Genomic DNA, 138503 nt, shown 5'->3' with positions numbered 1-138503 from the left:
TCCTTCCCCTCTGTGGACTCTTCCTCTTCCTGATTTTCTTCTTCAATAAACTCCTCCTCTTCCTCACCTGTGTGTGACAAAGAACAATTGCATTAGGTTGGGGCTGGTGTCTCAGAGGAGAGGCTCAAAGGAGATCCAGGCTGGAGACAGCACTCGTTCCACAACCAGTCGGGGTCAAACGGCCACGCGGTGACATCACTGGCCCAGGAGGTGATGGGCTTGTGTCCTCCTTCCCCAGCCTCCTCCTTTCTTCCCACACCCTTACAAGTGAGGGAGGCTCAAGACCTCCTTTTTTCCAGTAGCAGCAGCAGCGTCTGTCACTTGATCTGCCTGCGACTGGAGGGACCTTTGGGGAAGCACACTGTGTACCGCTGCACATTTCTTAGACAGATCAACTTTACCTGGGGAAAATGGGACAAAAACGCCTTGATTCTCAGGGATCAGAGTCCTTATTCTGAAGGAATCTGCTCAGCCTTTGAAATCTGCTTGCCTAGCACTCCTTCTTCAGTGTTCCGCATTCCTTAGCCTACAGAGGCGTGGATGTGGGGCGTGGAGCCCTTCTGGGGCCATCTGCTCCTTAGTTGTCTGAAACTGAGCCTCAGACAGTGACTGCCACAACCTTTGTGCTCACTCTCCCATCCCGGGGTATCGCCTTCAAGCTCTACTCACAGGGGACGTGCCCCTTCCCCACCCCCTCTCTCAAGCCACTTCCTTAAGCCTTTGGGGGCCCTGAGGGGTCACTACAGACTCAGAGCATTTGCCAAGAGTATCTGGGGAGAGGCTTGAAAGAGTTAATTCCTCCAAACTGACAATTGGGATCTGTGCATAACCCAGGGAATGGTTTTGTGGTGGTTTAACCATTATCACAGTTAACTACTCATAGCAGCATTTGCTGAGAACTTACTCTGTGCCAAGTGCTTCCTTGTGCTAAGGACTGTACACGCACTGCCTCATAAAATCCCCAGACGGCCCTCGGTAGAATCTGCGCGGGGTTACTTACTGGTGTGTGGCCTCTGCAAGTCGCTCACCTTTCCTTGGTTTTATTGCCTCAGTTGCAAAATGGAGATGACAATAGAACTACCTCTTAAAGTTGTTGTATTAAACAACAAAACTCAAGTCTAGGGCTCAGTGCCCCGGATATAGAAAGTGCTCAATAAAGGGTAGCTGTGGGTACTCTCCCCATGTATCCATGAGGACACGGAGGCTCAGGGAGATTACTGAAGGCAGTGCAGACAGTCACAATGTCAGACTGTTCACATAGTATGATCCACTCTTGACTATCTTAGCTTAGGGAGGGTGACAGTGGAGCAGATGCTCTACAGCAGTGGATACACCCAAGTCCGTTGACATCTCAGCTGTGGGATGCATTTTGTCCTTACCCAAGAATAGGGTACATTTGGGCTTCTGGGAATAGATTTAACACATCAGAGTCTGAAAGCTTGCAGGAGAGCAGATACAGGAGGTGCCAAGAAGCTTTTCTCTTTCTCTTGCCAGCCCACTCACAGTTCTTCCCTGTTCCTGAACAACATCTACCCCCCTTTCTTTCTCTCAGCAGATCATTGGAGCATCACCTCTCAGACAAATGCAACATTCAGCGGAATTGGATCCGCCCTCTCTTTCTTCTTTGCTAACTAGCTATCTTTCAACTGTGTAACCTTGAGCAAACTATCAAAATCTTTGTTCTCCATCTGGTTGCTTCATTTTCTCTTATTATTTTTCCTTCATTATTGTTATGGTTATATTGTTACAATTATTATATGTACGTTATGGAAGAGTAATCACAAACAGAAGCAAGGACAGAATATAGATAAATTAAGGTGCCTGAGTATCCGCGATTATAGCAGTAAGAAGCTGAAGCCAAGACTAGCTTTAGGCGATAACTAGTATATGTCTAGCATCTTACAAAGGCTTCTGAAGCCATATCTTATTTGTTGCAACAGCATCATTCAGTGGTCATTATCAGTAGGCTCATTTGTTACCTAAGTTTAAAGTTAGGAAACGAAGCTCCTAACTTCAGAGGTGGAGGGAGCCTCCAAAAGGCCACACAGATAAGAAGTGGTAGAACCGGATTTGACCTTAGGTCTGCCTGACTCCAGTTGCCAAGCTCTTTCTATTGCCCCAGGTTCCTCCCTATAGCAGATCCATACATAATTAATTGAGCAACAATTATGTACCAGGCACTGTGGTGGGCTCTGGGCTCATCCAGAAGTTGGCGGTATGAATTTAACTGATATCTGGGCATCTCTGCTAGTGTATCTGCCTCTATGTGGGGCTCAGTGGGAGGGAAGCTGATTTTGGGGGGAAATAGCCCCTTACCTGTCCCAAAGTCGATGGCCCTCAGGGTGTCTGCTATGTGCTCTAAGTCCAAAGTAAAGTAGTCCATGTTTTCAAAGCCCTGCTCTATCTTCCCCAGCTGGCAACCCTTGGATGCTTCCACAATGCTGTAGGGGAGAGAGAAAAAGGGGTGGGGTGGGAGCACAGTGAGATCTCTGGCCTCAGAGAAGGAAGGAGTTGTTTTAGCCCTAACTTATACCACTGCACGTGCTTGTGCCCACACCCAGGCCTTGCACCCAGTGACTCCCCCTGGAGGATGGAGTATTTCCTCTCCAGTCACAAGCAGAATGGATGGTCCAAGAAAGCAGGGATGCAAAGGCCAGGAAAGCTAGCCTGGGGTGAGACCCTCCCAGCAGACCTAATGCAAAGGAGGAGGCCCTCTGGACAGAAGTCAGAGGCCCTGAAGGGAGCTGGGGCCTTGGATCATAGCCCTGGAGAGACACTGACCTTCTGATGAGTTGCTTGGCACTCTGTGGGGGAAAAGAAAGAGCAAAGGGTTAGGACTGCAGAGAGGGTAGCCCCAGGAAATCAGTGAAACCAGTGACTGGGCTCTGCAGATGGGCACTTGGTGCCGTTCCCTAGCCCAGCTGTGACCCGCTCCTCAGCTTCAGCAGAACAGAACTTGGATTTTCCCTCTGTCCATCGTCTGCACACATCTTGCTCATCATCCTAGGACCCTCCCGTTGTCCTGGCAGGAAGCTTGGATTCTAGGAGTATCAGTCTAAACCCTCTTAAACTCTGAAATCTTCAAGATGAGAATCATATCTAATCACCTTTTTATACCCAATGTATAGCACAAAGCCTGGCTCACAGTACGTGCTTAGGAAATTTTTATTGAACTTTACTCTTCCTTCACAAAATCTTATAGCTGATCCTTTTATGTCTCCCCCAAGAAGCTCTTCTAGGGTAGGGCTGTGTCTCGTTCATCTGTGTCTCCACCTCAGTGGCTGACCTATGGCATGTGCTCAATTAGTAGTCTCGAAGTGGACACTGTATTTTGCCGCTTGCAAAGCCATTTCGCAAACATCCTTTTACATGATCCTCGTAAAATCAGTTAAGAGGAAAGAAGGTAGGAACTGTTACATGCTCACTTTACAGATGAGAAAACTGAGGCTTGGAGAGCATTAAATGACTTGCCCAAGGGCACATTCTTTGGTGATCAGTGATGGAGCACGACCTGACCCTCAGACAGAGCTGTTGAGCGGAAGTGCCCACACCCTCCCAGTCCTGCTCACCAAGAGGAAGATGGCCCCGCCGGGCTCGTCCAGGGACTGGATGGCTGTCTCCACCAGCTTGGTGGACTTCTCCAACTGCTCCCGGTATTGCTGGATGAGGGCCTCGTGGAAGCTGAGCTTCTCCTCCTGCTCCCGCGTGATCCGCTGCAGCAGCTCACTCTTCTTCTCGTCCAGGATGGCGTACAGCACGTCGAACTTCTGGCTCAGCTCTTCCTTCGCCTGGTGGCTGTTCTCCTGGGGACAGAGATCTTGGAGTCACATCCTGCGGGTCCTCCTTCCTATCCCCAACGCTTCCTTCTTGGGATGGGTGTGCTAGGAATAAAAAGTCTGAAGCTGGGAGAGATTTACTGCACCCCCATTTTACAGAACACGAAATGAAGCCTTAGCAAGAAGAAAGCATTTGCTAAGGTTTCCTAGCCACTTAGTACACCAGTAACATTTGGAGGCTGGTGTCATAGAGAAAGCTACACCTTTCCTCAAAAGTAGAGACTCTAAGGTCAGATGGGATGATGTATGTGGGCCTCCCCAAGTCACACTCTTCCTCCCATTTTAGGACCAACACCAGATTTGGGAAGCTCTGCTTCATTTGGTCATCGGAGAGGTGGAGAAGCTGCTCCTCCCCTAGTGGCCTCCACATTGAGGCTTCCTTCTGTCCAGCACTGATGCTACATCTTAGTTTCCTTACCTATAAAATGGGTATAATAATAGCATCTCATCAGACTGGGGGCTCCAGTATCCTCTGTCAGACTGGGAGCCCCTCCCAGTTATTACGTTGTTATGTTATTATGTTGTTTTGGGTAATAACAACATCCCTTTTCCTTCCTTTAAACCTATCCTTCACACAACTCTTTTGTCCACCAGAAATGTAATGATCCCTTTCCCCCATCTCATTTCCAGGTCCCCACAAGGGGAGATGGAAAATCATGGGTGCTTTTGCAGGGATAGAAAAGTTGCCTTCCGCCTCTATGGTCTTGCTACTCAAAGTGTAGTCCATGGGCTAGCAACTTGGGCAAATCCTGGGAGCTTGTTAGAAAAGCAGAATCTCCTGCCTCATTCTAGACCTACTGAATCAGAACATGAATTTTAACAAGATCCCAGGGTGGTTTGCATGCACATTAAAGTTTGAGAAGCTTTAGTCTACAGCACACTGGAGAACATTGTTCTAAAAGCTACTAGTGCTGAATAAATGCTGGGAATTATTGGTGGGACACTCACTGCCTGAAGTCAGGGACCTGGTCTGTCTTGCTCACCGCCCCACCCTCAGCACCTGTGGCAGAGCCTGACACACAGCTGTCCTCAAGAAGCGTTTGTTGAGCAGGTGGATGAATTGATTAGTCAGTCCCTCCCCCACCATCCCTGCTTGAACACCCCAGAGACCAAGCTGCACTGGGAGGCTTCGAACCCCCAGGCAGAGCTAGTCGTCCCCTCACCTTGGTCACTTGACAGGAGTCCTCCAGCTGAGTGATGATGGTCTGAATACGGTCGTTCCCTGCTACCAGCATGGAGATACAGTTACTCAGCTCAGTCTAGATGGGAGGAAGGGGTGGGGGATCAGGAGAAGAGAGACAAAAAATAGTCTCAGGGCCTGCCCTCTGGGGAGTGGCAGCAAAACGGCACCCTCACTCCCCTCTCTGCGAGAAAGAGCCTCTTTCTGAGGTGCGGCTCAGCTCCAGAGCAGAAAATATCAGAGGGATACTGCATCCCTCATTTTACAGATGAGGCCCAGAGAGGGGAAATGAGCTGCCCAAAATACACAGCAATGTGCTGGCAGAGGAGGGGCTTGTTTCTAGGAATGGAGGGATCCATAAAAGAAAGAGGTTGGAGAATTCTAGAAGAGAGAGATCAAGAGAAGAGTAGGAGGTGGGGAGGAAAGAGTATAGAAACGGGAGCCACAGCTTACTGCATGTACAGCATGGTGGGGCTCCCACAGGCCCAGAGGCCCAGGGAGAGGACTGTCAGCTGCCTCCTGCTGCAGAGGGATCTAGGGAGAGGTGACCAGCACAGGAAGGGGTGTCTGGGACCCAAACCACACTGGGTGGTAGAAGGCATGGCCAGAGAGGGCCCTGGTGGCCTGGCCCTGGGATCTGCTCTCTCCCTTGGGGCCACACCAGATGCTCTCAAGTGGCTCTAAGTATAACTCATGAGCTCAGCCACCTCCCCAAGGAAGGCAAGGGCTGCTGGCCCTGCGGGCGGGAAGTCCCTCCAGGGGAACTATTCCTGAAAGGCCGGCTCAGCAGATCTACAGGGATCAAATCCGCATCCTGAATCGTATGTCCAGCAGGCTCAGGCTGGGGGTGGAAGTGGCTCAGGTCAGCACCTTTTGTCCCTGGAAGACACTCTGCAGTGGGGCCACCTCGCAGGCCTTGTGGACCCCAAACACCTTGCACATGGAGCACGTGGGCACCTCACATGTGAGGCAGTAGATGTTGATTTTCTCATCTTCGTGTTCCTTGCACATGGGGTGGTTGCCTTTCTGCAGGGGCCGACTGAAGTGGAGAAGAGTCATAAGTCACGAGGTGGGAGTCTCGAGTCCCTGTCTCCTCCCCCAGCCCCAGGAGGCCACCCCAGATCTATGACCCAAGCTCTCAGTGGTGGGCTGTCCCAAACCCTTTTCTTTCCATCCTCTGAGGACCCAGGACCAGGGAAGCCAATGACACCAAGACTAGGATTCAAACTCCAGTGATGGAGTTGGCCCTAGGCCTTGCCAGTACAGGACATGGGAAGGATTGCAGAATCCCAGAGTCATCTTGAGACATTTTCAAGAAGAGGAAACTGGGTCCCAGAAAGGTGAATTGACTTGCCCAAGGTCACCCAGAAAGTCAGGGCATGGGAGGCTAGAGTTCATTTGCTCTAATTATAGTCCCCATGCTCTTGGTTACAGCAGGCTGGGATCCGAGCAAAGCAATTTATACTCATGGCCTCATTGAATTCTATATTTAATCCACCAGACTGTAATCGCCATCAAAGCAGGGAAACTTGCCTATTCTCTTCACCCCTGAATCTGCAGTGTACAGTGCCTGGCATGGAGAAGGTGGTAATTAAATACAGGTAGAAAGAATAAATCAGTAAGCATGCCGTGAAGGTGCCCCGAGGCTCTGAGAGAGAGGCAGTATGTGTGCCCCAAGTCACACAACTAGAACATGGGCAACACAGGGCCATCCAATGGCCCAGCACAAGCCTTGATTTCCAGTCTGAGATTCTTTCCAGGGTCCAGAATCGCTTCTTTCTGTTTCCTCCCAAACACACACTCTTAGGATGACTTTCTCCCTTTGTCTCTCTCTCTCTCCTTTTAGGGCCTCTGGCACGTTTTCTGTGTTTCTCTCGGGGTCACTTCCTCTCCGAGATTCCATTTTTTGGGTCTAGGTCTTACTGCCCCAGCTAACTATACACTCATTTAGAGCCAAGAGCACATCTACACACCTCTGCTTTCCCAGCCCCTAACACAGCAGGCAGCTCAGAATGACTGTCCCCCATCATGTCAGTGCCTCCCCTCCAAAGAACCTTGCATGGCTGATCACACCCTGGGCATTATTGTCCCTTCAAGGTCTTAAATAGGCCCCTTTCCAGACTTACCTTTTTGCATCTTTTAGCCCAGGGCCCCCCCATGCTGGCAGGGCTCTCCCTTTGCCACCTGTCTCTATCCCCTGGGAAGGGAGCTCTGGGGTGGCAGTAGGTGCAGAGGTGAGGCAAGATCCTGAGGGTCTGGTACCTGTGTCCTCTGTCATCCCAGTGGCCTATCCTCCCAACCCCAGGCACCAACATCGGGGTTCAAATCCAGATTGTTCTGCCACTTACTCATTGTGACCTTGGACAAATGATTTCACCTCTGTGAGCCTTGGTTTCATCCCAGAGCTACTGGGATCATGGCAGGAATTGTCTGTACTGAATGTGCAGTGCCTGGCACAGAGCAGACCCTCAATAACTATCATCATCATTCAATTCTGTGGAAAGGCCTTGACAGCATGCTCTTCCTAGGTCGACACTGGGTGGGCTACTATTTTGGCGCAATATTGATTTTATTTTTATTATTATCATGATCAACGATATCATTGCATTTTTGTAGTGTTGAACTCTAGCTACGTAAGAGGCAGTAGCGGTTAAGAATGTTCACTGGGCAGTCAGTCAGACAGGCTCCCTCTCAGCTCCACCACTTGCTAGCTGAGTGGCCTAGGACAAACCTCTGATCCTCTCAGAGCCTCCATTTCCTCATCAGAAAATGAGGGTAAGAATGGTTTACAGGATTACTGTGAGAATTAAACAGGGATAATGCATGGAAAATACTTAGTGCAGTGCCTGCATACAGTAGCTGCTCAATAAATATTTGATATCTTTAACATTTCCCATCAAAATCCTACTTGACAGTCACAATAACAAATCTTACTGTCCCTTTCTGGAGACAGGGGAAAAGGAGGCCCAAAGACTTACCCAATATTCTACAGTGCATGAGTAACAGAGTCAGAGTAGCAAACAGTTCTCAGGTCAGAACTTTCTCAAGCGAGGACTGGTCTGTCACCTTTTTGGGGGGCCAGATACTGCCTGTAGGCAGGCACTTGGTGAAGGTTTGGGACCACAAGGGCCATGAGGTCAGCAGCCTGGAAGTCTTGTCAGGATGTCCTGATTTGTAAAGATCTCCCTGGTAGCTGTGTCTCTCCCCAGTTTGAGGCCCAACACTGCACAACTTCCACCACGCACAAATTCTGCCTGAGAATGAGTGGCTATTTCACAAATAGGGAGACTTGGAGCCAGATGGACCGGGCCCAGTCCCAGCAATTCTACTTGTCAGCTGGGAAACCTTGGGTAATTGACTTCACCTCTTTGAGCTTCAGCTTCCTCATCCATGAAATAGGGATGATGAAAGCCACGCTGAGCCATAGGATTGTCATGAAGCAGCAGCAGGAAGCATTCCCAGTGTCTCGCGCTGGTGTTCTCACTATGGAGAAACTGGCTATGTTCTCACTGGGTGATTTCTCTGCTTATCAGGGCCACTTAGCTGGCTCCAGTGCCTCTCTCTCCCTCTTACATCTCATCTTTCCCCTGGTTTCTGTCTCAGTATCTTCCAGGAGGACAGCCTAATGTGTGGATCCCCTCCCATTCACTGGGTGACACCAAAAGCCAGGGCTGCGGGATAAGATGAGCCTCCGCTCCTGCCTGGGGAAGAGGGAGATGGCTCTCTGGATTGGCTAGCCTAGCTCTTCCAGCTAGGGGACTGGATCCTGAGCAGATGAAGCAGGATGGGGCCTTGGAGAGCTGGGCTCAGAGGACGGGCTGGGGAGAGGGGATGGCCTCCCAGCCGCCGGGTGAACTGACCTGGAGCACTCCTGCTTGTAGATATCAATGATGTTCTCCACCAGCAGATTCCTCTGCAGGCCGTACACTCCATGACGGTCCATGATCACTTCATGGCGGCAGGAGGGGCATCGGAAACGGCCTCCAGACATGGACACTGAGCCACCCCGGTTGGTCCAGTAGGGATTTGCAGCCTGCTGGTGACAAGGGCAGAGGTGAGGCCTGGGCTCCCTCCTCAATTCCTTCCCTTTCTGACCTCCGACTACCCTTCCCCCTGCTCACCCCAAGATGACTTAAAGCTCCCTATCCTGAAATGAGAGAACCAGCCCGCTTACACAGGGAGCACCTGAGAAGTAACCAAGCAATCAACAGGTCTGGAGGTCAGCAGACCTAGGCTCAAGTCACAGTAATTCTCTGAATGACTTCAGGCGAGCAACTTTTTCTCTCCAAGCCTCAGTTTGCCCATTTATGAAATGGGCATATAATTAGAGCCAGCTCCTAGGGCTGCTACTTTAAAGAAAAAGTAGTGAGAGATCATTATGTAAAGTGCTTCTGGGGAATTTTGAGGCCTGCTTCCCAACCAGGATGCACATCGCTCCCATTCTTTTCTTAGAGAGATGAAGCCCCTCCTGCACCATATTATAGGGAACAGCTTCAAAGGGTAAGATGCCTCTATGGCTCAGTGCCTCTCGGCCACCCTCCTCCTAAAACTCTGGGCACCCTGCCACTTTGGAGCTGGCTCCAGCCCCCAGGGTCTGGTTTCTCTCCCCTCTCTGCCTGTCTCTCCCACTTATCACTTGAGGTTTTTGGAATCCTGATTGGAGAGTCAACTGTGGTGCTCAGGACAGGGGTGGAGTAGCTACAGGCAGGGTGGGGAGGGGAAATGTGCGTCATGGAGAAGGAATGGGGCAGCCAGAGCTGCTTCCCTAGCCCCCTCGGCCCCTTCCAGAGGCCTCTGCAGGGGTTCACTTCAGAGGGGGAGAAAACAGCCCCAGTTTGGAAGGGTCCTGGGCTAAGAAAGAAGTTTTCTTTTAGTTTTCACCACAGGAAAACTGAATAGCTGCCTGGGGCCCCAGTTCTAGGCCATACCCAGCACTGACCTGGAAGATGTCACAGGCACACTTCCGGCAGAGGTTGTGTTGACATGGCAAGATGACCACTGGCTTGGTAAACATCTCCAGACAGATGGGGCAGATCAGCTGCTTCTCCAGGTTCTCCATGGGGTTCCCATCCTGGATCAGGCTTGACTTATAATCCATATTGTCAGGAGACGTGGGGACCCACCTGGCTGTCTCCTTCACCTGCCTCGCTCTAAGCAGATCTGGGGTCTTGCCTTTGTCACAAAATACCCGCCTGGAGCCTCTTTGCCTTCTTCTCCTGGAGCCCGAATTCTGCCTTGGTCTGTGGCCCCTCTGATATTTATAGCTGGACCCTGGTCACATGAGCCCCAGCAAGGGACCAGCTGAGCATTCCAATGCCAAGCGTCTGGCGAGGCTTGAGTTTCCTCCAGGCCTGAAAGACCAGCCTTCTCAAATCACATGTAAGGATGAGCAATAGCTGTTCCCTTGGGACGGGGGTCGTAAACAAGAACAGCTTGTTCGTGGACAGGCTTGGGGCAGGACTGGGTACCCAGAGTTTCCTCCAAAAATTAGTCTCCTCCCACAGTAGGCTGGTAAGGAGGGAGTGGGCCACTGGGATTTGTGGGGTTAATAGCCGGTGCCCTCTCACTGACCTAAATCAGGTCCATCCCCTCCTCTGGAGTCCTGGGCAGCTCCCCAGATGAGGTCCATCCCCAGCACAGCATGTTGCTAAAGACCTTGGTCCCGCCCCATCCCCGCCCCCCCCCACACACACCCAGGCTAGCCCATCCCTCCATCCTTCGGCCACTAATTCCACTTTTTTTTTTTTGGCCACACCGCATGTGGGATCTTAGTTCCCCAACCAGGGATTGAACCCATACCCCCTGCAGTGGAAGCATGAAGTCATAACCACTGGACCGCCAGGAAAGTCCCTAATTCCACTTTAATACTGAAAGGGCTCCCTTGAGACAGAGTCTATTTCCCTCATTTTATAGATTTTGACACTGAGGTCTAAGAAAGAAAGGACCTTATTCAAAGTCATTTGGAAAGTAAGTGGCAAAGCCAGGAATCTTATTCATTCATCACACATTTTCTGAGTACTAACTATACATCAGGCACCAAGGTGATAGATAAATGAGTAATCCTTTTCCCTGCCCTGAGATACTCACAGCCTAGGGAGGGAGACAGACAGAAATAACTATCACGTAGGGCCACGAATCCCTACCTAACCACTTAGACATTATCCAGATATTCCTGTCTGCTCTCTGCACAAATTTAAATTTTTCTCCATGTCCTTCTTGACCGTCGTCCATATCAGCAGGTAGAAGTCATTAGAGCAGTTCCAACGGCTGTCTTTAAGGTAGAATGTCACGCAAAGGGACATTGGTATAAGGTGCTGGGGCAAGAGTGGGAGCAGTAACATCAGGCCTCAGGATGAGCCTAAGAGGCTGTAGAACCTACAGGAGGAGTGTCCATGATCTCACGAAAGAGGGGCAGCAGGAGAGTAGGTTTGACGGCCTCAGCCTGGAGAGGAGTTAATGGTTGGAGCCCTGAGACGAGACCTAGTGAGTAGTGAAGGCAGAAGAGCCAACCTTAGGAAGGGGAATGGAAAGGAGAAGAAGAGGGGCAACCAGTCACAGAAAGAGGAGGGGGCCTAGAGGACAAGGAGTGGGCAATTTCAAGGAGAGGGTAGTCCCCCCAAAATGTCAGTGGCTAGACTTAGCTGAGCACCTACTATATGCTGGGTACTGGGCTAAGCAATTCATACACATTATTTCATTTCATCATCTCAACAGCCAGCAACGTAAGAACTACTGTATCATCAACATTCCACAGATGAGGAAACTCAGGCACAGAGAAGTAAAATAACTTGTATGAAGTCACACAGGTTGTAAGAAGGGGCTCTAGGACAAAACCCAGATATGCTTGACTCAGAAGTCCAAGCTCTTCAAGTCTCTACTGAACTGTAGGTCAACACTGCCAGGCCAGCCAGGGGCTGGAGGAGGATGAGAGTTGAAAAGAGGCCATCTTTTCCTCCTTGCTCAGTTTTGTTCAGGCATAAGGTAGCACCGTTCTCCAGGAAGGAGGGCCTTTTCACTGCCACAGGAGACAAAGGCTTCAGCCTATCGTGGAATCCCATTCTCTTTTGCCTAAGTGACATAGTTATGGTCAAGGAGACCCAAGGGCTAGTGTAGGTGGGCTAAAGATAAAGGATTTCCTCCCTGATAAAAAGTAAAGTGCAAGAAGAAAGCTTCATTCTTGCCTTTGAATGAGGTTATGAGAGAGTGAAGCAGCTATCTTGCAATCAAGAAGGGACAAGTCTGAAAAGGAAATCAACTCCCTGAGAATGGCAAAGACGAACTACAGAAAGCACTGGGGTCGTTGATGCCATCATTGTGCTGCCAGTCTACCCACCCCCAGAAGTGCCCTCTAAAATGTGAGATAACAAATGTCAGGACAGTGTCATTAATCTGTTACTTGCAGCAGAGAGCACTCTATATCCATTCGTGATTCCAACTCTTCTATGCCAATGATTCTCAAATCTCTAATTCCAGTTCAGACCCCTCTCTCCCTTAAGCTGAAGACTTGTTGGAGATCTCTACTGGGATGTCCCAATAGCACCTCAAACTCATCATACCCCAAACAGAACACACCATCTCCTCCCCGCCTCCCTCCCCCAACCAAGCTCCTGCTTCCGTTTTCCTTGTCTCATGTTTCGGTGGACAGCACTCCCATCCAGCCATTTGCACAGACCAGAAAGCTGAGAGCCATCCTGGGGCTCCTCCTTCCTCCTTCCTGCACATCCAGTCAATCTCTGCATCAAACATGGGTCCACCTTTACATCTCACTTGTCATCTTGCCAGCTGTGAGTCTGGCTCTCCCTCTGGACTTAAAAGACTGAGGGCAAAGACTGTCTCTATTTGTCTCTGTACCTCCAGCACCTGGCACGTAGTAGGCACAAAGAAATATTTCTTAAATGGGTGGATGAGTGAATGAGCAAACTAAACATAGAAGCAGCAGGGTTACTGTCAGACTTGGGGGAGACTGAGGTAGTTGAGTGAGCTTTTCTTGGCTGAGATGGTACAGACAGTGGAGCTGGGTGTTGGGGTTGATGGCATACATCCTAAAGCCTTGGGAAGGAGAGGGACACTCCAACCTTTGAGTTGGGAGGATGAGAGAGAGGAAAGGATGGAGGTTAGAATTAGCGGTGTTGGGAGATGGAGAGAAATGTGCTCATATTGATAACCTCCGTCAGTCAAGAGACAGTTGAGGTGACCTCTGAGGCTGAGGCAGGGAGAAGAGGAGCGTGAGTGTGTGAAGCATAGGAGGAAGTGCCCTAGAGAGGGGTGGAAGGGCTGTCTGGGGGCAGAAGAGCCTCGCTGATGTCTCCCAACACGGATTTGCCATTTGAGAGGAGCCATTCACGTGGCTCTGTTGATTTTCTCTAGCCACACTTGGCAGTTCAGGTGCAAAAACCACACAAATAGACAGTGGGATCGACTCCAGCCTGGGAGCTGGCAAGGCCAGCACTGTTGAAAGTCAAGGGGTGAGAAAAGGAAATTCTCACATGGGCCATGCTGGGCAGCAAAACATGTCCTGTCATTTAATCTTCACAACAGCCCTGCAAGAGAGATATTTTGATCTTTGTTTTTCCCAGGAAGAAATGAGATTCAGAGACTTAATTGGCTTGGCCAGAGTCACACAGCCACAAGTAGCAGAGCTGAGCTGGGGTTCACATCCAAGGTAGCCTGACTCCTAAACCTGTGCTCCTCACACTGAAGCATTTATTTAGTGCTTATTGCACGTCAGGCACTGTGCTAAGCCCTTTCCATCCATCCCTCTACCTTTTTTTTTTTTTTTTTTTACTTTTTGGCCAGGCCGTTTGGCATGCAGGGATCTTAGTTCCCCGACCAGGGATTGAACCCGCGTCCCCTGCAGTGAAAGTGTCCAGTCTTAACCGCTGGGCTGCCAGGGAAGTCCCTCCATCCTTCCCTCTTGTTCAGTCTTCAAAATAACTCAGTGAGGTAGGGATCATGATTTTCCCTGTTTTGCAGCTGAGTTATAGAGGCTCAGGGTGGTTAAGTCACTTGGCCAAAGTCCCCCAGCCAGTGAGTGGCAGAGCCAGCATCAGAAGCAGGAAGTTATAAAACAGTATCCTTACCAGTTATTAGAACATGCTGTGAAGCTATGGACTGACAGACGAAGACAAACGTGTAATATCAGTGGCGCATCTGAGCCCAGAGCTCTTAACTACCACATTTTACTGCTTCGCTCTTTGCAAGTCTCCATGCATCTTCATTTTTACTGTTTATTAATGAAAATCCCAAACATAGAAAAGTAGATAGAATGGTATAATGAACTCACGTGACCAAACCCAGATTCAATTCTTTTCAAAAAGCATTTCCCCAGTCTTACTTCATCTATACCCGAACAAACTTCTATTTTCTAGAATATTTTAAAGCCAATCTTAGTCATCGAGTCATTTCACCCATAAGTACTTTGGTAAGCATTTCTAACTGATAAGGATTTTTTTTACATAATCACATGCCATTATCATAGCAAAAATAACAAAAATTTCTTAATATTATCTAAATCCCAGACCATTTTCAGAGGCTGCTGATTGTCTTAAATGTCTTTTTTTAAAAATAAATTTTATTTATTTATTTATTTTTGGCTGCATTGGGTCTTCGCTGCTGCACACGGGCTTTCTCTAGTTGCAGCAACCGGAGGCTACTCTTCGTTGCAGTGCGTGGGCTTCTCATTGCAGTGTCTTTTTGTGGAGCATGGGCTCTAGGCTCACAGGCTTCAGCAGTTGTGGTACACGGGCTCAGTAGTTGTGGCTCACAGTCTCTAGAGAGCAGGCTCAGTAGTTGTGGCGCACGGGCTTAGTTGCTCCGCGGCATTTGGGATCTTCCCGGACGAGGGCTCAAACCTGTGTCCCCTGCACTGGCAGGCGGATTCTTAACCACTGCACCACCAGGGAAGCCCTCAAGTGTCTTTTCAGTTAGTTTGTCAAATCAGATCCAAATAAGGTCTTACACGTAGCATTTTGTTGGTTTTTTTCTCATTAATCTCTTTTAATCTATAACAATCGCCTTCCCTACCATTCTTTGTGCCACTGATTTGTCCGAGAATGATCATGGCTATTTATGATTCTCTTTTTGACATATCAGGAACTGAAGTTCAGAGAGGTTAAGTGATTTATGGAAGGTCACCCAGCTAAGAGACAGACTTCTCATTTGGGACTGCCCCCAAAGCCTGTTACTAGTAGGAGGAGATTTAGTGCCAGAGGGGGTCCCAGCTGAGTAGCCATCAGGCAAAGCAGCAGGGAGAATGGTTTGGGCCTGACAAGGAAAAGGTAAAGATGGAAGGTGATAGCAATACTAACACTATTTTTGACTGATTCAGTTCTCGCAAGGGGCTGGGCATCTACTCAGAGCTCCATGGCACTATTTCTTTCTTTTTTTTTTTAACTTTTGGGTTTATTTATTTATTTATTTTTGGCTGTGTTGGGTCCTCGTTTCTGCTTGAGGGCTCTCCCCAGTTGTGGCAAGTGGGGGCCACTCTTCATCGCGGTGCGCAGGCCTCTCATTATCGCGGCCTCTCTTGTTGCGGAGCACAGGCTCCAGACGCGCAGGCTCAGTAATTGTGGCTCACGGGCCTAGTTGCTCCGCGGCATGTGAGATCTTCCCAGACCAGGGCTCGAACCCGTGTCCCCTGCATTGGCAGGCAGATTCCCAACCACTGCGCCACCAGGGAAGCCCCCATGGCACTATTTCATTCAATCCTAGCCACAACCACGAGTAGGTCATACTTATCCCCATTTTACAGATGAGGAAACTGAGGCACAGCTTGGCATATGGAGTTGCCCCAAGTCCCACAGCTAGTGTTGGCAGATCTGGAATAGGCCAATTTAACCCCAAAGTCTGTGCTCTTTTTGATTGTCACTAGAGAGGGGACTTTTCAGAAACCTGAGATTTTGAGGCCTCTTGGTTGGGGGAGAAAACCCTGGCCTGGGGCCCAGACACCTGGGCTCCATGTCCAGCTTTGCCAGAGACAAGCAATGTGATGCCCAGTAAGCCACACCCACCTCCAGTGTCTTCATCTGCCAAATGGAGCGAGCATAAGAGATGATCCCTGCAGGTCTTTGCCCCTCCCCAGTGGCAGGGTTCTCAGAGGAACTCTTCCCAGGATGGATGATGCAGGCCTGGGGGCAGTGATGCTGGGGAGGAACCACCCTCCATCTCCCCTTTCATTTCCACATAGCTTGGGCTTGCTTAGATGTTTTCTTGGTACATCATAGAGCAGATCCTTTCCACGAGTGTGCTGTGTGCCGTTCTCCCTGCAGCCCCCATGACCTTCCCCGGAGGGCTGGGCCTGCCCCGCCTCTTCCTCTGGATTTCCCCTTGAGCCTCCTTCGTTCCTGGAGTACCCTCAGAAAGGGTGTGGGATGGGCACTGTTTTTCTTATGGTTTGAGATCCCTGTCACATGCTTTGATGTCATCCTCATTGAAGAATCATCCCAAATCACAGGAGCAAACAGATAGGTCACTGGATCCAGAGGCTAAAGCCAGAGCAGTTGCCAGAGGCAGGTCCATGGGGTCTAGGTCATGATGCAGTGCCCCAGGTGCCAGGGCAAAGCCCACTGGGCCTGGAAGGGCAGCAGAGCATCTCAGGATCTCACCACTCAGGGCTGGAAGCCCTATGGGCCTCTTCCCCCTATCCCCAGATCCAGATGACCATTGTGGGCAGCTACAAGGGCTCTGGGGAGTGGATGGCGTTTAGAGAAAGGGACTGCCCCAGCGACAGGGAACATGGGTTGGGAATAAGGTCTGCAGGGGGCTCTACATAAATGATCCTGAACTAAAGTATCAAAAGTGCTTTATAAACAATGAGATGCAATAAACCCTTACTATAAGGCCCTGAGAGTGCAGAGCAACAAGGAAGAGGCTGCCAGGCACTAATGGATCTGGGTTCAAGTTTAGGCTCCTCTACATTTCAGTTCTGTTACTTTGAGCAGATTATTTAACCTCTGTACCTCAGTTTTCTGATCTGTAAAATGAGAGTTAGGTAGAGTAAAGGTATCTCTGGGTCTTTCCAGCCTGGAAAGTCTAGGGTTCTGGGTGACTGTTGCCAACACTCTACCCCTTGCTGAAAATTCATGGTGCAGAGGAGGGACTCAATTTGCCCAGGCACATGGCACACACCTGGCAAGTGACAGACACTCAGCAAACGTTGTTGCTAATATTCTCTGTCAGGGGACTGATACTGGCTGACATTTATTGAACAGTTACTACAGATGACCCCATGCATGGTCTGTGTGTTATCTGTTGCTGCACAACTTATTTTCACAAAACTTAGCAACTTAAAACAATAATAAACATTTATTATCTCACACAGTTCCTGTGGGTCAGAAATTCAAGAGCAGCTCTTTATTAACTTATGAGGTCAATACTATTGTCATGTGGTTCCAGCTCAGTGTCTCTAATGAGGTTGTAGTGAAGATGTTGGCTGGGAGTACAGTTCAGTTAATCTTAAGGCTTGACTGGAGCTGGAGGATCCACTTCCAAGATGGCTCATTCACATGGCTGGCAAGTTTGTGGGAGGTGTCAGTTCCCCAGCAACTGTATCTCTCCACAGGGCTGCTTGAGCATCCTCGTAGCATGGTGTCTGGCTTCCCCCGCAGAGAGACTGACCTAAAAGAGCAAGACAGAAGTTGCCACCAGCAAAGCCCATTAACAATTCCCAGGAAATACAAATAGAATCTGGGTAATAAAATAGTGTCTAACCTTTTTCTTCCCCCTTTGTGTTTAGTCTAGTTTCACTTGCTCATAGGGTACCGCATGCAGAGGCCTTGCGCCTGCCACTTCAGACCAAAGCTCCTAGTGCAAAATGGCTGCGCCCAACACTTCAGCTCGATGGGCCGTGTGCAGAAGCGCTGCACACGACACTGCAATTCAAGATGGTAGTGGTGGGCCCTGTGCAGGGATGCTGGGCCCAGCACTGCGATCTGGGCCTGTGAGCGGCACAGCTGCACCTCTTCCACAAGAGCTCTGCCCCTACTCCCTGCGGGCAAGAACCCTGTAAAGCAGCCCTGCTGATGGCCTTTTGAGGAGAGCGTGTGCTCTAGAACATGAGCTCACACCTCTCCATCCCTCGATTAAAGAATAAAGCTTTCATTTGCTTCTGAACCAAACTCAGTCTTAGAACTCGGTCTCGTTCTATTGGCTTGAACTACATTGGGGCTGAACGACCCTTGTTGGGGACCAATTTGGGAGGGTCAGTAACAAAATTTTGGCATCCCGGATGGGACACACCATGCCCTTTTAACCTGCACCTATCCACAAGGCTCTGAACTTGCCCTGGCTCCAGCAAGAGGATGGCGGAGGCTTTGGGAGGTTCACCTGAGAATGATTGACTCTGATCTTTGAGTTCACTCTGACAGGGTAGAACTGCAGCAGGCTTCAGTCAAATTCGGTGTAACTCTGCCCAGCACACTGATACCGGGTGTGGTGCACACACAGCGCGGCACTGAGTCATCTGGACTGCGCCCCCTTGAGGGGATCACACTGTGGCATCACTGGGGATTGGAGATTGAAACTCGTGCATGTCTGCCCACTGCCTCTGACTGGTTTTTTCTCCGTACCAGACACCCAGGGAATATTGGGGACCTGTGAACGAGGGGGAGCTACAGCAGTCTTCCCACTGTCTCGCCAGTAGTGCACCTCTTGGCCCCTGTACCAGGCAGTGTGGCCACACCAGGGCTTTTTGTTCTCCTCGTTGACCTCCAGGGGTCAACAATAGCATTCTCTATAGTCATTTCAGTTTGGTAAAGGAAAGTGGCCAGCCCTGTGAGCCAAGAGGTGAGACTGGGAAAAGGCCCATGTAATGAGGATGCTTGACAAAATGAAACAAGGACACTCAATCCAAGTTCAGGAAAAGGCTCCAGGGACACCTGAGTGCAAAAGGATCCCAAAGTAGGTACGTGAGCAGTAACTTGACCTCTTCTGGTCAGTGCTAGTTTCTCTGAAGTGGGCTGGGGAGCCCTATGAACTACTCCCCAGAGATAACAGAGCTATAGAGGAAGAAAAGTCAGAGGATAAAAAGGCCCAGAGTCAAACCCACCTACTGGCTATTACCCTCCAATGTCAACTGGTCAGTACAGGAATCTGGACTAACTGCCCACAGAGACTCTCAACTCCAGTAAGTGACCCCTGGCCCCTACCAAGGGGGCTATCTCAAGCCAAGGAAACTAGGACCCAATCAGTGTGCCATATGTAAAAAAGAGGGACCCTGGAAGAGAGAATGTCCTTGCCACCCCTGAAGGGGGGGCAGAAATGGCAGATTCTGGCCACTACCCTCGAAGGCAGATGGTCCAAATAGATGAAGAAAGACAGGCCAGGGGGCTCCTAAGCTGGCATTCCAATTGACCCCCAAGGAGCCCCGCTGACCCTGCACATAGAGGGGAAAGCCTATTGAAGTCTCAGTTGACACTTACTCGGTTCTGAACCCCAGATCAGGCAAAACTGGTCACAAGACTTGTAAAATGATGGGGGTAAAATGTAAAATGGTTCAGGGAAGGCCCAAGAATGGGCATTCATAAAGCCATTAGAATGTAAATTGGATGCACACATGCTCACCCACCATTCTTTCCTGTATGTCCCCAAATGCCCTATACCCTTGCTAGGAAGAGATATTTTACACAAATCGGGGGCTACTATCCTCCTAATGGGAGACAAATTGCAGACTGGTATTCCCTTAGACAAAGGGCACAAGATGATAATGTTAATGGCTGAGGACAAACCTCCCTGGACAAAACAATAATGGTCCAGCATTTGTGTCTCAAGTGATAAAGGGGATAACGGGTGGCTTGGGCATAAAATGGACCTTGCACTCATCCTGGAGGCCCTAATCACCAGGGAAAGTAGAGAGATCCAATCAAACCTTGAAATGGGCCTTAGTCAAGCTATGTCAGGAAACCAAAGAAAATTGGGTTAAGTTGCTATTGATTGCCCTGCTCTGCATTCAGTTAGCCCCAAGAGATAAGTTTAAAGTTAAGTGCATTTGAACTCATGTCTGGTAGACCCATTCCCAAGCCCGAGAGAAGGGACACCTTAGCCCCCATGAAATGGAACAACTCAAGTATGCCCTCCAGGTAGGAGAAACCATGAAAGCTGTCAACAAATAAGGTAACCAGGTGCTTCCCACACCCACTGACCTGGCCCTACACTCCTTCCAGCCAGGAGACTGGGTGAACCTAAAAACCTGGAAAACTGGCAGCACACAAGATACCCTGGTAATTGCTGCCATCGTGCTGAGTCTTCTTTGCCCCCCCTCCACAGACACATTTACCCCAGTGCTTGCAAAATGAGGGCCCTATACTTCCAATTTATACTTCCCATTTGGGGAATTAAAACGTCCTCCCCACTGTCGCCCCATGGCAAAAAACTTTCTTCTATAACATGATCAGAGATATTCAGGAAGGATGGAAATTCACTGATTGTTGGATCTGTCGCGCCCAACCTGAAACAGGAAAGGACCGTCAGACATATTTAAGAGGAACCCCAATAACCAAGGAGGAAGCATTAAATAGCACCCTCTTCCCAGCAGGCAGTAAATTGTTAACAAGTTGAAGTCGCAGCTGGTCCCAGCTGTGACACTTAGGGGTCAATAGCACCAACAATTATGTGACTCAGGCAGTCCAACGAGGGAAAACAGTCGAGTTTGGTACCTGGGTACCCTAATAGGACCCTGGATATACTTACATGGATGAAAAACCAGAGCACTGCCCCTTCAAAGATTCAAACCAATGACACAGGGCTGGTGCACTTACGAAGAGGATACGTGTTCGCGGGTAAGCCCCCCAACTCAGCGTGGGGCTGGGCATCTCAGTGCTTAGAGGGGATATGTCACCATAAGAACTGTGGGACCAGATCCAAACTTTAATTAAGTTTACAGTCGGGGGACTTCCCTGGCGGTCTGGTGGTTAAGACTTCGCTTTCTAACGCAGGGGGGTGTGGGTTCAATCCCTGGTCGGGGAGCTAAGATCCCACATGCCTAGTGGCCAAAAAACCAAAACATAAAAAAACAGAAGCAATATTGTAACAAATCAATAGAGACTTTAAAAATGGTCCCCATCAAAAAAAAAAAAAGTTTACAATCAGACCATTACCCTTAGGAAGAAGCCATGACATTCCAGAAGAGTCACAGGACTACTAATTGCAGGAGTCATTGCACTCATAAGGGTGCTAGTGATCCTGGCCAGGGGAACCATATATAACACTGTCAATGTAAAAAACATAACAGCCACAGTACAACAGTGGCCAATGAGACTGGACTCAACTTCAACTTATTAGAAAAAATTTGACATGTGAAGCAGGACAAACCCTTAAACCCCATACAAAAATCTGTTGGCTCACTGGCTGCTATGGTCCTAGATAACCAAATTGCCCTAGATTATCTGTTAGCTGACCAGGGAGGGGTCTGTGCACTGGCCAATAGGTCAAGTTGCTTTCATGTTAATGCAAGTGGCCTGATTGAAGAAAGTGCACACAGGCTACTAGGAAAAGCAACTTGGCAGACAGGCCAGGCAGCCTCATCTGGCCCAACAAATATGCAGCAGGTGAAACAGGCCCTCCCCAGTGTCACTTGGTTTCTACCTTTCCTGGGCCCCTTAATAATAACCTTTGTCCTCTTGCTGATATTTGAGCCATGTATCTTAAATTGTCTGGTGTCCTTTGTCTCCAAAAGGTTAGAATCTATAAAACTTCCAATGGTGGTTGCTCAGGGACATGAACAGTCAGGGCTAAGGCCTGGTGACAATCTAAAGGCAGCTGAGGAGAAATTCTGCTTCTCTCCTGAGGTTATGATGACGCCCAAACTCAGCAGGAAGCAGTTGCAGAAGACGGACCTCTTTGCCCCTCAGCGCCCCTCAAGAAAGAGGAGCAGGACAGAAGACAGAGGAGGGATTTGTCACCAGCAAAGTCCATGAACAATTCCTGGGGAATAAAAATAGAATCTGGGTAATAAAATAAAGTCTGTTTTTTTCCTTTGTGCTTAGTGTAGTTTCACTTGCTCACAGGGTGCCACGTGCAGAGGCCTTGCACTCGACATTTCAGACCAGAGTTCCTAGTGGGAAATGGTTGTGCTGACACATCAGCTCTGCAGGGCCACGTGCAGAAGTGCTGCTCATGACACTACAATTCAGGATGGTGGCAGCAGGCTGTGTGCAGAGACACTGCGCCCGGCACTGCGATCTGGAGCCTGAGCAGCACAGCTGCCCCGACCCACAAGAACTCCACCCCAACCTCTGCTGACAAGAACCCTATAGAGCAGCCCACCCCACAGCCTTTGCGGGAGCTCGCACCTCTCCATTCTTTGATCAAAGAGTAAAGCTTGGGCTTCCCTGGTGGCGCAGTGGTTGAGAGTCCTCCTGCCAATGCAGGAGGCACATGTTCGAGCCCTGGTCCGGGAAGATCCCACATGCCGCGGAGCAACTAAGCCTGTGCACCACAGCTACTGAGCCTGCGCTCTAGAGCCCACGTGCCACAACTACTGAAGCCCGCACGCCTAGAGCCCCTGCTCGGCAACAAGAGAAGCCACCGCAATGACAAGCCTGCGCACCGCAATGAAGACTAGCCCCCGCTCACTGCAACTAGAGAAAGCCCACGTGCAGCAATGAAGACCCAATGCAGCCAAAAATAAATAAATAAAATGAATAAATTTATTTTAAAAAAAAAAGAGTAAAGTTTTCCTTTGCTTCCGAACCTAACTCGGTCTCATTCTATTGGCTTGAACAACACCAGGCAGAAGGACCCATGTTGGGGACCGACTTGGGAGGGTCCGTAAAAAGTAGCAATGTCTTTGATGACCTAGACTCAGACATCCCACACTATCATTTCCGCTGTATTCTATTGGTCACACAGATCAACCCAGTACAGTGGTGGGTGGACCACACAAGGATATGAGTACCAGGAGGCAAGAATTATTGAGGACCATCTTGGAGGCTGGTTATCACAGTCTTTTCTAAGTGTTTTATAGCTATTAATTAATCTATTAATTCATGAGGTCGATACTGTTATCATCCCCATTTTACAGATAAGGAAATTGAGTCACAGAGAGATTAGGTAAGTTGCCTAAGGTTACACGTCTAGGAAATAGTCTGGGGCAATTTCTATGAACTTAATGTTTGTGTCTCCCTGAAATTCATATGTTGAAGCTCTAACCCCCAATGTGATGGTATTTGGAGATGAAGCCTTTGGAAGGTAATTAGGGTTAGATAAGGTCATGAGTTGGGGTCCTAGTCCAATGGGACTAGTGCCCCTAGAGACAGGAGAGCCTGCTTCCCCTCTCTCTTCATGCACACACATGAGGAAAGGCCGGGTAAGCACACAGCAAGGTGGCAGCCATCTACAAGCCAAGTAAAGAGGCCTCGGAATGAAACTTACCTTGCCAGCACCTTGATCTTGGACTTCCCAGCCTCCAGAACTATGAGATATAAATTTCTATTGTTTAAGCCACCCAGCCTGTAGTATTTTGTTATGGCACCTCGAGCAGACTAAGATAGGCCTTGAACTCACAGAGTTCAGGATTTGAACTCAGAGGGTTGGGGCTGCTTAGCCCTTGCTCTTAAAATTTCTCTCCCTCTACTGCCCCATTAACCCTGGCCCTGACTCACCCTGACCCTCGCCTGGCCCCTGGGCTATGCGAGAGACTCTCTTCACTGATAGAGAGGCCAGGGCGTCACTGGGAAGACCCGGAAAGGGGCTGAAAGAAGCTCACGGCAAACTCAAGATCCAGGGCTCAGTGTTGACCCTGATGTTCCAGTGCTTGTACCCCAGAGGGTCTTGGGGGCCAGCTCCCCACCCCACCCGGCCTGCTGCTCTCCACCCCCACCAGCTTGAACCTGGGGTTTGCCACACACACGCTCAGATGATCCAGGTCATAAACAGTAAGCAGGCGGAAAACAAACTATATTTAAACCTGCAGTTGCTCCATAAACAAAGATTAAGAGACAAGTGACCGTTGTGAAAAAACAGAAGAAACCCACGTGTCAATAGCTATAACATATTAACGTTCTAAAAACAAGCAAAGGCTATAAAAAAGCAACTTACAAAAGAATAAATGCCAATGCCCCTTCCCCAAAACCAAACAAAACAAGGCACTGGTTCTCACTAATTTTAAAAATCTCATTAAAACCACAATAAAACCTGATTTTTCCTCTATAAGGTTGACAAAAATTAAAGATTAATAGTATCCAAGGTTGGTGAAGGTATAGGGCAATGGACCCTGCCACTACTCTTGACCTTGGGGGAGGGGGTGCAATTTGACAAAATCAAAATGTAATATATTTATACATGTGACTCAGCAGTTGTATTCTGAGGAATCTACTTTATCAAAAAACTAGAAAGATGATGACAGAAAGATATACATAGTTAGCTAGATAAGTATAGATAGATATTCAGATCTATAGATCTATTTACATACAAGGATGTTTTCTGCAATATTGTTTGTAGTAGCAAAACCTTGGAAACAAGCCCAATGTCCATCAACAGAACAAATAAAGAAATTGTTGTGTGGTCACATAGTGAATAGTATACAGCAGTGAGAATGAACAAATACTGCCACATGTAAAGACATAGATGAATCTCACAAAGAATGGTGAACAAAAGAGTACATACTGTCCGATTCTATCTTCACAAGGTTCAAAACAGCCCAAACTAATCTAAGCTTTTAAAAGTCAGGATAGGGGCTTCCCTGGTGGCACAGTGGTTAAGAATCCTCCTGCCAATGCAGGGGACACGGGTTTGAGACCTGGCCCGGGAAAATCACACATGCCGCAGAGCAACTAAGCCCGTGCTCTAGAGCCCACGAGCCACAAGACCTAGATTTTGAGTCTGGCCCTGCTACTTACTGGCTGTGTGGTCTTAGGCAAGTTACTTTACCTCTCTGAGCCTCAGTTCCCTCATCTATAAAGATGATACTAAATTAATATCCAACTTATTAAATTATTTGAGGATTAAAAAAGGTAACATTAAAACTCTTAGCTTAATATCTGGTACAGAGAAGGTCCTCAGTCAATGTTATTATGACAATGTTATGCATAATTCAATTATCTGACCAATGAGAAGTTTCACTCCCTAGGAGCAGTGGGGCTAGGGAAGGTTTTTAAACTTCCCAGATCAATCCAAGAGGTCTTCCTGAGAGAAGCAGCATTCCTGTCCCATTTTTAATTCGAGACCATGAGTTCACTGTGTGTGTGTGCATGCGCGTGCACGTGCATGTGTGTGTGTGGTTGTGCTGGGGCGGGCGCAGGGGTTATTTGGGAGAAGGTGACACAGCTGGGGTAGGGAGCGTTGCCTCAGTCTGCTGTGGAGGGGTCAGGTCAAGTCTAAACATGGGCAGGACTCCAGGCCTTGTTCTTGGAGGATGTCTCAACAGCCTGCTATGGCACCTTGGATAACAAACAGGTTGTCACCCTTCGAACCCCAAGTGAACTTGATAAATCCTGGCAAAGCTGAGAGGAGGCCCATCTATAAATACTCCATGACTCAGGCCCAGTGTCCTGTTGAAAGGGCCACTTGTGTTTATGGTTCTGTTGCTCTGTGGAGGCATTCCAGTTCAAGGAGGAAGGTCTAGGCCACCCTGAGGTCTCAGAGCACCCAGTTCCCTCTGCTGGGGCAAGTTTGCGGTCTGGGGTCAGGCCCACCAATGCCTGGCTTAGTATCCAGTCCATTATGAGACTCTGGGAAAATCTCTCATCTCACCGGGTCTCCTGTTATCCAGGAAATGAACCATGTTGGCTCCCCCTGCTTTTGCAGATAGGCTATGAGGCAGGATGGCCTAATGGTTGGGCACACAGGATTGTTTTCTTTTGGGTTTTTTGGTGCTTGAAAAACATGGGCTCAAGGTCCAATTTCATGCCTTAACTAGCGATGTGATTTTAAACCAGTCACTTCACTTTTCTGAACCTCAGTTTCCTGAACTATAAAATGGGGATAATAATGGAAATTCTTTTGCAGGATTGTCATGAGGATGAGAAGAGAGTGTATAAGGCACTTAGCACAGTAACCAGCATGTAGTAAACCTCCAGTTAATGATAGGTATTAAGATTACAAATTAAGCAGTTTAAAATATTTTGATAAAGGAGTACTTCGGGATTTGGTTCTTCCAGAGAGAGACTTAGGGAGTCAATGGTTGCCCCAGATCTTTACCATCTCTCTGCTTTGCAGTTATGAAGAGCCAAGGTATGAAGAAAACAAGACTATTGCCAAGATTGGTAGGGAAAGGGCAAGGTACTGTCATTCATCAAACACCTACTGTGTGTCAGCTGCTGCCACGAGCATCATCATTTCGTCTGACTCCCCAAACACCAGCAAGGTATAACTCCCGGAAAACCAAGACCTGGTGAAGTTCACTGAATGGCAGAGCTGGCAGTTGAGCCCTGGTCTGTGTGATGCCAAAGTGCTTGTTGTGTGTGACCCACTGCACCACAGTATCTCATTGCCTCCCTGGTCTAGAAAGGAGGCCAAAGAAGGGATAGAAGTGAGAGAATGAGGAAGGAAGAATCAAGAGCTTGGCAACAGTCTGGGAGAGTATAGAGAACTGGAAGCACAGTTGGAGAGAGGGAGCTGTTTGGGGAAGACACATGACTTTGGAGTGACTGCTCTGTGAGGTCAACCAGTGGACAGAAGGAAAAATACAGCTGAACTCAGAAGAAAGATCAGCCTGGGATGGAGGGAAATGTCCTTTGCTCAAGACTGTCTGAAATGACTTCTGAACTTACAACCCCCACAAGACCTTCTTCTACCTGGCTTTGAATGCCCTCTCTGAAGCACCCACCTCAGGGCCTTTGCACATATGGTGTGCTCTGCCTAAAATAGTCTCTTCCCTTTCTCAACTGAGACGTTACCTTTCCAAAGAGGCCTTCATTAGCCACTCTATTTAAATAGGTCCCCATCCCATTACTCCTGGATTTAGCACCTGTTCTTTCCTTAAATTTATCACAATCTGTAATTGTTTTACTCAATTTCCTTGTCAATTTATGTCACCACCTCCATCCAATGAAGTATCTGTTCCATGAGTACAGGGATTGGATGGGCTTGTTCACTGATATATTCACAATCCCTGGCATGTAGTAGGAGCCTAGCAAACATTTGTGGAATGAGTGAAAGATCCAGCCCTACCTATCTCTTAATATACTCTTTTTTCTGATTCTCCACTCCTTTGAGACTGCTTTCCCATATTTCACCATCATATCTTCCTCATTCTCCCCTCCTATGTGCCTTCACTTGGAGTGCCCTCACTCCTCTGCCCATTCAAGCCCTGCCCAAGGCTTGGCTCCTACTGGACCTCCTCTCGGAAGTCCACTCACCCCTGGATCCAGTGCCCCTGTGAAGTAAACAACACAAACACCTGTGCATGATGACCCTACTCCAAGCACCACTACTTGTGTGTGATCTTGAGCAGGTCACTTTCGGGTGACTCTGGGCCCCATTTACCCCACTTAAGTCTATCCTTGGGATTGTATCTAAGGGAAATAATTTAAAAGCAGAGAAAAGCCATAAATGCCCAAAGGTATACTTTGAAGCATTATTTAAAATAGAAGAAAAATTTTAAACAACAATAATGTTAAATGTTATAGTAATAAAAGGTACTCTTTAATGAGTGTTTGAACAGGCCAGGCACTGAGAAGGGCATTAAGAGCTGCAGTTGAGAGCACAGATTCCAGAGCCTCAGCCTCACCACTTACTCTCTGTGATCTTGAACTAGTGACTTTACCTCTTGGAGCCTCAGTTTCCTCATCTGTAAAATGGAGGTGATAAAGATTCCTACTCCTAGGGCTTTCGTTGTTATTGTTGTTAAGCAAAATTTTATTGACTATAATCCAAATACAGAAAAATATACAAATAAATGTGCAGCTCAGTGAATTTTCACAAAATAAGCAGGGGTGTGCAACCAGCTAATAGGGCGGCTTTGAGGATTACATGAGCCAACACCTGGAAAATACTTAGAGCACTGGTAATGGTTGGCTAATGTTACTTGCTCTGTATTTCATGGGCATAGTGCTAAGTGCTTTATGTACATTATTTTATTCAGTCCTCACAGTAACTCTATGAGGTAGGCACTAATATTATCCTCATTTCAAATAAGGAAACCTAGATTCAGAGAAGTTAAATAAACTGGCCAATGTCACGAAGTTAGTAAATGACAGAGGTAAGAGAGGAACCCAAGTCTTTTGCCAAAACCTTCCTACACTGATTCCCCAAGACATCTATTACAGCATCAACTAATAAGTTAAAAAAAAATGGGAAATCAATGACCGACTAGAAAAACTGTGGTTTTCTGAATTCTTGAGTCAATTAAATAAATATTTATTGAATGGCTACTATGTGCCAGGCACTGTTGTAGGCACTGGAGATACAGAGCAAGCAAGATAGAAAAGTTCCCTGTCCTCGTGGAATTTATATTCGGGTGGGAGAAGACAGACACAGAAATAAATAAAGAATTTCTGATAGTAATAAACGCAATCGGGCTTCCCTGCTGGTGCAGTGGTTAAGAATCCTCCTGCCAATGCAGAGGACATGGGTTCGAGCCCTGGTCTGGGAAGATCCCACATGCGGAGCAACTAAGCCCATGTGACACAACTACTGAAGCCCGTGCACCTAGAGCCAGTGCTCCGCAACAAGAGAAGCAGCGCAGTGAGAGAAGCCTGCGCACCGCAACAAAGAGTAGCCCCCGCTCGCCGCAACTAGAGAAAGCCGGTGCGCAGCAATGAAGACCCAACGCAGCCAAAAATTAATTAATTAATTAATTAAATTTATAAAAATAAAACAATAAAAATAAATGCCATCAAGAAAATAAAACAGGATAATGGGATGGAGAGAGACTTGCAATCAGGGGGGACGGCTTTAGATAAGATGTTCAAGCAAGGCCCCCCAAGGAGGGGACCTGAACGGTATGGAGGAGCCAGCCTCACAGCAACCTGCAGGAAGCCCACTCCAGAGTAGCCATGAACTTGGCATGCTTGAGGAACAGATAGACTATGATGCAACCGTTCTAAAATATCATTTTGAAAACTAAAACCTGGAAACAAGTAAAATAAAAAAGTACAAGGTACCCTAAGATGCTATCTTGTCCCAACATTTGCTAGATAGACAAAATTCTCAGAAAAGTGAAATGGTGTGATGAATTGGATGGTTTTTAAATTTTTCCTTTTCAGAAAATATCTGCTGTTGTCATATTATGGTTTCTACAATTTTGTTAAAGTCAAGAAAAAAGGAGAATTCCAGGAATCTCATACAGACCAAATAAGATAGTTCTCTGGTTACCTGTGAAGGTTATGCAAGTGAGTTGGACGTATCATCTTCGAGAACAAGCTGTGCAATCTCCACCAGTCACACTCCCTCTCTGGGCCACAACACAGAACATGCAGGATGCCACATTGCCTGGTGCACCTGCCAAAAGTGAGGTCCCTCATAGATGAAAGCACTAGCAAAGTCAAGCCTTTCTGCTATTCATGTGACACATAATTAAAAGAATACATTTTTTAATAACAGGAAAAAAACACATTGAATCATTAATAAAAATCGGTCAGAAGAATGAGACAACAAGCCACAGACTGGGAGAAAATATCTGCAAAAGACATTTGACAAAGAACTGTTATCCAGGGGACTTGCCTGGTAGGCCAGCGGTTAAGAATCTACCTTCCAATGCAGGGCACGCAGGTTCGATCCCTGGTCAGGAAACTAAGATCCCACATGCCGTGGAGCAACTAAACCTGTGCACCACAACTACTGATTCCCCATGCCACAACTAAGACCCGACACAGCCACATAAATAAATAAATAAATAAATATTAAAAGAAAAAAAGAAGTTAACATATACAAAGAATTCTTAAAACTCAACAATAAGAATATTAACAACCTTATTAAAACATGGGCAAAAGATCCAAACAGCTCACTAAAGAAGATACATAGATGGCCAATAAGCATATGAAAAGACATACAACATAATATGTCATTAAGGAATTGTCAGTTAAAACAACAAGATACCATTACACACCCATTAGAATGGCCAGATCTGAAACACTGACCACAGCAAATGCTCGTCAGGATGTGAAGCAACAGGAGCTCTCATTCATTGCTATTTGGACTGCAAAACAGTACAGCCACTTTGGAAGACAGTTTGACAATTTCTTACAAAACTAAACATACTCTTACCATATGATCTAGCAATCATACTCTTTGACATTTACCTAAATGAGTTGAAAATTTATATCCACACAAAAACCTGCATGTGAATGTTTATAGCAGTTTTATTCACAATTGCCAAAACTTGGAAGCAACCGAGATGTCCTTCAGTAGGTGAATGGATAAATAAACTGTGAGACAAGCCATTACACAATAGAATATTATTCAGCACACACACCGAAAAAGAGTTATCGAGCCACAAAAAAACATGGAGGAAATTTAAAGGCATATTACTAAGTGACACAAGTCAATCTGAAAAGGCTACATATTGTATGATTCCAACAATATGACATTCTGAAAAAGGCAAAAGTATGGAGAGAGTTAAAAAGTTCAGTGGTTGCCAGGGGTTTGGGGAGAGGGAGTGATTAATAGGTGAAGCGCAGGGAATTTTCAGGGCAATAAAAATTTTCTGTATGGTACTATAATGGTAGATACACGTCATTAAATGTTTGTCAAAACCCATACACACAAAGAGTGATGTCAATTATGGACTTTGGGTGACAATAATATGTCGATGCCGGTTTATTGACTGTAACAAATGTACTGCTGCGGTGCACAACGGTGATGGTGGGGGAGGCAGGGTGTGGGAAGGACAGGGGTATATGGGGACTCTGTACGTTCTGCTCACTTTTACTGTGACCCTCAAAACGCTCTAAAAAATTAAAGTTTTGGGGCTTCCCTGGTGGCGCAGTGGTTGAGAGTCTGCCTGCCAATGCAGGGGACACGGGTTCGGGCCCTGGTCTGGGAGGATCCCGCGTGCCGCGGAGCGGCTGGGCCCGTGAGCCACAACTGCTGAGCCTGTGCGTCTGGAGCCTGTGCTCCGCAGCAGGAGGGGCCGCGATGGTGGGGGGCCCACGCACCGCGATGAGGAGTGGCCCCCGCTTGCCACAACTGGGGAGAGCCCTCGCACAGAAACGAAGACCCAACACAGCCATAAATAAATAAATAAATAAATAAATAAATCCAAAGTTAAAAAAAAAAAAAAATTAAAGTTTTAATTTTTTTAAGTCATTTAAGAAAACAAAGAAGCACTGTCTGGGAAATTCCTGGAAGAGCTTTGTTCCTTGAGGTCTGCCACTCACATGGGAAGGAGCAAGAAGGAAGTAACGTGGGAAAGAAGAGGTTATACTACCAACACCTACTCTTTACCAGACACACTGCACACTAAGCCCTGTGCTTATATGAGTTATTTCATTTGTTCTTTCAACAGCCAAATGAAAATGTTTATATTACATGAAAGACTTGAAAATATTGTTCCCAGTTAACAGTGGAGGAAACGAAGAGATATCGATTTTTCCTAGTCACCCCAGTCTGTCTTAGCCCAGAGGCTGAGTTGTAAGCCACTAGGGCGGGTTGGGGGCTCTCTGAGCCCCGTTCCACCTTCAACATTCCACCATTCCATGAGTTGATTTGTCTCTTCTGGGGGCACCACTGGGGGGCCTTGCTCACTTGGGCATTGGATCCCTGGAAGGACAGTGCTGTGTCCTTAGGGGACTGAGAATCTGACTGCCTGGAGCTTGACTTCGTGCAGGAATTTCGCACCTTCCCAGACCCTAGGCTGCAGGTGGAGGGTGTCTGGCGGGAGAAGGGGCTAGGTGCTGCCTGCGAGGCCTGGAAGGGCCGCTCCCACAGAGAGTGCGGGCTCCTTCTCCAGCCCTCGGCCACCTGTTCCCCAGCCCCGCCTTCCCACCCTCCACCTCGTCATTGGAATGCTAAATCCAAGAGCTGATGGGGCTGGTTGGGTATTAATAACTGGACGCTGACGTTTGTGCTGATTAGAAAGGCATTCCCTCTTGGCAGCCGAGACATTTGATTGCCTTTTCAGCGAATCTCTCCAGGCCTTCCGCGGCCCTGAAGAGAATGAGGGTGGCAGGATAATAACAGTAACAATAGCTACCCTGTCTGGGTGCTCTAGTTTGCCAGACGGCAGTGCCAAATGAGTCATCCACACAGTTGCCTTCAATCCCTTCAGGTGCTTTTAGTATCTCTGTTATGTACATGGGGAAACTGAGGCTCGTGAGAGGTCAAGGAACACGCCGCAGGCCACACAGCAGGTGAGCAGCTGGGCAGGAGCTCAAATCCTATCAGCCAGCAGCACCGAGCCCTCCCGTGGGTGGTGAGAGCCAAAGACAGGCATCTGCTCTGGCCACATAAACATGCGGCCCAGTTCCTTTAACTTCCAGGAACAGAGTGACTGGGAGGGTGTAGGGCGTGGGGGAGGGGCGGCTTCCAGGAAGTGGATGGCAGGACCTGGCCCGTGGCCCCAGGCCCGTGACAGCCCAGGGTGAGGAGTGGGGGGATTGCGGTTCTGTTTAGGGCAGGCCTCGACCCTCCTGCTCCCCTGTTTTCTTCTGGTGCTGGTTCTCCACGCCTCACTCCCCTCTTCACTCCTTTGAGGTGCTCAACTATTTGGGGCCTCCCAGAAGACAGGGTCAATCCCAAGGAGAGGAGAGCAAAGGGGCTCATTGTCCAGGGGCTCACAGTCACAAAGGCCTCAAAGTTAGGGTTTTGACATTAGTTTTTGAGGAGCAGTGCAGCATAATGGTTAAGCCTGTAGCCTCTGGAGCCAGACTACCGCTGGGCCTCCCTTCCAGATCTGCTACTTAAGGCTGTGTAGCTTTGGTCAGATTCCTTAACCTCTCTGTGCCTCAGTTTCCCCATCTGTAAAATGGGGAGAAATACCTACCTCATAAGGTTATTGTGAAAATTAAATGAGCTAAAAAATGTAAAGTGTACATTTAATGTAAAGTGTAAAGCCTGGCACAGAATAAGCATTCACTCAGTGTTAGCTTCTATTTCCAAATGATGTCACATAAAGAATCACAAACAGAACAGAAAGGGGAAGACGTTCATCAAGGAAAAAATATCTCCTTATCTTCACCCCCATGTTCATAGCAGCCCTATTTACAATAGCCAAGATATGGAAACAATGCAAGCACCCATCAACAGAAGAATAGATAAAGAAGATGTGATGGGACGTCCCTGGTGGCACAGTGGTTAAGAATCCGCCTGCCAATGCAGGGGACACAGGTTCAAGCCCTGGCCTGGGAAGATCCCACATGCCGCAGAGCAACTAAGCCCATGCGCCACAACTGCTGAAAGACCAAATGCTCTAGAGCCTGCATGCTGCAACTACTGAAGCCCGCGTGTCACAACTACTGAAGCCCGCATGCCTAGAGCCCGTGCTCTGCAACAAGAGAAGCCACTGCAATGAGAAGCCCACGCACCACGACGAAGAGAAGCCCCTGCTCGCCACTAGAGAAAGCCCATGTGCAGCAACAAAGACCCAACGCAGCCAAAAATGATAAATTTTAAATATATATATATATACGTTTTTTAAAAAAAGATGTGATACACACACACACATACACACACAATGGAATACTAATCAACCATTTAAAAAAGATGAAATCTTGCCATTTGCAGCAACATGGATGGACCTCAAGGATATCATGCAAAGTGAAATAAGTCAGACAGAGAAAGGCAAATTCTGCATGGATTTCACTCATATGTAGAATATAAAAAACTAATAAACAAATGAACAAAAACAAAATGAATGAACAAACCAAACTAAACAAAAACAAACATGTAGATACAGAGAACAGAGTAGCCGTTACCAGAGGGAAAGGGGCAGAGGGGAGGTGAAATGTTTAAAAGGGGATCAACTGTATGGTGATGGATACAAACTAAATTTTTGGTAGTGAGCACGTTGTAGGGTATGCAGCAGTAGAAATATAATGTTGTACACTTGAAACTTACATAATGTTTTAAATCAGTCACCTCAATAAAAATAAAAAATAAATTATCTCCTATAATCCCACTATTCAACACAACCACCAACACCGTTTCACTCCATTTCCTTCTAATCTTTTCCTGTCCATTATTTTTACAACACTGCAATCACAGAGTACTTACAAAGTTGTGCAATTTTGGAACTTTTTTTCATTTAACATTTTATTCTAAGCCTTTCTAATCATTCATTAGGCTCTTATTGAGGGCCTATAATGTATCGAGCCTTATTCTAGGCTCTGGGCAAACAGCTGCCAGCAAAACAGACAAGCCCCTTCTCTCCAGGAGCTTATATTTTAGTGGGCATTGCTATGTTGCCTTCAGAATGCATTCTTTTACATTGCGGTCTCATCTACATAACAGCAGAGAACACAAATATGAAGTGTGGAGTTCAGGTAATTTTTACATATATATTCACCCATGTAACTGCCACCCAGATCAAGACACAGAACATTTCCATCACCCCAGAAGATTCCTTCACCTTCCCCATCAGTTACCACCCCTCTTCCACATAGATTAGTTTCACCTGTTTAAGAACAGGATCTGCACATATATTTCAATTAAAAAAAAAAAGTTTACAGCTCCACCAGCAGTAGAAGGGGCAAGCTGTGGGCACATGGCATAACTACACTCCCTCTTGATCACCTGCCTTCTTAGCTAGACTCACCTAGAATTTAGCTAGAACCCTCAGCATATAATACAGTGGTACAGAAGGGTGTCTCCATGAGAAATCTGACTGGCAGGAGAAAGACCCACAAGGCAGGATCTCCCTTGGTCCTGAGTTTGGGACTCAGCTTTACAATGTCAAAACTGACTTCCTGCAGCCCTCCAGGAGGAGATTCATCTTTCATCGATGGATTGACAATAACGAAGCAACAGAGTCTGATTCAATCATTAAAGCAGGTAACAATCTAAGAATTTACAAAGATAAATTTAACAAGAATGTACATACCAGAAGACTGGTGTGTCCTCTCTCAGTTAGAAGGCCACAGGGAAAGCCAAATTATAATGAGAACGTTTCTTGGTGGTTCAATCTGGGTTCCCCAGAAAGCAGAGCTGGTGAGAGGAAGCTTGAGATGTCAAGAGAGGGCACCTTATCTTCAGCCCAATGGACCCCCTCAGCTCCGAGTCCTTAAGGAAAACTGAGTTCAATCTAGCATTCCTTGACAATTTGTTCTTCCCACGCTAAACCTGAAAAGCCCAGATCCTGTGCAGTCTCCCACTTGCCCTTAAATCTACTTCTCCCCATCTCCCTGATCACAGCCTGACCCACAGCAGCCGAGACCTTTGCAACTGACCTCCTTCACATCCCTCTCACTCACCCTTGATCAAATCTCCACCTGACAGCTAAGTGATCTTTTAAACTGGAAATCTGATCAAAGTGTACTTAAAACACTTTGGTGATGGAAGGATGAATAAACAAAAATCAATGGATGAGTGGATTAAAAAGTGTAATATATACATACAATGGAAGATTATTCAGCTTTAAAAATGAAGAAATTCTGACATGCTACATGAATTGAACACATTATGCTAAGTGAAATAAGCCAGACAAAAAAGGACAAATATTGTTATATATTATATATATAATGTTTATATGAGTTACCTATAGTAGTAAAATTCTTAGGGACAGTAAAATAGTGATTGCCAGGGGCTGAGGGAAGAGGGAATGGAGAGTTATTGTTTAATGGGTACAGAGTTTCAGATTGGGAAAATGAAGAAGTTCTGGAGATGGATGGTGGTGATGGTTGCACAACAGTGTGAATGTACTTAATGTCACTGAACTGTACCCTTAAAATGATTAATTTTATGTTATGCATATTTTACCACAATTTAAAAAACACTTCAATGACCCATTACTTTTATCTCAAAATCGATCACATGGTCTACAAGACCCTACAGGATGTGGCCCCTGTCTTGTATTGGTGTTTGGGGGCTGATCATCACACCTCTTCCCCTTTCAACTGGGATCTGGACCTGTTAGGAAATGGGAAAGGAAATCAGGACGATGGAGAGATAAAGATATGGGCTTGGGGGCTTCCCTGGTGGCGCAGTGGTTGAGAGTCTGCCTGCCAATGCAGGGGACACGGGTTCGAGCCCTGGTCTGGGAAGATCCCACATGCCGCGGAGCAACTAGGCCCGTGAGCCACAATTACTGAGCCTGCGCGTCTGGAGCCTGTGCTCCGCAACAAGAGAGGCCATGATAATGAGAGGCCCCGCGCACCGCGATGAAGAGTGGCCCCCACTTGCCACAACTAGAGAAAGCCCTCGCACAGAAACGAAGACCCAACACAGCCATCAATAAATAAAATAGTGTTTAAAAAATAAAAAAAATAAAAAGATATGGGCTTGGGACTCCCCAGGCGGTCCAGTGGTTAGAACTCTGCAGGGGGCACGGATTCAATCCCTGGTCAGGGAACTTGGATCCTGCATGCCACGCGGCATGACCAAAAAAAAAAGATATGGGCTTTATCACTGATAAAGTTGGACTGGAGACAAGGCTTGTAACTATAGGCACAATGGAGCTTCCTCATACCTTCCTCCCTCCATTGCTTCCCCCAAATCATGATTTAATCTTCCACCTCAGTTCTTGGTAGAGCTGCCGGACACATATATTCCCTCCGCCCACGGTGCTCTTCCCTCCACTGCTCACTTAGCCAATTGCTACTCATCAGTCACTTCTTAGCATAAATGTCTCACGAGGAGAGGTCTTCCATGACTCAAACAACCCATCCTACCACCACTCGATGCCGTTAACTAATCTTGTGGCCTTTAGAGTTTCTCCTTCATAGCATTTTTCACAGCTGTGTATTTATGTGTCTCTTTCCACCATCCCTCATGGAAGTAAATAAAAAGGTAGGTGAGGGACTTCCCTGGTGGCGCAGTGATTAAGACTCTGCGCTCCCAGTGCAGTAGGCCCAGGTTCCATCCCTGGTCAGGGAACTAGATCTCACATGCATGCCGCAACTAAGGATCCTGCCTGCCGCAACTAAGACCAGGCACAACTTAATTAACTAATTAATTAATTAAAGAAAAAAAAAATGTAGGTGTGCTCTGGGAGAGCAGGCCCTGTGTGCGTTTGTTACTGGTCACGTGCCCAGTGCCTGGCACAGGGCCTCGCTCTTAGGCTCCATACATGCTGGAGAACATTATATTTACTAGCACTCATCTCAGGGAGAGCTCTGTATACTGTTGCAAGGAGGATGTGGGTAAGGCTTCGGGGTTGGGAGGTAAGGGGAGAGCCTAAGCAACGTTCCGTGCTACACTGAGCAGCAGGCCTTCTTTGTTTTGCTATGTGGAGTCTACAGGTTTTGTCCAGGGCCCAATGGCTCAGGACCATCAAGAAGCTAAGTGCGGTTACCTGGGGCTTCCTTCTCTCCCTTTTCCCCAAACACTGCACAGCCCCTGCTCTAAATAACTGTTGACCAAATATTTAAAGAATGTCAGCTTGTAGGAGTGTCAAAGTGTCTCACTTGGACCCTCAAGTCTCAATTTCAATGCTACGTCCTGTCAAAAGGCTTCCCTGATCCCCCAGGCCCCTTCATATCAGAACAGCTTAGGGCCCCCTCCTCTGGGCTCATGTAACCCCCTTCTGGAACTAATCACATGGTACTGTCTTTGCTCATTTAGGTGTTTCCGTCTCCCCTACTAGACTTTGAGGACCATGAGGACAGGGGCCTTGCCTTCTTGTTCACTGCTTTTTACCAGCACCTAGAATAATTTATTGCACATAGTAGGTACTCACTAAATAGCTGTTGACTTAATGAATAAAGTGCCCACCATGTGCCAGGTACTAGCTGACTCCTCGGTAAGGGTATGTGTAGTGACATTTGCTGGCTGCCCCTCTAGCGTCTGGACTTAAGCCAGTAAGTTCCATCCTCCAAGGCACAGAGTGTGGTCAAAGAAGAGCCCACAACCCTAGATGAGCCCATCAGTTCTTGCACTGTGGTCTGAGGAACAGAGATTGGAATTGACTTTCTTGTTCCTGTGGGATGTGAACTCCTATGGCTGAATCCCTAGGAGCACTGCTGACCACCTGGGGCCATGAGAAGAGCCAGCATTAAGATGAAGTCAGCATCACTGAAGGATCTTTGGTGATATGTGAGCAGCTAAATCAAACCTTCCCTGAAGCTAGCCCTCCCACCTCCATTCTTCTTGGGTAAGCGTGCCAATCATTCCTTTTAAGTCAGTTTGAGTTGGGTTTCTGCCCTTATAACATGAAGCATCCAGAAGGGTCAGAAGCAGCCCAAGTTTCATCATCTCAGTACCTGCTGAGAAGCTGAATGAATCCACAGTTTGGGATGCTCTTGGGACCTTATCTTGCAGCCCTCAACTCCTCATCCACCGTGATTCTCAGATAGGGACAACCCCCAACAGCAGCTCTTGGCACCAAGGGCAGGGGATATGGAGTTTGGTCTTAATTACCAGATGCTCCAGCTGTTCTCAGTCCTCACCAAGGAGACAACTAGGACCCATCCAAAGACAAAACAGCTTGTATCTGGCACATGACCTTCTTGGGCCCCTAAATCACTTGTCCGGGGGCTGGATCAGAAGTGACCATTTCAGGGAATTCCCTGGCAGTCCTGGAATTCCCAGTTGTTAGGACTCTGAGCTTTTACCGCCAAGGGCCCAGGTTCGATCCCTGGTCAAGGAACTAAGATCCCACAAGCCACGCAGCATGGCCAAAAAAAAAAAGAAATGACCATTTCAGTCTTCTTGGTACAAGCATAGTGGAGGTGTAGGATTGAAGAATCCGAGTGTCAGAGCTAGAGGGATCCTTAGCGATGAGCTGGTCAGACCCTTCATCTTGCAGATGGGGAAACTGAGGCCCAGAGAAGGGAGGAGACTTGTTCAAGGTTACACAGCATGTTGGTGCCGAAGGAGTTTCTGCATCAGCCTCCCCCTGCAGAGATGGGGCTGGGGCTCCCCCAGCTGGGGAAGGAGAGAGGAAGGAATACTGATGGGGATTCTCCCTGCTATGGCAAGATAGGAGCTTCTCCCCCAAACAGTCACTGGTAGGCCTGGTTAGTTAGCCATCCTTAATAATTTGATAGCGGGACTTCCCTGGTGGTCCAGCGGTTGAGACTCCACACTCCCAGGGCAGGGTGCCCAGGTTCAATTCCTGGTCAGGGAACTAGATCCCACATGCCACAACTAAAAGCCTGCATGCCACAGCTAAGAGATCCCAAATGCTGTAACTAAAAGATTCCGAGTGCCGCAACTAAGACCTGGCGCAGCCAAATAAATAAATAAATAAATTTTAAAAATTTTGGTAGCATTTTGATAACACCTTGTGGTTGGCCTAGGGTGAGATGACTTTAAAGGGTACTAAGTCTCTGGCAAATCATCAATGATGCCTCCAGAATTTCTACAGGGGACGAATTTAGGGCCAGCAATCTAATGGGAAAGGGGCCCAAAAGACTTGCCTTGGAGGTGCATGCATAGCAAGTCTACTGTTGTTACTTAGACCACGGTTTCTCAATTTCCACACTATTGACATTTTGAGCAGGATAATTCTTTGCTGCTGGGGACTGTTCTATGCATTGTAGCATGTTTAGCAGCATTCTTGGTCTCTCCTACTGGATGCCTGCAGCACCTACCCTCCCAGCTGCGACAACCAAAAATATCTCCAGACATCACCAAATGTCCCCCAAAGGGCAAATCACCCCATCTGAGAAGCACTGACATTACGTTTAAGTGGCTGAGAGGGAATGATGGAGATTCTTCTAAAAGAAGAGAGGAGATAAAAATATAAGGAGCCACCCCTTTGTACAAGAAAAGAAAATCGTCAGAGGGATGGTCAGTTCTAGGCAGAACTGTGAACTTTGACCTTACTTGCCCCCCTTCCCCTTTTTGACCGTTTTCTTCTCTTTCTTGGCTCCCATTCCTACTTAGAAAAAATTAATAAAATATTCAGGAAAAATTAATATTTGCATTCATGCTAAAGTGAGACAAGCAGTGTACAATAGTTACTAGAGGTTATAAACGCAAGCATTATACACTTAAATTGTGAGAATCTCAGTGTATGTAAACTGTATCTCAAAAAAATAATTTAAAAAACACATAGGAATTATAGTCAGACCTGGGTTCAAGTCCCAATTCAGACATTTCCTAGCTGTGTGACTTAGGACAAGTCCTCTCACCTCTTTCTTTCTTTCTTTCTTTTTGGCCACTCTGTGTGGTTTGTGGGATCTTAGTTCCGTGAACAGGGATTGAACCCCAGTCCCGGCAGTGAGAGTGCCAAGTCCTAACCACTGGACCACCAGGGAATTCCCTCCTCTCACCTCTTAGAACCTCTGTTTCCTCAGTTGTAAAAGGGGAGTAGTAATTGTATGCCTCACAGGATAACTGTGCAGAGTAAAGGAGATAAAGTATAAACAGCACTTTGTACAATGCCTGGCACTGGAGGTAATATGAATATTACCTATTATGTATTTACATTTATATTACTTATTTATATTTATCTGTAGTTTACAGGTGAAATTGCTCCCTGATGATCTGCTTCCTGTGGACCTGTTCTAATCAAGGGCATCTCCGCTTGCCTCTTCCCATGTGATCCCTTGGTTAAGATAGGAAAAGCAAGGTCCGGAAACATAGAAATTTATGGGACTTTGGACCCTTGGCTCCACCAGTGACTTATTAGTCCCTCTGAGTCTCAGTTTCCTCAACTGTAAAATAGTATACTAATATTACCCACTTCATAGGGCTCTAGGCAAGTCTGGGAATTCAGACCTGCCCTAAGGTGCAGGCAGCAGCTGCACCAATAGAATCTGCCACCAGGGGTCAGGATCGCTACAGCCAAGTTCCCACCTATCCAAGACATTTCAATTTTTTGAGCATGGTTGTCTAACTTTATATTATGGAAAAATTCAAACATACACAAAAAGTAGAATAGCATAATGAACCTCATGTACCCAGGGTTCAACAACTAACAATATTTTGCCAGTCTTCCTCCCTCTTTTTGTTTGCTATGCTGCTTGCAGAGTATTTTAAAACATATCCTTGGGCTTTCCTGGTGGCGCAGTGGTTGAGAATCTGCCTGCCAATTAAGGGGACACGGGTTCGAGCCCTGGTCTGGGAAGATCCCACATGCCGCGGAGCAACTGGGCCCGTGAGCCACAATTACTGAGCCTGTACGTCTGGAGCCTGTGCTCCGCAGCGAGAGAGGCCGCGATAGTGAGAGGCCCGCGCACCGCGATGAAGAGTGGCCCCCGCTTGCCACAACTAGAGAAAGCCCTCGCACAGAAACTAAGACCTAACACAGCCATAAATAAATAAATAAATAAAAACATCTGATTGTCTTAAAAAAAAAAAAAATCCTTAACCTCATTTCATTTTATCCAGAGTACATCACTGTGCATTTCTAACTGAAAAAGGCTTTTATTACCACAGGCACTATGTCGTTATCACACCTAACAAAAAAGAACAAATAATTCCTTAATCAATTAGTTCACATTCAAATTTCCCTGATTGCACCAAAGATGTCTTTTGGCAGTTAGTTCACTTCAATGAGGATCCAAGTAATGTTTTTGCATTTGGTAAGTGTGTTGAGTTTTATGATTTAACATTCTACCCTCCTTTTTAATTTTCATGCCATGAATTTGTTGTAGAAACCAGGTCACTTGTCCTGTAGAATGTCCCACATTTTGAGTTTGGCTGACTGTGGTGTTTGCCTATGCCCCGTATTTCTGGTAAACTGGTAATTAGATCTTGGCTTGATTAGGTTTTGTTTTTTTTTTCCCCAGGCAAGAATATTCCATGGAGAGCACTGTATCCCCCTCTTAATGATTTTAAGGTTGGTCAGTGGGTTCAGGCAGTGTCAGCCTAAGGTCTCCATTACAAATTTTCCCAACAATTTTTCATCCAGTTGTTTCAGCATCATTTCATGATTGTTGCCAAGACTCATTATTTCATTAGGTTTTGCAAAATCGTGCTTTTCTAAACCTATCATTTCTCCTGCATCTATTAATTGGATCCTTCTATAAAAAATAACTTTTTCTTATCTACTATTTGGTTACCTGCAATATAACTCATCAAGGAAAGAACAAAAAATTTTTTATTTTCTTCTATTTATCAATGTTTGTAGTAATTAGTTGATTTCCTGTAAAACTCCATTGATAAAACTGTGTTGTTTTCCTTACATATCATTATTTTTATGTATTTTGTGTTGCAATCTATTGAAGTCATTATTTTTCTTTTAATGCTCAAATTGTTCCATCTTTGGCCAGTGGGGCCCCTTTGTACTGGTTCCTCAGTCATTTTTACATGATCCTAATAGTCTTTGATAGCTTCCTGGCCTTCAGGCATAAGACAACCCAACCTCATCTTTCCTACTCCAGATCTGGAACCAGCCATTTATCAAAGGAGCCTTGACTTTCTTTAATTTTTAATTGATTTTTAAACTGGAAAATGGTGTTTAGAGACCAAATCTGTGCACTAGGGGTGTTCATTACTACTGGGTTGGTCTTTGCTTCTAGGCCTTTTCAGCAGAGCTAGAAAATACATTTTTGAGAGAAAAAAATACATATTTCATTCATTCTGCTATGTAACTCAGATCTAAGTTCATCCTAGGCTTCTTTAATACTTGCAACTCTTTTTCTCATATGTTGAAAATCTTTATTCCTACTGCCACTGACACAATTACTTTGCTTTATCCAAAAATATAACTATCATAGCTTCAGAATAGCAATATTATTACTAATAATAAGGCTAACAAATGCAATTTAATATTTCTATGCAATTCTAGTTCATCCTTAGATTATATCCTATTAGGGAGGTACAGTCAAAATACTTATAAAGCCACTTGAAATTATTTTCCCTGTGTAGTTATAACACTTCATTTGTTTCCATTTGTTTTTTGTTTTTAAAATTTATTTATTTATCTATTTTTGGCTGCGTTTGGGTCTTCGTTGCTGCATGCAGGCCCTCTCAAGCCGCAGCGAGCAGGGGCCACTCTTCACCCGCGGTGTGTGGGCCTCTCTCATTGTGGTGGCTTCTCCCTTCGTGGCGCACGGGCTCCAGACGCACGTCTCAGCGGTTGTGGCTCGTGGGCTCTAGAGCACAGGCTCAGTAGCTGCGCACACGGGGTTAGTTGCTCCGCAGCATGTGGGATCCTCCCAGACCAGGGATCAAACCCATGTCCCCTGCATTGGTTAGGTGGATTCTTAACCACTGCGCCACGAGGGAAGTCCCTCCATTTGTTTTTAATTTTTATGGAGTGCTTTATTCTTTTTATTGAACTGTTTTATAAATATGCAACATTTACAAAGTTCCAAAATAGTAACTATATAATAATGTATAATCACATAAGTCTCATTTCCATCCCTACCCACTCCATCCCACATAGCAAACAATTTTTACAAGATTGAGTTTAGTTTTCTATTGTTTAACTTTTAAATATAAGCAATTAATGTATATTTATATCTTCCCACTTACACAGAAGATAGCATACTATAAACGCTACTATGCATCTTATTTCCCTTAACGTATATGGGCATCACTACATATTAGTTTCTGTTTATCAGTATATATAAGAACTCTTCAGGGCTTCCCTGGTGGCGCAGTGGTTGGGAGTCCGCCTGCCAATGCAGGAGACACGGGTTTGAGCCCTGGTCCGGGAAGATCCCACATGCCGCGGAGCAGCTAAGCCCGTGCACCACAACTACCGAGCCTGCGCTCTAGAGCCTGCGAGCCACAGCTGCTGAGGACCGCATGCCTAGAGCCTGTGCTCCGTGCCGAGAAGCCACCGCCGCAATGAGAAGCCTGAGCACCGCATCGAAGAGTAGCCCCTACTCGCCGCAACTAGAGAAGGCCCGCGCACAGCAACAAAGACCCAACGCGGCCATAAATAAATTAATTGATTTTAAAAAAAAAAGAACTCTTCCACATATCTTTTTACAGCTGCATAGCACTCCATCCTGTGTTTGTACTATAATTTATTCAGCTAGCTCTTAACTGACACAAGCAGTTTCCAATCTTTTGCTATAAAAATAATGCCATAATGAATAGCCTTGTGCACAGAGCTTTTTGTATTTTGCCAATATATCACTAGGATAGATTCTTGCAAGTTTAGCCCTGACCTAGGTTTACTGGGTGAAAGAGTAAATACATATGTAATGTGGCTATAGATTGCCAAATTACCTTAGTTAGAGTTACATCATTTTGCCTTCCCATCAGCAATGTATGACAATGCTATCCTCAGGAGTATTTTGGTATGATATCAGATAAAGGAAGATGCAGAAATGAATCAAAGACAAGGTTCCTGTCCCCAGGAACTCTCAGCCTAGTAAAAGGCTTATGGGCAAATATAATAATATAATGTAATCTTCAGGGCAGATTTATTCTGAAGCTTAAGCTTCAGAGTCCCTCACAGAGACCCTCTCCAAGGCCCCAGCAATGTATGCACAGGTCCATTTTGTAATCTTTTTCCTAAAGAGGACACCCCAAATTATTTAAACATCTACCTCACAGACTTTAGAGCCAGTTCCATAACTTTGGAGTTATGGGAGTGGATTTCAAGTTCTGCAACCATATTGAGAGGAGGGATTCCTATATTTAATGACTGAGACAAAGAGACAAACAAAAAGAAAAGGCTCCTTTGACCAAAGAAATACCCCTCCCCAGATTCTGATCAGTTACACACAGGTAGGTAGCTGTCTACACAGAGCCCTCTACTTTCCCTCTGTTCTCAAGGGCAGAAACCAAGCCTTAGAATACATCAGTATTCCCAGCTGACAGCTGAAGACTGGTACACTGCACTCAGGACAAGTCTGAACAGATTACCGAGCAGGGTTTTGTTTTTTTGGGGGGGGGGTGTAGGAGGGTTTACACCAGGGGAGTGGGTATTCAAGGCAGGTGCCCCCCACCCCAAAACAGACACCTTTCCGTCAAATAAGGCAGAGGTCTGCTTCCTTACCTGTAAAAACAGGGTTAGTAATAAACCCTGCCCTCGTAGGGTTTGGTTAGGATTAGGAGAGATCATTTAAAGACTTAACCCAGTCCCAGACTCTCGGGAGAAGGTCCATAAATGGAGAACAGAAAATAGAACGGGTAATTGGTTGATCCTTGAGAGCAGTGACAAGAGATTCTTTGCACATTGTGCCTTATACAGCACTGGAAAGAGGAACAATCCCTTTATTGACAAATAGTAGGTGCAGATTAAATCGGCGAAGAAGGAATGGACGTTTCTGGCGGTTGCTTACTGATCTGTGAAACTAACTGAATGACCGATTGGTCCGGGTCTCTGAGCAACTGACAGTCCCGGGCTGCTGTCAGGCGAACGCGGGCCTGGATCTGGCTGACGGCTGTGGGGTGCCCCAGCGCCTCAGGCTGACCATCGGGCCCCGAAAACGGCTGTCTTCGCTGTCAATCCCGGCCCCAGCCGGCCCGGACCTCCGTCGCTAGCTGCACAAGCGGGGGGCATTCCAACTCTCCACGAGGAGCTCGAGGGTGTCGCCGCCAGGCAGGGCGTGCGCGCGCTGCAGGAGCCAAGCTCCGGCGCCGCGGCCCCTTCCTCCCCGCCGGGGGCAGGGCGCCTCCGACTCGCGGCTGCCGAGCCCCGGAACGAGGCGCCGGCTTCTTTAAGGGAGATACCACCGCGCCAGCGGGGCAGGGGACGGCGTCTTCCTAGATGATCGCACCCAGCCCCGCGCCGCCGCCGCCGCTGCCGCCTCGGCAACTGCACCGCCTGCAAACATGGCTCAGTGACTCTGACAAAAGGTGCAGCCTCCCTCCAGGCGGGGCGGGCGCCAGGCCTCCCAGCTCGGGCTGCGCCTCCACGCGGGTCCGCGGAAGAGGCCCGCTTACCGCAGGCATCCCAGGCCCGCGCGGAGAAAGATGCACCAGGCGTTCCACCCCAGCGACCCCGCACACCTGCTCGCAGCTCGGTAGGTCGGAAATGGGGGCGGAGCGGGGGAGGGGAGGTGCACCAGGCGCGCGCACCGCCCCCGGCCCGGATCTGCTGCGGGGGACCACTCCGGGGCCGCGGGCCGTGGACGCCCGCTGCGGCTGGAAGGCGACCAAGCCCTGGGCGTGGAGTGGGCTTCCCCGATCCCAGCCACCCCTGCGGGGAGGGGCACGAGTGGTGCGTTCCGGAGCGCGCACCCCTTCCGCGACTCCCGGCTCGGGAAAGCCACGGGAGCCGGGAGCAGGCCAGCGGAGCGCCGGGCACGCGCCCAGTAGGACCGGCGCTTGGTGTCCCGCTCACGCTACGGAGAGCCGGAGGGGGGCGGGGTCTCGCGGTGTAAGGGGGTGTGTCCGCGCGCACCACGGGGGCGCGCGCTGGCCTCTGACTGGAGGCCGCGGCAGCGGAGGCGCGAGTTGCCTGATAATGGCGGCCTGCAGAGCCCGTGAGAGGGAGAAGCGGCGGCGGCTAACCTGAGGTAAATCTGGCCCCTCGGCGTGGCAGAGAGGCTTTGCTGCAGAGCCGAGGGCCCTGCACGTGCCTCCCGCCCCAGGAGGCCTGTCACAGAGCTGTCAGCGGAGGCATCCCGGGGAAGGCCCCGCGCGCCTCAGGCCTCCGGCCCCAGCAGCGGCCTCTTCTTCTGCCCGTGGCCGCCTCCCCAGGCCCCAGGCCTCAGTCGCTGGCCCCGAGGAGTCGGGCAGCTGCAGGACTGGCTCCTCGGGGTGAAGGGCCCCGGCAGAATCCCCTCCGGGTTTCATCTGGAAGTAGCCGGGGAGGGGGAGGGCCTGATTCTTGGCCAATGAGCGGGGCCCTGAGCCGCCGCGTCGGGCAACACCTCTGCCTAGGACTGGCCCTTCCCGGGCGCCAGCAGGTGTACGGCCTGGCCGGCCCGAGACCGAGCGCTGGGTGCGCCCGGCAGGCGCGGGGGCCCGGGGGATGCCGTCCCAAGTCCCCGAGGTTCGCGCGGGATGCATCACCGTGCTGTGTTTTGACCCAGGATCTCAAGGATTGCATAAACACCCTCCCTCCCCCTTATTCAGGGGCTCTCTCGTATGGGGATATGGGACAGCTTCAAAGGCACGAGCCACTTTGAGATGGATAGGAGTTGGCGATCCACGGAGAACAGGAATGTCCACTGTGTAGCTGGGGCAGAGGATTCTGTGGCAGGAAATCAGACCCTAGGAAATACTGCAGGAATTTGAAGAGTGGGTGTCCAGTTAAGAGGAAGTGGGACTAAGAAGCAATCTCAGAAGCTTTCATTTTCTTTATTAAATCTATCCTATGGACTTAAAGTAGCCGGTCCCAATTTCACAGGCTCTAGGGTCGGTAGCTTTTTGTTCCCCTAAACTGTACAATATAAAAATTGTTCAATCTCAGGTTACTTTTCTTGCCCATGCTGGCGTTGTACAAATGAGAATTTGTTCCTGAAGCTCTTCAGAATCTTGACATTCTTCGGAATGGGGAGGCACACTTTAGACTTTCTTGATTCAACACGTGAGCGTTTCCGTGTAGGGCCTTTGCTCCTGCCTTTAAATGATTTATCAAATTGAATTCCAAAGAACTCCCTCAGAGAACCCCTTAATATGCAGGACAGTTTTCATTGGCAAAAATGACCTAGATCTAAATAACTATTGCTAAAACAACAACAAAATTTAACCGTATTCTAAGTAACTTAATCTTTTTTTTTTTTTTTTTTTTTTTTAAATTTATTTATTTATTTATTTTTGGCTGTGTTGGGTCCTCGTTTCTGTGCGAGGGCTTTCTCTAGTTGCGGCAAGTGAGGGCCACTCTTCATCACGGTGCGCGGGCCTCTCACTATCGCGGCCTCTCTTGTTGCGGAGCACAGGCTCCAGACGCGCAAGCTCAGCAATTGTGGCCCACGGGCCCAGTTGCTCCGCGGCATGTGGGATCTTCCCAGACCAGGGCTCGAACCCGTGTCCCCTGCATTGGCAGGCAGATTCTCAACCACTGCGCCACCAGGGAAGCCCCTAAGTAACTTAATCTTTAAAGAAACATTTTTCTCCACAAACTGTATTTTCATTTATTTTGCAAGAAATAAGGAAATAACAAACAAAATTAAAATAAGAACATATACAATTTGACCATTTACTTTTAAATAATAAAAACAACTGCACATTTTCACTTCTATATGTGATCTTGTTCACTTTCAGTCCCTAAGCATAAGCCAGGTTTTTGTATTTCTAACTGTGAGGGTTGGTTTTTGGTTTTGCCATTTTTATGACCTTTTATGTGTGTGTGTCAGTTTTCAGGAGAAGCTGGAGTTTTGTTTGTTTTTTCACAATCAGTAAATAAATACTGAATTTTTTGGTTTATTTTTAGCAGTGATGTTTTGAAGCAGTACATGTAAGAGGCAGTATAGTGTAGTGGTTAAAACGAAGGCTGTCAGAGCCAGATGGCCTGGTTTCAAATCTCAGGTCCATCAGTTACTAGCTGTTTGACCTTGGGCGTGTTGCTTAAACTCTGTGCTTTAGTTTCCTCATCTATAAAATGATCATAATAGTATCTACCTCATAATGCTGTTGTGAGGATTAAATGAACTTAATATTATAAACTGCTTGGAACAGTTCCTGATACATGGTAAGTACTACATTAGTGTTACCTGGTTTACTATTATTAAGATATTTAGATTTGCCTAATGTATAGCAAATATCGTTCAAGCACTGCAAACAGTGAGACAGATGATAACTAAATCGTGCATAAGAAGAAATGCAAGCCAGTAGGCAGACTTAATTTCAACAGAGCACTTTGTTGATTTTTCCAGAAACCTTGACCTTGAAGATGGTGAGTAGCCAGCCAAAGTACGATCTAATACGGGAGGTAGGCCGAGGTAGTTACGGTGTTGTATATGAAGCAGTCATCAGAAAGACCTCTGCACGGGTGGCAGTGAAGAAAATTCGATGCCATGCACCTGAAAATGTTGAACTAGCCCTGCGTGAGTTCTGGGCACTAAGCAGTATCAAGAGCCAACATCCAAATGTGATTCACTTGGAGGAATGTATCCTACAGAAGGATGGGATGGTGCAAAAGATGTCCCACGGCTCTAATTCTTCCCTTTATTTACAGGTATGTGTGGTTGAATGGGAAATAGAAATGATTTGAAAGTAGCATTGGTCAGCAATAAGAGGAATGAAAGAGTCAGACAAACTTCTACTTTTAAATGCAGGTGTTTATATAGTTAGGAGTAGATAGGGGTCTGCCAAGAACTGAGTAGACGTTTGCTTTAAAACAAGGTTTTATTTAAACCTGTGATGCAAATACCTAAAAATAACATATGCCACCTGTTATGCCATGATACTTGCCAATCTGCATAGGAATGGGGCAACATAGGAACTAGAAAAGTGATCGAGACTAGAGTCTAATTAGTTCACTTATTTGAAATCACTTTTTTTTTGGAACTGAATACAGAAGAGAAGGAAAAACTGTACAACCAGTAGTAGTACCCATAGGTAATTGGGCATTTCTTTATATATCACTGGCTTGAACATAAGCCTCTGCTGTTTTAGAAGGTTATTTAATGTCTTAACCATGCAATTCCATTGAATTTTCATGGAGTATATGGCGTAGTGCCTGAATGTTATTAACAGTGCTGATAGCTAACATTTGGGTTCCTACTCATTCCATGCTCTGTGCTCAGAGCAATCCTATGAGGAAAGTACTATTATTACCATCATTACAAATGAAGAAACTGAGGCTTAGAATAGATAATGAATTTATCCAGAATCACATAGTAAGTGGCGGAATTGGGAGCTAAACGTAGGAGTATCCAGCAGCTAAAACTTGTGCTCTTTTAACCTCTAGATTACTGTTTTGCCTCCAAATTACTCTTCTGTAGACCTGGGGAAAGCATTAATATAGGAAAACAAAATCTTTTTTTTTTTTTTTTTTTTAAGATTGCCTTCTGCCATAGGTCAAAATCTCTAGTAGCTCTACACTTGATGAAGAGAAAAGATACTTAAGACATAGCTAGTTAAAGGCCAGAGCAAAATTTCTTAAGTCCAGTTATTCCTGGAATAGGAAACAACTTGCCATGAGTGTGTCTAAATTCAGAATTTACCATCAGGGTACAAAAGTCTGTTTTAAAACAACAAAAGCTTTTGGACTAGGAGCAACAAAGAAAACAAACGCATTATTCTGTGTCATTAGAAACTTGCAAGTTTCATTGTATGGTAAACAAATATCAGTCTTAAGAACCTAATTTATACTGCAAGTTTAGCATGCTATGCCCTGAAGTTTTCTCTCTTAAGATAAGGGATATAAAACACAACTGTTTAGCCTCTGTTTGTTTTATTGTATTTTTTTCTAAAAGTGCTTATTATGTATGTTGCAATGATAGAAAATATCAGAAACATTCTTACCACTTTCCCTCCTAAAAGTGGATAGAACCTTACTGGACTTAGCATTGAATTTTGGAGACTAAAGTGCGTAATCAGACTACAAGTGCAAAGACATTTAAACATATGATGTTTTTGCAAGTACTGATGGTATCCTTGAGTCCAGATCAAGCAACTGTTATAGTAACTAGGCATTAACCGGCTAATCTTTCAAGGCTTTAAGATGTAAAGTACTTCCAGACTTGATTCAGTGATTTTTTTTTTAGTCTAAAGTACCTTCTTGTTTAGTAATTTATTTCATCTTTTTAAAGCCTAATAGACCTGTGTTTGACTTGTGGCACTTTTTGATAGCTGTATGACCTTGGATATGTAACCCACCTTTTCCCAGCAACTGTATCTTCATATGTAAGGAATAATAATGTCTACCTTCCATGGGAGTTGTCAAAATTAGAGGTGATGTAGATACAATACTTGGCACATAGGAGGTATTCAGTAATAAGCAGCTCTATTAAAATTGTCTTTTCTATGGATTTATTTCATTAACCAGACATTCATCAACGCATTAGCAAGTGCCTACTCTAAATTTATACTAGTAAAGACAACCAATATTTACATGTAGTAAAGACAAACAAATCTATAGTGGGACCACAGAGTCTCTATACATGGTCTTACCATTCTGTACATAAATTTTTTTTTCTCCATGTTTTTCTAGATATCTTCCTTGTTCTCATTTGGAATCATTCAGTCAGTTCCTGATAGCTGAAAACCTCACCTAGAAGAAATGTAAAACAAATAACAGAGGATACATCTTATGCATAGGAACTTAGTGGCCAATATGTATACTTGTGATGAGTGTCATGAATGAAAAGTACAAGATGATATAGGCACATAGAGTAGGGAACCTGACATAATCCTGGGGTTCAGGAATTAAGAACTGTTTCAACTGAAACTTGCAGGGTGAATAGGAGTTAGCCAGGTGAGTGACTGAGAAAACTTCCCAGGCAGAAATAACTGTATATACAAATGTCTAGAAGCAAAAAGCATGAAGCGTTCTAAAAATTGAAAGAAAATACTAAGACTGCAGTATACAGGGAGAGTTGTTTTAGATGAGGCTAGAAAGATCAGCCAGGGTCAGAGCACACAGGATCCCATAGCCCATGTTAAAGAGCTTAGACTATATCCTAAGAGAACAGGGAAGCTGTTAAAGGACTTCAGGCAAGAGAACCAATGGCTAACATCCTCTACATGTGACAGTAAGCAGACTGGGATCTGTATTTCTGTAGCTCTCAACCAGGGGCCCTCAGACTATAGCCCTCAGCCTGTTTTTGTATGGCCTGGCTACTAAAAATAGTTTTTACATTTTTTAAGAGTTGTTTTAAAAAAAAGAAGAAGAAAGAAAGAAAAGAAGAATATGGAACAGAGACCTTATGTGGTTTGTCAAGCCTAAAATATCTACTATCTGGCTTTACTCTAAACCATTATTTGAATTCTGGAAGTCTGCATTGCTCAAAGCTATTTAGGAAGTTTGCTTTTGAGAATGAAGACAGAAGAAGAGAAGAAATGAAGGAAGAGTGATGGTGCTCATCTTTAATCTCAGCATATTTAGTAACAGTGCACCTGGTAAATAATTGTATGATCTGGACCTTTCTGTTCTTTCATTTTCTGTCTCAGTGGCAAACACATGGAACAAGGAAAATGTATGCAAAGAAGACATCTGCAGACCATTGCAATTATGGCTGTTTGCCATTGGGGGAGATGGCATGGAGAGGCGTTCTTTGCCTCTGCCCACCAAAATGACAAAAGGAAATACTAGTAGATTTAAACATAAAATTAGCGGTTCACTCAATCTTCAGCAACTCCTCACCTTCCCTACTGAGTTTCTATTCAACCCATGGGCCTGAAAAGGATACCATAGGACAAATGCTTTCAAAGCACTGTATTTTAGAATGATAGTTCATGTTCAGTGAAGTAATTAATCTTGAATTTCAGGTAGTAGGAGAGTTATAATTAGATAATGATATAAGTAAAACAGTGGTTTATTCTAGATTTTCACCTTGTATCAAACAAATATACAAACTCAGATTTGAATTTTTATATCAAAATGCATGTATGATTTTTATAAATTGGTTTTTAGAAGCCATCTATTGATAGAGATAGCCAACATATTTGCATTCTGCTTGTAGAAGTTTATGAAGTAATGATGTCTTTAGTTTTATCAGTGACTACAGGAGCACTTTATTTCTGTAACAACTGGTTGTTCCTTCATAATTTTCTCTCAGTTTCACAGATTATGTTGATAGTGTAAGTGCAATATGCAATAAGTAGATTTCAGGCAGTTTCATGGAATAGAATTTCCTAATTTGATGTTTATTCCCCAGCTGGCAAATCTACCTGCTGAAACTTTGATCTTTTCAGGAAGCTATTAACTAGACGGTTAGAGTTCATCTCCATTGACACATGTAGAAAATGTATAGCCAGTTGGATACTTTTCAGAATAAAGCTATTTTTAAATAAGTTTTTACCTCTTGACTTGGAGATTTGGTGTGTATTTGTTAGGGACAAAGTGACAGTTTGAAGTACTAAAGTTTAAAATAAAATGCACATATGAAAGCACTGACCAAATAAAATATTCATGGAATTTCCACTTAACATTGGAGACTAACTTAATCAGTAACTCTTTCTCTATAGCTGAATTGTATAAACTGTGCAGATGATTGTAATCTGTTTTTTTATTTCTTATAGCTTGTAGAGACTTCACTAAAGGGAGAAATTGCCTTTGATCCCAGAAGCGCCTATTACTTGTGGTTTGTGATGGATTTTTGTGACGGAGGAGATATGAATGAGTATCTGTTGTCCAGGAAACCCAATCGTAAAACTAACACCAGCTTCATGCTTCAGCTGAGCAGTGCCCTGGCTTTCTTGCATAAAAACCAGATCATCCATCGAGATCTAAAGCCTGATAACATCCTGATTTCTCAAAGCCGGTTGGATACCAGTGACTTGGAACCCACACTGAAAGTGGCTGATTTTGGTCTAAGTAAAGTTTGTTCAGCATTTGGGCAGAATCCAGAAGAACCTGTCAGTGTAAACAAGTGTTTCCTTTCCACAGCGTGTGGAACAGATTTCTACATGGCTCCTGAAGTGTGGGAGGGACATTACACAGCAAAAGCTGACATCTTTGCTCTGGGGATTATCATCTGGGCAATGCTGGAAAGGATCACATTCATAGACACAGAGACAAAGAAGGAACTCTTGGGGAGTTATGTAAAACAAGGAACTGAGATTGTGCCTGTTGGGGAGGCACTTCTGGAAAATCCCAAAATGGAACTTCTCATTCCTGTGAAGAAAAAGTCTATGAATGGGCGAATGAAACAACTGATTAAGGAAATGCTGGCTGCAAACCCTCAGGATCGTCCGGATGCTTTTGAACTAGAACTCAGATTAGTACAAATTGCATTTAAAGATAGCAGCTGGGAAACGTGACACATATATTATTTGCAAATATCTTGGATAATATGCTGCTTCTGTTTTAACAGTGATGCAACATAATGTGGCTGAAAAAGAATATAAAAAGCTAAACTCCACCTTTTAAGGGTTTAGATTTTATTGTGGGATTTTTTTTTCCTCATTTTTCTTAAGTCCAAGCTGGCCATTTTGTTAATATGTTTTAAGTATGTATTACCAATGTGAGTGTAAATTTTTTTAAATGATCATTGGTAGAAGTTTGGCAGGAAAATTTTCTAAGAGCCAAGAAAAGAAGAAAGTCCAGTTTTCTGGAAATATGTCTCTAAGTATTTTAGACATTCCTTGTCAGTATTAGGAATTTCCATGGAAGAAGAGGTTTGCATGCTGGTAATGCAACCTTTGAAGCTTTGTAAAGGAAACATAAATGTATATATTTATGTATATGTAAGTATGTGAATGTGTGCATTTTGCATTCCATATGAAAAAAATGCCACTTCTGTTTAAATTATTTGATGTAGGTTTGGGTTTTTGAAATTTGCTGGTGAAATCAGTGATGAAAAATAAAAGAACCTTCCCTCATCTCCTACCCTGTCCCTCCCTCTAATGAAATCATACTAAGTTTTTTATTTTTATAATATTATACAGCTTTTTTTTTTTAAGGCATCATTTTAGAGAGTCTAAAATTATCTGATTAAACGTAAGTGAAATTAAGTGATCCAAAGCTGCTGAAGTATGTTTGAGCTCTCCAGCGCCCTAAAGCTGCAGGAGTTGAATTAGCCATGCGATCATGTGATACAGGTTGGCAAGGACATTGATGATTCAGTCATACCTTCTTTAGGTAACCACGCATTCAATTAACTAATTAAACCACTGCATTGGAACATGTCTGCACTTGAGCATCTGCAATCTGATACAGATCTGAACACAGGATTCTTCTGTATCTGAAAACTTTGCTGTGTATGAACTATAGTAATTGATATATTAATTTTTTATTTCAAGACTTTGTCTAAGCCTCAGCATCAAGTCGAAGAAACCAAATGAGCTCTACCCTCACATTGCCTGCCCTAATATGGTCTCTCGTTTAATCACTGGAATTTCTTTCATTTTGGCACTAATGCTGTTTTCTCTTGTCTAATTTGACACAGTAATGGTAGTGATATGGTTGTATTCAATGTTGATCACCTTTTTCTAAAGTGGGAAATGATATTTACACAGTTCGGCAAATGGGTAAAATACTGTGGCATAAGTTATATCTTTCAAATAGAGAGCTTATCAGTTTTATACAATCACTTGGTATGGTCTGTGTCAAGAACCAACCATTATTCTTCTTGAAGTCAGTTTGATTTTAACCCCATATGGTTGTCTCCAATTTTTTTTCCTGTAAATGCAGATAGTTCAAATGTAAGGGAAGAAAGTTTTCCTAAAACAGAACATTAACAACCTTTAAGGTTGTTAATACTTTAAGACCATTGTATATAGATTAATCTTTATAAAGCACTAGAATCTTTGGTCAAAAGTTTAAAAAAAAATTTAAAAGTATTAGAATATTGAAATCATTGATAATTCAGTCTCCTCAGTTTTTTGAACTTCCACAACTTTTGGAATATTCGTATCGTAATTTTTTCCTTATTTAAAATGTGTTCGGGGGACTATAAAAGGTGAAAAAGCACAAAAAATTGGAGTACATAAAATTTCTGAACTATGCATTACTTGGTATGAAATTTGAATTTTAAACTGAAAGGTTTTATTAAAAATAAAACCTTTTACGTGATAAAAGTCATATACTTTTAACATTACTGTCAAGCTAATAAATATAAGAATTCTTTTGGAAATTAGAGGTGGAAATACACTGGAACTTCATGATAATTAACCCTCTGGATAGCCAAATTAGTATAACACAGATCTGGCCAAGGGGATTGAGTTACTGGAAGTAAAAATACATTATAATGTCTAATCAATAACATGGCACTTCAGCAAGAGATTCATGATGACTTAGGTGATGGTATGCCAATGCTTCATTTGCTCTTCAGATATCTACATGTCATGGTTTTGGACCCGTCTCATTTAAAATAGTTAACAATTATAATTTATTTTGAAAAATATTCTATGTTACCTATGAAGTGGAATTATTTCTTTCAGTAAGGATGTAAGGCGATCAGGAAGTTTCTTCTGAAATTTTCTCAAGTCCTTGTATTCTAAAATAACCCATGATACCAAGAAAAATTATAGTAAATTCTTTGTCTTTATTTGTTCTTTCAGTCAGGAGGTATTTATTAAGTACCTACTGTGTGCTCAGCACTAAAGATCAGTTGATAACGTAACAATTAAAAAATGGTATATAGCCATGAGCCTTTTCCAGCCAGGAGTAAGAAATAAAAGATGATTAGTGAAGCTGGGAAATTCCTGGATATTGCTAGGGGAAAAATCAAAGCAAGAATTTGTGCACAGTGCCTTGCACATAATAGGTACTCAATAAACAATTATTCCTCATAGAGTCTCTTGCCATGGTTTATAGTGTTTTATGAAATTTGTCTTAATTGAAAAAAGACCAAATATTTCAAACAAGCTTATAGGCAGCTGTGGCCAGTTAAAAGAATGGGGTTGTACAGTTAGTTCCTAGAATGTTATTTTGCACTAGTTGTCACTTAGAAAGATGGGGTTCCTGTAGTTTTTTGGTGCTAAGGGATACTTTGTCATTATGATGAAGTAAATGTTAAGTGTCAGATAAATAGCACACTGAATAGTTCTTTCTGCTGGTCTGTTTTTTCCTCTTTGTTGTTGTTGTTTTTAACTGTAAAATGTTTATCAATCAAACTATTGTAGCAGCTACAGATAATTCACCAGCATGACAAAATGGTCAAAAAATAAGTCATCAGCACTTAAAAATGAAAGTAACTTTTGAAATTTTCTTTTAAAATTGTCAAATATATTTTATGAAGAATTTATAAAAGGGGGAAATGATTGTAATTTATTGTTCATGACTTTTTTTTTTAATAAAGTGAATTTCAACAAAAAAAACCTGGAAATGCTACATTGCTGCTTTGGTGGCTCTGTGAGTAGTTCTGTAATGCTTTACTTCATAGACATAAAATAGAGCATATAAAATTTGAAACAATGTCTTTTTCAGCCTTATCTATTAAACGAAAACTATCTATAATAGAAGCTATTGCGGAGGAAAAGATGATTGAATTATAGGAGTTTCAGCATTTCAAGTTCTCTAAAATTTTAATGCTTGCTGTATTAGAAGAACTTGTATTGCCTGAAATAAATGATTTTCTTTCATTTTTCTTTCTATCTCATTAAGCTGAGGATGCATCCCAGACTCGGAATGAAGTGTAGTAAAAGTACTAAGAGGATGCAATTTTTCAGTCTTTAACTTGAGACCATGGTTTCTTTTCTAGAAAAAAGTCATCTGAGCCAATTTTTTCTCTTCTTTTATAGGTTTTATTATGTATGTCTTCTCCAGAATAAACAAAGTACTGAGGATGCAGTGTACTTAGTGGTCCAATGGAATAGCAGAGGGAAAATGAGAGACAGAAAACTTTAACTCTACATGTGATCTAATGATGAGTAGGAAAGTAGGTGTCAGAATTGTGGCTGCTTCTGACTCTGCCACCTCCTGGTACAGCCTTTGCAGACAGGTAAATTTTGCTTTATATTTAGAGGGTTTTGTTTTGTTTTGTTTTTGAATCTTGAAGCTATAAATACTTGTATTTACTAGCCTTTTCCTTTGCAGTTTACAAAGCGTTTTCACATAGTTTTTACATATCTTTTCAGTGAGTTTTACTTAAAATAGGGGCTGATTTCTTGATGAAGAAATTAATAGCAACTTAACACCAGTTAATGAGGTAAAGGTTTTACCTTAACACAGGGTTTTAGTGCCTAATCTCTGACTCCAGTTGGAGTTTACTCTGACAAAGCTTTATCTTTCTCACTGAAGTAATGATCCTAGGTTGTTCTGGTCTTTTCTTTAAATTCAAATGTTGCTCTCTTGGTTGACCAATCATAGATGTCCTCTCAAAGTGCAGTGTAATGATAGACAGTTGGTTCTGATTAGATAATAACTCCCACTTGAGAAACCTACCAGCCACACCTCTTGGAAGCCACACCTCTTGAGGGCAAGTGCCTCTTTTAAAGGCAGAACTTTCCCTTTTGCAGTTGTTATTGGTTAGAAGGGAATTGTTTTTTTTAAAAAAAATTGCCTGAGCTTGGGACTTCACTCTTTCATTTCCAGTTCAGCCCTGGTATTTCAAGCTTGGCTTGTTCTGAGCAGAGGTTAGGCAACATAATGTTACTGAAGGCATTGTGGTCTCGCTGCAGAAGCACAGGCAGGTAGCAGGTCTCATATTGAATACTAGCTTTCACAAATACCTACATAATTAATGTGTGGCCTTGGGCAAGTCACTTCATTCTGAGCCTCAGTTCCCATATGTGTAAAATGGAGGTGATAATATTTACATTTCAGGGTTTTTGTCAGAGTCAGAGATAATACACATAAAGTGCCTGGCACATTAAATTCTCAACTGGTAGCCATTGCTGTTACTGTGTTCTGATTTTGATGATATGTTGAATGAATGAGTAGATTCCCCATGAACCAGTGTTCAGTTGTAGCTTTTATTCTTGTCCCTTTGGGGAGAATCTGATGAAGGCTCTACATCCTCTCCTCGGGAAAATGTTTGCCTATAATTTCAGGAGACTTATAGATGCCCACATTGACCCCAAGTTAAGGGACCCTGAGCTATAGGCTCGACTGAGTACCTCTGTGCTATAGCTCCTGGGCTGAAAGTGGGCCATATGTGAGGAGACTTCTAGGGTACTTGTACCACTTTGTTTCTTGACCTGAGTGCTGGTTAGATGGGGTGTGTTTACTTTGTGAAAATTCATCAAGCTGGACTTACAAGTTTTACACTTTTCTCTAGTGATTTATACTAAAGTAAAAATGTTATTTAAACAAATATGCATTGGGGCTGGAAACTATTGTGCCAGCTGTTGTCAGAGACAGAGAGGGAAAGGACACAGACTTGGAAATCAGACACTACCTTTCTGTTACTAGCTATGTGACTTGCATGAATTCCCTAACCTCTCAAATCTATAGCTTCCCACATGTATAAAATAGAGATAATACCTGACTCAGAGAATTGCAAAGATGAAATGAGATGCTGCATGTAGAAAGGCACGGCACAGTCAACAAATGATTGCTTCCCATTCTCTTCGGAGGACTCGGAATGACTCTGAGCTGCTTTTACTGCTAATTTACACCCCTGATAGAGAGCAAGTTTTGTTTGTTTGTTTTTTATTTAATTTAGCTTATATTTTTACAATATTTGAAAAATATCTTATATTCCATGACTATAATGTCCTGTCCTGCCTGACTCTTTGCCTTATACCCTTCACAGGTATAGTTCTTAACAATCTCCTTAGCCCAGTTTTCTTTCCTCTCTTTGATGATAACATGATTTCTGTCTCTCAGACATAGAGAACCATGCCTAGAAATTTGGAGAGTACTCATAAGTACAAAATCCTAGAATGTCATGCCATTTCTCCTAGCTTTGCGTATAAGGCAAGTAGAATGTGAGTTAACCTGCATGATTTGAGAGGTGACAGTAGAAGCACGGCTGCAAGGGGGCCAGAGAAAAGCATGGCAATTGTGGCTAAAACTCCAATAACAAGAATAGAATTAGACTACAGTGGTTCCCAACTCCGGCCATACATTAGAATTTTAACCTAGGGAGACTGAAAAAAAACCAGACTGGTAACTTCTGCTTCTGGCCATTAGGGAGTGACAGGGCCTAGATTTCTCTTCCTGCCTTATACAGCTAAAACGTCAGCCATTGGACAACTGGCAGTGCAGGACAGTGATCCCTGGGAGAAGGAAATCGAGTGAGGAGCACTGTGATTGCCCCAGCTTGCTTCCTGTAGAGAATCTTCAGGCTGCCATACAGGGGAGGAGCATCTAAACCAAGTCCAGCAATCTCGCTGAGTTGAGGAGACAGCATTCAGAGTTCAGGGAGGCCAGGTCAACTAGAATTCATGGGAGAGAGAGAGCTGAACAAAGAGAGAACTACAGACATTTGCGGAGAGCTTTTTCAAGACATTGGCTGAGCACTGATGAGTATATGCTTGTGAGGAAACTACCTGAGAGCAGGAAAGACTGTCTGAAAGGATCAGGCAGAACAACCCTCCCAGCTCACACAGGATCAAGGATAATTGCTGTTCCCACCAGCCAGAATGGAGAGATCTCCTAATACATCACAGAAGTACATCCATCAGGAGTGAGGCCAAATTAGTCCTAGGCTAAAGGGTGGTATTCTGGATCTGTCTAACAAAGCTTAAAAGTAAGTCTTGAAAGAATACATTTTTTTCCCTAAGAAACTTCATGTGCCAGGACAAAGCTCAAAATTACTTAAAGGAGTACAAAAAATTCCAGTCCTCAATAATGTAAAATTCACAATGTCTGCCGTACAATTTAAAAGTATTAGGCATGCAAAGAAAGCAGGAAGATACAACCCACGTTGAAGAGAACAACCAGTGGAAACAGACCTCAGAAATAACACAGATAAAGTAGTATACAAAGATGTTAAATACACTTCGTATGTATATTTGAAGGCAGAGGGAAGCATGAGCATGGTAAGGAGAGAAGGAATGGAATATATATATTCCAAAATGAAATTTGAGAAATGAAAAATATAATTACTGAGGTGAAAAATACACAGAAATTAGACACTATAGAAGATTAGCAACCTTGAAGGCAATTCAATATAAGCTATACAAAATGAAACAGAGAGAAAAGAAGACTGAAAGAAAAAAAAAATGAGCACAGGGCTTCCCTGGTGGCGCAGTGGTTGAGAATCTGCCTGCCAATGCAGGGGACACGGGTTCGAGCCCCAGTCTGGGAAGATCCCACATGCCGTGGAGCAACTAGGCCTGTGAGCCACAATTACTGAGCCTGCGCGTCTGGAGCCTGTGCTCCGCAACAAGAGAGACCGCAATAATGAGAGGCCCACGCACCGCGATGAGGAGTGGCCCCCGCTTGCCGCAACTAGAGAAAGCCCTCGCACAGAAACGAAGACCCAACACAGCCATAAATTAATTAATTAATTAATTTTTTAAAAAATGAGCACAGCATTAGTGAGCTGTGAGACATCAAGTGGCCCATGTATAACTGGGGTCCCGGAAGAAGAGACGAGAGTTGGAGAAAATATTTGAAGTAATAACGGTCAAAATTTTTTCCTAAATTTGATGAAAATTAGAAACTCAGAGATCCAGGAAGCTCAATACGCCCAAGAACAAGAAAACTATACCAAGATATATCAATTACTTAAAATCGATGGTAAAAGAAAATCTTAAATGGAGCCAGAGGAAAAACATACCTTACATACAGAAGACAAAAACAATTTGATGACAGATTTGTTGGAAATAATGCAGACCAGAAGACAGTGGGATGACATCTTCTAAATACTTAGAGAAAAAAAAATCTAGAATTTTACACCCAGAAAAAAAATACCTTTCAAAAAATGAAGGTTAAAAAAAAGACTTTTTTCCAAAGTACAGAAGCTGGAAGAACTCATCACCAGTAGACCAACACTATAAGAAATATTAAAAGAAGGCTTTCAGGGACTTCCCTGGTGGCACAGTGGTTAAGACTCCGCGCTCCCAATGCAGGGGACCCAGGTTCAATCCCTGGTCAGGGAACTAGATCCCACATGCCACAGCTAAGGAGCCCGCATGCTGCAACTAAGAAGCCTGTGAGCTGCAACTAAGGAGCCCATGTGCCGCAACTAAGGAGCCGGCGAGCTGCAACTAAGGAGCCTGCCTTCTGCAACTAAGACTCGGTGCAACCAAATAAAAATGAATACATATTAAAAAATAAAAAAATTAAATAAAAGAAGGCTTTCAGGGAGAAGGAAATGATAGCAGATGGATCTGGGCCTATACAAAGGAATGAAGAGCAACAGAAATGGTAAATATGTGTGAAAATATAAAACACTTTTCTTTAAAAATCTCTTTAAAAGAGGAAAAATAATAACAATGTATTGTGGGATTTATAATATATTTAGAATTAAATGTAGGACAACAATGACACAAAGGCCAGGAGAGGGATAAAGGAAGTATACTGTCATTATGTTCTTAAACTATACGTGAAGTGGTATAATATTATTTGAAATAGACTGTAATAGGTTAAAGGTATATACTATAAACCTTAAAACAATTACCAAAAGCAAAACAAAACAAAAAACCAAAGAGATATAGCTAATAAGCCAATAAAGGAGGTAAAATGGAATCATCAAAACTACTCACTGCAAAAGAAGGCAGAAAAAGAGGTAAAGGGAACAAAGAACAGATGAGACAAATAGCAACATGGTAGATTTAACAATGTGATTTACACTGAAGGCTTTGGAACACATCACATCAGTTCCAACCTCCAGAGGAACTGGAGACTGAAGGAATTGAACTGAACCTCTGGGAGGGGCTGGAGACTAAAGGTCAGCCATTCAGGCACTGTGTGACAGAGCCCCATTCAAACTCTGGGGCCCAAAGGCTCAGATGAGCTTCTCTGGTTGGCAGTACTCTGAGTATTGTCACATTTTAACACCGGGAGAGTAACGTGTTGAGGATGATAGAAGCTTCGCTTTTGGAACCTTCCCAGACTATGCCCTTGTGTATCTCTGCCTTTGCTTACAGTTCTAGTGGGTCTGGTTCTCATGTGTATCCTTTTGCTATAATAAAACTGCAGTCAAAGTATAACACTTTTCTGAGTTCTGCGTGTCCTTCCAGCAAATTATTGAACCTAGGGGTGGTTCTGGGAACTCCTGAATTTGTAGTTAGCACCTGGGAAGTGAGGGTGACCCTGGGAATCTCAGAAGTTGCTTTTGGTGAGGTCAGTCCTATGGGGAGTATGCCCTCAGTCTGTGCAGTATGCCCAAACTCCCTTATAACTATTCAGCAATAAAAAGGAACAAATGCATCTTTAATGATATTGTAAAAGCAGCCAGGCCCCTCCCCCAAAAGTACATACTGTATGGCTACATTTCACGTTAGTAAAATCTAGAACAAATATAATAGAAAGCAGCTCAGTGGTTGCCTGGGGATGAAGTGGGGTAGGTGGTAGGAGCATGGACCACAGAGGTGCATAAGGAGGAAACTTTGGGGGATAATGGGTATGTTCATGGGTTTCATATATATATCAGAATTTGCCAAACTATATACTTAAATGTATATACTTAAATGTATTTTATTTTGCATCAATAAAGTCGTTTAAATTTTTAAAAAACTGATGCCTAGGGTCCATCTCATATTAATTAAGTGAGAATTTCAGTAGGTAGAGCCCTCACACTAATATTTTTTAAATATTAGTGAGCCTAATGTGAAAATAGGATTAAATGTTACAACTGAAAGAGCATTGGTCAGACTTTGGGATAGGTAGATAAGGTCAAAGCATAGTCTTTCAGATTCACTTACCTTCTACCAACCAGCAGCACAGGCCCCATTTCAGCACCCCACCCTTGTCTTCACCCTCAGGTTCCTTCTACCTCATGTTAGAACTTAACTATGTTTCTGAGAAACAGAAGAGATAAATCATTATCAGGTATTTTGCTCTAGGGGAGGGCTTCTTAAGCAGGACTCCAACAGAGGACTCCAGGATTGTCAGCGGACTCCCTAGAATTGTAAGCAAAATCTTATGTATACATGCATTTTTCCATGGAGATGTTCCATAAATTTTAGCAGATTCTTAAAGAGGTCCAAAAGACTAAGAACCACTATTCTAGTCACATAAGGAGAACTCTGGGTGCAGGGTAAATGGGGTGGATATTAAAAGGAAAAGAATGAACACCAAAGGGTTTGGAAAACTGAGTCAGAGACTAGCCAAATGCAGCCTGGAGTCGCCTGGTTGTCTCCTAAGAGGCAGCCATTCTTATGTAGGTCTGTGTGTCAGAATACAACTACTTGTATCTGCAGGGGCTCTGGTCCTTTTCCAGCTGGCTCACAAACTAACCAGCCTGCTCCAGAGGCTTGACTTAGGCCCTGCCCTTTCCATTTTAGCAGACAGGATTCCTGAAGCTGATGAGAGATCTGGTGGGCCCTCAGCCCCTCCGCTCTAATCATATCAATACCAGTGGCTGGAGGAGGACACTTGGTACTTCCAGTCCTTCCCAAAGGAATGTCTGTACGTGTGGGCTACAGTGGGCTGTGGAGAAGAATTATTCTTTAAGGTTGCTCGCCTCCCTGTCTTTCAACACTTTGAGCCATTTCATTGCCCTTGAGACTTGAAAAGCAAAGCACCTGGGGACTTCCCTGGTGGCGCAGTGGGTAAGACTCTGAGCTCCCAATGCAGGGGGGCCGGGTTCAATCCCTGGCCAGGGAACTAGATCCCACATGCATGCCGCAACTAAGAGTCTGCATGCCACAACTAAGGAGCCCACCTACCACAACTAAGACCTGGCTCAACCAGATAAATAAATATTCAAAAAAAAAAAAAAAAAAAGCAAAGCACTTGTCTCCCTACTGGGACAAGTGAAGCTATAGGCCTCCAGGACAGAAAGCTCTATTGCCCCCTTGAAATGGCAAAAGGAAAATTGCCTCTTGAGAAAATTAGCCCTACTGTGTGCTGGGCACTTTGTTAGATACTTTAAAAAACTATTTTATTTACAGAAATCCTCTCTCAGTTTACAGATGAGATGTAGGAAACTAATAGTGACACACTATATAAGAAACAATAGTAATAACCCCTAAAAATGTATCAAGCAGTTACAATGTGCCAGGCACTGCTTTAAGTGCTTCACATGCATTGACTCATATGATCCCCGCAACCCTGCAACATAAGTACTATTCTTTACCATTTTACAGGTAAAGAAACAGAGACACAAAGAGGGTAGATCACCTGCCCAAGGTCCACAGTTCAGGACCTGATGCCTATCAACTAACTGATGAATACAGTTAGTTCAGACCCAGTCTATCTTGACCTGAGAGCCCATGATCTAAATCACTACTCTGCACTGTACAAACAGAGGAAGCCCAGAATTGAGTAGAAATCATGGAGATGCTGAGATGGACCACTGCTGGGAATGTATGTCAGGAAAAAAATGTTGGATGAATATAATGAGATCAAATTATGAAGGGTCTTTGAAGACGGGAAGAAGAATATGAACTTGTGATCAAAGCTAAAAAACTAATGCCTTTCTGTTCCACCTCAATGCACTGTAACATGCAGGGGTTCTTAATGTAGAATCCATGCATGGATCTTGGAGAATCTTGACCCCCCTGAAATTTTAGTGTATTTGTATCAATGTACACATTTCTGGGGAGAGAGTCTAGAGCTTTCATTGGATTCTTAAAGAGGTCCATGTCTTCCAAAGGTTCTTAGCAAAAGTTCTTAACCTTTAGAGGGTGAATACCAATGGTTATACCAAGTCCCTGTTCAGCCCTAGAGTTGGTGTAACCTTGGGTAAAACTCAGTGCCTATGTTTCTTCATCTGTAAAATAGGGATAATAATATCTACCTCTCTAGGTTAGCTGTGCAAATTAAATGATTTATTATCATTATAAATCATAATATATACAAGTCATACTATATGAAACTCATAACATTAAATGTATAAAAAACTCTAAAATGTCATAAAACAAATAAATGTGAGTTATAATGAAACATTTCATTTTAACATTTTTTCCCAACAATGCAGTGAATTGGGTACCTGAGTAACCCTCCTGATAAAAAAAATTAAAATATTGCAGAGAGAGGCTTTTTAAAAATTATTTTTTACGATGTTGCTGAGCTGCTGTGAAAGTAAGAATATGCAAAGCCCCCAAATGAAGTGAAACCAGGAACTGTGGAGAGGGGAAAGTAAATGCCCAAATTGTCCTTATCCCTCACAGGATGCCTGTCAAGGCCTGGAGACCGTAATGTCCTCCTTTCGTGTCTGCAAAGGATATATGGGAGACAGGAGATAAATCCCAGGGCCCCTCCCAGATAGAACTCTAATAGGATATCCCAAAGGATTATAAGTACAATGCAAGAGCCAATGTCAAATAAACCCTCACACTCAGAAAGGAGGAGATATGAAAATTTCCTATATCAACTCTGGCCCAGGGAAGAGGGGAAAATAAAATTCTCCTTTAAGAATTCGTAATTGGGGCTTCCCTGGTGGCGCAGTGGTTGAGAATCTGCCTGCTAATGCAGGGGACACGGGTTCGAGCCCTGGTCTGGGAGGATCCCACATGCCGCGGAGCAACTAGACCCGTGAGCCACAACTACTGAGCCTGTGCGTCTGGAGCCTGTGCTCCGCAACAAGAGAGGCCGCGATAGTGAGAGGCCCGCGCACCGTGATGAAGAGTGGCCCCCGCTCGCCGCAACTAGAGAAAGCCCTCGCACAGAAACGAAGACCCAACACAGCCAAAAATAAATAAATAAATATTAAAAAAAAAAAAAAAAAAAGAATTCGTAATTGGACTTCCCTGGTGGCACAGTACTTAAGAATCTGCCTGCCAATGCAGGGACACGGGTTCGAGCCCTGGTCTGGGAAGATCCCACATACCACGGAGCAACTAAGCCCATGTGCCACAACTACTGAAGCCAGCGCGCCTAGAGCCCATGCTCCGCAACAAGTGAAACCACCGCCAATGAGAAGCCTGCACACCAAAACGAAGACCCAGTGCAGCCAAAGATAAATTAATTAATTAATTAAAAAAAAAAAGAATTCATAATTTAGGGCTTCCCTGGTGGCGCAGTGGTTAAGAATCTGCCTGCCAATGCAGAGGACATGGGTTCGAGCCCTGGTCTGGGAAGATCCCACATGCCGCGGAGCAACTAAGCCTGTGAGACACAACTACTGAGCCTGCGCACCACAACTACTGAGCCTGCGCGTGTAGAGCCTGTGCTCCGCAACAAGAGAGGCCACGACAATGAGAAGCCCGAGCACCGCGATGAAGAGCAGCCCCCGCTCGCCGCAACTAGAGAAAGCCTGCGCACAGAAACAAAGACCCAACACAGCCAAAAATAAATTAATTAATTAATTAATTTTTTAAAAAATTCATAATTTACAAGTCAGTTCCCTCATAAAATCTGAAGTCAAATCACATTACTTATATAATCCTAAAATCCTCAAACAGAGAATTTAAAGTGGTGTGGGCTGATGGTACCAGCACATTATTGAGAGCAATAAATGCACATTGTCTCTGAAGGAACTCAATTTCAACACAGTCCTCAATTCTCACAAATTTCTAGGCAATATGAGCAGCTCACGGTAAAAACAAAAAAAAAGTCACCAAACACACAAGGTAACAAGGCACCATAAGGGAGAACAAGTAGAACTGAGAGATGGTGAAACAGACCTTCAAAGATATTGGAATTACCAGACACACAATATAAAATAAATTTGTTTAATGTATTTAAAGAAATAAAAGAGAAACTTGATACTATGTGGGAACTATTACATTTGGAAAAAGAACCAAATACAATTTCTGAAAATGCAAAAATATGTTAATTGAAATAGAAAACTCAGTAGATATTAGGTTAGAATTGCTGAGGTAACCATTACAAGAGCCTACAACCTCCAAACAAACAGAAGTGAGGAGTGGGGAGATCAATCCAAAAAAAAATGTTTTTAAAAAAAAGAGAGAGGGAAAGTACAACAAATATAATACACATTACAAGATGAGATAAATAAATAAAAATATATCAATCTCAGTGGATGAGCTAAATTCTCCAATTCAAAAATAAAGGATGTCAGACCAAATAAAACAGAATCCAGCAATGTTCTGTTTACAAAAGACAGATCTAAAACATAAGAACACAGAATGACAAAGTTTGGACAAAGATATACTAGGCAAAAAATAAACAAATAAAAATAAAGAGGACAAAATAACTATAGTAAGGCAAAAAGCATCACTAGAGATAAAGAGGGTCACTACACGATGATAAAGTTCAATTCACCACAGAGAGAAGGTACATTTCTATGGTGGTATGCACTAATACCTTAGCCTCAAAATATTACAGAGAGAAATGGACAAATCCACCAACCCACAGTGGAATATTTTAACACAAATTGTTAAATTTGTAACGGTAATTGATAGGTCAAGTAAACAAAAATTCAGTAAGGACATGGGAGATTTAAACTGTACAGTTAATAAGCTCTATATGTTCCAGTCATCTATTTGTCTATCCCTACTTCACTGTCTTAATTACTGTAGAATTAAATAAATCAACCCTTAACCTCATCCTTGTCACACAGCGAGTGCTCACTAGATGTTAGTGCAGCAGCAGCAGTAACTTACTATGTGACTTTTGTCGAGCCACTCAACCTGTGAGCCTCAGTTACCGCTTCTAAAAGTGGCCATAATAATAAATTATTTTTCCAAGTTGCTTTGCAAACCAGAAGAGTATGTTTGTGAAGATATTTCATAAACTATGGGGAAAAACATAAATGAAGGATCATTGCTTTTAGCAGTTAACTGGTATTACAAAGCACCAAGTGTCAAGGTAAATAACCGTCAGAGTGGTCACCTGGTGGAGCGCAGCACTAAGGGTGTCCAGGGAGGGCACATTATGCCAGCCATGGTGTGGAGACCCTTGGGCTACTGGAGCTGGGAAGAGAGCCCGCAGGTGAAGGCAGATCAGGAAAGCTAGAGGGGTGAAGGCTGCCCTCTGGTGGATGAGCCTGGAAGACCTTGCTCAAACACAGACTTGCACTTTCTGGGTGTCCTTAGGTAAAGCACTCCCTAGTCGGCACCTCTACATCCCCTCAGTTCCACAGACTTGCTTCCTATATACGATGTATGGTAGGGTGGGGTAATTTGGAAGCAAAATTTTCATTGTGGCCTGTGCCTTACAGTGCCAAGAGCTCACCTCATCTCAGAGCCTTGCTAGGGGCAGTCTCTAAAGGGTAAGTGATTGACCGTAGATCCCACAGTACATCAGTAAAGAAGACAGCCTGGGCTCCCACCTCCTGATGACCAATCTCTTTTAGACCAGAGGATGGCAAGGGCAGCCTCTCTGACTATGGTTGGAACCTCAGGAAGCCAAAGGGGAGCAGATGACTCAGGATCTAGGGTCTTTATGGCACAAAGATTTATTCTCAGTTCTCACCTGAAGGCATTGAAACATTATCAAGGCTCTGGAACTAGTGGGTGCTTAATATTTGTTTTTAGAACAAACGTTGAAGGGAGGAAGTGGGAAAGGGTGTCCAAATTTCTAATAAAGTAGAAAGAGATGTTTGGGAGGAGCTGCTCAGAAGCCCCCTTCAGATGGCCTGGGGATCTCTGAAAGGAAGCTGGAGAGAGGCTGAACTGTTCCTGGGGGCTGGAACAAGAGTATGTCCCAAGGGTGATACACTGCTGGTGTCATGGCTGGGTTCTCTGAAAACAGGCACTGAGACAGAATTTGGGGTGCAAGGTGTTTATTGTGGAAAAACACCTATGAAGAAAAGGAGCAGGAATGAGGCTTAGGCAGAGAAAGAAGTTAAATTACAATGCAGGTTTGCAGATGACATGATATTAGACATTGAGAATCCTAAAGACTCTACCAGAAAACTACTAGAGCTAAACAATGAATTTGGTAAAGTAGTACAAAATTAATGCACAGAAATCTCTTGCATTCCTATACACTAATGAAAAATCTGAAAGAGAAATTAAGGAAACACTCCCATTTACCATTGCAACAAAAAGAATAAAATACCTAGGAATAAACCTACCTAAGGAGACAAAAGACCTGTATGCAGAAAACTATAAGACACTGATGAAAGAAATTAAAGATGATACAAACAGATGGAGAGATATACCATGTTCTTGGATTGGAAGAATCAACATTGTGAAAATAACTATACTACCAAAGCAATCTACAGATTCAATGCAATCCCTATCAAACTACCACTGGCATTTTTCACAGAAGTAGAACAAAAAATTTTACCATTTGTATGGAAACACAAAAGACCCCGAATAGCCAAAGCAATCTTGAGAAAGGAAAATGGAGCTGGAGGAATCAGGCTCCCTGACTTCAGACAATACTACAAAGCTACAGTAATCAAGACAGTATGGTACTGGCACAAAAACAGAAATATAGATCAATGGAACAGGATAGAAAGCCCAGAGATAAACCTACGCACATATGGTCACCTTATTTTTGATAAAGGAGGCAAGAATATACAATGGAGAAAAGACAGCCTCTTCAATAAGTGGTGCTGGGAAAACTGGACAGCTACATGTAAAAGAATGAAATTAGAACACTCCCTAACACCACGCACAAAAATAAACTCCAAATGGATTAAAGACCTAAATGTAAGGCCAGGCACTATAAAACTCTTAGAGGAAAACATAGGCAGAACACTCTATGACATAAATCACAGCAAGATCCTTTTTGACCCACCTCCTAGAGAAATGGAAATAAAAACAAAAATAAACAAATGGGACCTAATGAAACTTAAAAGCTTTTGCACAGCAAAGGAAACCATAAACAAGACGAAAAGACAACCCTCAGAATGGGAGAAAGTATTTGCAAATGAAGCAACTGACAAAGGATTAATCTCCAAAATTTACAAGCAGCTCATGCAGCTCAATATCAAAAGAACAAACAACCCAATCCAAAAATGGGCAGCAGACCTAAATAGACATTTCTCTGAAGAAGATATACAGATTGCCAACAAACACATAAAAGAATGCTCAGCATCGCTAATCATTAGAGAAATGCAAATCAAAATTACAATGAGGTATCACCTCACACGAGTCAGAATGGTCATCATCAAAAAATCTACAAACAATAAATGCTGGAGAGGGTATGGAGAAGAGGGAACCCTCTTGCACTGCTGGTGGGAATGTAAATTGATACAGCCACTATGGAGAACAGTATGGAGGTTCCTTAACAAACTAAAAATAGAACTACCATATGACCCAGCAATCCCACTACTGGGCATATACCCTGAGAAAACCATAATTCAAAAAGAGTCATGTACCACAATGTTCATTGCAGCTCTATTTACGATAGCCAGGTCATGGAAGCAACCTAAGTGTCCATCCACAGATGAATGGATAAAGAAGATGTGGCACATATATACAATGGAATATTACTCAGCCATAAAAAGAAACGAAATTGAGTTATTTGTAGTGAGGTGGATGGACCTAGAGTCTGTCATACAGAGTGAAGTAAGTCAGAAAGAGAAAAACAAATACCGTATGCTAACACATATATATGGAATCTAAAAAAAAAAAAATGGTTATGGAGAACCTAGGGGCAGGACAGGAATAAAGACACAGATGTAGAGAATGGACTTGCGGACACAGGGAGGGGGAAGGGTAAGCTGGGACGAAGTGAGAGAGTGGCATGGACATGTATACACTACCAAATATAAAATAGATAGCTAGTGGGAAGCAGCCGCATAGCACAGGCAGATCAGCTCAGTGCTTTGTGACCACCTAGAGGGGTGGGATAGGGAGGGTGGGAGGGAGACGCAAGAGGGAGGGGATATGGGGATATATGTATACCTATAGCTGATCCACTTCGTTATAAAGCAGAAACTAACACATCATTGTAAAGCAATTATACTCCAATAAAGATGTTAAAAATAGAAAAGAAATTTACAATGCAGGCCTGGCAAAACTTTGCTCGGTCAACTTGGCACGGAGCCCCTGCATCAGGCTGAAAGGGCCAGACCTCTATACCCCACCTCCTCCCATCGCTAGATACATGCTGCCCTGGGAAGGGTGCAACCTTGGGTGAGGGGCTCAGCTGCAAGTCGTGGGCTGACTGCACTCACCACAGGTGGGCACCAAGTCCTTCCTTGAAAGTTGGTGTCTACCACAAACCACCTGGAACACTCAAATCCACTTCCCCATACACATTCAAGGAGCAGCTCCTTCAGGAGTCCACTGGCCCTTTTCCCGAGGGAACTTGGGAAGGAATGTTACTGGGACGAACCACAGCCGCCACCACTGCAGCTGGTCTGGTCATCTCCCTCCTCCTCTACCCATTCCACATTCAGCTATCCCCCTCAGCCATCACTCAGTGGCTCACTTGGTGGCATGATCCAGACCCTCATCCTCAGGGTGCCTGAGCCCCTGGTCATCATGCCTTTCTCAAGTCAGGGTTACCTTACCTGGCCATTTACAGTTACACCTGGGCTGGGGAGTACCAAGAAGCAGCCAAGTAGAACACCTGGGATCCACACATATTCCTCGGTGTCCCCATGGTGTAACAGCAGCCTGTTTATAATCAGGTTAAACACTCCTGCCATGACAGTGACGCCACTTCTTGACTGCTGGTCCCTGGATACAAGGAGCTCAAAGCACCCAGGAGGCAGACTTGGCTTATAATTCAATGTAAATTTCTGGGCAAAAGTGTGCCCTCTTTGCCGCAGAGTGGCCGGGCAAGGAAGTATGAGGTCTCTAAGGGCTTATTAGAGTAAAGGTAAATGGGGTCACTCCTGCTTCGCCCCTTGGTTACTGTATTCCTACATTCTTCCTTATGGGGACATAGCACCATAAAGTTCTTTGATTCAACCAATAGCAAGTACTGCCCATCAGTGTCCCATTTGGGCCAGAACTTTATACTCTCACCTCCTTCAATCACTAGATGTGGGCCGCCTCAAGGAGGATGTGACCTTGGGGAAAGGGACTCTTAGCAGCTGAGGCAGAGGTGACAGCCACAGGCAGTCAGCTAACTGCACTGCCCACAGAGGGGGGCAGCGAGCCCTTCCCTGAGGGTGCCTTATGAGTGAAGGACCCAGATTAACCTCGCGCCCCTCCTTCCCCCTCCCCCCCAACCCACACACCGTTTTCCTTAAACTTGCTGTCCTCATGGTCCCAAGAGGATAACATGGTTCTAAGAAGCACATCTAGAGAAGGAAAGGGGCTATTTCCTCCAGTGTCCCCTTGAGAGCAAGGAACCCTTTCCTAGGACACTGCAGCAGACTTCCCCTCTTGTTTCTCTGGCCAGAAAGGGAAACTGCCTGGTTTTGGAAGGCCTTCTGGGGCCCCAAATTTTTATCACTCTGGTCCCAAGACCCACCCTCTCAAGAGACTCCCTCTGGGCCCATCCACAGTCCCTCCAGGGTCTCTTCAAAATTCATTCATGAATACAATGGAATATTACTCAGCCATAAAAAGGAACGAAACTGGGTCATTTGCAGAGACATGGATGGATCTAAAGACTGTCATACAGAGTGAAGTAAGTCAGAAAGAGAAAAACAAATATCATATATTAACGCATATATGTGGAACCTAGAAAAATGGTACAGATGAACCGGTTTTCAGGGCAGAAATTGAGACACAGATGCAGAGAACAAACGTATGGACACCAAGGGGGAAAAGTGGTGGGGGTGGTGGTGTGCTGAATTGGGCGATTGGGATTGACATGTATACACTGATGTGTATAAAATTGATGACTAATAAGGACCTGCTGTATAAGAAAATAAATAAAATAAAATTCAAAAAAAAAATTCATTCATGAAACAAATGTATTGAGCACCTGCTGGGCACCAGGCACTGTTCCAGGCACTTGGGATATATCAGTGAACCAAACAGAGATCCTTGCCTTCATTGAACTTACATTCTAGTTGGGGGCGGGGAGATATTTATGAGCACAAACAAGTAACTTAGTATGTTACAGTGTGATAAGTTGAAACAAATAAAGAAGAAGCAAAGAAAAAGTAGAACAGAGTAAAAAGGATTGGGAATGCTGCAGAAAGGGGCTGGCTGACTTAATAAACAAGGTCAGGGTAGGTCTCACTGGGTGAGATATTAACAAAGTCCTAAGGAAGTAAAAGAGGTATCAAAGCCGAGAACTAGAGGAAGGGCATTCCAGGTGGAGGGTCAAAGGCCTTAAGGTGGACATAGTCGGCATGTTCAAGGAACAGGCCAGGAGGCGAAAAGTACCTGGGGTAAAGAGGGTGAGAGGGAGGATAGTAGGAGATCAGGTCAGAGAGCTAGCAGGGCCGGGTCATGTAAAGCCTTGCAAGCCAGTGAAGACTTTAGCTTTCCCTCAAGCAAAACGGGGAGCCTTTTCTGGGATTTGAGCAGAGAAGTGACATGATTGACTTATATATATATATATATATTTTTTTTTTAAATAATTGAGTGGCCAACCTTGATTTTTTTTTTTAATATTTATTTTATTTTATTTATTTTTGGCTGTGTTGGGTCTTCGTTTCTGTGCGAGGGCTTTCTCTAGTTGCAGCAAGCGGGGGCCACTCTTCATCACGGTGCGCGGGCCTCTCACTATCGTGGCCTCTCTTATTGCGGAGCACAGGCTCCAGACGCGCAGGCTCAGTAGTTGTGGCTCACAGGCCTAGTTGCTCCGCGGCATGTGGGATCTTCCCAGACCAGGGCTCAAACCCATGTCCCCTGCATTGGCAGGCAGATTCTCAACCACTGCGCCACCAGGGAAGCCCTGACTTATATTTTTAAAGGATTGATCGAGCTGTTATGCTGAGAGTAGACTATTAGGGATGAGGTTAGAAGAAGGGAGACTTAGAGACTATTGCAGTAATCCAGGGAAGAGATAGTGATGGCTTGGACCAGGGTGGTAGGAGTGGAGGAGGATAGAAGTGATTAAATCTGGATGTCTTCTGAAGAGGGAGCCAACAGATGCTGCTGATGGATGAAACGTGGAATGTGAGAGAGAGAGATGTGTCCAAGATTACTCCAATTGGAAGGATGCTGAGATAGAGAGGGATCAGCTGAGATGAGGAAGGCAGGAGTGGGAGAGATTTGGGGGAACAGGAGATAGATCAGTAGTTGAGCTTTGGACACGTTGATACTTGGGTTCCCAGCGATTAGCATCAATTCAAAGCTAATGTCTAGTATTTCCTAAAAGGTCTGAATTTCCCCTTCCCCCTTCCTTGGAGGAAGATTTACAGCATATGCTTGTGGCCTTGCTACAAGGTCCCCCCTGAAGGGACCTGGCCTCCTATTCAATCAGGACTTCAGGTCTGTGAACTGGCTTAGATGTGGAAAGGTTGAGATGAAAGGTTGAGATGCTCCCTTGTGACAACAGTTTAAGTTAGGCTTCTGCCCATAAGACATGGAGGTTTTTCTGTTACATAACTCAATCATATTTAGTAAGTTGCTCATCTACTTCATTCCTAGAGACACTCTGATCAAAGATCCCTGCAAGCCAAGGGAATTTCCTGGCGGTCCAGTGGTTAGGACTCCACGCTTCCACTGCTGGGAGCCTGGGTTCGATCCCTGGTTGGAGAACAAAGATCCTGCAAGCTATGCGGTGCTGCCAAAAAAAAAAAAAAAAAAAATTCCCTGCAAGCCGACACATTCTGATTATTACTTCATCTTGCCGCACGTTACAGTCAAGGCCCCCGCCTTGCCTCGGGCAGTTCAGCCGCTTGGCCTCTTCTCCTCTAGGACCCCATCATCCCCAGTGAAGTCAGGGAGCCCATCTCAATAGTGCTTCCTTCAATGTCCAAACTACAGAGGACACCCACCATAAAATTTTTCAAGGATACTGATGCTGCTGTCACTAATGCTTATCTCAACACCTAGGTGAAGAATTATGCTCTGAGCCTTCTTGGGAATGTACTTGTTGGGAATAGGGAGTATATGCAATTTCATGTGCTAAACCTTCTCCAACATTTAGCACATGAAATTGCATATACTCCCTATTCCCAACAAGTACATTCCCAAGAGGGGATCCTATCTTTTTCCTATCTTTTTAGACGTCAGATACATTCACCAGGAGAATGCTGGTATCTCCACCTCACAGAATACAGGTCACGTTGAGTACTAGCTTCAGTCAATCGAACAAGCCAACTATGAGAGCTACTTTCAGCTGCAAAAGATAACATATTAAATCTAGAATCTCTAGTAAGGGCGCTCATAACAATAAAATCCGTCTGATCCAGTGTTGTAGTCTTTCCTCCTTGACTCCACTCCAGCTCTACTCAATTAGATTCTCCAAGGGTGGAGGCCTGGCATCTGTCTTGTTAACAAGCATCCCAGGGAATTCCCTGATGGTCCAATGGTTAGGACTCAGAGCTTTCACTGCCAGGGAACTAAGGTTCCGCAAGTCGCCCAGCGTGGCCAAAAAAAAAACATCCCAGGTAAACTTCATGTAGCCAACTGGAATCCACCCAAGGAATAGCTTTGGGGAACCACTGGTCTAATCCACTTTCCTCCTTTTAACAGATCAGAATCTGAGGGTGGAGAGAGAAAGTGACTTGCTCCAGACCAAAAGTGAGTTCATGTCCAAGTCAGGACCATAACTTTGGTCTCCTGACTCCTTATGGGAACTTCTGCTGCTCTTCCAGGCCAGCTTTACCACAAACCTGGAAATATCTGGTCAGCATACCTGAGAAATCAGCGTGGAGATGGGTTGGAATGGTGGGCAAACCAAGGCTGCACATGTTCAATGCTACAGGCACTGTGATGAAGGTGACCTAGTTTGGGAGAGAATGATGTGTTTCCTTCTGGTTGATCTTGGTTGTAAGCGACTAAAAAATCAACCCAACAGGATTAAGCCAAAAAGAAATGTACTGGCTTACCCAATGTCAAGACCACGTGTAGGTTTGCTTCACACGTGATGAGATATGGAGGCTCCACTCATCCAGGTTGGTTTTCACTGTCTGTTCTCTGCTGGCTCTGTCCTTGGGCAGGCTGTCCTCTCAGGGCTCTGTCTTCCCAGGTTCTTGCACAGCAGAGAACAGAGGGAAGCTTTGTCTCAGTCGTCGCAGCAAAAGTCTCACTGGCTGTAATCAAGTTACAAGTCCAGCTTTAAATGACGTACTGTAGCCAGAGAAATGTGATAGGCTTTTTGACCCACACTTAGGTCAAGTGCCCCACTGAGTCATGTTACCCCACTCTGGGAGCACAGGGACTGAGAGTGGGAGAAAAGTGGCCAAGATCAGGGCAAGAGTGCCAGGAGAAAGATGAGTAATTGCTGAAAGGTCAAAACTGCAGACGTTCCCAGTCCTAGGAACGATGGGGAACCTGACAACGGCCCTGGAGAAGGTGGCGGTTATAATCCAGTGGTGATATTAAGGTGTTGGTTATAATGCTATGGTGGTGTGAGAGATGGTGGTTATAATGCCCACCTCTTGGGGTGTCCACCCAGTCCTCAACCTCCACTTTCTCTGGGAATTGCCCTCTTCACATATAAAAGGGTAGGTCCTCACCGTCGGGTATGTTCAGTGTGACACAACACCTCCGTGGCCATAGCTCAGTGCTACATTTACAAGTGACCAGAGAGGCTCCCACCCATAAAGGGCCCTTGATATAAAAAGTACCCCAAAAGTCATTTATTAAGGACCACATGGGCATCTGCCACTCAGGACACAGTGCTCAGCGCTGCACAGTGTAAACTCGAACCCTCAACATCTGCTCAGCCCTGACACCATTCGGCCCCAGGGAAACAGACGCTTCTCCACACCTCTTGCCTCATCCTCCAAACAAAGGACGATTGCATCGCTTTGCCGGAAGGTTTGCACTGCTGCTGAAATTGCAGACAGCCACTGTTTGGAGTGTGGGGGAGACTGGGGAAAGCCCTTAGGTAAGAGAAAATGCAGATTAATTAACTGGTCAAATCTTTCCTCTCAGAGAGCATTAATGTGTAGATGCGTTCGTAAGGGAGTATTGTTTCCCAGAAAGTGCTAGCATCCATTTTCTTGCTTCACTTCGTGTTCCAGTGGGTAGCATGGTATTTGCAATAGTAGCGTATGATGGCTGAGGAACATTCTGCAGCATTAAACAATGCATTTTACACTTAAATTTGTAAATGAAGGCGAAGCATAATATGGAAGAAGTATTCTTGCCAATTCTTTACTGTTATGAATCTAGACATTGCTTAATGAGATGGTAAAAGTCGTGATATAAGATATAGGGATTTATATGATGCCATTAAAATACATTGTAATATGTTCTGTGCTGATGATAATTTATCATATACACACCATTTAAATATTTGAAAATGTTATGTAACACTCATAATTCATCTCTAAATTTAAGTGTTAAGTATTGAAAATTTATTTTCAATTCTAACTGCTGCTACCTCAGCAGAACAAAGTTTCCTCAAATTGAAATTTTAAAAAACTGAAAAAAACAAAAAAACAGACTAAGGAAAGGTGGTCTAATTAGACATTACTATCAGCAGAATACAAATTATGTGAAAATTTAATTATAGCAACACAATTGGTAATTTTGCTGAAATCAAAGCAAGAAAAATAGGTTTTATGGAATGAAGATATAATAATTTATTAATTATTCACATCTTTGTGTTTTCACTCATCTAACATTGCTGACCCTCATCTCACATACCCATGTATGCTCAATGATAATTAAATTCAATCATCTTTGGTACTTTGATGACTTTCTCTGTATAAAAAAATCAAAACATATTTTTCAGTGTGTCATTATGAAGGTGTATTTGTCAAGGTAGGAGGATGGATTTCTTGCCATTGCTTTCTATGAGAAGCCCCTGATTCCCTCCCACGTGTTCCTCTGCTTTCCTTAGTGTAGACTGGATGCTTTTTGTTCCTTGTGCTCTATCTAAAGGCCACTTGGTGAAGACAGTGGTGGAAGGTGGAATGCTGGAGATGTTGTTGATAAAGACGGGATGATGCAAGTGTAGGTGATAAGGCCTGGAGCACAGTGCACTTGGGGCTGACCTTCCAATCCTTGCTTGGGTCCAGAAGACTTGAAGTCCTGCCCAGCCAACAGAAAAGCAAGGCAGGAGGGCCAGTGGGCAGGGAGAGCAGACTTGCTTGAGCCTCGCCTGAGGGGTAGAATCGAGGCAGGCAGTGCTGTTCAGTGGGTAAGAGCCGGCTCTGGAGTCCCAGCTCTACCATCTGCAAGCTGTGTGACCCTAGGTGAGTTACTTTGCCTCTCTCTGCCTCTGTTTACTCACCACTTCACATGGGGTTTTGTGAGGAGTAAGAGAGGAACTGAGAGTCAAGCACTTAGCAGAGCGCCTAGCACAGAGTAAAAGCTCAGTAAATGCAGTTGGTTTTGTTCTAACTCCAGGTTGTAAGCTCCTGAGAGCAGAAATCCTATCTGTTTTATTTCCGTTGTTCGTTAGCATCTTGTAGGTGTTCTGGGGGAAAAGTGTTGAACGACACCCTCCTCCCCTCTTCGGCCGCCCCCGCGGCGAGTACCGGGCAGCAGGCGGCGCCGGCTCTGCCCAGAAGCCACACCCCTCGGAGGGAGAGGGCGCGGGAGCCAGGCTATTGTTGTGGCCGAGATTCCTTCCGAAACGGAAAGCCCGGAATTAGGGGATAGCGGCTCTAATCTCTCCGGGGCTCACCCACGGCTGGCGGAGGGGGGCTCCTCCTGTGGTGCCGGGGCGTTACAGACCCCAGCCTGAGCCCCTCCCTCTCTCTGAACTCTCCTCCTCTCACTGAACCCCCGTCCCCTGCCCTGAGGCCCCACCTCTCCTCTAAGCCCCCTTCTCTCACCGAGCCTGCCTTTGCTCGGTGTCCCCATCGCCTCCCTGCACCCATCGCCTCACAGAAACCCCTCTCTTCCCTGCACCTCATCTTGTCTCTAAGCCCTCTTGAGCACCAGCCCCCCTTCTCTCTCAGCAGCCGCCTTCCCTAGCCTCTTGCCCTCACTGAGACCCTGGCTCCTGCCGTCCCCTTAGCCTGTTGCTCTCACCGTCCCTCCCTCAACGCCCCCCTGACCCTGCCCTCTACAGCCTCCCCTCCCTCCCATCCCACCCCCATCAGAAATCCCCTCCAGACCCAGATCTGATACCCCCTCCTCTTTGAAAGCTTCCCACCCCAGCCCAGGCAGAACAGATGCCCCCATGTGCCCTGCTTTGTTCAGCTTTGTAACAGCAGCGCTGCTCACACTTGAGCTGTGATCAGTCCTTCACACTTCTGTTCCCCCCACCCCTGCAGCAGGGTGAGCTCCCTGAGAGCAAAAGCCAGGTCTGACCCATCTGCTGCACAGGGCAGTGTTCAAAACGGCTTGTTGATGTGGCTGAGAGTGAGACTGTGGGATTAGAAAAAAAGACTTCGGCCATCAGTGTTGGGAAGGTGCTGGAGGGCGAGACCTGAGAAGCCAAGACTCCTGAAATTTACAAGCACCTGAGGCACCAGGTGCTTTCTCAGGCACCACTTCTTTGTGCCACACAAAAGCTGGTCTTACTCCCATTTTACACAGAAGGAAACTCAGGTTAAGTTCTTGCCTGAGGCCACAGATCCAGAGACTGACGGACCAGGATTAGAATCAGAGGCACCGAGGTGTGGTTGGCTGTGGTGAGGGGGCAGTAGCTGACTGGTGAGGGAAGTGACACATTTCTCCTCTGTGACAATGTGGATCTGGGGCCTGAGGCTGGAGCTGAAAGGTCTCCTGACCTGTCCTCATCATTCCCGACACTGACCAGAGATGTGTCCCCATCCTCCCACCACCCTCTCCTGGAAGGAGCCAGTTCTGACTCAGCCATTCCCATCTACCCTCATCCTCAAGGAGATCCGGGAATGAGCTTGGAAATAGGAAGGAAACATCCTCGGATTTGGCCCCCCCCCTCAACAAAGGTCCTGGCTCTAGGGCCAGAAGGAGTCACTTTAAGGCTCTCCCGGGGAACCCATGACCAGAAAGACAGATGATCCGGTTCAAGTCAAGTGTGACCAAGAGACAGGCAGGGCAGGCAGCTGGATCTCCCATGATCTCCCCCACCTCCCACCTCTTTCAGGGCAGTCAGGGCTCTCTCAGCCGAAAGCCAATCCAGTCAAACCTCGCCCCCATGACTCTGCTCTCCAAGATGGTAGTATGTGTCTATTGACATCCTGGGATAGGGTACTGTCACCCCTCAGACTGGGAGCTCCTGAAAGCGGGGCTCTTTGACCAATCCCCACCCCAGACTCCTGAGGGCAGGGCTGTGTCTGGCCCTTCTGACTGGGGACTCCCAGGGCTGGGGCTGTGTCTCCCTACTCGGAGTCCTCCTGAGGGGAGGTGGGCTCACCTTCAGTCACCCTCATCAGACTGGGGGCTACCCCAGGGCAGCACCTGCATTGTACCCTGAATCCCCCTCTTTCTGGAGCCCAGTATCTGTCCGGAGCTGAGAAGGAGGCCCCTGCCTGCCCTGCCACCCAACCCGGATGCTCCTTTAAGACCAAAGGGATGGGGGTTGTATAAGAGTCAGACACAACAGCCCCATCCTCCCCCTCCTTCACAGGCCAGGTTTCCTGCCATTGACAGCATCCCAGCTGGGCCCTGCCCGGCCTCATGCTTAACCCCTTCGTGACCAGATCTCAGGGCTACTGGCCTGCACCCGCAACCTCCATCTATAAAATTAGGAAAATAATTGGGTTGTTTTGAAGATTAAATGTGTTAATCATTGTGTGAGGTACTCAGAACAGTGCCCTAGGATATATTAGTCTCTCAATAAAAATTAGCTGTTCTTCCTAATTGTGTGAGCTTGGGTGAGTCATTTCACGTATCTGAGCCTCAGTCTCTTTAGCAGTCAAATGGAGAAAGCAACAAACCTACTTCCGAAACATAGTCCTGGGGATGAATTGTGATAATGTATATGAGAGCATTTTGTAGAGTGCTGTAACAACACAATATGGAACTATCTATCATGAACAAAAAAAAAATACTCCCTCTAACTAGGTAATAAAAATGTCTTACCAGGAGATGGGCCTTCTGGTTTTCAGACTTATTACCTTACTTGACAGGCAGAGGGTGCAGTGGAAAGAGTGGATTTGGGGTTGGAATTAAGTACCCCCCTTTAATCCTGTTTCCTTACCCATAAAGTGGGGTGGTCACTCCTGCTGGGTCCTCTGTTTAGGGTCCTTGGGAGGGACAAAGGAGATCAGAGAGCACAGGTGTGAATGTGCTTTGCAAACATTAAAAAGTGCTAGAAGGAAGGGAAAGGGATTTGTGAAAAGTGGCCATGGGGTGGTGGTGCAGGAACCCCTTGGCAAGGACATTGGTCTTTGAGCTCTGGGTACTGCAGAGTTTACCCACTGGGGAGAGAAGAGGGGCTCTCTTGGAACCAGCATTGTGGAGCCAGGGCTCCCCCTTGAGACATGAGGTGTCAAATAAGAAACTGTGCTAGCTCTAGAATTTCCCAATGGGGGCAGAGAAGGAAGGAGGTCCTTTACCCAGGCTTGGCCCCAGAATCATCCCTTCATCACCCTCTTCCCAGACAATCCCATTTGCCATCAGAGGACCTTGAGCAGAGGCAGCTCCAGTGGGCTCCCTTGTGACCTTCATGCCAAGACTTGCTGGGAGGGGCTCACCCGGCACATCTGCAGCACCACTGCCCCCGCCTTTAGGTTGCAGATTCCTGGCCTCACCCCTCGGGAGAGCAAGCTTGACACCATCCACACACCTGGACCAGGACAGGTCTAAACCTGCTACAGAGGGAAAAAGCTGGTTAACTAGAACCCTGCGCCTTCTCATCTGAATGAGGAGGATCTGCCAAGGCCCAGCAGAGGGGGCTGGACCCCACGTGAATCGCATGTCCCCACCCCAGGCCTCTGGAGGAAGCTTGGGAATCAGGAGACCTTGTTTGGGGTGCTGGCTGTGCCCCAAGCTCACTGTGCCTCTGTGCAAATCGCTTAACCTGTCAGGGACCGTATGACCATCTGTAAAGTAAAGGAGCTGGATGTGGTCCAAAGGTCCTCTCCAGCACTGAGACTGTGACCAGGAAGGGGTTAACAGAGGCCAGGCTCCAGGTCAGGAAGGCAAGGGTTAACCTGGGGGGGTGGAGGCTCTCTTGGCTTTTCCTGTGGAGAGTGAGGTTTGGCTGCCACCAAAGTTACTTCCAGTCCCTGCTGTCCCTCCTGCCTTCAGTCTGGACCTGCCTGGGGACCCTGGCATTCAGCCTCACCATGCAGAGGTGAGTGCATCCTGAGCCCAGGGCTGGGGTGGGAGGGCACCCAGGGACCCAAGGGCAAGGAGGCTGGCACCAAGCCAGTGAGCACAGTCCCCCAGCCTGCATCTGCATCCAAAGCCAAATGCTTGGGCAAAGTTCGGACCACTAACCCCAGTACTGGGAGAGGGTGGGCAAAGGGATGGCGGGCACAGGGATGTCTGCCAGGCTTCTAGGGTGGAATGTCTGTGGTTGGGCACCAAGGCAGCCCAGAAGGCAGGGAAGAGGCAGTGGACAGCAAACTATTTTGGTCCCTGTGTTTAGGAACTTTTTATAGCTGCCTGCTCAGGGCTCGGAAGAGAAGGAGGGGACGGGAGGGTACCCTTGAGGTCAGACAAGCACAGTGCCCTCCTGGGACCTTGGAATCTGACCTATTGCCAAGTTTAGTCCTTGGAAGGCAGGAAGGAGGGCACTGCCAGGCTTTCCTTGCTGTCTGGTTTCCCAGTCACCAACTACCTATGGACTGACTTGCTAGACCCTAGATGGGTGTATGTAAGTGTGTGTGTGTGTGTGTGTGTATACACACAGGCTGCCCTGGGGTGGGTAGGGTTGGCAGAGTCTCTGCCCCAAGGCCCCTTACCAGGGCTCCCCTCCCCCCATCCCTGGCAAGTTCTGTTCCTTTGTTGCCTGCAGACCCGAGGTCTCCTCAGCCCCCAGAACCTATGTGTCCCTCTCAGCTGAATGGAGGATGGGGGGAGCAGGGAAACAGGGATGGGGTTGAGTGTACTGAGCCGTGTGGGTGGCCCATTCTGTTACTGCCAGGGGAACTGTCAGCTCTTGATTTACAACCCCTCCGGGCCCCCCTTCCCCAGCAGAAGGGAGCTAGATGAGAAGGGTCACGGGGTTTTAGGATGAGGGACCCTGAGGGCAGATTTCTGGGAGTGCAGGTTATTGGGAAGAATTAGTGGAAGGAAATTTTTAGTGAGATAAGGGGCCAATCTCTAGCAGAAAGTGCTTGGTTTTATAGCAGCAGGAATAGAAGCAAAACATAGAGGAAAGTTTTGATAGGCAAGTGAGATACTCATTTTGAACTAGTTCTGGACTGCAAAGCAAAAGATCTGGGTTCCAGTCCTGTGTCCAAACTCTCAGTAAGACCTGAACAAGCCTCCTCCTCTCTGGGCCAGTTTTCTCTTCTATGAAATGGAAATGCAGAGGTAAACAAGGTGATGCATACAGTTGGGCATTGTGGAATTCCCTTCGCAGGGGCACAGAGCAGGTGGCAGGTAGCTGGCTGAAGTGACCTGGTGACCATCTCCCTCTCTTTCCCTGATGACCCTGCCGGGCCTGGGCAGGGCAGTTGACTGCAATTACTGGAGGCTCCTACCCTGTGGTTATATCCCTGACCTCTGTGTTTGGGGGCGGTATGGGTGGGTCCTGCTGGAGCCAGCATGTGGCTGGGAAGCCTCCTTGTCTTGGACTCAAAGTTGCTAGGTTGGGAAGAGGTATTTTTTCCGGTTGAGGCTACTTTCGGGAATTGGGCAGGGACCAGCCCCATTTCCTTTTCCAAGTGTCCTGCTTGCTGATGCCTGCTTGGCATGGCCCTGTGGCCGGAATGGGGCACCCTCAAAGGGGCATAGGTTTCTGGGTGGCCAAGGAGCCCCTGCCCATTGTCTTTGAGGGATGGGGGTGGGAGGGATACCTGAGCCTCTGCCCCCTGGGCATGGCACCTGGCTGACTTGGATGGGGGAGGGGGTGGCTGGCTGAGCCTATTCCCAGGAATGCCTGCAGGAGAGGGGCAGGGACATTTCCTACTCTCCCCCTGACCATTCCTCTTTCTCCACAGGTCCCAGGAGGCCCCAGCCAATTGCTCTCAGCTCCTCAACTATCTGCCTACCTCCAGTGGCTTATGGGGCACTGTCCTGCCCAGTTCTGCTAAGATGCTCCTGGCCTCTCCCTCCACCCCATCCAGGGGACGGACCCCCAGCGCTGTGGAGAGGCTGGAGGCCGACAAAGCCAAGTATGTCAAGACGCACCAGGTGATAGCGCGACGCCAGGAGCCAGCTCTGCGTGGGGGTCCCGGGCCGCTCACCCCGCACCCCTGCAACGAACTGGGGCCCCCTCCATCGCCCAGGACGCCCAGACCCGCCCGCCGGGGCAGTGGCAGGCGGCTGCCAAGGCCTGATTCCCTCATCTTCTACCGCCAGAAGCGGGACTGCAAGGCTTCAGTGAACAAAGAGAACGCCAAGGGCCAGGGGCTGGTGCGTCGCCTCTTCCTGGGCGCCCCCCGAGACGTCGCTTCAAGCAGCCCAGGCTCAACGGAGCGACCCGCGGCTCCTGGGGGTTGGGCCGCGCCCCAAGATGCCCCAGAAGCAGCGGGAAAGCGGGCATTGTGCCCCACGTGCTCGCTGCCCCTGTCGGAGAAGGAGCGCTTCTTCAACTACTGCGGTCTGGAGCGCGCGCTGGTAGAGGTGCTGGGCGCCGAGCGCTTCTCTCCACAGAGCTGGGGTGCCGACGCCAGCCCCCAGCCCGGAACGTCGCCGCCGCCCGGCTCTGGGGACGCCAGCGACTGGACGTCCAGCGACGGCGGCACAGAACGCCGGGACCGTGCGGAGGGCGGTGGCTCGGAAGCGGGGGGCTCGGCGCGGGACGGGCGCCCCCAGGTGTCGGTGGTGGAGCGCAACGCGCGCGTCATCCAGTGGCTGTACGGCTGCCAGCGCGCCCGCGGCCCGCCGCGCGAGTCCGAGGTGTGACCGCCGCCGCTCGTGAGCAGGCTCTGGTGGAGTCCGGGGTCCGGGGAAGGGCAAGGGGTGAGCGCGGGGCTGGACCCAGGCACGGGCAGGGACACCCTGCCTCTAACGCGCCGGGTGCTTTTGGGCAAACCCTTCCCTTTGGATCTCGGTTTCCCCTCGTGAACCTTGGGAGGATGGGACAAAAAGATCCCGAAGGCCCTTCCCGGCGCAGGCGGCGGACGGGGAGGGGGCGACCTCGTGGCCCCTGTGGAGGCCGGGAGGCTAGTGAAGACTGGGCGAGTGAAGACTGGGGTGGGAGATCAGAGAACCTGCTGAATAAAGTCAAAAAGTTATTTAAAGGAGTCGAGAGGCTGGATTACAGAGCAGACGCGCGAGGGCTTTGGAGTGTGGGTTTCAGTCTGACTGTGCCTCTCGGGACCGCAGACACACCCCTCGGTGATCGAAGTATATTTGAAATGGTCACAAAGCGCTTGGCAAAGTTCCCGGCATGTAGGAGGTGCTCAATAAACGAAGCCGCTATGACCACTACCGAATTAGCACTAACACTATTATGATCGTCTCCGCCACCGACCCCCCAGGAGGGTCCAAATTAGAGCTGGGAGCCGGGAATCGCGCGTTTGGGGAGTTTTGGGGAGGGGTGTGCTCCAGAAATCTGGGGTTCACCAGCCCCTGAAGGCTCCCATTCCTGGAGCTTTGCTACCCGTTTTGGTTACTAGATATGAAGGGCTGAGATGTGGAGGATCCAGAATCGAGGACAATAAAGGACTCTTCAAACCAGGACTTTGCCAACCCGCAGCCTCACATCTTGTCACTGTCTTCCTTTCCCTCAAAGACAAACAAGGTCACCTGTTTTCCTCACACGTTCACACCTGTAAGTCTTTGTTCACGGCCTCCTCCCTTTGCCTGGGTTACCTTCCCCTTTCTCTCCACTCATCCTTCTAAGATTACATATATGCATTCTCTCTCAGGAACTCCTGAATTTCCCAGCCGGGCTCATCTCCTCTGAGCTCCCAACTACAGCCTTATTTTTGTGCTTCAACTTATCACCTTGTGTGGGACCCGCTGGTAGTCTGGGTTCTCTTGTTAGTCACTGACCTTCCCCTAGTACAGGGACAGCCCACGTAGCAAGGCCACAAGGAACGTTTGCCGAACTAAAAGGGGCTGGACAGGGCGGCGGGACTTGTCCTTTAGGGTTCCCCAGATTCCTGGAAAGTTGTACCCTAAATCGAACACAATCTATCCTGATACCTGGGAGGTCTCTGGTCATTTTCTCCTTGTACGTTTGTGGGGGGAGAAGGCGAGGACCACTCCAGCTGGACCCCGCCCTGAGGTCGCCCACCCAAAAGCAGCCTTCCCCGCCATACAGACAAAAGCACGCGGTCACACGGGGTGTCGGGCCAGAGTATTTTTTATCGCGGGAGGGGAGGAGCGGTCGCCCAGTTAGGCCGGCAGACTAGTCGCCCTTGGGCGCAGCTTTCACCCTCATCTCGGCCAGTTTGTGGGTGAGGAAGCCCCACTTGAAACCGGCTGCGGGATCGGCTTCCTGCGGCTCGGGGCGCTCGGTGGCCTCGTCCCCGGCTTCAGGGTCCTGATCCGGGGTGGGTTCCGCGCCGCGCAGCACGGACGCTGCCGCCGCCTGCTGCTGCTGCTGCCACCTGCTGGCGAACGCGTCCCAGAACCCGGGCCCGCGCGTCTCCGCCGCCGCTGCCGCCGCCGCCTGAGAGGAGGGCTGCGCCGCCAGCGGGCTGCAGGAGAGAGGCGGGGTCAGGGGCTGGCCGAGAGGCCCCGGAGAGGACAAAGGACAGGAGGCGGGGTCAAGGGACCAGTAGTGGGGCCAGTGGGGCCCGGGAGACTGGGGGCAGGGCCTGGAGGCAAGGGGAGGGCTCAGAGGCACTGGGAAAGGGGCCTGGGGTGGGACAGGGTCAGGGGATTAGGTGAGGGGTCTGGGAAGAGGGGACCGGGATCAGGATCCCTGGGGAGAGAGCTGGGGTCAGGGGTTTAGGGTAGAGGAGAGGGGCGAGGCCAGAGGAGGGGAGCCAGGGGCGCGGGGTCTGGGAAGGTGGAGGAGGAGGAGCCCTGAGAGAGGGACGGGCGGAAGGATGCGAAGAGACTGTGGGACCCGAATGGGAACGTTAGATCCGGGGAGGGGGCGGGGTCAGATTCTGGGGGCGGTCGTTCAGGAACACGAGGGCAGAGCCCTGGGGAAAGAGACGGGGCGGGGACAGGGGTCTGGCTCTGGGATGGAGGAAAAGAGGGTCCAGAAAAATGAGCGACGCTGGGGAGAAGGATGGGTGGAGCGACCCCGAGGGAAGGAGAAAGGCCTAGATCAAAGGCTTAGGGGAGAGGGGGACTATGGAGGTAGCAAGTAGTTGTGGGGGGAAGGGCAATCAAGGAGCAGTGATGAGGCTTGAGGTAGGGAGAGGGGATGCGGGAGGGAGAAAAGGAACCCTGGGGCAGGGGAGATGGGTGGGTCAGGGGGACCCTGGAGAAGAAAGGAATAGGGGAATGCCAAAAGGGAAATGTGACTGGGCTGGAGGAAAGGGCAGAGATGGAGTGTGTGCCAGAATAGAGCTAGGAGGAAGACAAAGCCCCGGGTCTGACCGTCTACGCCCCCAGCATCAAAGACCTGCTAAGACAGTGGTTCCTAGATTATTGTCCTCAAGTCTTCAGGGAGCTCGCTGAAAATATAGATACCAGGCCTCAGCCAACACCGGCTGAATCAAAATCTTTGAGGGAGGGTCTGGGAATTTGTGTTTGTCTCAAGTTCCCTGGGAGGATGAGGGTTTAGACCAATACTTGGGAACCACTGATCTGAACCACTCTCTGTTCCAAACACCTAAAACTTCTCTCCTGGGTTCCCTTATTCTAGGGAGATGACCCCTCCCACATGGATGGGGAGAGAGAGCCCATAATACCTTTTAGCATCTCAATCCCAACAGCTGGTAAATTCCTCCTGAGATCTAACCTAATCTCCCAGATATGCTGATTGGGCCTCTTTCCTGCTGAGAGAAACAGAAGCAGCCAGGGGCTGGCCCTCCCCAGTCCTCTGTAGTCAGAAAGACAAACAAACCAGAAGGAAAGGACATAGGAGAAGGGGATCCCCAGGCCCATCCCAGACCCCCTCAACACACACACACACGTACTGGTCAGCACAGGGCTCTGGTGGCAGCAGCTTGTCCTCGTCTTCTTTGTTAAACAGAGACGACATTGTCAGCCAGCCTTTCGCCCCAACCCCCTGAACCTGGGAGAGAGGGGCTGGGAGTCAAGGAGGGCCCCCAGCACCACCTCCCAGGACTCCACAGCAGCTTCTGCCAGGCTCCCCAGGGTTGGGGTGGAAGACGGGAGAACTTACCCGGCGGGCCAGCTGTGACATGGGATTGAAGGCCTCTTCATCTGGTTCTGCCGCCTCAGATTCCACTAACGCTGGGTTCTCCTTCTGGGACACAAGACCCCTACCCAGCATGAGAGAGGTTCCAGAGGAATACGACCTCCCTCCCCCACTGCTAGCCTGGTACACATAGACTTGGCACTCCAAACCCCAAGGAACAAGACGCACACCTAGGCCCCTGACACCCTCCAAAAATACACGCAGCTGTACCTCTACGCAAAGCTACCTGTCACACACATTTGCTGTACAGTCAATCCCTGCAGACACCTTTGAGCTCACATACCTGCCCACCCACAGACACATGCATACACACTGCAAAACATGTGGACAAGGGCTTGCACGCCAATGTAGACACACACCTGTACAGGAGCGTGTCTCCACATGGCTACAGCTCTTCACCTGTATGTACACAGATATATGTGCTGTGAGGCACCTACACAAGGACACTTACACAATTATACCATTCACACCTGTGCACTTCCACAACTGAAGACAGCTGCTTGGAGGCCCACTCACAGCACACAAAACCTCTCCACCCATCCACAGACACCAAGACACAGATGTTCACACACACCCAAACACACACGCCATACAAACATAGTACCTGCGAATGCCTGCATGCCTCTGTAGACTTCTGCCCCCAAAAAACACACCTGAAAATACCTGTAACCAGTTCACACCTGCACACACACCTTAACTGGGGATTCCACATGGACGCCAATCCCAATACTGACCCACAGATACTTCTACACAGGGCCAGCCCTAGACACCAACCTGTGTAGACATACACGTGTTCACACTGACATACACACACCCCAGCACTAGTTCCTGCCTCTGCCATATCTATTTGTGCAATTGCCATTTATCACAGCCTCCAGAGATAAGACTGTTTTGGAGCCTTTTCAATTTTTATTTTTAAATGTCAGAACAAACATGGTCCAAGTATGGCTCTGTTCTGATGCTGCTACAGTAACCCTCAGTGTACAAGTGCCACTTCCCCTACTTCCCAGGGGCTTGCTTCCTCTCAAGGCGAGTCATCCTGCTTTTGCTCAGCTCTGCCCATTAGAAAGTTGTGTCAAGCTGAGTGTATCTGTGTAGGTACTGCACATGGGTCCTAAAAGGATCCCTTCCGTGTGGCAGCCCTTGAGATCTTTGGAGACCGTGACCACTCCTCCAGTGCCCCCCAGTCTTCTTTTCTTCCTTCGTTTTCTGGAACGTCCTGACTTTCTGACACTGCACCGTGCCATTGGTCATCCATGAATTGCCAGTGGCTTCTGCACAAATCTCTTTCTCTCTCTCTCATAGCCAGTCCCTTGCCCTTCTTAGTATCTTTCACTCCTGCTGCCCCTCTGCCCATGCCCCATCCAGCAAGCAGGATATTACCCACCTCCTCTGCCAGGTCCTCCTCAGATTCCCCACTCAGGGTCTGTAGCACTTTGGACTTGTAGGTTTTCCAGAAGGCTTGGTTCATGGCTGCAGGGGAAATGGGCCTGGCACCCAGGCACGGGAAGCACCCAGTGTGTCTGGCTCCAGGAACTTGGTGAGGCTGAGAGCCTGTCCCAGGGATCAGGTGACCTCATTAAAGATGCACCAGCCTCCCCAGATGGCACAGTGCCCAGCAGGTGAACCCGATCCAAAGGAGTCTGTGGTGAGAGCCAGCTTCTGCCACTTCAGCCCCTCGTCTTGACCCATATTCGCCAAGAATAATGAAGACATAATGAAGACTCCCTCCACAGAAGCCTCCTTCCTGGGCCTAAGGGTTCTTGAATTTGATCATTTGAAATGGCTCCAGAAATATCCTCTTTCATTCACGAATTCCATTTACAAAGTCCTTGGGCTCAGGACCCACAGTGGCTCCCCTGTGACTGTAGCCATACCAGCTGTGCCCTCAACAGGGCTCTGCCCTATGTCTGCACTCAGCCTCTGTGAACTGGAGTGGGAAGGTCCCAAGGCTCCCAGTCGGTGCCCTGGGCTTACATTTCACTGCTTTGTCTGGGCTGGAAACTGATTCCTCTCCCCAGGGATGCACGTGCTGGTCTCCCTGTTTCCTGGCAACAGGTTCCAAAGAACCGGAGCCCCTGAATTATTGCTGAGTTCCTCTGGTCAGCCTGGAAGGCACCAGGCTCTGGTGCATGGGGAAAGGCTCTCTGGCCCTCTCCCCACTCTGAGCACACAACACCTGGGCTGTATCTCTCCCTTTGATGCCAGCCCATGCCTGGGAGTCCAGGGCTCAGAGAAGGGGCTCAAAGATGGGAGGTCCTTCTGTGAGCATCTCCTTTTCTTGTGAGAGGAGCTGACCCCTCTTGAGTCTGACAGTACGCCTGCCTAAGCACTGTGATCTCTGGGGAGGAATAACTGGGGAGGAGTGAGAAGTGGCGAGGGCTTTCTCAGGGACTAGAGGTATTTCTGTGGGGGCCGGGATCCCAAACTTATTCACTCTCATTCATTTATTAATTTATTAACATCACAGACATTTTTCAGTTCCTCCCAATGATGCAGCATCCCCCCCCCGCAACCCGCAATGCGGAGTCTAAGATCTGGGAACCAGGAAGGGGTGGTAAGGCCAGAGGACGGTGCTGTGGGCCAGGCGGGGCAGGCAGGGCAGCGGACGGGCCGGCATCCCCCCAGGGCACACACCACCCTGCCTCTCCAGCGACGGAAGAGGACGCTTCGTGGGGCCCGGCCCCGAGATCCGTCACTGACGTCGACGGCCGCCTGGGGGCGCTCGAGGCGCGGCCCGCGCAAGTGACGTCATCAGAGGCGGTCTGGCAGAGCCTGATCATTCCCAGGGCGTCACAAGGCGTCATTGAGCAGTCCGGAAGCGCCCACACGTGTTCTCCCAACTCGGCTCTGGGACCCCTAGTCCTGCTGTCACCCGCCATGGGTCGCTCCCGCCGGACGGGCGCGCACCGAGCGCACTCCCTGGCCCGCCAGATGAAGGCGAAGAGGCGGCAGCCGGACCTGGATGAGATTCACCGCGATTTGCGGCCCCAGGTTTCCGCACGGCCCCGGCCAGACCCAGCCGCGGAACCCGATCCCGACCTGCCAGGGGGCGGCCTGCATCGCTGTCTGGCCTGCGCGTGAGTTCCGGCCGGGCCCAGCCTGAGGAGGAGAAGGGTCCGCCGTACGGGCCGGGGGTGTGAGATCCGGGTCCCGGGACGCGCAGGGTCTCTTCTCCTGGGACCAGTGTGGGTCTGCCGGCCTCCCATCCCTTCAAGCCCGGAGCCTAGCATCAGGGAATGAGCTAGGGTCAGGAAAATAGGCGTACCTGAGAGGCATCACCTTCTAACTATCCTCCTTACCCCCCATCCCTACAGGAGGTACTTCATCGATTCTGCCAACCTGAAGACGCACTTCCGATCCAAAGACCACAAGAAAAGGTATGAAGGAGTAAGGAGAGGATTGATGGATGTGTGCCGGGCAGACAGGGCTTGCATCTGGTCAGCTCTCAACTCCTATTCTTTTTCCCAGGCTGAAGCAGCTGAGTGTGGAGCCCTACAGTCAGGAAGAAGCAGAGAGGGCAGCGGGTATGGGTTCCTATGTTCCTCCCCAAAGGCTGGCAGTGCCCACAGAAGTATCCACCGCGGTCCCTGAGATGGACACGTCTACCTGACATGGCCTGAGGATGCAAGGCAGAGGAGCTGCCCATGGACAGTGGTGCAAGGGCCAGGCTGGGAGAGACTTTGCCAGTCTCTTTTGGTTTGGGAAGTAGATGGCCTCTTCCGGGTGCCCTCCCTCCCAATAAAAGAACTGGATAAAGAGGGCTTGCCTCTGACTCGCTAACCTCCAGGCCACTCCTCCAAATTCAAGCCCTGTAAGGGTTTCTCTCTACTCCTGTGTACAGGGCCCAGGGTGTTTACTCCCTACTTGATTCAGCTTTAGAACCTGCATCCTTTCCTTCCCTCAGGGGTCCTGGCATCTGAGCTGAAGCCCCCCATTGCAGCCCAGGTGTGTGGGGGGGGGATGGGTAGGATCAGGTTTATACTATCTTGCTTCCAATGAGGGCAGGGAGTGACCCCCCCCCCCACCAGAAAAGAAGTAGGCTCCTGAGATTGTAGCCTCCGCGAGTCACCTACCCCCCAGGGCCCAGGTGAGAGGCTGCCCACTTCATCATGGAGCCTGTGGCGGCCGCCGCTGCCCCACCATCTTCCAGACAGCATAGCAGGAGCCGCCCAGCCCGAGGATAGCCAGCAGTGCAGCCACGATCCCCACCAGCGGACTCCGGGGCTCTGCCTTCAGCTCCCCGGCTATCTGCATCTGGAGGTGCACAGAGGGTCCACCTGAGGGGTCAGCTGAGACTTCTGGGAAGGTGGGGGGTAGAAAGGGGCTGAGAAGCTACAGCTGAGGGAAGGAGATATGGATACCATTGCTGCCCCAGGGAGATTCCACCCCAATCCCTCTCGCTTCACTGCCTATGTGGGCCCTGGCTGCTCAGGCGGCAGGGAACGTGACAGCCTGGCTGCTGGGTATCATCCCAGCCGTGGTAGGGGGAGGAAGGGGTCGGTCCCAGAAGCCACCATTTGGGGTGCTTACCTGTAGCACTCGGAAGTAGCCAGGTGTCAGGCGTCGAAATCGCATGGTGGGTGCCGCTAGCCTTCCTGATGTCCTGTGGGATGGAAGCGGGAATGAGGACCAGTGGCGTTCATGGTACCAAGAAGCAGAAATCAGGACAGAGAGGATGCTCACCAGCGTCTGCCTTCCCAGGTCTGGCAGGGGGCGGGGCAGCTAGACCTTTAAATCTGTCCCTTCCCCCGCCTGCCTGCCCTGCCAGCCTTAGGAGCAGCTGTCAGGAGAGATCAGCATCAGGCCTGAGCAGCACCTCCCCCACCCACCAGGGAGTCCAGGCCGGGTAGGCAGGAGAGGCCTGGCAGTGTTGAGAAGTCTCAGGCCTGGACCAGGTATGGGAGGGCCTCCCAGCCCTGGTCGTGGCCCTAACCCTACCTCAGATGATTGGATGTCACCAGTCAGCTCTCAGCAAAGGAGGGGTTGGGTGCCTTATTAACACCCCCTCCAAACAGGAATAGGCCTTTTTCACTTGGTTTCTGTTGGATCAACCACACCTACCTTGGGGGAAGGCACATTCCACCCCTTTCCCCAAGATGGAGTTCCTGTAGGGACTTCCCTACCTCAGCTTGGGGACAATAATAAAAGATCTGCATCTTAAGAAAGCTGTCTGAGGTGTACTAAAAAATAGTAACTGACTGGGAGTTCCCTGGTGGCCTAGTGGTTAGGATTCCAGGCTTTCACTGCCATGGCTTGGGTTCAATACCTGGATCCTGCAAGCCACGTGGCGTGGCCAAAAAGAAAAAATAGTAGCTGACTGTGCTGGGCATTATTCTTATGATTTCATTTGGTATTGATTAACTAATAAAAATGTGGGGGGACAAGCATATTTCCAGAATAGCATGTAGAGTATGTGCATATAGAGAGAATGGAAGAACACCCAGAAAACTTAACAGTGGCCCAACCTGGGCAACAGGATGGGGACATGCTGGGGAAAGGGCACGTCCTCCTTCCACTTAATGACCTACTGTTATCGCTGAAATTTTTACAGCAAATAGATCCAAAGACCTTTCATAAACTCATAAAACTACCTTCAAAATAGAAGCTGCCATTTACTGTGCCCCTAACTGCCTAGCCCTGCCACGTGTTGGGGGCCCAGAGTAAAGGCACTGGTGTGGTTGTTAGGACCCCAGTCCTTTACAGGGAGTATCTGAGTACACGTGGTGAGTTCTTGTTGGTTTCTCCCCTACAGAATTGTGAGTTCAGGGAGGGCAGAGTTTGGCTGGCTTCTCCCCTCTATCTTGTGCCAGCTCAGGGTAGGCGTTTGATGAAATCAGGATGGTGGAGATAGGTCTGTGTTTATTGGGTTTCCCCAGAGTGCCACAGGGAGGCCAGTGTAAGAAGAGGCAAAAACATTAAAGGGGAAAGCACCGAGGAGTGTTAAAGGGATACACACAGTGCAGCGTATGAGGACATGAGGCCAAGGCCAAAGCCAGAGAGGTGAGGGCCAAGTTGCAAATTGGGAGCCTACTGGTTCACAAATGAGGGAGCAAGTCCTGTGGGGACGTGGTGAGCTGGAGTCCCCTTGAAAGGAAGCAGCCGACGATCTGCACTCATGTTTGATGCCACGTGTGAAGGTGGGATGGGGTGAACAGAGCTGGCCAAGTTTCAGAGAACTCAATTTGTATGTGAAATTGTTAAATGATGACAAAACACACACACCACATGGACATCTGTGGGCCAAATTCAGACTTCAGGTCTCTGGGTGACAATCAAGATCATGACAGGCTTTGGAGGCCAGGTATTGGGGCACTGGTAGAGATTCCAAGTTAGGTGACACAGAGTGGGCAGGCCTCCCAGGCCCCTCCCCACGGAATTAAAGCAATAATAACTCATATCTACCTCATGTTACAGATTTCAAAATATTTTAAAGACATCCTCACAGAGCTAAGGTCTAGTCACATCCCCCCCAGCCCCCGGCTTTTAGAGAGGAAGAAACAGGTTCAGGGAGGTGTAAGGGGTGGGCTCAGTCACATAGCAAGTGGAACTGACTTTTTTTTTTTTTTTTTGGCTGCCCTGGGTCTTAGTTGAGGCACGCGGGATCTTTTTTAGTTGCAGCATGCAGACTCTTAGTTGCGGCATGTGGAATCTAGTTCCCCGACCAGGGATCTAACCCAGGCCCCCTGAATTGGGAGCACGGAGTCTTACCCACTGGACCACCAGGGAATTCCCAGAACTGATTTTTTTTTTTAATTGAGATGTAGTTAATTTACAATGTGTTAGTTTCAGGTGTACAGCAAAGTGATTCAGTGATATATATATATATATATATATATATATGTATATATATATATAATATTAGAATACGTATTATATATATATTTTTTTTCTTTTTTTGGCTGCACCACACAGTATGCGGAACTTCCCCGACCAGGGATCAAACCCGTGCCCCCTGCAGTGTAAGCACAGCGTCTTAACCACTGGACCACCAGGGAGGTCCAAGAATATACATATATATTCTCGCATATATATGTTCAAATTCTTTTCCCTTATAGATTAGTACAAAATATTGAGTATAGGGCTTCCCTGGTGGTGCAATGGTTGAGAATCTGCCTGCCAATGCAGGGGACATGGGTTTGAGCCCTGGTCTGGGAGGATCCCACATGCCATGGAGCAACTGGGACCGTGAGCCACAATTACTGAGCCTGCGCGTCTGGAGCCTGTGCTCCGCAACAACAGAGGCCGCGATAGTGAGAGGCCCACACACCACGATGAAGAGTGGCCCCCGCTTGCCACAACTAGAGAAAGCCCTTACACAGAAACGAAGACCCAACACAGCCATAAATAAATAAAAATAAATAAATTAAAAAAATATATATTGAGTATAGTTCCCTGTGCTATATAGTAGGTCCTCGCTGGTTATCTATTTTATACATAACAGTGTGTATGTTAATCTCAAACAAGTGGAACTGATTCTGCCTGATTCCAAAGTCCTGGGAGTCCCCTGGCCTGGGATGATGATAATGATGATGATAACTGCAGACACTTAGTCTGTGTGAGACATTGTTCTAGAGGAAAGCTCCTAACCTGGGCTTCCCAACTCAGGGGGCCTATAAACTTGCATGGCAAAAAAATTATATATTTATTTTCACTAACCTCTAACTAAAATTTACCATTTCCTTCTTTATGGATTGAAGTATTAGCAGTATCTGTGGCTTTGTCACCAGTAGAAATCACAGGTATTTTCATATCAAATTGTAGTTATCACAAGTATCCCAAAATATCACTTACGCTCATAACGATCTCAAAATGGTGACAGTTATTAACCCACTGCTAAATCACACTGTTTCAGACACTCCTGCAGCATAGCTGCCATTGATGGTGCCCAGTAGAGGGTCAGTGACCAAATGGTGAATCCACCTGCTCTCACATTGGTCCCCCAGCTTATCTGTTACTCTCTTGCATCCCCTACCTGTAGGTGTTCGCTGATCAGTAAGTGCAAGGAGGTGAGTCAGAGACCACCTCCACAGTTCAGTGTTATTCATGCTGAGTAACAACATGCTGATCGTTAGAAAAGGAATTTAATTTGCCAGTCTTGTTATTTAATGCTGATAAATGCATATTACTATATCATAAATTTGTGGGGTTTAATATATTTTGATAATAAGTGTCCTCCTTGTAATCTTTAGCATTTTGCTTTATGCTTTTAAAAGCATCATTCTAAGAAACTGTCCAGGGTTTCCACCAGATTGCCAAAAGGGTCCACGGTGCAAAAAAAGAGGGGGCTAAAAACCAGTTCTAAAGGTTGTAGAGTTATTAACACAGGTACTCTGCATAGCAGCCCTCTGAAGTAGGAACTATTATATCCATTTTACAGACAGGGAAAGTGATGCCTGGTGGGTAAGCTTAGCCCTTGGTCACACAGCTAACAAGCTGCCAAGCCAAGATTTGCACCCAGGCTCTGGCTTCCTAACCTCTGCGCTTTGCTGCCATGCTCACTGCTCACTTTTTGGCCCCTTTTTGAGGAGCCTTGAAGGTCAGGGTCGCACCCTGCCATTTGAGGCCAGTTTTGGGCGCGGATCCCAGGCCAACTCTGAGATCCCCTGGGTCACACATCAGTGGCACCACCCCCTGGTCTGGCAGCCCAGCTGCCCTAGGATGCCTGAAGGGCGGAGCAGGAGGTGGACAGGCAGTAGGCCAATGGCTGTCACAGCACCTCACCTAGCCAGCTTTGTGGGCCCAGGTATGCTAGTGGCTCCGCCCCCAGCCCAGCCCAGCCCCTCCCCAGGTCAGAGCTCTGGGAGCGGAAATTCCTGCGCTGGAGAGACGGAGCGGGTGCGGATCCGAGAAGCCGAACTTGGCCATGGAGCCAGTAGCGACCTGGACCCCCGGGAAGGTGGCGGCTTGGCTGAGAGGTGGGTGGGGCTGGGGCAGTGTCGGGCTTGAGGGGCAGTGGGACGGGGAGAGGAAAAGGACAAAGGACCTGCCGAGTTTGTCAGTTGGTTAGTCAGTCAACAAGTATTTACAGAGTGTCTGCCGTGAACCTGGCAGAAGGATAATGGAGATGACCCCGGGCCGCCCCCCCCTCCACCCGGAGGACCCAGAGGGGGACTCCCATCCCCCCAGAAGCCCAAGAAGCCTCCAGGGTGGCAATGGGGAGGCAGTGGTTGTGTAATGAACACAGACGGTGTCTCCCCAGCTGCCCGCCCCCACTGTATCTCCTTCATCTTCCCTCTGCCCCAGGGCGCAGTGGGCTGTTATTAAACCCATTTTTCAGAAGCCGAAAAATACACAGTGAACCAGGAAGTGATTTGCTGAGGCTTTGGAATAGGGCCGGTGGGGTGACTTTTCCCTACCCCCACCCCAAAGCTCCCAGTGAGAGCAGAAGCCCCGGCCTGACTGGAGGGTTGGCACTGCCCCTCCCTAGGCCTCCAGGGGGGATGAGCCCAGTTAGGTTGGAAAGGTTCCAGAAGTGAAGACCTTCTGACATGCAGCTGGGAGCCGGGAGGTGAGTCAAGACACTACTCCTACAGGGAGGAGCCAGAGTGGAGGGGGCGGCCGGAGTCCACTGAGGGCAGGCTCAGGGTGACCAGCCCCGGTAAAAGCAGGGATTCAGGGCTGGCGTCAGACTCCCAGACTGAGTTCCAGGCCCAGCCCCTCCACTCACCAGTTCTGTGACCACAAGTCTCAGTTTCCCTATCCATATAATGGGAAAGGCAAATCTGATCTCATGAAGTGAACCAAATAAGACAATCATGTCGAGGGCCTGGCACATGCAGTTCAACGCCAGGATCTGTTGGGAGGGAGGCAGCACAGCACATTTGCTGTGTGCACGGCAAGGGAGGTGCTCGAGGGCCCAGAGCCACGGAGTAACAGGTTCACGAACTGCTGGTCAAGTGCTCTTAATGTCACACAGGGAATGAGGGAGAGCTATTGATCACAAAAGACCCTGGCTTGGAATGGCAGGGGTTCCTTCAAAGATTGAGAAAGCTGACTGTTAACCTCTATTTGTATGTTTTCCCACCTGTAAAATGAGGATAACAGTATCTCTGCTTTCTAGATTCGGTGAGGATTAAATGTGTTAATATGTATAAAGCCCTTAAATTTTTCCTAACACATAGTAAGCATTCACTAGATTTTTTTCTTACTTGTGAGTGTCTACCTTGTAAGAGGCCTGGGCTGGAATTAGAGATGAACACTTGTTTAAGGCCCAGTCCTTGAAGAGCTCGTGATCAAGTAGGAGAGGTTAGTGCTTTGATGCAGGGGTTTGTGGAGGTGCAAGGGGCAGTGAGAGCAGCAGAGGCTCCCATCCCAGCCTGGGGAGTTGTGGAAGGCTTCCTGGAAGGAGTAAGATGAAAAAGGACGTGAAGGAGCTGGAAGAGCAGTCGAGGCAGAAGGAAGAGCACGTGTGAGGACCCTGAGGCAAGAGAGCATTCCAAGAGCTGCAGGGAGTTAGTGCTCTGGATCTGAAGTGTTGAGTTTGAGGGCCTGTGCGCCAAGAGATGACTGGAGAGGCAGGTGGTGGCTGGATCATACAGGGCCTTGGGGATCACGGTAAAGAGTCTGGCAATAATAATACGGGGGCTGTTACTGACTGTCTACCATGAACCAAGGCAATTGGCCAAGTGCTTGACATGTGTCGTGTCATTTAATACACATGATTAGAAGGTAGGTGTCTTTATTTTCCCCATTTTATAGGTGAGGAAACTGAGGCACGGAGTAATTAAGTTACTTGCTCAATCGCTGTCACTCAGGTCTCCCTGACTCCAAAGCCCCATCAAGCATGACTTGAGCAGCATCAGAACACTTGGAGGATTTGTTAGAATGCAAATTGCTGGGCCCTGCCCCTGAGTTCTGATTCAGCAGATGTGAGAATTCGTTTGTTTGTTTTTGTTTTTTTGGCCATGCCGTGTGGCTTGCGGGATCTTCGTTCCCTGACCAGGGATTGAGCCCGGGCCATGGCAGTGAAAGCCCAGAATCCTAACCATAGTCACCATGCTGTACCTTACATCCCCAAAACTGACTTATAAATAGAAGCTTGTACCTTTGGACCACCTTCACCCATTTCCCCTACCCCCTCATCCCCTGCCTCTGGCAATCATCAATCTATTCTCTGTTTCTATGAGTTTGGGTGTTTGGGATTCCACATGTAAGTGAGATAATACAGTATTTGTCTTTCTCTGTCTGATTTATTTCACTTAGCATAATGCCCTCAAGGTCCATCCATGTTGCTGCAAATGGCAAGATTTCATTCTTTATGGCTGAATAATATTCCCGTGTGTGTGTGTGTGTGTGTGTGTGTGTGTGTGTGTGTGTGTGTGTGTGTGTGTGTGTGACAGTTTCTTTATCCATTCATCTGTCAATGGACACTTAGGTTGTTTCCATGTTTTGGCTATTTTTCTTTTTTTTTTTTTTGGCCATGCCACGTGGCTTGTGGGATCTTCGTTCCCCGACCAGGAATTGAACCCGGGCCACAGCTGTGAAAGCACTGAGTCCTAACCACTGGACCACCAGGGAATTCCCAGAATTTGTATTTCTAACAAGTTTTCCAGTGAGGCTGCGGCTGTTGGTCTGGGGACCATCCTTTGAGAACCACTGCCCTATATGACCCTACTTCTCAACTCAGTAGGCTTATCTGTGAAATGGGCAAGGCAGAACACTGCCTGGGTCTCAGGGTCATTAGGAGAAGGACTTTTGCACTGACCAGAAAGGCCTTGACACCCCCTGGCTCCCCCATGCTGACCCTCGTTCTTCCATCAGGCCTCGATGATTCCCTGCAGGACTATCACTTTGAGGACTGGGAGCTGCCTGGCAAGTACCTGCTCCAGCTCTGCCCCCGAAACCTGGAAGCTCTAACTGTGTGGCCTCTGGGCCACCAGGAGCTCATCCTGGAAGGGGTGGAACAGCTCCGGGCCCTGGTGAGTGAATGGCGGCCACACTGGCTGCAGCTTCCACCCACCGTGGGGGTGCTGATGGGGGGCTGGCCGCTGCCAGGAATTAACCTGCCACTCTGTGGTACAGAGCTCCGGGCTACAGTCAGAGAACCTGCGGAGCCTGACAGAGGGGCTGCTGGAGGGGATCCGGGCATTCCAGAGCTTAGTCCAAGGTCGCCTGGGGGGCTGTGCTGAGCCTCCTGCAGATGTCCTCACCGCGGCCATGGAGCTGGTGCATGCGGCCCGTTCCCTCCTCTTCTGGCTCAACAGGTACTTCGGTCTCCTCCTAGGGTCTGAGTAACTGGTGAGGGGACCCTTCTCATCCTTGGCTTCCTCTGGGACCTGGGAGAGTAAAATAGAGCTTTGCTCTTGTTCAGATATAGTGGAACTGGGCAAAGAGGTTAATTGGTCTGTGTAGGGGCACTGGGTTGCCTGGGTTCCCACCCCACCTCCAGCTTGTAATCGTGACAGTCTCATCAACAGCATTATATAAAGAGCTCTCTACCCCCTTCACTGGCCGCTGCTTGTCCCATAGGTCCCAGCTCTAATGTCACCTCCTCAGAGAAGGCTTTCCTGTTACACACTCTCAGAGCTCCCTACACTTCACAGCAGTAGAAGTTAAATCATTATTGATGTAATTAGATGTTTAATGTCTGTCTCCCCAGTGCCTAGAACAGGCCCTGGCATTTATTAGGCACTTGACTAAGGTCTTTAGATGTATCAGTCATCTCCTTTACCCCAAATCAAAACCCATCAGAGTCTCAGATGCATAGCCGGCGCAGGGTGGTTCAGTGACTTGACTGTTAAGCTCAGTTCCCTAACCACTGCTCCATCCTTCCCTCTGCCAGGTACCTCTTCTCCCACTTAAATGACTTCTCATCCTGCCAGGAGATTGGGGAATTGTGCGGGGAGCTGGGCCAGGCCTTGCAGGAGGTAGGAGAACCAGAGGCCAGGCTTGGCCCAGGCTGTAGAGACCAAGTCAGGCTAGAGCTTTTTATAACTTGTGAATCAGCACAGGATCAGGTGTGAGAGCAGGAAGAGGCGAGGGCAGAAAGAGAGGAGGCCCGGCCACTGGGTAGGGGGTGATGGGGGCGTGGGAGCTCCTAACTGGCGAGGGCAGCACAGGACATTTGATTCTCAGGAGGGGGTGGAGCGGGAGAGGGCATGTGTGGTGACTTCTGGGGGCCTGGTGTCAGGGGGGTGAGATCTTGGGGCGAAAGCTCTAAGGCCATGTAGTTCTGGGAAGGGGGCCAGGGTACGGGACGCCGGGAGGGACTGCAGGGAATCCCCCTGCCCTCAGGCGAAGGCAGTGTGCCCTGCTCAGGGCAGGCCCCTGCTCTCTCACTCTGCTTCCAGGACTGTCCAGCGGCTGAGAAGGAGAGCAAAGTCCTGAGGATTGTGAGTCTGGGGGGTGAGTGGGGTGTGGGGATGGGGTGGGACGGGGCTCAGGCTAGACATCCTGCTCTCCATCCGCCAGAGCAGCCACGTGGCCGGGATCTGCCACAACATCCTGAGCTGCAGCCCAGAGGAGCTGCTGGAGCAGAAGGCCGTGCTACAGCACGTGCCGCTGGACCATCCTTCGGTGAGCCCTGACCTCTCAACTCTCACCCCTGACCCCTCGGCAGCCTTGTCTGGGCCCTGAAATCTGGTTCTAGGATCCCACAGAATCCTACACTGTCACAGCTGAAAGGCCCTGTTTTTTTTTTTCTTTTTTGGCCGAACCACGTGGCATGTGGGATCTTAGTTCCCCCACCAGGGATCAAACTTGCACCCCCTGCAGTGCAAGCGTGGAATCTTAACCACTGGACTTCCAGGGAACTTTTGTACAGATGTTAAAGGCCCAGAGGACTTCCCTGGGGTCTCACCGTCATTCAGCCCCTTCTCTGGTCCTGAGGGGCTGCAGCTGGTGTGGTCTCAGGTGACACATCCCAGCCCTGGGACACGGACCTAGGGGAGAGGGGAGACGACATGAACTTTTTTGCTTTAATCTTTGACCAGTTGGGAAAACCAGAGGCCCCAGCCCTGCCCTGTCCCGCTCCTGTCCCTGAGGTATGAGATTCTTCAGGAAAGTTGCTGAGAATCTTATACCTCAGAAGTCTGCAACCTGCTCCCCTCAGCCCTTAGGGGAGGAGGCAGAGCCCAGAGAGGTGCAGCGGTGAGCCCAAAGTCACATAGCAAGTCGAGCAGTGCCAAGCTGAGGCCAGCTCTCTCCCCCATTCCACTCACCTGTGAGTCCTGGTGCCTAGCAGGGGTCCTGGCCCGGCGGTCCCCACACCCTTAGTGACTGCAGCCTCTGCCCTGCAGGGCCTGGAGATCCACACCACCAGCAACTGCCTGCACTTTGTGTCTCGAGTGGGCACCCAGGTGAGACCCCTACACCCTTCTTGGCCGCCCACCCCCGTGGCCCTCCAACCTGCCAGCCAAGCCAGCTTCCAGCCCCATGAGGGTGCACCCTCTGAATCCCACCCCCCACCAGGTCCCCATTGATTCCCGGCTGCAGATCCTGCCTGGAGACGAGATTGTCCAGATCAATGAGCAGGTGGTGGTGAGTGAGGGGAGGGGCGTGGTGGGAGGAAGGGGGTCCTGAGTAGAACCCAGGTCGGTGGGTGGGGAGGTTCCCTTGGGGAGACCAGGGCTGTGGGAGCTGCCTTCCGTGAGGCCAGCCAGCTCACACAGGTCAGAGGGGCTCGTGGAGGCTTCCTGGAGGAGGATGAGTTGAGGCTGAGTGGGAGGCTGAGAGAGTGCTGTGAGGCCAAGGCTGTCGGGTTGCTTCAGAGCCTCCTGCCCAGTTCAGTCCTGCCCAGCATCCCTGCCCTGCCCTCTGCCCTGTCCCCCAGGTGGGCTGGCCCCATAAAAACGTGGTGAGGGAGCTGCTCCGGGAGCCAGACGGGGTCAGCTTAGTGCTGAAGAAGGTCCTGGCGCCGGAGATACCCTCACAGGTACCTGCCGCCCTCCCCTGCCCCCAGTCTGCTTTCAGACCCCTGTCTGTCGCCAGCTCCATCACCTGTTTCTGATTATTCCTCAGACCCCTCCTCAGGCCCTGGGCCCCCCACGCCCAGTGAGCCCATCGCTGGCTCCGGCCCTGCCGTCTCCCAGGTAACAGGCTCGGGCCCCAGGTAGGTCTTGGCCCCGGGTAGGTCCTGGCGGGTGGGCCATGGCTCACCTCATCTCTTCCTGATCTTTCCAGGGCCCCATCGGAAGATGTCTTCGCCTTCGACCTGACTTCAAACCCAAGTCCCGGACCCAGCCCTGCTGCCTGGACAGGTAATTTCTAAGCCCCACCAGTCGGCAGATGCCCCGGACAAGGCATGTGGGCTGCCTGACCCTGGACTCTTACACCCCCACCCTACCACTGGGCCCGGGTCTGAGCTCAGGGACCCTCCCTCTCTCTCCTGCCTCCCTGACAGCCTCAACCTCCCTTGACCCGGAGCCCCTGCCCGGCCCCCATGCACCCTCAGCCACACTCCTAGCTGGGGTAGCAGAAGCTCCAGAGCCCCCAGAACACCCTGACAAGGTAAGCTCTGGGGCTCAGCAAGGAGGGGTGTGTGGCTTTGGACCCATACGCTTCTCTAACCTCCTGTGGTTCTTTCAGAGTCCTGTCCCTGGTCGCAAGAAATCAAAAGGTATGAAATGCACCTGACGGGGTGGGGGGTGATGCCCTGATATGAGGAGCTCTTAGAGGTCTTTACAGTGCTGGGCAAGACCACCACCCCCAACACACACTTCACGCACAGCCTCTCCTGGAAACAGCTGTTTCTGGGGTCACACAGACCTTATGCTCCCAGCCTGGGCCTCTCGCCAGCTCTGTGACTTCAGGCAAACAGCTCGTCCTCTGATCTTCAGCTTCCCTGTCTCTAAAATGGGAAGAGTCATCCCCACCTCAGAAGTGACACGTGTAACATTCTGAGCCCAGAGCATGGGTTCAGAAATACCAGCTGGGGGTGCTTGTGGGGGGCAAGGGAGCAGGTTGGGGGTCCGGGACACCCCGCCAGCCCCTCACTGACCGGCCGCGCTGTGCTGCTGCAGGCGTGGCGTCGCAGCTGAGCCGCCGGCAGGTGTCCTGCCGGGAGCTGGGCCGGCCTGACTGTGATGGCTGGCTCCTGCTCCGCAAGGTGCCCGGGGGCTTCATGGGCCCGCGCTGGCGCCGCTGCTGGTTTGTGCTCAAGGGACACACGCTCTACTGGTACCGCCAGCCCCAGGTGAGACCCCATACACACACACAGGTAAGCAAGTGAGTCACCTCAGGGCCTCGGCTCTTGTCCCTCCTTCACGGTCCACTCCCATCTGTGGTCACAGGTGGGCCCCAGTGTTCCTATGTGTAAAATGGGGACACTCTTCAGAGAGAACTGAACAGACGTGTGTATAAAAGCGGTCTGGAAAAGGTATCAAAGGCCGGGTAGAATCTCCTTGATTCCACCCGCCTTTCCTTCCTCTTCTGTTAATCTGTTCATCCTAGTTATGGGCCGTTCAATCAATTGTTTATTCATTCAACTAACATTCAAGGTGCCTACTGCATACCCAGCTCTGGGCTGGGCCCTGGGACACAGGGAAGAATTGGACCGTTTCCGTTACTCAGGCTGGTGGGGAGAGGGATGAATACGCACTCAGGGACAATATGGGAACACATACTATGATGGCAGAAGAGCCAGGTGTGGGTGGGAACCCAGCAAAGGTGGCCAGTCCACCTGAAGAGTGGTGAAGGCTTCCTGAAAAATCAGTGCCTGAGGGTTAGTCAGATGGAAGGGAGACAGAAAACCAGGCAGGGAGAGGGGCATTTGCAAAGCAGCTTTGTCTGTGTCTGCGATGGAGCAAATGCATGAGGGGTCTCCTCTTCCTTGGCTGTTTCTCCGGATATCTTTGGCTCCCCTTGCCAGGCTCAGAGGCACCCCTCGGTCACACCTCCTGACCCCACCCCAGCTTCCTGCCCTGAGTTCTGGGCACTGAGAGATGAGCAGTTAGAGAGCCCAGGAAATGCCCTCTCCCCTCCCCCGCCCTCAGGAGCCTGACTGGGCCTTGAGGGTATTGGGGCTTCAAGCTGACCCTCACACTATGATCTCCCCAGGATGAGAAGGCTGAGGGCCTCATCAATGTCTCCAGGTACAGTCTGGAAAGTGGACAAGATCAGAAGAAAAAATAGTTAAGTCCTGAGGTGTGACAGGCTGGGGGTGGGGAGAGAAAGGGAGAGGTAGGTGACAGGAGGGGCAGGTGGGGGCAACAGGTAGCTGGGATGCCCAGTCCAGCCTCTCTGCATCCTGGATGGGCACCCCCAGCTGAGCGAGGCCCCTCTGCTCCCCTGGCAGTGTGTTCCAGCTCACCCATAACGTGTACAAACCCTTCATCTTCGCTGCTGACACCCTGACGGACCTGAGCATGTGAGTGCCACCCCCTTGACCTCCACAGCTTGCACAGGAGTGCTCGGGGGCCTGGGCTCAGGAGCCTGGATTCAGAGCCCAGCTCTCTGATAGGGCTCATCAAGACACTCACTCCTCTAAGCCTCAGTTTCATCTTCTCTAAAATGGACTAGTAAGAATTCCTATCTCTCAGAGTTGCTCTGAGGATTAAATTAGAAGATGATTTAGGTGAAAGCCCCTGGCATACAGTAAGTGGAAACTCCCTGAGACCCATTTGCCCCTCCACAGGTGGGTGCGCCATCTCATTACCTGCATTTCCAAGTACCGGTCTCCAGGCCGCGCCCCCTTGCCCCGAGAGGAAGGTGGGTGCCTCACAGGGCTGGGTCTCCCCTGAGCCTCTGCCTTCCCTGGGATGGGGGCTGGGAGCTCAATTCCCCCGAGCCCACCCCCTGGCCTGCCCAAACCCTGTGAAGCTGAATGGGTTCCCCAGCCACTCTTGTCCACCCCAGACTGCTACAGTGAGACGGAAGCAGAAGACCCCGACGATGAGGCTGGATCCTGCTCAGCCTCGGTGAGTGGGAGCTGACGGGGGGTGAAGAGCAGGGCGTGGAACTCAGACTGATACCCTCCTCTCCTTCCACCCTGCCCCCAGCCCAGCCCGGCCCAAGCTGGGAGTTCGCTCCACGGAGACACATCACTTGCGGCCGCCCTCACGCAGGGCAGCCCACGGACCTCCTTCAGCCCTCCGACAGGTGCTGAGCCAAGCGGCAGGGGGGGTGGGGGGGTGGGAGCCGAGACGGAGGGCTGGGGGCGGGGGCGGGCACGGGCACACGCTCACCCTGCTCCCCCTCCCACAGACAGCAGCGAAGGGGCCCTGGAAGGAATGGTACGGGGGCTGAGGCTGGGTGGCGTGTCCCTCCTGGGCAGGCCGCAGCCCCTCACTCACGAGCAGTGGCGGAGCTCTTTCATGCGGCGCAACCGAGACCCCCAGCTCAATGAGCGAGTGCACCGCGTGCGGGCGCTGCAGAGCACGCTCAAGGTCAGCGGGCGCAGGGCACCCTTCGGGGCTGGGCTTGGGGCTTTCGGCTTGGTTCCTGGTCCTCAGCCCTGGGCTCTGCTGTGGACCGGGCCGAGTTCTAGGTTCCTGGAGCCAGGCTCTCGATTTGAGGATGGGGGCTGGACCGGGCCAGGTGCTGGGTTCTGGGCCACTGGACTCCAGAGCTAGCTCTGGACTCAGGCTCTGCCCGCTCCCCGGGTGATCATGGCCCTAACCCCTACACCTCTTCCAGGCAAAGATGCAGGAGCTGCAGGCCCTGGAGGAGGTGCTAGGCGACCCCGAGCTCACTGGGGAGAAATTCCGCAGGTGGAAGGAGCAGAACCAGGAGCTCTACTCAGAGGGCCTGGGGGCCTGCGGAGTGGAGCGGGCTGAGGACAGCTCCCAAGCCCCGAACTCTGACTCCAGGGAACCGTCTTCCCACCCCCCACCCTCTCAGCCTGAGGAGCACTCCTGTCTCCGCCCCCTGACCCCAGAGAGTGACCTCTGACCTCCTGACTTCTAACTCTGGCCAGTACCCTAGTTCCTGACCTCTGGCCTTGAGGACCACCTCTGACACATCTAGGATAGAGCATCCCTGCATTCTGTTCCAGTTTGGAAGTAGTGCTTGTCCATGTTCTGTCCCAAGCTGACTGCCTCTGCCTGAGCTGCTGCCATTTCTGCTCCTCCCTCCCTTGGAGTGGGGTGAAGTGAAGTGAGCTTTGTGCCAAGGAAGGAGCAAGAGACGGGGCCGAAAGAACTCTCTCCTACCCTGTGCTCTGTGGGGTCACAGACCTGCCCCCTCCGCCCCGCGACACTTCGTTCCCCAAGCCAGTCTGTATGGGTGTTCTTCACTTCACCCAGGAGACACTTTTCAACTAAATAAAGTCAGTTTCTTTAACAGAAATCTACATGTGCCTTTGATTTCTGTATTAGAATCTGGAATCTGCTTCCCAGAGGGGACTGGGATGAAAAGCTGTCGGGGGAGGGGGGCGGTGAGCGCTTTTGGTAACTAGCTCACACTGTGGCCCACCAGCCTGGGCTCTGTACCTGAAGCCCCATGCCTACCAGGGTGGTGGGTACTTCTACGCATGCCCATCTCTCCCCAGCCCTTCAGAGACCGGAGTGCTCTCCTGCCCCATCTCCAGGGGCGAAAGGTGAAAAACAGAGACCAGCCTTTCACTCTACAGCTGGGGAAACGTACCTCGCCTAGAAAGGCGGCTGGGGGGGGCAGCCCTGGAGACTGGAGTGATGGGATGGGGTAGCTGGTGGGCAGGGTTGCAGGCTGAGGTCTGCTAGGAGGAGGACCACAGAACGAAACACCTTTCTCCTCTTCTCTCTTTAACTCAGTCTCACCTCCAGCTCCTGGACGCAGAGCAGGGACCCGCCCCTGTGTCTCCGTCCAGGCTGCACAGGAGACCTGACCTGCTCTCATCAGCCTCTGACCTCTGACCCCACCCAGCCCCTTGGTGTCCGTGGCCTCCTCTGTGGCATACCAAGGGGAGTCAGTGGGAAGAGCTTCTCTTGGTATGAGAATTCCTTGGTGGAATGCGGACAGGTGGAGGTCACAGAGGCCTCTATGATATCACCACGAAGGGGGGCAGGACAGCTTGGAATGAAGTTTCTTTGAGGAGTGGGAGGGACACTGAGCAACTATGGCGGATAACCAGAGGACCTGGTGGCAGCACTGGACCGACACCACCTATATCAAGCCTTTGAACCACATGGTAGGTGGTACCTGCCTGGCTGCACTGCCCAAGCTGGGCATCCTGGGGCGGGACGAGGCACTGGAGGACCATACTGGGTCCGGAGGGGCAGTGGCTGCACTGATGGGCCCTCTCCTCACCCTTGCAGAGGGCCGCTCACGAGCCCTACCTCCGGCCAGAGGAGCAAGTGCTCATCAACCGCCGAGATATCACTAGCAGTAAGGTAAGGCCGAGGCCGGGCCTGCAGCCTGTCGGGGGGCCTGCAGCAATCCTCACCCCCACAGTGACCCTTGTGCAGCTGTGTCTACGGGGCAACCGGCCCCCAGAATACCTCTGCCCCTTCTGCCTTCTAAATGTCCCAGCTGTGATCCCTGCAGTGACCCCCCCAGGGTATGTTAGTAACCACCTGGCTGTGCACCTACAGGAGCCCCTATATAATGACAACCACTCGCCAGCAGAGACCCCAAAAGAATCTCCCTTACAATGACCCCAACAAAGACCACCCAGCAGTGACCCGCTTTTGTGGCCATTTAGGTAGTGACCTCTACACTGAGGCCCCCGTTCCATGATCCCCTCTCAGGCAACTTCTTTCCCAAGAGTGGCCCCCAAGGGTCCCTATTCACTGAGAGCAAACTTCCAGGCAGAGGCCTCCTACGGTGATACCTGCCTGAAGGAAGGTCTCCTGCCCTCTCCCAGGATGCCTGGGACATGCAGGAGTTCATCATTCGCATGTATGTCAAGGAGCTGCTCCGACACCCGGCCTTCCAGCTGCTGCTGGCCGTGCTGCTGGTGGTCAACGCCATCACCATCGCTCTCCGCACCAACTCCGTTCTTGGCCAGGTGGGACTCCAGCCTGACCTCTGACCCCACTGATCTAACAGGGGCCTGGGCAAGTCACTTCCCTCTCTGGGCCTCAGGCTCCTCATCTGTTCATGATGACTGGATTGGATGCTCTTCAAGGGCCTGTCAGTGCTGACTTTCCTAAAGATCAAGGAAGACTTCGTGGTGGGGGGGACCCAGCTTTGAGAAATGCATTGGATTTGCAGAGGAAGGACAAGAGAAAAATGGTGTGAGCAGAGGCAGGCAAATGGGTGCCTTGTGGGGAAGGGTATCCCATTTTAATCAATAGCCACTAAGTGAGAATCACTCGTACCAGATACTGCACTCAGTGCCAGGTATGGACACAACAGACCCAGTTCTGTCTCAGATAGACACAGACATATCATTCCAAATGCCTGGGTGTCACAGAGTATGTGGAAGCTCGAAGGAGGCATTGACCCTAATCTGGGTGTCAGGGAAGGCTTCCTGGAGAAAGGGACATTTAAGCAGAGAGCAAAGAATGAATAGGAGTTGGCCAGGCAGAGAGAGGTGGAGAAGAGTGTTTTGGGCAGAAGAGCATGGAAGTGAGTTCTGTGTGTCCAACTTGAAGTTTGCTATGGCTTGGGTCTTACCCTTGATGTTTTAATTTCTTACAAGGAGTCTACCACATACATGAATTGTGCTATTTAAAATCAATATTTTTAAAATGTCCAGTGTGGTGACTGATGAGTTCAGAGAGGTGGTCAGCAGCCAGAACACACAGGGTCTTTAAGTTTTGTTAAAGAGGATGTGTTTTATCCTATGTCATTGGAAAGCCAATGTTGATTTTATTTTATTTTACTTTTATTTTTTTAATTGAAGTATAGTTGATTTACAATGTTGAGTTAATTTCTGCTGTACAGCAAAGTGATTCAATTATACATATGTATATACATTCTTTTTTTATATTCTTTTCCATTGTGGTTTATCATAGGATATTGACTGTGGTTTATCATAGGATATTGTATAGTTCCCTGTGCTATACAGTAGGACTTGTTTATCCAGGAAAGCCAGGGTTTAAAGTATGGCAACATGAGAGTGACTGGCATCTAGGTGGATGGCTGCTGAAGCTCAAGGAATGGATGAGGTTGCCTGGGAGAGAGTGTTGAGTGAGAAGAGGACCAAGACAGAGCTCTGAGGAGAGCCTCCAAGTAGAGGGCAGAAAATAGAGGAGGAGATGCCAAAGGATGCTGAGGAGGGGTGGCCAGAGGAGTGGGAGGAACCCCAGGAGAGCGCATTACCAAGGGAGCAGGCAGAGGGTCAGATGTGGCCAGGAGACAGGGCAAGGAAAGGACTCTGAAGCATCCCTTGTTTAGCTCTTGTGACCTTGAGCTGCCTCTGATGTAGTGGAGGCAGAAACCCAATTGCCAAGGTTTGCAGAATGCGTGGACTACAGGGCAGATCAAAACCCGTCAATGGCTCATGAAATGAGTTCAGAGTGTAGATAGCAGCATTTTGAAGTAGAATGAAATAAAATGAAAAAGAATGAAGTAGAAATTGTAGTGGGGGAGAGGGAGGGAGGGGAGGAGGGGAGAGGGAGAGAAGGCATTATGGTGTAAAACGTAAAATATATTTCTTTGAGTCCCAGTCAAAAATGCTAAAAACCCTGATATAGAATATGTGCCCATGAAGGTCAAATCCTAGAGACTTGTGAATGCCAGACTGGTTTTGAATCTCACCCTGCAGGCCATAGGGGGCCATGGAAGCTTTGTGGGTGGAGAAGGCAACTCTGATTTAGCCACAGATGTTCATGACTTGGAGAAGGCAGGGGGACTGTTTAGGAAGCTCTTTCAATAAATAGTAAGGAGAGCCTATTGCCACCAGTGGCCAGTGGGGTAGAGCTGAAGGGAAAGATGAAGGGAAAGAAAGCCCTTCCTTGTTGTAGGCAGACGTCCCTGGCCCATGATGCCCTTTGGGAATTTGGAACAGGCTGGAAGCCCATAAACTTTAGGTCCCATCTGAGTTTCAGAAGCTCTGCCCAGAGAATTCCCTGGTGGTCCAGTGGTTAGGACTCCGCGCTTCCACTGCAGGGGGCCTGGGTTCGATCCCTGGTTGGGGAACTAAGATCCCGCATGCTGCGTGGTGTGGCCAAAAAAAAAAAAAAGAAGAAGAAGAAACTCTGCCCAGCCTCGCATTGGCTGGTGGATGGGGTTGGTGGCAAGGTGTGGGGAGCAAGAGGCTCGAAGCACTGAGTCTGTGGGCCATGGAGGTGAGGAAAGGGAGGAGTCCAGGTGACTTTGGTAGCTGCCAGGGTGGAGTCGGGGGCTGGGAGCTGTTCACGTCCCAAACTATAGCAGAGTCACAGCTTAACAGGAGACTGCGTGAACATGAGTTGGGTTTTAAACAGAATTCAAAGTCATGGATCCATCCATCAATCCATCCACCCAGGGAACATGTCTTGGACCCGTGAGTAGGGGGATACCCACGAGTTGGGTCAGGCCTGGCTGGGGGGATTTGGGAGCTGGAGCAGCAGGAGTGGTTGGGACACTCAGAGAAGCAAGGATGGGGCTCAGTGTCCTCCATCTCAAGGGCCAGGTCTTTTCCTCCCAATCCTGGAGTCTGTTCTGCTTTTCTCCACCTCCCTTTTCCTACTCTAGAGGTTAAGAACAAGGGTTTGCAGTCAGACAACAGTCTTTATCATTAACTGTCTGACCTTGGGCACCTCTCTGAGGTTCCCATCAAGTGCAAGATGGAAATAAAACCTACTTCATAGGACGATGGTGATGGTAACATGAAATAATACATTTGTGGCCTTAGCATGGTGCCTGGCACATACATGGAAGGGGTGCTCTAAACGGAGCTACAAAGATGCTGAGGATGAAGAGCAATAAGAATCTGGGCTTCCCCTCCCCTGCAGACATGCTCTCTCCCTGGTCTTGCCACCCCCTTACTCACCTCTCTGCCCTTCCTTTTCTCTATCTTCCATGTAGAAACACTATGAGTTGTTCTCTACCATAGATGACATTGTGCTGACTATCCTTATCTGTGAACTTCTCCTCGGCTGGTTAAATGGCTTCTGGATTTTCTGGAAGGTGAGATCCTGGGCCCTCCCTGCCATCACATCTATTCCTCTTTAGGGACGGCACCCCACCCCATCCCCATCCCCATCCCTGTGCACCTGGCCCTGCAAGGTGCACAGGGGGAGGGGGCTGTGTGCATGTGTGTGCATGCGTGCTCATGCAGAAGGAGAAACTAACTACTTCTGAGATGTCTGTGATGTTGCAGAAAGTAATTTGTACTAGAAGTGCAGCCTCCTGGGGTTCCAATTCCTGACCCAGCCTTCCCTAGTTCTGCGATCTTGGGAAAACCTTGATTTCCTTATCGGAGAAATACAGTTGAGAGTATCCACCTTAATTTACAGGGTTCAAGAGCAGGGGTCAGCAAAGATTTTCTGTAAAGAGTGTTGACCTGAAGAATAAAACAGTCAGTTATTTTACCAGCAAAAAAGGGTTTGTTTGGGAATAGCAGAGGAATCGCAAATCAGGACTAGCAAACTACAGCAAAAGCCATAGGCTAGTCCAACAAACAATGGAGAGGAATGTTATTTTATAGAGAAAAAGGAGGAAGTTGGGAAGGGTTGTTTTGAACCAAAATCTACTGGAGAAAAGTGAGAGTTCAGGGCGATGATGGTCTCTCATTGGCTGAGTTGTTGGAATAGTCGATTTCTTGCAGGAGATGCAATGTTCATCTTTTCCTGTTGGGGCCTGTAATTGATAATTCTTTCCCCTTTGGGATTTTTCTGTTGAAGTCTGTAATTGACAATTCATCCTGTAATTGACATCTAGTGATACTGTGTGAGAGCTCCCCCTTTTGGCCTCCCAATTCCATTGTAGTGAGGTTTCCCTTTATTAATTTTCACAAGGGTCAGATAAATATTTTAAGCTTTGTGGGCCATACAGTCTCTGTTGCAAACACTCACTTCTGCTGTGAGAGCACAAAAGCAGCCATAGACAGTACATAGACAAATGAGCATGGCTATGTTCCAAATCAATTTTATTTGTGAATACTAAAATTTGAACTTTATGTAATTTTCACATGTCACAAAACATTATTCTTCTTTTGATTTCCCCGCTAACCATTTAAAAATATAAAAACCATTCTAAACCTGAGAGTCTTTAAAAAGAGGGGCTGCTGGTCAATTTGGCCCTTGGGCTATAGTTTGCCTACCCCTATTCTGGAAGGTATCAAAAAGCTGTCTGGGTGGGAACAGATCTTAACATTACATAAAATGAGACAAAGACTCAAATTCTTTGTTTGAATAGGACTTCTAGAGTCAAGGGATTTCTGGAGTCAAGGGATCTATCTTGCCTTTGGGCATGTGCAAGAAGAGGCTTTAAAAAAGAACACGTCAGATTTTTATACCTTTCATAAAAAGGAATCATCATTTAAATACCATTACCAGGAAAACCAATTAGAATTACAAGCTTTCCAGGGGTTAGAGATGTCACTTCATAGAACACAGAATGTAGAACCTAGAACAATATTTCTGAAGTCCAGATGTCTTTTTGTTTTTCTTTTTTTATAAATTTATTTATTTATTTATTTATTTTTGTCTGTGTTGGGTCTTCGTTGCTGCACATGGGCTTTCTCTAGTTGTGGCGAGCAGGGGCTACTCTTCTTTGCGGTGCACAGGCTTCTCATTGCGGTGGCTCCTCTTGTTGTGGGCTCTAGAGCACAAGCTCAGTAGTTGTGGTGCACAGTCTTCGTTGCTCCGCGGCATGTGGCATCTTCCCGGACCAGGGCTCGAACCCGTGTCCCTGCATTGGCAGGCGGATTCTTAACCACTGTGCCACCAGGTAAGCCCCAGATGTCTTAAAGACTGCTTTGTGAAAACAACACTTGGGAGGATGTTTATTAACAGAAAATAGAATAGGATGGTGCATATTTACATGTCTCCACGCTGGAGAGGAGAATAGGTACCATGCTTTTTGTGAACATTTCAATGCACCACTTTTTCAGAACTAGCTCTAGGTTACAGGCAGACATCTGTTGCATAAGACAGAACATTTCTTCCTTCCTGTAGACCTGAGATTTCTTTTGTTACCGGCCAGGGTTCTTGGCCTCCTTAATTAATAGAAACTGATCAGAGGCCAGACAAGAAATTCAGGCAAGGCTTTATTGGGGCCCCTGCTGCAGCAGGGGGGAGAGAGAACAAGTAACAAGTTCCCTTGCTCACTCGCTCCCGAGGGGGGATGAGCTTGTCCCTTATGTGGGGTGAGGGTAGAGGATTGTCCTGGGGTCGGACTGGAGGGGTGGCTTGGGTGGTCTGCCCACCCCTTTGGTGATGTTGTGTGCAGGGGGCATGCACAGTACCCTGCTTTTGCTCCCAACCCCCTGCCTTTGCTCCCTGCTCTTCAGAAGTGGCATTTGGGCCTTTTGTATCTTTTTGTCCATAATTTGCCCCAGCTGCTCATGCGGGCAGTTATTTTTAGTCCCTTATAATTTCTTTGTATTTTGTTGCTCGAGGAGATGTGTATCAGGTGCAAGCACTGCAGCCAAGGGTCCCAGGTCCCAGCCTGTCTCGCTTTTAGCAGCAGTTAGGAAGGCCTGCACTTTCAAGGGGCCTGCACTTTCAAAGCTAAGCTCCAGTGTTTCATTAGCACAAGAGAACTGGAGCAAGCCTGAGAATCTTCTGTTCTTCCAAGCCACTCTGCTTGTCCTCTCAAGGACAAGATTTCTCAACCTCGGCACTGTTGACATGTTGGTCTGGATAATTCTTTGTTGTCGGGGGACTGTCCTGTGCATTGTAGAATGTTTAGCAGCATTCCTGGCCTCTACCCATTAGATGACGTTAGCACCTTCCTACCTGTGACAATCAAGGATGTCCCCAGACATTGCCAGATGTCCTCTGGAAGGCAAAACCACCCTCCAGAACTAATGGCTGAGAACTAATGTCCCAAATCCTAACCTTCATCTGGGGCCAGCCTCCCAGGGCCAAAAGCCAGGGCTTGTTAGAGGCCCTCTGCTGTCTCCTTCCCTACCCCCAACCCCTCCCCTGATCCCAGCGTACAAGGACTGCTCCCTGTTGAATGGGTAGATGGAAAGGGAGAATGCAGGGGAGGGAGGAAAGTCTGCAAGTTAATATCTCAAATATTACCCAGGCACGTGGGGATCCCCAACGTTTTGCCCCCAGTGCCCCCTTTTCTATGGCCCTCGTGTGGCTCCTCCCTCTTCTTCTTACCTCCATAGCCTATTAATTACTATTTCACCACCTAAATAGTTCTCAGATTTCTTGCTGCCTCTGCATCTCTGCTATCCCTGTTCTAGCTCCTACTTTGTCTTCTCTCACCAGGATGTTGCTATGGCTTCCTGTGTACCCCACCTGCCATCAAAGTAATTTTCCGAAGGCCCAAGACAAAGTACCCTTAAACTCCTCCAGTGGCTCCCTATTGTTTATAGGATCAGGTCTAAATGCCTCACTGTGATTAAGGCCTTCCATGATGTGGCTCTTGCTTGCTTTTGCAGCCTCATCACTCCTGGCCTTACCCTTGGGTATTCCAGCTACATCAGGCTGCTTGTAGTGGCATTCCCCAATACACACTTTCAAGTGCATGCATGCACACACACATACACACACACACACACACACACACACACACACACACACTGCTGTTTCTCACCTCATGCCCATGCTGACCCCTAGTCTATAAAATCTCTTTGCCACTTACTCACTTGCTTTCCTCCTACTTACAGCTTAAGACTCATGCAGATGTCTTCTCTTCCAGGAAGTCTTCCTGTCTCTCCCAGGCTAGGTTAGTTGTTGCTCTGTCTCCCTAATGCTTTGTACTCACCTCTCACCTGGAGTTAAAATTTACTGTCTATCCACCTCCCTCAAAATAGTCTGTGAGCCGAGCAGGGCAGAAATCCTATATCTTCAGGATCTGATTTGAGGTGTGGCATACAGTAGGAGCTTAATACTGAATGGATAGAGGGATGGAGCTGTAGACAGGCAGACTTGTGTCTCCCTGTGTATGTTTAGGCACCGACACTTTGAATGTGAAACACCAGGAGGGCTTGTGTTTATTGGACTGCCTAGTAAATTTAAGAACTTTTTCTCCATTAAAAATCATTTTCTTTTTGAATATTTAATGCAGCTACATATTGGTCAAAACTGTACTGAGAGACTGTCATATAGAATGAAGTAAGTCAGAAAGAGAAAAACAAATATCATATATTAACACATATGTGTGGAATCTAGAAAAATGGTGTAAATGAACTTATTTGCAAAGCAGAAATAGAGACACGGACGTAGAGAACAAACGAATGGATACCAAGGGGGGAAGGGGGGGTGGGATGGACTGGGAGATTGGGATTGACATGTATACACTACCGTGTATAAAACAGATAACTAATGATAACAGGCTGTATGGCACAGGGAACTCTACTCGGTGCTCTGTGGTGACCTAAATGGGAAGGAAATCCAAGGAAGAGGGGATATATGTGTACATGTGGCTGATTCACTTTGCTGTACAGCAGAAACCAACACAATACTGTAAAGCGACTATACTACAATTAAAAAAAAAAAAGACTATTGAAAGGCACACACAGAATTCTTGTTCCCACTCCTGACCCTTCATCCCTTCCCCTCATCCCCACCCTCTTCAGATAATCTTCGTTATTTATAATCTCTTGTTTATCCTCCTAGTGTTTATTTTGCAATCATAAGCAAATATGTACATATTTTTAGTCTTCCCTTTCCTAACAGTAACATACTGTAAACACTGTTCTGCACTTTCCTTTTTGTCACTTAATGGATCTTTCTATATCAGTACATGGAGATCTTTCTCATTATCCTGTACTCCACTGAATGAATGTGCAATAGTTTATTCAACCAGTGTCCCAATTGCTGAACACTGGTTATTTTCAGCCTTCTACGAATGTCATTTTGTACTTGTACTAGAGTTTGTGTGGGTCGGATTTCAAGAAGTGGGATCACTGGTCAAAGGTAAATGCGGATTATTTATTAGAGCAAATTCTCCTCTGTAGTGGTTGTGCTCAAATTTGTCATACACATGAGCTTCCTTCCTCCATCCCCATTCTGAAAAGTTTGTGCCATATTGGACAAAGGGCTTGCAAAATGTGCCTTCTTCTACAGTGAGAGTTAGTTCACCTCTGACCTGGCTATTGAAGCACTGTTCCTTAATGTTTTAATCAGTATTTATTTTCATTTTATTATTAATTGTAGTGTGTGTCACACAAAGCTGGAGCATCCAAACACTCTCAGGTCACCTAACTGCAGGGCAAGGCCATTGTCAGCAGCGCACTAGCCAAGGTGGGCGCTCAGCTTAGGAACTGGCTGTGTATATGTGAGAGACTCCACTGTGTGCTTCAGACACTGTGCTTGGCTATTGACATGTGTATGAGACAGCGAGCGCATGCACGTTTTGTGGCATGTTTGGGGCGACAGCAGGATGAGTAACAGCAGTGGATGGCAGATGACTGGCCCTGCTTCGAGAGGACCATTGAGTCCCCCATCCTTGGGGTGTAGGGAGGGCAGACCCAGGATGAACCCATGGGCTGGACCTGACAGACCCTGCTGGGGCTGGCCCACCCCCCAGGACGGCTGGAACATCCTCAACTTCCTTATCATCTTTATCTTGCTCCTGGGGTTCTTCTTCAATGAACTCAGTGCCATCTCTATCACCTACACCCTCAGGTAAGCTGGAAACTCTGAGAAAAGAAGGGACCTGTCTGGACCCTGGGAAAGAGAGGAAGGGGTTGTTACCAGGTGGGGATCAGCTCTGCCTTTCTGGGCAGGTGGGGGGACGGTGAGGAGGAGGGGTCTGGGAAGGGCCGAGGGGCAGTCCTGAGAGGCTCTGCCACAGGGCACTGCGTCTGGTGCACGTGTGCATGGCAGTGGAGCCCCTGGCCCGGATCATCCGTGTCATCCTGCAGTCAGTGCCCGACATGGCCAACATCGTGGCCCTCATCCTCTTCTTCATGCTGGTCAGTGCCCTCCCCTGCCCCCGGCTACTCCCCTTCCCTGAACAGGGCCCTAGGTCCCTGGGGATACAGGGTGTCTGGAGAAGAGGAGAGGCTATGGGCCTGAAGCCCTGTGACTCCCCTGACAGCTCATTTGCATGTCCTGTCCCCAAGGCCCTCGGGTGAAGTCCGGGCGGGTCTCTGGTCTCTTTGGCAGGTGTTCTCAGTATTTGGGGTCACTCTCTTTGGTGCGTTCGTGCCCATGCATTTCCAGAACATGCAGGTTGCCCTGTATACCCTCTTCATCTGCATCACCCAGGATGGCTGGGTGGACATCTATGGTGACTTTCAGTGAGTGCCCATGGGGCTTCCAGGGGAGGGGGGGGCGCCCAGTCCAGGCGAGCTAGGCAGGGAGGGGCTGGGCTCCCAGGGGCAACAAACTGACTGGGGAGGGAGATGGGCTCTTGGGTGGGAGTGCGGCTCCAGGGCTTGGGATGAGGATGGCACAGCAGGAGGGGGATGCCTGGGGCTTTAAACTGGAGAAAAGCAGACTCCCTGGAGCTGAGGCCTCTGGGTTTGCAGTCTACTTGAAGCGTCATCCCAATGAAACTCCACCCATTCAAGGTCCCACTGCAGGCTATTCATGGAGATTTCTCCCATTATGCTCAGCAGCTGGGCAACTAGGCCTTGGGCAAGGGAGCAGGTCTGTGGTTGCACCTAGGGTTCCAAGGCAGCCTCCCAGCCCACACTGGAGCCCACCAAACTGCCTGGACTCCTGAGAGCTTAGGGTCTCATTTATTCATTCTGAAACCCACTGCCCAAGGTCATTATTGGCCACAGATGGCTCCCTGGGTTCTGTTCTTTACCTCTTTCCCATTAAGCCTAAACCCTATTTGTTTCCAGTCCACTCCAGCGAGTGGGTCCCCCTGACTGATTTTCTTTTTATCTCCTTCGTGTGAGAGTAGAAGCCCAGTTGGTAAAGGGGCTTCTGCACTCATTACCCATTATGATGCAGGCAGTGGAAAAATCATGGAGTGTGCAATAAAGATGGCCTGGGGTTTTGAGTCTGCTCCACTGCACTAGCCGTGCAGCCGTCTGAGCCTCAGTTTCCTCATCTGTCAACTGGGGATTATAATACATTATTAACCGTGTCATGGATTGCTGTGAGAATTAGTAGAGTCTGGCACTGTGTACACACACATGCACACACATGCATAGCAAGAGAGAGAAAACTATTATTTGGGAAAATATTTTATGGGAGATTTACAATAGGTATTAACAGTGGGTGGGATTTTTTTCCTGTTTATTTTCCTTCTGATCTTTCTATAATGAGCTTGAATTACTTTTTATAATAAGAACGACATGACTAAAGAATATAGCCAATAGATTAAACTCGATAATGCTGACGTACAAATCCCCACCTTGCAGGGCTGGCTTGAGGACCGCCCACTGTCTGGCAGTACAGCTGGTGCTCAGTAAAAAGCAGCTGCAGGGACAATTAGGAGTAAAGCATTAGATCTCCACAACAGCAGTGAGGCAGCAGAAGTCCCAGTGGGCCTTGAGATAATTTCCCCATCTCATAGACGAGGAAACTGAGACCCAAAGGGCCAGGGAGGTGATAGGGCCCCTGACTGCCATCTCCAGGATGGAGACAAGGGAGTACGCAGTGGAGATTGGGGGCGCCATCTACTTTGCCATCTTCATCACCGTCGGTGCCTTCATTGGCATCAACCTGTTGGTCGTCGTGGTGACCACCAATCTGGAGCAAATGATGAAGGCAGGCGAACAGGGGCAACAGCGTCAAATAGCCTTCAGTGAGGTGAGTGAGATGGGGAGGGCAGGGGGGGAGGGGCAGAGTGTATTTGAGTGCTGAATTGAGCATGTGTGTTTGTGTGCGCGCGCACACTCGGGGGCCTGAAGAAAGCCAAGCCTGAGACGTGGAGGCAGCATTGCCCACCGCCAGCTCACCAACGGGGGCTTCTGAGGGGTGTGGGGTTCCTAGGTGTCTCGTTCTATGGCAACTAAAACCTAAGCAGCTGAGTGACCTTAGGGCGTTTAACCAATCTAAGCCTCAATTTCTTCTCCTGTAAAATGGAAATAATAATTGTACTTCATAGGGCTATTATGATAATTTCATGGGTAAACGAACAGTACTTGGCACATACTAAGAACTCAATAAATATTAGCTATAGTGTTATTCATTCAGGGGTAGAGCTTCCGAAAGGCTGGGGAGTGTAGTGTGGAGTATTGCCTAAAGTGTTGAGGGCTGTGGGCTGTGACTTGAGAGTAGATAGGGTTTCAGAAGTTTGCTGGGTAGGATTTATCAGGAGTGAAATGGTGGGGGAAGCACTAAGTTTTGAAAAGGGGTGAGAATTTCCAAAAAGGTGAGGGATGGGCTCGTGCGTTTCAAGTTGAGCTCCCACAGCGAACGAGAGAGCCTAAGATTGGTTAGAGCTGAAACAAGGAGCATTAGAACCCCGGTGTCCTGAGACTCATCCTCCCCGAAGCCAAGCAGGAAGGGGCAAGGGGAGGGGGTGCCGGCTGAGCCGCCCTTCCCTCTCCATTTCCCCCTCCCCAGACAGGCAACGAGGAGGGAAATGGGAATAACGAGCTGCCGCTGGTGCACTGCGTGGTCGCCCGTTTGGAGACATCTGGCGTCCCCCAGGAGCCGTTTATGGGGGGCCTCCCGACGAACCTCTCAGAAGACACATTCGACAACTTTTGCTTGGTGCTCGAGGCAATACAGGAGAACCTGATGCAGTACAAGGAGATCCGAGATGAGCTCAACACGTAGGGCGGGTACTGGGGGTACCCTCGAGTCTCGTGAGTCAGGGCTGAGTGAAGCCTCAGCTTCTTCTGGCCTCACGCCCTCACCGTTTTATAATGCGGACCCTGGGGCCCAGAGAGGTTAAGTGAATTGCCCAGGTTTCGCCAGCCTGTCGGTGAGGGAACTGGAATCCAGACCTCCCGGTTCCTCGCATCTCACAAGAGCCTCGAGCCTCGGCCTCTCTCAGAGTAAAGGGGGAGGGCGAAGGGGGCTGGACACCAGGGAAGAGATGGGAGGGCAGCCTTCCAACCCTCACCCTCGGAACGCGCCACCCCTCCGCCCTCAGGATAGTGGACGAAGTACGCTCCATCCGCTTCAACCAGGAGCAGGAGGAGGAGCTGATGCAGAGGCACTTGTCGTGGAGCCTGCCGAGGGCGAGCGGGTCCTCCATAGCCATCCGTGAGATGACTTGTCAGCAAGACTTGATCACTGCGCTCGTCAACAGGGAAAAGGTGAAGCTTCCCTCTCCTACCCAATCGGTACTCACCTCGCCACCCCACCCAGCTCAGCCTCAACCCCATTAGTCAAGGTCTCTGTCTGTTCCAAGATCTGGTCCGCCCCCTAGACTCCCAAGCACCCCAGCAGTCACCGCCAATCTGGTCAGGCTCCAACTTTTCCTTCTCCGGGAGGGCCCGCCCCTCCCATAGGGCTCCACCCACTGAGCCATCTCGGTCTTCAGCGCTGTCAAACCTACCCTTTCTTAGTGAGACTTGAGCGGTTCAGTTCCTGCTTAGTGGCAGATACTCAGGCCCACTGGGGGCATAGGACCCCCAGGTCCTGTCTAGGGTGCATAAGAGGAGCAGCCTCCTGAGGGAGGAAGATTCTATGGAGAAAAAGTCACACTCCCACATTATTTAGTTTCTTTCTGCTTCCCACACCATCAGACCGGGAGCCTTGTGAATGTCCACGGCCTGAGCTCCCACGGTCGGAGAGCAGACTCGGCAGGCTAGAGTTAGACGTGAAGGACTTCCTGCCAGGCCTGGATGAACAGCTGTTGAGCTGAAGGAGGGGAGTAAGGGGGTGTCTGCCATGTCAGGGTGGGGGCATTGACAAGAAGACCTCTTGGTTTGCAGGTTCAGGAATCCAACACAAATGTACTCCTTAACAAACACAAGTGCAGCCGCTGAGAGGGCAGGACGGGAGCCAACGGGCATGAGCACACACACCCAGCCACTGCATCTTCTGCATCACTAGCATGACCTGGCACATCCTGGCCTGAACCCATCCTCTCCCTTACACCCGGGCAGATGCCTGGGGATGGAAGGGGGCGGTATCTCTAGGGCTTGTGCCTGTGAGCCCCAGGTCCAGAGGAGCCGGGACGGAGAAGGATGCTGGATGAGAGTGGGAGCCCTACCACAAGGATGAGCACAGAAGAGGGTGCTGGCCAAGGCAGCCAGGATTTGCCCTAAGGATGGGCATCCCTGGTATCCTGCTAGACCAGAACTAGATGTAGTCTAAGTGGGCCCAAGCACCAAGAGAAGAAAGGTGAGGCCAGTGGGGCCAGGTATCTGTATCAACAATAAACTTTTGTGTTGGGATCAATGTGTCTGACTGGTGGATCTCCAAACCCTTGGGGCAGCCTTGCCCCTCAAAAGCCTGTTTGTCCAATGGGAGAGTCACTGACTGTCCTCCAGAGCTTCCAGTCTAAAGGGAGAGAAAATCCACACCATGAAAATTTTTGACTTAATGGTAGAGATATAATCCCTGCCCTTAGGGTCCTAAATTCTGGGGCTGAAAATCTGGTCCTCACAGTTCCTCACAGTTGGGAGTGCCTCTCTTATGAAGGAGACACCCTACCCTCTCCCTGTGTCTGAAGGTGTAGGAGACTGGTGCTCATTCTGGGGAGTTCTAGTCTGATGGGGTCACCATTGACCAGGTCATGCAGGTACAGGAAGCTCTGTCCCGGATCAATGGAGAACGGCTGGGCGAAGTGTGGGTCCTGGCAGGCTCTCTGGGGGAGAAGAGCACTGAAGCTTCCTGGAAGGCATCAGGAGGAATTTGAGGGTCAGGTGAATGAAGTCCGGTGGAGAACTTGGGACCTGTGAGACCTCTTTGGGAGCTCCATACCAAAGACCAGCGAGAGCCACAGCAGGTTCCTGAGCTAGGCAATGCAGAGTCTGAGAAAGCTGTGGCAGTCGCGGGCACTATGAAGAGCTGCCTTGGTGGATTCTCATCCTTGGGCAAATCACTGGGCCTCATTTTCCCCATCTGTGCAATCGGGAGAGGATAAGATTGAGCACCAGCTCTAAAATCAAATGGCCAGCACTCAGCCCCAGAGTTGGGAGACTGATGAGATCACCTGTATGGCTGAGACTCAGTTTCCCTGATGTTGTGTGAGGGGAAGCCTGGAAGAGATGCTGTGTGAGAGTTCTGCCCAGCTGTTCAGCAAAGACTGACAACTAGGGGCCTTGGGGATATTCACCAGTTGGAATGGGAATCCCCAGAGGCCCACTGATTGCAGGTGATGGGAAACTCCACCCTTCATCCCCTCCCACTGGCATTGCTTCCAGCCCTGAAAAGCCCCCTGGGGCCTGCTGGGAAGGAGTCTGGACAACTGGGGCAGGGGTGGTGCACTCAGCAGGCAGGTGAGAGGTGGCACCCCAGCAGTGCTTCACTGTCTTGGAGTGCTATCTGTTCCCCTGTTTGGGCCAAGACTCCAGGACCATCAACCAGCAGAACGATGGGCAGCCAGTGGCTTTTGCTGCTGCTTCAGCTATTTATTAGGAATGGAGCCCTCAATCTGCCTGGTGAGTAGCCACATACACCCTTTCCATCCATCCTTCTCTGGGGGGGCTCACAGCCTTTTTCTGGCTCATCAGGGAGGGGAGGAAGGTGGTGGAAGATCAGGTAGTGTCCCCAGGAAGATCTCATGTGAGCACAGCCATCCCCCAACCCACCCCTAAATTGTCTGAAAGGCTTGGGGCACCAATGAGCTTGGGGGCAGGAACATGATGGGATGACCTCCAAAGAACTTCTGGCTTTGCCCATCCATCCTCATCCAGGATGCTATATTTGTCTGTCTATTCCCTCCATTCTGTCTGTCATCTCAGCTGTCTCCCCTTTTCTGTCTGTCCTTTCCATCTGGGCTGGGCCAATAGCTTGGGGTTTCAGTAGGCTAGTTCCCTCTCAATCTGGCCCAGAACTGAGGGCCCAGGGGCTTGGACCCCTGCCCTACTCCAGCAAAGATCAGCCGCCACCCCCAATGCCTCACTGAGCCCGATGGAGGAGTGCAGCCCTGGATCCTGAGCTCCTAGGGCAATATAGGGGAAGATATTGGGAGGTGGCAGGAAATTGCATGTTTGAGCAATCCCATGAGTCATGACTTTTTCCAAGGCCAGGAGTATCCTTGGCAGAACACCCAGGAAGCAGACACCAGTTTTGGTGAGAGGCACAGAAGGGGATAATTATTATCAATAGCAGTTTCTACTTATTGAGCACCTACTGTATGCTAAGCACTGTGCTAAGTGCTTCACATGCATTATCTCATTTAATCCTCATGACCGCCAGTGAGGTAGGTATTTTTATCACTGCTGTTTTACAGTTGAGGAAACCGAGACTCAGAGACATAAAGTGATTTGTCCCCTCATCAGAGCTGGGAGTATGTCCCAGGTCTGACTTTAGAGTTCAGGCCACATTCCATTGCTTCTCAAAGAAGCTGCTGTCGTCAGGAAACTTCAATATCATATAAATGTCAATTCTTACCAAATCTTTAATTGCGACACACTTTCAATCAAAATCCTAACAGGGTTTTTTGTAGAAGTTGACATGCGATTCTAATACACATAAGGCAGAACAAAAGGCCAGCAATAGCCAAGATAACTTTGAAGAGCAAGGTGGGAGACTCAATCTACCAGATACTGAGACTTACATTAAAGTAAGAGAATGTGGTGTTGTTGCAACAATAGACAAGCAAACCAATGGAATGAAAGAGCAGGGAAATCAGTCTGGATTGTAATAACAGGTAGCATGACAAATCGATCAGTGGGAAAAGGATGGACTTTTCCATAAGGGGGCAGGGACAACCGGTTAACCACATGGAAAAAACATAAAATTAGATCCAGTGGAAACATCTCTTCCTGCAAATAAAAACTCGAGACTCCCGTAGCAAGACATCTGTTCATTTCAGCCTGGAATTTTGTTGCAAACGTACCCACGGATCACTAGAGTTTAGAGGACTCTTGCGATATTAAGCCCAAGTCCCTCACTGTGCTGAGGGGGATGTAGAAGCACTGAGAGTGGTGGGGGTCTTCCCCAAGACTACACAGCAAGTCAGTAATAGAGCCAGGTCTAGAGCCTAGATCCCCCACTCTTTCCGTGCATCCTGGCCAGCACTCCTGCCCTATTGTGACCCCTTAGCTCTATTCAGGGCTAGAAGAAAGTGGGAGGTGGAAGGAGCAGATGCCAGATGGGGGCGGGGGCGGGGAGAAGGGTCAGTGCCTCTTTGGAGCTAGGTTGTGGGAAGGACAAGCCTATCACCTCCAGTTTTCTGAATTAGTCCTTTGACAAAGACCAAGGTTGCAATGACAGGGCATCGGGTGATGCTCCTATTTCTGCCCATTGCCCAGGGGAAAGAGGAAGGTTTCCAAGGGATCCAGCTCAGTGTAGCTGATTTGGGCCTTTTTCTCTAGAGAGAGTGGCTGGCCCGGACATGAGAATGAAGCAATGTCTTTGTGAGGCAGTGCAGCGTGGTAGGGAAGACATTGGGCTCTGGGATCTGATGGATCTGATTTCAAATCCAGTGCCACCACTTCCTGGCTGTGTGACCTTGAACAGATGCCTTCACCTGTCTGAACCTCAGTTTCTTCATCTGATAAATAGAAATAATTGTCCGTACTTCAGGGTGGATGTGAGGATTCAGTGCACCAATGCTTGCACATTGGAACAGCACCTTACTCAGACAAGGTGAAAAACCAAAGGTTGTCAAAATTATCTTTGACTGTTATTGCACTAAATGAAGCACTTGGCTTTTGATTAGGGGTCACGTTGTAAAAAAAAAAAAAATTGTGTATCTTTAAATATTATAATCATATTCAATGCAGTAGGAAACTCACATCAAAAAAGGCATCGAGAAATCAAAGATCAAGTGTGATAATAGATTTCCATCTTTTTCTGACTCTGTCTCTGTAATAGTTCTTGAGTGGAATGAGACATAGTTGCCAGAATTAGTTAAATTCGCTCTCCCTGGCATGCATCAGCTGAGATCTATTAGCACAGAGCTGGCACATAAATGAATGCGCGCCAGTAATAATGTAGTTGGTGTTTTGTTTTTTGTTTTTGTTTTTGGCTGCGTTGGGTCTTCGTTGCTGTGCGCAGGCTCTCTCTAGTTGCAGCAAATGGGGGCTACTCTTCGTTGCGGTGCACGGGCTTCTCATTGCAGTGGCTTCTCTTGTGGAGCACAGGCTCTAGGTGCGCAGGCTTCAGCAGTTGTGGCACGCGGGTTCAGTAGTTGTGGCTCGCAGGCTCTAGAGCGCAGGCTCAGTAGTTGTGGCTCACGGGCTTAGTTGCTACGCGTCATGTGGGATCTTCCCGGACCAGGGCTCAAACCCGTGCCCCCTAGCATTGGCAGGTGGATTCTTAACCACTGCGCCACCAGGGAAGTCCCATGTAGTTGGTGTTGATATCATTTTTATTGAATCTTCCAATAAAGATATTTGATAAAGTGAGAACATCTGAGAAGAACTCTGGATTGGTGGAGGGAACAGGTATATAGGTTTCTTTTTGTTTGTTTGTTCGTTTTACAGGCATTATGACAACCTGGGGGTCAGCTACAACATCTTCCACAAAAGACTCTGGAACTGTGGGAACTATAGAGTGTTCCTCCACAATTTCATCTCCATCCAACAATGGGAGAGACAATGGCCCTGCAGTTCCACCTAACGCCTCACCAACAACCGGCAGGACAGAACCATCTGAGTCCCAGCAGCATACCACATCAGCTGCTCCTCCAGTTTCACTACCAGCCAGCAGCTCTGCTGGGTCCACTGAGCAGACAACCCCAGCACATGAGACTCAAGAGGAGAGATTAAATACAGTTATCATCACAACCTCTGAGGGCACAACGCTGCCAAATTCCATGGTGACCTCTACATTGAAGGACCAGGGAGGGACAACCAGAAGCACAGTCTCATCCAGCATGGCCACGTCAGCAAACCCCTCAAAACAGAACCAGTGTGCTCCAGCTGCAACCCCATTCACCTCAAGCTCCGGAGCCAATGGATTGAAGTCATCAGTGGCCGCTGACTCTCCAAAAGTCGGCCACGATCACAGCTCCAACGGCTTTAAACACACCAGGCAATGACGTCACATCATTGGGGTCCATGAGAACCACTGTCTCTGAGAAGTCGGCTACAACGCTATCCCCCACAACATTGGACGAAATCACTGATGTGAAAGAATCTTTACCTGTGACAAGCAGTGCAGTTACACCGCTTCACTAACCGTGACCACCTGGGGACAGACATGCCTGGGACTCAGGAAGGGGTAACTACCGCTGCACCCTCAACCCCAATAACAGCCCCACGATGAGCACGCTGTCCAGAAGACATCACAGCACCATCACACAAGCACCTTCCCATCCAGTGGAATCAGCCCCCAGTGCTGGCACTGCAATGGCCCAGTCACCTGAGACAACAGCTGCTCATTCAACAACCCTTATCCCCAGCTCCTCGGGGATGACAAAATCTGCTGCCAGCACTGAAGCCAGTCAAGCCTCCCCTAAACACACCAAGAACAGTAGTCCTGGAGCAGGAGTCTGTGCTTCGGATGAATACCCGGCGGACAGGAGAGTTTGTATGTGCAATAACAGCTACTATGCCCACTCAGGTAAGTCTGAGGAACTCATGTCATATGGCGAAGAACTCTTCACAACTCTGTGAAGGCCCAGATGAACACATGTCCAAAGGGTGTGGGAGGGCCAGTGAGGTTTTGTCAGACATTGACATCTAAAGAGTCCATCTGGGCAGAGGTTATTTCTAGTGAGAGGAAAGGTAGTTGAGCATATGAATTTGTCTTAGTCAATTCAGGCTGCTATAACAAAATACCATGCACTGGGTGGCTTATGAACAACAGAAACACTTCTCACATTTCTGGAGGCTGGAAGTCCAAGATCAAGGCACCAGTAGGTTTGCTATTAGGTGAGGGCCCCCGTCCTGGTTCATAGACAGCTGTCCTCTTGCTGTGTCCTCACATGATGGAATGGGCAAGGGAGCTCTCTGGGGTCTCTCTTATAAGGGCACTAATCCCATTCATAAGGGCTCCACCCTCATGACCTAATCACCTCCCAAAGGCCCCACCTCCTAATACTGTCACATTGGACATTAGGATTTAACATATGGATTTGGGGTGGGGGTGTGTGCAAATATTCAGTATATAGCAGAGGTAGAATGGACAATTCATCAACCCCCAGCCCCCAGGATTCTAATTACTGACCAGAGATTAAGCCTTCCTGGGGGCAGTAGATGATGATCCACTAAAGAAAAAGGCTGTAGCCCCAACGCAGGCCTGGAGGGCTAGACAGGGAAACTGAGGCAAAAATCTTGTTGAGGCAAGACCAGTGTGGCTGGGTTCACAGGCTCTCCCTGTGTTAGTAGCAGTACAACTAACTCCCAGGCTCACCCTCTGGCAGGGCAGAAGCTGGGTCCTGGGAACCAAAAAAGATGATGGTGTCCCCCAAACATATGCCTCCTACAGTTGAAATAAATCTAACCCACCAAAACTTTTCAAGTTAGCAAAATTTTGATTTTCCTAAAATGACTAGCGTGCTTTTTTTTTTTTTCTTTTGGCTGTGTTGGGTCTTCGTTGCTGCATGGGCTTTCTCTAGTTGCAGCGAGCGGGGGCTGCTCTTCGTTGCTGTGTGCAGGCTTCTCATTGCGGTAGCTTCTCTTGTTGCGGAGCACAGGCCCTAGAATGCACAGGCTTCACTACTTGTGGCTCGTGGGCTCTAGAGCACAGGCTCGGTAGTTTTGGCGCATGGGCTTAGTTGCTCTGTGGCATGTGGGATCTTCCTGGACCAGGGATCGAACCTGTCTCCCCTGCATTGGCAGGTGGATTCTTAACCACTGCACCACTAGGGAAGTCCTACCCTGCTTTTTAAAATATTTCCTTGGCATTCCTGCTTTGGTCTATTGGATAATCCAGCCTTAGGATGAAGCTCCTATTACATGTAAAACTAGGCAGTGCTTAACTTATGGGCCAGTATTTTCCAAAATGTATTTTGTGGGACACCAATGCTATGGGATTTCAATAGACATTACACTAAAACAAAAGGGTTGTATTGTCAAATATATTTTGGAAATACTGGATTAAACAAAACTGTTTTTTGACTGCAGGACTTTTCAGAGCCTTTAATATTTAGGATTCCACTGTTCACTGTGACTCCTTCCAAAGTCAGATTTTTAAAACAGATTATGGCATGCATTTTCCAAGAGTGTCCCCAGAAACCTCATTCTTAGGAACATTTAAGCAGTACCTTGGAATATACCCTGTTGCCAACGAGGGAATTCAGATGAGAGCTGAGCAGGCTGGGCAAGGTAGAAGTGACCAGGATGACAAGTCTGACCCAGGGGGGCTTTAGTCAAACTCTGGCTCATTAGAGGTTTGTCCCCATCTCAACAAACTCTCCTGGGGAGACCAGAGTTATGTGCCCACTTGTACAATGCAACGTGTCCCTCCACAGAATATAGGAAGTATATCATTGTGTTTTCACACATTGAGAATGAGACACCTTTTCTTTTCGTGTTAACTTTCTTCCCTGTGAGTAAGAACATGGACTCGGCAAGATAGACTGTCTGGGTTTGAATCATGACTCATTTTCTTCTGCTGGATATAATATGATCACATTTACTTCAGGGCATCAGTTTTTGAGTGTTAGCTATTACTGATATTATTATCTGGCATTCCATATCACAATATACTATTGATCGCAATAGCAGAAAGTTATGTGACTGACTTACACTGCTCCCCTTCCACCAACTCAGGTTGGTGCAAAACATCTGCTCTTTTTTTTTGGGTGGGGGAACTTCCCCCACCAGGGATTGAACCTGGGCCACAGCAGTGAAAGCCTGGAATCCTAACCACTAGGCCACCAGGGAACTCCCAAAGCACCTGCTCTTATACTGCGGCCCATCTCTCTGACCAAACATGCCTTCCAAGATAGAATCAGTGAGCTTTTAAAAAAAGGAAAGGAAAACAAAATCTTTAAATTCAAAGTAATAAAACAAGTCCAGAAATATTTAGTATTTCCATAACATTTTACTATTTAATGACTAACTATAAGCAGTTCATCCCAAATTCAACAGCAAGTGTGGAAAGAGCAGACACAGAAAGAGGGAAGGGTTAAATATTGATATTAGCTTCTCCTTCATCACCCGAAACCACTGGTGCCTGACATGTATCAGGGTACCATGTGGTGCCAGGGGCAGAAAATCAACACTAACCGGCTTGAGCAAAATTAATTAATTAAAAAAATTGAAAACATGAAACAAAATAAAACAAAATTTGTTGCCTCATGAAACTAAGAAATCCTAAAAAGGACTTGAAGACTCGCCCCTCTCCCTCATGGCTCTCAAAGGCATTCCCTCCCTCCCTCCCCTCCCTCAGTGCTGTCTCTTTGGGAGTTTAGGCTTTTATAAGACAGAAAGAGCCTTTGATTTCAGACAGTTTAGGTCCCTCAAAAACCCCCAAGGCCCAGGTTACCTGCTGGAATGAGAAGAAAATCAAAGAACAAAACAAATTAATATCTCCAAAAATAATCTGCCAGGCAAGTAACAGAAACCAACGGGGCTGGAGAAGGGGAAACAGGAGAATTTATTACAAGGGCATCTCGTGGAGCCCAAGGGTAGCCTCCAACCAGGGTCTCCAGGGACTTGGAACCATGCATGTGGTGGAACCCAGGGAGTTGCCTCTCTCTTCTCTCAGTCTTGCTTCTCCCCCTCTGCACCTGTACCTCCTTTGTTCCCCTCTCCACACACTGGCTTGTCCTGCTTCTCAGCCCACGTGGCAGAAAAGGGCTGCCTCACAACTCTCAAGCTTTATACCACCTCCTTTCAGGCTCAGTTCCTGGGAAAGTGGTTCTGAGTGGATCAGCTAAGTCCAGGAATCAGGGTCCCCCAGTGCAATCATGGCAGAGGGGTCTCACCTCCCATTGGGGAGAGTCTTCCTTTAAGCGAGTTGTTATGGGTTGGGCTAATATCCCCACAGTGTTTCCTCCACCCAGATTAGAATGCGTACCCTTGCCCATGGCGTCATCCCAGGAGCCTCAGGAGGCCTCTGCCCTGGCTCTTGTCCTCCTGCAGAACTATCCAGGGTGTTGGTGGCCCTGCGCTGCCAGACACAGGAAATTGAGGTGGTCCTGAGCAGCTGCTTCCTGAAGACTCGCCACTGGATCCTGGAAGAAGGTGCCTTTTCAGGATGCTCCAGGGTCAGTAAGACAGAGGAGGGTCTTAGTGTCCAGGTCTTCACGATGGAGAAGAAGGAGGGTACCTGTGGACTCCGCCTCTCTGTGAGCAATCTGGGAGGGGCCCTCTGATAGGAAGTTGGGCTGTATGTGTGTTTCGGGGGAGGGACTGGGAAATGAATGATTGGGCACAAGTTGTGACTTTATTTCCATTTAACCGAAGAATAATTCTCTGGAATGGAGTCAAGTCTTAGCAGTCAGACCAGTCTTTTTGGGGAAGAGACCACGTTGTCCCCCATCAGATTGGGAATGCCTTTATAAATGGTGCCATGATTGATGGACTGGGAAATTGGTTTCCAAACTTGTCAGCCACAGAATCCTTTAAAATAATAACTACCACAACCACAACCAATATTTATAAATTTCTTACCGTGTACCATGTGCTGTGGGTCAAATTCTTTTTTACGTGCACTATCTCACTAAATCTTCACAATAATCCTGTGAGGTTCCCATTTTACAGATGAGCAATCTAAGGCTCAGAGAAGTTGAGGGATTTTCCCAAGTCACACAGCTAGTTATTAACAGAGCTGGTTTGTGCTCCTAACTGCTCACTGTGCTGTCACCTCCTTTCCTTGGAAGGGATCTTACATAAAAGCCAAATATAAAAATAAATATATAAAAGCAGGGCAGGTCTGATTGAATGGAGTAGGAGGAAGAGTGCCCTGCTGGGTCAGCTTCCCCCTAGCGCATAGGGGGGCTTTAACGCCCCTTCAAAGAGGCTCTGGAGCTCCCCGGGCTCACTTTGAAAACTAGAGTTTGTTCTAACGGCAGGGTGGGGTGGGTGATTTAGTTCCTCCAGTGTCTTGTTCTGCCACCCACAGATTCATGGTTTCTCTTGCTTAAGTCATAGAACAGAATCGGCAGTTTCAACATGTAATAGCTAAGTCCTTGGCTCTGCCCCTAGAATTCTCTATCAGTGTTCTTTTTTTAATAAACTCCTTGATTTATAGCAACAAAACAAATCACTTTGATTCTTTTTTTAAAATCCTATGGAAACAATGAAATACCAAAAAGATACCTGAATCTTGGGATAAGGACCAGGACTTGGCAATTTTAACAAGCCCCACAGTGATTCTTTTATTTTTTTCCAAGAGATTCTAAAATGCACATTGAAATTTGAGAACCACTGGCACAGAGGTTAAGAACATGGGCTCTGGGATCAGAGAGATGTTGAATTCTGGCTTTGTTAGTTGCTTTGGGCAAATCTTTTAACTTTCTAAGCCTCAGTTTACTGTTCTGGGAATTCCCTGGCAGTCCAGTGGTTAGGACTCTGTGCTTTCACTGCTGAGGGCCCGGGTTCAATCCCTGGTCGGGGAACTAAGATCCCGCAAGCCGCACGGCACAGCCAAAAAAAAAAAACACCTCAGTTTACTCTTCTGTAAAATGGGACTAATAACAGAACCCTCCTCAGAGAGTAGTGGTCAGGCCACAGTGCCTGGAATGCAACTCACGCTCAGTAAACTTTAGTCATTACTCTTATTTAAATCAACAACTTGAAGCAAATGATGATGGAAGAAAGTGATTCCCCTGGAGATCTGAGAGTAATGGCTGCCTCCCTGTTTCCTCCAGACCAACAACAGCCATGCCCTTTATTCTCTGGAGGCGCAGCTTCTGCAGGTTCACCCTGACTATACCAATACTGGCTCCACAAGGCTCAACTTCAGCTGCATGTACCCTCTGGTGGTAAATGTCAGCCAGACTCACGCCTACCCGGTGGTCTTCTTCCCGTGAGGTCTTTTCTGTCAACTGCCTCTTGGGCTGGGCCCTGCGGAGGCTCTCGAGTTCCCACTGCTACCTATAATCCAGGCAAAAGGAGTCAACACCCTCAGGATGTTGCCCCGCCATGCCCACCCATCATAGGTACCTCTTAGATTGAGACTCGGAGTATTATTGGAAGAATAAGATGTTCTATGAAGTAATGCATTATGGGTTGTTTATGTAAATTACCTTGAGGTAGGATGGCTCAGATGGCTTCAAGGGTCCTGGGGTCTGGGGATCTGTGATGTGGCCCCTCACTTTCTAGGAGGTCCAGGAGGAAGGTTAGCAGATTTGCTCCTCCCCTCCCCTAGTTCTCTATGGCTACCACTGCTCAGTGACCTAGGGTGCAAGGCAGAATGCGAGTGGTGCCCCTACCTCTAGGGTTTTGTGGTGAGGGTCTCGTTCCCGTCCCTCTCCAGATATATCACCATCCATATCCTGGGCACTGGGGACACCATTGTTATCCTTGGCGTCTTCACAGACCCTCAGCTCTCATCTCCACTTGAGAACAGACCAGTTCCCCTTGGCAAGCCTCTCTACGTGGTCCTCAAAGCTACAAGCAGTGACCCAGACAGATTTGCCCTGGTGGCCAATGAGGTCTTTATCAGCACCAACATCTCCAGGACAGGTGCTGTTAAGGCCACCTACTACTTTGTGAAGGAGAGGTAAGTACCTGTTGGACTCTGTTAACCTCCTTTCAGTGCCACACTAGCTCTTGGACTGTAGCTTGTGCTGGATGGTTTTGTACCTATGAGCACAGATCCTGTCACTCTTCTCTGTATCACTGGTACATAGACAATGGGAGAAAGTAAGTGCTGGGTGAATGTTTGTTGAAAAATATGCAAGTATTATTACCATTCCCATTTTTCAGATGAGTAAATTCAGGCGCAGGGAGATTAAGGTCTGTCCAAGATTACAGCCAATTAATGACACTCATTCCTGGTATTCTTTCCTCAAACAATTACTGAGGACCTACAGTGATAAAAGTAAAAAACAAAAACAAAACTAACATTTCAGGGTGCTATACACTATGTAATATATGTGACATTTACTCCATGCCTGACACTGTTCAAATCACTTCACATATATTAACCCACTTAAGCCTCACAACACACTCTATGAGATAGTTACATTTTTGTTCCCATTTTATACATGGAGAAACTTAGGCTCAGTTCACACAACTCGAAGTAGGAGACCTTGCTAAGTGCTGGGCCAAGTCCTTACCCTCAGCAGCTCATGGTCTGGGGAAGGAGCTGTGTCTCCTGTCTTCTGGTTGTATTTCATTACTATTAACAAGTCTTCGCAGAACACAGTGAATCATTCATTACCTCATTTATACCTGAAAACAACACTGTGAAGTATTATTTCCCCCACTTTAAAGATGACGGGATTAGAGAGGGTACAGAGTTTAATGACTAGACCAAGGACATAATTCTGGTCTACTCATGCTCCAGAGTCCCGGTTCTGAAATACCTCAAAAACAGTCCTAGCATGTAATTCTTCCTTTGTCAGGAGGAAAGAGATTCTAGTGATTAAGGGTATGGGAGGGCACTGCAGCCAGGTTGCTACCTGAAGAAACTTGGACAACCTACTTAACTTCTCTGAGCCACAGTTTCCTCATCTTTAAAAAAGAAAAAGACCATCAAGGGGGGAAACTAGAATGAACTTATTGATGGTGAGTTTGATTCCTGGAATAAAGATCTCAGGGTAAAAAAGACTAAATGGTCTTCAGGAAGCACAAGAGACAGAGTTCAGAGAGGTGACTCCCTAATGCCCACAGGAGGTAGCGTCTGTGTGGCTGGTAACTCAGTGGGAAGATAATTTGCTGTCCCTTAGGCTTTTGCATTGGCTGTTTTCTCTTCCTGGAACCCTCAACTCCCTGATACCCATATGGCAAATTCTCATCTCCTTAGTCTTTGCTAAAATGGCACCATTTCAATGAAACCTACCCCGTGCATTCTATGTAAAATTGCAACTACCCTCCACTCATCCAGTCTAGATCCCTATTTCTTTCTTCTATCTACTTATCACCTCCTATTATATACTACATTACATGAGCTCATTTACTTTTTTTATTAAGTTATTTATTGTCTGTCTCCCCTCACCCACAAGAGAATAGGATGTTTGGTCTGTTTTGTTCACTCAGTTCTCTAATTCTCCCAAGCACCTAGAACAGGGCCTATGTATAATAAGACTTTCTTTCTGCCCATGGACTCTACACCATAGGTCTATCCAAATACTACCAGTTATAGTGAAAGGGTTACATCTAGGTTATTGTTACCTCAAAAAAAGTCACCATGACAATAATGTGAACAGTTCAAGCCTATCTCCGAATCTCTTAGCTCAGAATTTTCTATGTCTACCAGAGTTTGCCACCAGTAACTAAAGTTTCCTTTTTTAATGTGGAGAAGTTACTGCTAATAAGTGATCACTGATAAGCTCTGCCCAGTCAAGAAGCAAACTTTATTGAGGGGGAGAGCCTTAGAAAAACAAACAAACAAAAAAATTAAAGGTCATCTTGCCATGATTTACTACCACCACACCATCAAAATAATAATAGAAGAGGGGAAGGAGAAGAAAGGAAAAGACAGAGGGAGAGAAAATGTGTTAGAAAAAAAAAAAAAAGGAAGGAAAGAGAAAGAAAGAAAAGAGGGAGGGAGGGAGAGAGAGAGGGAAGGAAAGAGGGAAAGAGGGAAGGAAGGAAGGAAGGAAGGGAGAAAGGGAGAGAAAGGAAGGAAGGAAGGGAGAGAGAGGGAGGGAGGGAGGGAAGAAGAAAGGAAGAAAGAGGAGGGGGGCAAAACTGTCTTCCTCCTAGCACTGATGTGAGGATGAAACGAAATAACGCATGTAAATTTTCATTATGAGACCCAGCATCTACACCCACAGGACAAGCAAAAAAGGGGAAATCAGTGTTTGCCGGGGCTCCTAGCAGTGGGTGACGTTGCCTCTCCCCACAGCTGCCCAGTCAGCAACAGCCGCTGGGGGGCCTGCGGGCCAACGGGGCCTCCCTGGAGGTGACGCTGGCCTTCAACCTGTTCCGCTTCTCGACCAGCGATACGCTCTACCTGCAGAGCCGAGTGACCCTGTGTGACAAGCGGGCGGGACGCCGGTGAGCAGACAGACAGCCCTAGAGGCTCCGGGCAGTCGCTGCAGCCTCCGCCGGCCGCAGCTCCGGGTGGCTAGCTGAGGAGCCGGACTCCAAGCAATGCGGTCGGGTAGGAACTAAGGAGCGGCCTGCAGGGACTAAGGAAGGGGCACGAATGAGGGGCCTGACTAAGGAGGGGCCTGGAGGGCGGCGGTGCTGGGGATTGGCCTATCCTGCAGGGGGCGGGGCCGAGGGCGAGGGGCCTGTGGATTGACCTAAAGGGCAAGATTTTGGAGAACTCACTGGGGCTACCTGGGGGTCTCGGACAAAGGCCCGCCCAGGCTGGGGCGGGAAGAGACCTCGCTACCCTTCTGTTGTGTCCCCGCAGACCTGTAGTCAGAAGAGTCCGCCTGGGAGGAATCGAGCCTGGGAGATCGCTCGGGAGGGTCTGGAGAGCGGCGCTGGCTGGATGGTGTTCGGGCTCATTAGATCAAGTGGTAACTGGATCATATGGGGGCCTCCTTGACTCCTCTTCCAGATTTTCCCACTGACCTGCTCTGAGACCCCGACCCTTCACTGAGCCTCCTCCTACCTGCGTGTCCTCAGACTCCTCCCTCATTTCTAGTCCGTATCCTCCCCAAGCCCATATCCCCCTCAGCCTCCTTTGCTCTGGAGAGGTCTCCTCCCCTCACCCGGTCCCGGTTCCATTCTCACTCATTAAACTTCTCTCCTCCCATTCTCATCTTTCCTGCCACACCAGACGAGTCTTCTACCAGTCTGTTTGTCCCTTGTGCCAGTATGCTTTTTGTAAATCCTCCTTGCTGGTCTGAAACCATCTCTCCTTTCTCTCTATTCCCTGACAACCTTCCAAAGCTCTGACCCTTGCGGGAAAGCCTATCTTCTTAGTAAGTCCATTCTTTAGAGGCAGAAGGTTCATCATCACACCCTTCTGAGTCCCTGCTTCAACAAAGGGTTCTTTTGCCCAATATTTCAATGATGGGAGTGTGCTAACCTTGTACTGTCAGGATGCCTCCTTAAGCTTAATCTTTCTTCCTTTGTGGTTCCAGAGCCCAGTGCCTCCAGTAGCGGGAGTTTGGCAGGTTGGTGCACAGCGATTGCTGTGATAAAGTTCTGATGACTGTGCCAGGGTCTGGGGGTGCACACTGGCTTCTGGAGGGTGCTGGTCTTGGATCTCGTCCCTGCTTAACAGTATGTGACTTGGGAGAGGTCAGTTACCCTAAGTCTCAGCTTCCTCAGCTGTACATGGTAGAGTTGTCATTGTGAGGTTGTTGGTAGTCATATTTAGAATTTTATCCCTCATCAGAACCTGAGGTTTTCCAGAAATGATTTCCGGTAGGGGTTGAAATTTCAAGATACAAGGCCATGAAGGTAAAACAAGTGAGAGGGGTTGAGTGGGGTCCACACTGAGATAGAGAGTTCATCTCTGTGTCTCTAACCACCTCACCCCCAGTCTAACAGAAGAACTGGCACATGGTGAGTCCCAGGAAGGCTTTGTTGAAAGAATGCATGAATGACTTACAAAACAATCCTCAAAGTGGAGTATCTAAGCCTAAAAAGTTTCCCAGGCTCTCAAAGCCACCTAATTCTGCTTTATAATCATTTCTTTCTTTCCTGCAGGATCCTGGATGACCGTCTTTCTTCTGATGGCGATAGGCTGGATGCTAGGATAAAATCCTGCCCAGACACCTCCCCCAACTCTAGTCCTTAGCCTTTAGTTTAGTTGCCTGAGGCCAAGGGTAGGGTGGAGGAAGATTTAGGGAGAGGCAAGTAGTCTGTCCTCTTGTTAGGGACCAGAGTGGTTGAGGGTGAAGATGGAATCCATGTGTGACCCAACTACTATCTGGTTAGGAGTGTGACCACTGAGCCTTGGGCAGTGCTTCCTCATCCCACCTTCCCTTCCCATCTCTGGAACTCTTCCAATGGTGGGATTGGGCAGCTCAATATGGTAAGGGGCAGGGCAGAGGGTATGGCCAATAA

At 48.1% G+C, this 138503-nt stretch overlaps 9 protein-coding genes and 3 long non-coding RNA genes across 18 annotated transcripts in view; 6 read left to right on the top strand and 6 right to left on the bottom strand.

The window, feature by feature from the left end:
* The window catches only part of TRIM63 (tripartite motif containing 63), an 11922-nt gene extending 1661 nt beyond the window's left edge, over window positions 1–10261 (bottom strand). Inside the window, exons 1-8 of one of the 2 annotated variants that reach the window (XM_082423327.1) lie at window positions 9956–10261; window positions 8877–9052; window positions 5887–6055; window positions 5000–5095; window positions 3570–3803; window positions 2782–2804; window positions 2317–2441; window positions 1–67 (exon numbers count right to left, since the gene is read on the bottom strand). The exon at window positions 1–67 is cut by the window's left edge and continues 5 nt beyond it. In XM_082423327.1, the coding sequence (XP_082279453.1) occupies window positions 1–67; window positions 2317–2441; window positions 2782–2804; window positions 3570–3803; window positions 5000–5095; window positions 5887–6055; window positions 8877–9052; window positions 9956–10114 (1049 nt within the window). In that variant the 5' untranslated portion in view covers window positions 10115–10261. The remainder of the gene's footprint in view (window positions 68–2316; window positions 2442–2781; window positions 2805–3569; window positions 3804–4999; window positions 5096–5886; window positions 6056–8876; window positions 9053–9955) is intronic. The other variant, XM_082423328.1, reaches the window with a different exon arrangement.
* A 7039-nt stretch (window positions 10262–17300) lies between these two features.
* Window positions 17301–47552, bottom strand: LOC309642229. The gene is made up of 2 exons (XR_014253060.1): window positions 46351–47552; window positions 17301–17631 (listed from the first exon to the last, which is right to left on the bottom strand). It is a non-coding gene; the product is annotated as an uncharacterized lncRNA (long non-coding RNA).
* Window positions 20232–25044, bottom strand: LOC309642222. The gene is made up of 3 exons (XR_014253055.1): window positions 23383–25044; window positions 21620–21933; window positions 20232–20458 (listed from the first exon to the last, which is right to left on the bottom strand). It is a non-coding gene; the product is annotated as an uncharacterized lncRNA (long non-coding RNA).
* On the top strand, window positions 44904–56259 carry PDIK1L (PDLIM1 interacting kinase 1 like). Of its 3 annotated transcripts, none has more exons than XM_082423178.1 (3): window positions 44904–45860; window positions 48660–48961; window positions 52972–56259. In XM_082423178.1, exons 1-3 carry the CDS (start codon window positions 45605–45607, stop codon window positions 53710–53712), a joined length of 1299 nt encoding a protein of 432 aa, XP_082279304.1. In that variant the 5' UTR covers window positions 44904–45604; the 3' UTR covers window positions 53713–56259. The 3 variants fall into 3 exon arrangements, 2 of the variants coding, with proteins under 2 accessions (XP_082279304.1, XP_082279305.1); XM_082423179.1 differs by having other exon boundaries at window positions 45717–46355; XR_014252987.1 differs by lacking the exon at window positions 48660–48961 and having other exon boundaries at window positions 45717–46355; window positions 52972–53104.
* Window positions 50926–79164, bottom strand: LOC309642239. Of its 2 annotated transcripts, none has more exons than XR_014253070.1 (3): window positions 76167–79164; window positions 75974–76061; window positions 50926–51001 (listed from the first exon to the last, which is right to left on the bottom strand). It is a non-coding gene; the product is annotated as an uncharacterized lncRNA (long non-coding RNA). The 2 variants fall into 2 exon arrangements; XR_014253071.1 differs by lacking the exon at window positions 50926–51001 and adding an exon at window positions 66129–74016.
* A 3074-nt stretch (window positions 79165–82238) lies between these two features.
* FAM110D (family with sequence similarity 110 member D) lies at window positions 82239–85716 on the top strand. Its single transcript, XM_082412607.1, has 2 exons — window positions 82239–82465; window positions 84282–85716. The coding sequence occupies exons 1-2, from the start codon at window positions 82458–82460 to the stop codon at window positions 85186–85188; spliced, it is 915 nt and encodes a 304-aa protein (XP_082268733.1). The 5' UTR covers window positions 82239–82457; the 3' UTR covers window positions 85189–85716.
* A 122-nt stretch (window positions 85717–85838) lies between these two features.
* Window positions 85839–91064, bottom strand: LOC309637655 (uncharacterized protein C1orf232). The gene is made up of 4 exons (XM_082412594.1): window positions 89964–91064; window positions 88541–88624; window positions 88332–88429; window positions 85839–86933 (listed from the first exon to the last, which is right to left on the bottom strand). Exons 1-4 carry the CDS (start codon window positions 90045–90047, stop codon window positions 86642–86644), a joined length of 558 nt encoding a protein of 185 aa, XP_082268720.1. The 5' UTR covers window positions 90048–91064; the 3' UTR covers window positions 85839–86641.
* Window positions 91065–91205: 141 nt separating this feature from the next.
* Window positions 91206–92337, top strand: ZNF593 (zinc finger protein 593). The gene is made up of 3 exons (XM_082412579.1): window positions 91206–91656; window positions 91894–91956; window positions 92048–92337. The coding sequence occupies exons 1-3, from the start codon at window positions 91457–91459 to the stop codon at window positions 92187–92189; spliced, it is 405 nt and encodes a 134-aa protein (XP_082268705.1). The 5' UTR covers window positions 91206–91456; the 3' UTR covers window positions 92190–92337.
* Window positions 92338–92435: 98 nt separating this feature from the next.
* Window positions 92436–97197, bottom strand: ZNF593OS (ZNF593 opposite strand). The gene is made up of 2 exons (XM_082412617.1): window positions 93110–97197; window positions 92436–92833 (listed from the first exon to the last, which is right to left on the bottom strand). Exons 1-2 carry the CDS (start codon window positions 93152–93154, stop codon window positions 92687–92689), a joined length of 192 nt encoding a protein of 63 aa, XP_082268743.1. The 5' UTR covers window positions 93155–97197; the 3' UTR covers window positions 92436–92686.
* A 67-nt stretch (window positions 97198–97264) lies between these two features.
* On the top strand, window positions 97265–107803 carry CNKSR1 (connector enhancer of kinase suppressor of Ras 1). 3 transcript variants are annotated; one of them, XM_082412554.1, is made up of 21 exons: window positions 97265–97475; window positions 100340–100497; window positions 100601–100782; window positions 101361–101445; window positions 101869–101910; window positions 101990–102094; window positions 102817–102876; window positions 102989–103057; window positions 103350–103451; window positions 103538–103608; window positions 103700–103776; window positions 103920–104026; window positions 104105–104135; window positions 104539–104711; window positions 105575–105648; window positions 105813–105884; window positions 106152–106225; window positions 106373–106434; window positions 106516–106615; window positions 106721–106902; window positions 107153–107803. In XM_082412554.1, the coding sequence occupies exons 1-21, from the start codon at window positions 97280–97282 to the stop codon at window positions 107405–107407; spliced, it is 2277 nt and encodes a 758-aa protein (XP_082268680.1). In that variant the 5' UTR covers window positions 97265–97279; the 3' UTR covers window positions 107408–107803. The 3 variants fall into 3 exon arrangements, with proteins under 3 accessions (XP_082268680.1, XP_082268679.1, XP_082268681.1); XM_082412555.1 differs by having other exon boundaries at window positions 97361–97494; XM_082412553.1 differs by having other exon boundaries at window positions 103920–104135.
* Window positions 107804–107899: 96 nt separating this feature from the next.
* Window positions 107900–128946, top strand: CATSPER4 (cation channel sperm associated 4). The gene is made up of 11 exons (XM_082412631.1): window positions 107900–108623; window positions 108751–108825; window positions 109299–109442; window positions 112391–112492; window positions 118019–118116; window positions 118286–118406; window positions 118600–118733; window positions 120027–120201; window positions 120961–121172; window positions 121496–121661; window positions 122283–128946. The coding sequence occupies exons 1-11, from the start codon at window positions 108552–108554 to the stop codon at window positions 122334–122336; spliced, it is 1353 nt and encodes a 450-aa protein (XP_082268757.1). The 5' UTR covers window positions 107900–108551; the 3' UTR covers window positions 122337–128946.
* A 359-nt stretch (window positions 128947–129305) lies between these two features.
* On the top strand, window positions 129306–136111 carry LOC309658453 (uromodulin-like). The gene is made up of 4 exons (XM_082457033.1): window positions 129306–131731; window positions 133232–133389; window positions 133686–133701; window positions 133802–136111. Exons 1-4 carry the CDS (start codon window positions 131429–131431, stop codon window positions 134087–134089), a joined length of 765 nt encoding a protein of 254 aa, XP_082313159.1. The 5' UTR covers window positions 129306–131428; the 3' UTR covers window positions 134090–136111.
* Window positions 136112–138503: the final 2392 nt, after the last annotated feature.

The sequence above is a fragment of the Balaenoptera physalus genome (assembly GCF_965194825.1).
Source record: "Balaenoptera physalus genome assembly, chromosome: 1".
In the NCBI taxonomy this organism is placed as follows: Eukaryota; Metazoa; Chordata; class Mammalia; order Artiodactyla; family Balaenopteridae; genus Balaenoptera; species Balaenoptera physalus.
Note: the sequence above shows the minus strand (reverse complement) of the source record. Positions and strands in the feature narration are given on the sequence as shown.

What these genes read in the sequence shown, in the direction of transcription:
- PDIK1L (XM_082423178.1), top strand. Translation starts at nt 45,605, where the DNA reads ATGATCGCACCCAGCCCCGCGCCGCCGCCGCCGCTGCCGCCTCGGCAA. An exon ending in GCACACCTGCTCGCAGCTCG is followed by an intron (nt 45,861 to 48,659) that starts GTAGGTCGGAAA and finishes TGATTTTTCCAG; the next exon opens with AAACCTTGACCTTGAAGATG. An exon ending in ATTCTTCCCTTTATTTACAG is followed by an intron (nt 48,962 to 52,971) that starts GTATGTGTGGTT and finishes TATTTCTTATAG; the next exon opens with CTTGTAGAGACTTCACTAAA.
- LOC309637655 (XM_082412594.1), bottom strand. Translation starts at nt 90,047, where the DNA reads ATGAACCAAGCCTTCTGGAAAACCTACAAGTCCAAAGTGCTACAGACC. An exon ending in AGGAGGACCTGGCAGAGGAG is followed by an intron (nt 88,625 to 89,963) that starts GTGGGTAATATC and finishes CTTGTGTCCCAG; the next exon opens with AAGGAGAACCCAGCGTTAGT. An exon ending in CCAGAGCCCTGTGCTGACCA is followed by an intron (nt 86,934 to 88,331) that starts GTACGTGTGTGT and finishes TCTCTCCTGCAG; the next exon opens with CCCGCTGGCGGCGCAGCCCT.
- ZNF593 (XM_082412579.1), top strand. Translation starts at nt 91,457, where the DNA reads ATGGGTCGCTCCCGCCGGACGGGCGCGCACCGAGCGCACTCCCTGGCC. An exon ending in CATCGCTGTCTGGCCTGCGC is followed by an intron (nt 91,657 to 91,893) that starts GTGAGTTCCGGC and finishes CCATCCCTACAG; the next exon opens with GAGGTACTTCATCGATTCTG. An exon ending in TCCAAAGACCACAAGAAAAG is followed by an intron (nt 91,957 to 92,047) that starts GTATGAAGGAGT and finishes TCTTTTTCCCAG; the next exon opens with GCTGAAGCAGCTGAGTGTGG.
- ZNF593OS (XM_082412617.1), bottom strand. Translation starts at nt 93,154, where the DNA reads ATGCGATTTCGACGCCTGACACCTGGCTACTTCCGAGTGCTACAG. An exon ending in GCTACTTCCGAGTGCTACAG is followed by an intron (nt 92,834 to 93,109) that starts GTAAGCACCCCA and finishes GTGCACCTCCAG; the next exon opens with ATGCAGATAGCCGGGGAGCT.
- CNKSR1 (XM_082412553.1), top strand. Translation starts at nt 97,280, where the DNA reads ATGGCTGTCACAGCACCTCACCTAGCCAGCTTTGTGGGCCCAGGTATG. An exon ending in AGATCAATGAGCAGGTGGTG is followed by an intron (nt 103,058 to 103,349) that starts GTGAGTGAGGGG and finishes CCTGTCCCCCAG; the next exon opens with GTGGGCTGGCCCCATAAAAA. An exon ending in ACCCTGACGGACCTGAGCAT is followed by an intron (nt 105,885 to 106,151) that starts GTGAGTGCCACC and finishes GCCCCTCCACAG; the next exon opens with GTGGGTGCGCCATCTCATTA.
- CATSPER4 (XM_082412631.1), top strand. Translation starts at nt 108,552, where the DNA reads ATGGCGGATAACCAGAGGACCTGGTGGCAGCACTGGACCGACACCACC. An exon ending in TCAAGCCTTTGAACCACATG is followed by an intron (nt 108,624 to 108,750) that starts GTAGGTGGTACC and finishes TCACCCTTGCAG; the next exon opens with AGGGCCGCTCACGAGCCCTA. An exon ending in GAGATATCACTAGCAGTAAG is followed by an intron (nt 108,826 to 109,298) that starts GTAAGGCCGAGG and finishes GCCCTCTCCCAG; the next exon opens with GATGCCTGGGACATGCAGGA.
- LOC309658453 (XM_082457033.1), top strand. Translation starts at nt 131,429, where the DNA reads ATGCGTACCCTTGCCCATGGCGTCATCCCAGGAGCCTCAGGAGGCCTC. An exon ending in GCAATCTGGGAGGGGCCCTC is followed by an intron (nt 131,732 to 133,231) that starts TGATAGGAAGTT and finishes TGTTTCCTCCAG; the next exon opens with ACCAACAACAGCCATGCCCT.